Source organism: Mesoplodon bidens (genome assembly GCF_964165515.1).
Source record: "Mesoplodon bidens genome assembly, chromosome: 17".
Classification (NCBI taxonomy): Eukaryota; Metazoa; Chordata; class Mammalia; order Artiodactyla; family Ziphiidae; genus Mesoplodon; species Mesoplodon bidens.
This window is the reverse complement of record NC_138174.1, coordinates 25,929,832-26,074,010: the sequence shown is the minus strand read 5'-3', so window position 1 is coordinate 26,074,010 and position 144,179 is coordinate 25,929,832. Positions and strand designations below refer to the sequence as shown.

Below are 144,179 nucleotides of genomic sequence, written 5' to 3'. Positions count from 1 at the left end.
GAATTGCTTCTTACTGGGGCTATATTCAAGCATTCACTATAATCTCTGAAACAAGATGCTATATTTAAAAATGCATTTGCCTCCAGCCACAGCCTGGCAAATTTTGCCAAGTGCCTTGCCTATATTTCCTTCCCCGTCACTGCTGATTACCTAGACACATATGTGTATAGATAGGAGCATTCTCATTTGTAATTAATTCTTAACTGCTTAATTCAGTTGGATGCATCAGTTCAAATTTTGTGACATCACAATTTTACCAGAATGAAAGGAAATGTCATATCTCAAGCTGTGGGCTGTAACATCAGTGAATGAATCAGACAGCAGGGAAAGCTTAATTATAAAAAGGAATTTTTATTTACACTGAAAAATCCTGTGTAATCAAATGGAAAAGAAGAGACACAAGCCATTCTGAAAGGATTTTGGATGGGTGCAAAGTCCAACCATTGCTGTTGACTTAAACAATACAGAAATTCATACAGTTTTTCCAGGAGCCATCTTATATTTCTATTTCAAGAATTACAAACTACTGAAATCATAGAACCAGAACAGATACTAGCGGTCATCCAATCTAACCCTCTGCTCATATGCACAAGGAAGTGGAGACCTATAGAAGTGACTGCCCCAAAGGCCCATGGTGAACAAAGCCAGACCAAAGCCCAGGGCTCCCACTCACCCATTCCAGGAGCAGTTGCAACCTTCCGCTTCACCTAGATGTGCAAGCGCCTTGAGCGGCAATTCAGAAGCCCTTTGTATCAGAGATTCTGGACCAGCTTGGTAGCTTCACAGCAGCGCTAATAAAATCCACACTAAAAAAAGACAAATTCTTGTTGCTGTATTTTTTAAGGTAAAGATGTTTTCATACAGGGGTTCTCTGCATATTCTATAATACATCTTGATAGTTATAAATTTACATTTCTGTATGATAGCCATTCACATAAAACCTTAACATGTCTGGAAGTGATTTGGATTATTTTCTCAAAAAAAATAGTTTGTCTAACTCAACCCACATTTCCCAGAATGACTGCTTCGCTATTGAGCTGGACTTTGCTGAGCATATTCTAATGTCCAAGGCATCACTTCCAATGATTATAATGGCATTCTCTGCAAAATACGGAGGTCTTCAAGTGCAAAGGGGGAGCATTCGTGGTAGTTCCTTAATTATTAATGTTTTTCTGAGGAAAGGGGGTAGGACTACAAAATTGGAGTACTCCATACTCTGATAGATTCCTTTTTCCTCTATCCAGATGAATCTCTTGGCATCCTTATCATTATGCTCCTGATGTGTGCAAGTGTCAGCAACTCTGACCTGAAGACAGAAACCACAGATTAATCTTCAGCTCCTGTCTTTCCTTCACTTTCACAATGAATTAGTAGCCGAATTCCGCTTTATCTCACAGTAAAGCATCCTTCTCATGTAGCTCTTTCTATAGCCTCCTTCACTGGTCAACAGAATAGACAGTCTTCTAGGTGGAATATTTAGAATCCAGGGAGGCCACTATGATCCCACACGTCTCTACTCGTCTGCTCCCCCATGCAGACGCCACAGTCTAAAGTCAACCCACATAGATACAGATGCTCCAAGGGACCAACAGCCTCTAAAGGTTAAGTGACTTCTCCAAACATTTCGCTATCACAGGACTTCCAATTCAAGGTCTGTGCCATGCATCACTCTAACTTCGGTTGTCTTCTCTGAGCATGGCTTTGAAAAGTCCCAAGGCCAAGGCTTTTAACTTAGGCTCCAAACCTTTTGCCCAGGGTACTGCTCACCCCTCCTTTCCTTCTACCTTGGCCCATTCAGTCAAGCCTTCTCCAAACCAGTGTGTGAGACAGTAGTTCGTTTTGACCCCTCAACCCGACGATCTTCTTTCCACGTGCCTAACTAGTAAAACCTTGCTTCCATTCTTATACTTCACTGGTCCATTTAATACTTCAGCTCCTTGAGTGCAAGTCCTATCTATGTGGTTCATGTTATAATTTGGCATTATAACCTCTCAGAGAAGAAGTTCTCAGTGACTAGATCACAAAAGTTACCAGGAAGGGATAAAAAATAAGGGCAGTATTGAGAGTTTTTCATATAGTTAGATATATCTGAAGAACTAACCTTTGGGCTGAGAGTATATGCCTCCTACATTTTATGAATTCTCTCAATTTTACAAGTCCAGAATTTTCTTTTATAAAATGATGGTGATAGCAGATAGTTCATAAAATAAAAGACAGCAACCTTATGTCAAGAAACCCCTCCTCAATTAAAAGAACTGACTGTCTGTGAAGTCTAAAAGTTTGGGAATATTATATTGGAAAATGTAGAATAAATCTATAATTCTCTCTTGGCTGTGACCAGAACAGAGTTATTGTAAATATTCAGAAATAAAATCAGATAATTTAAGGACGGTTTTGTAGTCATTGCTGCTGAACAAATGTTGCCTATTCTCCTCCTGGGCAAATGTTGCCTATTCTCCTCCTGGGCAAATGTTGCCTATTCTCCTCCTGGGCATGTAGTAGGATTGCATCTTCTTACCTTTTAAAATTATACTGGCCCATGTGGTTTTCTATGGCTAATAACATGTTAGTGGAAGGAATGCACATCACTTCTGAATGGAAGTTCTCAGAGCTAGGTGTAATTTTACCACTTCCTCTTTCTTTTTTCCACAGAGACTGGCCGTATTCTAGAGGGTAGCCCAGAGTGAGGATGACAGATATCAGGCATCCCAGCCAATCCATGCAGTGTCAGCAAGAAATAAACCTTTTTGGTTTATGCTACTTAGATCCTGACAAGTACAAATGCACTTTGAATGTGTTAGAAAAAGCATATCAATGCAAGGTATTATTATTATTTTCTTTGAAATTGAAGGCTAGAAAAAAAAAGACCCAAAAGAAAATTAGAAGGAAGTAAAGAGTTCATCTTAAGTCAGGGCCTTTATTTCACATATTTCCCCGAGTAGGAGATCTGACTGACTATCGGCAGATCAATTAACACTACAACAGGGGTGGACACTGTAGAGGGACAGGACACATTTATACCATCCATATCAGAGCTGTTTGATCTATTCAAAATGAGATGTTATCTGGAGCTTCCACTTTCAGTGAGTCTAAGAAAACTAAATCAGAAAAAGAGCTTTATTTGCTCCAGTGGCTAAGGCTGAAGTGGCATACAACACAGAACTGCTGGCACAGAGATCTGCATTGCCCTCAATTTCCATCTAAACAGAAAAATCCTGAATTTATACCCTTATCTATTGACCTTGGTGCCAAAACATATTCTCCTAACTTAACTGCAGCATGAAAACGTTTTCGTGGAATTTCAGGTGCCTTTGTTCTCCAAGCTCAAGGTAGACCAGAGACAGTAATTGTGGGGCAGGAGAGGGCAAAGAAGACCAAAGAGAAATCTCTCCAACCCTTGTATGTTTCAGGTGCCACATTTCCCACAGTTGTGTGGTCAAAAATATCAGCTCCATCTGACATTTCACCATAGCAGTTTGCTGACTGAAGGGATGCTTATCTTTTAGAGCCAGCAACTTCAAAGGCTGTACTCACCAGACTGCTTGCTGCCAAAGACATCCTCCCAAAAGGTGAGTGTGTAAATGCAGGAGGCCACTGGCTAGGGCTATCACATTTATTTCCTCACTGACATCTCAGATTCTGGTGTTTTCAAGTATTCATGAATACCTAACACTAATTTTGTTGAAACTTTAACCATGATTTCCTCATTATGAACTACGCAGAAATCTTCATGCACTTTTCACCAGAATGAGCTGAGCACTATTATGAGATGAGTGGCTTGCCAGAGCCCAAGAACGCAGTTAATGAAATTGTCATTGGCGTGAGGGTGAGTGGCAGCTCCATCTTCTGCTTCGTGGTTAGCATGTGAAGAGTGAGAGCAAAGGGAGCCTGCTGTATTTTAAGTGCTGAGCAATGGTTCACCCAGCCTGAGCAGGCATGTCAGTCCAGGCTCCCAGGAAGATCAAGGGAAATTCAGGCAAGAGTAAATCATCACGAGAAAGCACGACCTGGTAACGTGAGTGGCATGGGAAGCCTGGTTCCAGATGCAGCTGTTACTGAGCAGCTGTGACCTTGAGAAGGTCATGTGATTTCTCTAAATCTTATCAGGAGAATAACGAGACTGGACTGGATCATTCCTAAGGCCCCTTCCCTTTCTAACATTCTGTGATTCTCCGTGAAATACTTGTTGAGTCAGGTTGTGTGGAGAAGCATTCAAATGGCTACCACTCTGGATTAATTGAGAGCCCCATCCTGATGGAGTGAGCACACGCAGATAAAGTCCTCACCCTCCACAGCCTGTGAAGGTTGAGGTTTGGAGGGAGTACAGAGTTAGAATCAAAGGCTAGTGTGATAACCCAAAAGTAATTTGGCTTGGCTGGGTCTCTTGGCTTCAGGCATTACTCTTGATCTAAAAGAATTACCCACAGTCCTCTCAACCCTTCTCAGGTTCAGGATCCCCCATCCTACATCTCTGGGTCAATGGCATTACCAGTGCATCACCTAAGCATGGTCCCAAGATGATCTAGAGTCATTTGCATGATCCTCAACAGTTTTGCAAGCTCCAACTTCCCTCTACCACGGCCTTGTCACACAGCCATTTCGACTTGCACCTCCTCCTGGTTTGAGCTCTTTTGACCCCAAGTCATAAACTCTCCCCTGGATTATGACAGTTTCCTTGAAGGTCCCAAAGACCACTGTTCAATGGTTCTTTCTGGTGGCCAGCAAAGAATTCTCTCTAGTACCAACAAGGTTATGGACTAGATCTAGATCTAGAGCCATCTTTCAAGATCTGGCCTGAAGTGAGCCAAGGAAATAGTCTTCTAAGCTGTGTTACTGTCTCTCTTCAAAATGCCCGAGGCCCTAACTATGCCTTGAAGCAGAGTTTCTGTCCTTAGTTCTCCCCTATATTCTCTTTCACTCAAGGTTCATTCTTGCCCATTCCAGAGAACCTTCTCCGAGATTTGAGGGTAGCTTTTCTCTTCCATCCTTGGTATAAAACTCTGCAACCCCAAATCCAGATCCTGTCCTTCAATCTCATGCAATTAGAATTTCTCGTGGCCTGAAGTGTCACATCAGAGTCCCTGGGCTTGGTGAGCCAATGACACCTCACCAGAGTCTTCAGTTAGAAACACAAATAGACAGACAGATAACTAACAATGCAATTTAGGTGATACAAAGAGCCAAGTGTGTGGCATAGATTATAAATATCATTATCATTTTTGCAGATAAGAAATAATCTGAAAGCTAAAGTAGCCTGTGTTATCTTCCCAACCAGATCATTGAGGAGGAAGATTAGAAAATGTGTTTATTGTCTTTCTAGAATGTTCCAGGAACTGTTCTAATATTTGTCTCACTTAATTCTTACAGTATTACTATGAGCTAGACACCACTGTTGTAATTTTATAGATGAAGAAATAAAGGTCGGCAAATGTAAATATCTTGTGCTAAGTCACTTGACTAATATGTAGCAGGGTGGGTCTATAAACAGCAGGTTTTTCTGACTAATGAAGATGTTAAGTTCATCCTATTAGTGTTTTTCAAAGCCCAAGCCGTGGACTTCCTGAATCAGAAGTACCTGGTTTACCTCTTAAAATGTAGATTCAAGGGCCTCTTCCTGGATCTATAGAATCAGAATCTCCGGGCATGGTTTGACAATCTCTGCAGGAGACTCAGATCCACTAAAGTTTATTTACCAGCATCTATAGCATGCTGGCACCCTCTAAAGTCAAAGACTGTGTCTCATAAATCTTCCATATCCTGGCAGCATCAAGCACAGAATTGAGCACCTGGAAGGTACCTAATTAAATCCATGTAGAAACAAATATGTTCAGATGCAGCCCTTTTTTTTTTAACTGAGCAACAGTGTCTGTGCAGAGGTTAAGGTGACAAGAGCCTTCCTTACACAAACACAGGGCTACAAAACCAAATACAAAATGAGCTGCCTGGGAGAAAAATAGTCAAGGAAAATTCCAGGGCTTGTCGCACTTTGATTCCTTCCACTGCTCCCATGCTGGTCCCTGGGGAGACGGGAGCAGAAAGGGGGGTGGCTTCCTGAGCCCCAGTTTGAGTCAAAGCTGCTCTCCTTTGTGCCTCTGCACCCCTGAATCTCATTCAAAATTCAAGAAATAACTTGGCCAAATGCTACACAGGAGTACAAAGAAAATATTTACAGAAAATACAAGTAAAACGAAAACAGACTCGTATCTCAGAAACAAATGTGATGACCTCTTTGGCCTTGAGATTTCACAAAGCAGAATGACAGTGACAGCTTATGGAGCCCAAATCCCCTTCTGAAAAGGAACCACATTTCCACCCCAAAAGACAAGCACAACATCAAAGGAGCTCTTCTTCCTCTCTCAGATCTTTGTTTCTACATGAATTTTAGGTTAACTAATTTTTTTTTCCAAAGTAAATACTTATTCCCTTATGCAGAAAAGAGAAAGGCAGGAAAGTGGTTTGACGCGGGCCTCCTGCACACACAAGGAAACACAGAATGTGGGACCTGCCAAGGAAGGGTTACAGAAGCCAGCCTTTAACGTATCTCCCGAAACCCAATATCTACAAGAGGGAAAGCACTGATTTCCTCTAGTGAGTAGTTTTTAAATTTACATGTCAGCAGGGCCTCAGTAATATATTCAATTAAAATTCAGCCTGATTATTTATTGATTTTACATTTTCCTGCCCTGCTCCTGTCCAGGCAATTTTCTAGCCACTCTCAAATACCTCTCATGCTTCCCGGAAAAAGGCTGATACAAACAAACCAAGAATTCCCAAACAAGAGCTGAAATACAAAGCTAATTATTTTGGGCATGCCTCTGCTATTCCAGCAGGTCTTTATGGGTTCAAGAGAAGTCTTAGGTCTGTTCCAAAGGCCAGATTTCAATTTGGGTAATTAGACTTCGCCCTACCCTTGAGAGTTCCTCTGACATAGTTTCCTTCCTTTGCTTCCTGAGTCTCTACACATCTGTTTTGTTAATAAGCTTGGTTCCTCCACACTCTACTAGTCTTTTCCAAGTAGATGGCTCTGACAGCATTTTCCTGGGTATTTCTCATCAGCAAGATCAGAAGCAACTGTTTCAAATCCTTCAGGACCTGTGTTAATGTCACCTGTCCCAAAAAGCCTTCCCAGCCCCCTTTCCAGCAGAATCAATCTTAGCTTTTTCTCCTATATCCTTCTATGTCTCCTATGAACACACTTACTTCATTTAGCCCCATATGATTGTCAATTGTGTGGCTTTCCTCCCCATTGAAACATAAACCCTTTAAGACCACAAACACATCATCTGATTTCTCTCAACAACCTACACAGCCCCTAAGTAGGAGAAGGGGGAAAAAGCTAATGTTTATTAAAGCTTTTCAGGTACCAGGCACCTGAAATACTCCTAAGTACTCACTAATCCTCCAAACAATTGATCTTAATTTTACAGGTTAAAAAAACAAAACAAACAAACAAAAAGGATGTTAAACAAGATGTGTTATCCTACTAAGGTGGAAGTGCTAGAAAGTGCTAGAACAAGGCTGGGTTTCCAGGACTGATGGACCCCATGGCTCATTTCATGGTCCAAAGTCACTTCACTAACCTTAGCCAGGGCCTGACTACCATGGGCACTCAAGGTTGTTGATGAGCTTTTATGGAATATCTTTCTGAATCTACTACCTTCCTGTACCGATTTCTGTGCTGACGACAAAGTCCACCAGCAATTTATAGGGCTTGAGAGTCACTCCTTGTAGGCTCCCTGCCCCCCCACCCCATGGGTCTTAAGGCTTTGATAGAAGCCTATCTCCACCCACAGTCATTTGAAGGTTCTCTAAACAATATCACCTTCCTCTCTTCACTGCCTCCTTACTGCTACATGGTTGATCCTGATGTAAGGTATCAGACCACTTTCCCCCACTGGTAGATCACATAGATTGATCTTTTCCCTATTTTTAGGGTTTCCAAAGCAAAAATCACTATCTCAGGATAAACATTAGGGAAATAACTATGTGTAAAATAATGGATGTTCTTACAGCAGGAATGACATACATCCTGCCCAGCCATGAATATGAATGAGCCTCCCAAACACACCTTCTCTCACTCCTGTTGCACCTCAGGCCTCCAAAGTCCAGCCAAAGGTGTGAGTCAGAGGCCATGGTTCTACTGACGAGGAGCTTCACCCTCAGCTGGCAACTCTGAAGACAGCCTCTGCTCCAGCAAAGCTTTCCATCCCCCCCAGACTAGTGAATGTCAACTAAAATGCCTCTCTCACTCCTCTCCAACCATCTAGCACACGAGGAGTTGATGGACGGACTACAAGCCACAGTAAAATGCATAAAACGCAAGTGACTTTTGCCATTTGCCTTGTCTACAAGAAACATATAAGAAATGGTATAAGGAATACCAAAGAAGGACTTCCCTGGTGGCACAGTGGTTAAGAATCCGCTTGCCAATGCAGGGGACACGGGTTAGATCCCTGGTCTGGGAAGATCCCACATGCCGCGGAGCAACTAAGTCCATGTGCCACAACTACTGAGCCTGCGCTCTAGAGCCTGCAAGCCACAACTACTGAGCCCGCACTCTGCAACTACTGAAGCCCGCACACCTATAGCCCGTGCTCCGCAACAAGAGAAGCCACCACAATGAGAAGCCTGTGCACCACAACGAAGAGTAGCCCTGGCTCGCTGCAACTAGAGAAAGCCTGCGCACAGCAACGAAGACCCAACAGAGGCAAAAAAAAAAAAAAAAAAAGAAAAGAAATACCAAAGAGGCAGGAGCAAGCCCTCTTTTGGCTGGGCTCTTCTCCAAAGCCACTAAGTCATTTAGTTGATGGGAAGGTAATTTGGAGTTGTTATTTCAAAGACCAGAGACATTAATAAAATTACTTATCTCTTTTGGATTCAGGCCCTCTATTGCCTGAATATTATCTATATTGATAATATTCTCAAGTATTATTCCTGAAGTCTCTTCCCTACTAACCTACTAACCATGGAAGCTACACCCTTACTGGGTGAGAAACCAAGGGGTCTCTCTCTTGAGGACAAGCAACTAAAGGAGAGATTCTCTCATCCTATCCCAGGTACTGGTGTTTATTTAGATTCCCCTCCAGCATTACATGAGAAAGCTCCCTCGTGGTGGCCAAAAGATGAGACTGACAATTTCAACCCACTTTTCAGAGAGAAAAATTGTGATTTTAAAAAATTCAGTAGAGTTATTCATGATGAAATACACACGTGAGAGATTACAGCAGGAATCCTGAATGTGGATTGTCACATGGCTGGTTCTCTTCAGATGTTATTTTGGTTGAAAATTTTGTTTGACTCCCAGGCTTCAGTATTTCTGTCTCTGAAATATGGCCAGTAGAAGGTGTTGGGTCTGTATCAATTTTGGAGGTACTTAAGCCAATAAACTAAATCCAGTGGTTCTGAAATTTCTTTCCACCATTCTCTTTTTATTATTCTGGGAGGTATGAGATTTTGAAGTATTTTTTTGGACACCATCAAGAGTGGAAAAGAAATATATTAGAGGAATGAAGTAGAGTTATAGGACAACCCCCTGTTGGCTGAGACAGGTGGACAAAAGATGGAGGAAGCAGCAAGAAGCAAGATTACAGGTCAGAGAGCAGAGAGCCAATCCCCTTCTCACCTGGAAGAGCCTACTCGCTTCTGTCTTTGGTGTTGGTGACTGGATAGAATTCTCTGGTTAAAGGGCCTCGGTATCTTCCTGGGAGAAAGAGTGTTTTGTATTCCATGGTAAACATTCAGAACAGGGGAAAGGGCTTCATTTTATCAATTACAGCTGCATCTATAGAAGCAAATTAACAGACATAGACTCTGCCCTTATTAGAAAAGATTGGCATTGATGATCAGCATATTAATAATGGCACAAATGCACAGTTATAAATATATGGCAGATACCATAACAGTGGTCTGGATTAAGTTTCAAATTAATTGTTCTATAAATTGCATATGTCTGTGTGGTTATTTCATAATAAATCTCAAATCAGTTGACTGATCTTGACAAAATTTGGTTCATTTATCAAGGGAATAAATTTACATCACATGAAACCCATGAGTCAATGCATCAGATGACAGCCAATAAAAGCTTTCAAAGGGCTCTCTTTTCTATAATTTGTAATTACTTTCAGAGCCTTCATTCTCTTCCCTCTTTAACCACGCTGCAAAACACAAGATAAATCTCCCTGTTTCGGTTTATTTCACCGTTTTCTACTTCATTCTCCTGCTTAAAAACTTAGTCCGTAAAGCCTCAATTCCTCTACCTGACTTCTGATTGACTAATTGATAAATAATTATGCAGGGTAAGAGCCACAATTCACAGAATCACAAATATCCAGGCATTTTCACAGGGCAGAGGGCAGGAAATGTTATGAAACTTACATCTGGGGGGTTAGAGAAAGGATTACCTCTCTCAAGTTAGATGAGGAAACTTCATAGAAACTTCCAGGATTCTGAAATGTGTTTGAAAGATGAGAGCTACAGGTGTCCCTGGCACATGTTTCTGTTTGGGACAAAAGTTCTGATGTGGTCAGGAGAGATATTTAGAGGGCCATCTTAAAAAGGAGGAAGTTGACCAGCTCTGTGTGCTCTAGCTAGTAATCTTGAAGCTTTAGTGTGCCTATGAACCACTGAAGGTCTTACTGAAATGCAGATTCTGAATCAGTAGACCTGAGGTGGTGCCAAGTTCCCACACTTCAAACAAGCTACTGGTGAGGGCCATAATGCTGGTCCATTGACCACGCTTTAAGGAGTCATCTCTGAGCTATAAGAAATACCAATAGTTTTGTTTTGTTTTAACAGAGCTGTCAAAAGATATGGGGGCTGGGGCAGGGGCAGGGGAATCTGTCAATGGCAACAATAAGTTTCTTAGGAAATGTTGTATATGGCATGTGGACAAAGTAAGACCTTTGGTTTTAACCCAACTCTACCATTTAGGGACTCCATTTCTTCATTTAATTAACCTCTTCAGATTCAATTCACTCATCTGAAGGAATGGGGATAATGAAAATCAACTTGTAGGTTTGGTGATAAGAATTAAATGAGTTGAGGGGTATAAAGAACCTATCACAGCCTCTGCACAAAGCAGATTGTTCAAGATTGTAGGTCTCCTTCCCTTCACCTCAATTACCCCCTTCATCACCTGAGATGTTCAAGCCGAGTTTCAATCGACACCCTTGAAGGAAGTTACAACGAGCATGCTCACTTCAGGGTGAGGACGTTGATGACCCTGAGACTCTACAATGCCTGGCACTGATCCATGGAACTGGAGGGCAGTGATTTCTGGGAGGTGAGCCCCGGATGCATTGGTATCATTGAGGCCTGCCCTTGTCGTGAACACATCTGTTATGCTCATAGGATAGATCAACAGTCTGGAATCAGAAGCTAATGACAGCTAATAAGTGAATAAACAGTTCAATACTGACATGCACGGCTGCATAAAGATGTTTCCATCAATACTGTTTAGAAAGAGCCTTTTATACAAATACCTTCCACTTGCACTGCCTTTTGAGAGCTTGCAGTTCTGTTATCACATTTGAGACTTAAAAGAACCCTAGGAGTGAAGCTGATCATCCCCATTTTATAAACAGGAAAGCCGAGATTCCCCCACCCATGAGGCCCAGGACCAACCCCAGAACCTGGGGCTCCCCTTTAAACAAATCGTTAACTTTGCGGATTCCAACAATAGGTAAGTACCCTTCGTGAGCAAAGTCCTGCACAAGGAAAAAACAAAGCACAATTAAAGACTAGAACATTCAGAAGCATTTGCTTGCAGCTACTCCAACTGCCTCCTTTTATAGATCAGGTCACTAAAGTTCAAAGAAATGCAGCAACTTGCCTAAATTCTCCCCTGAAAATGGAAAGCACATCTGTAAACATTCCATTAATCCTGCGTAGCTGCTTTTAATATTCCACACTCCAGGACACCTCGGGTTCTCATTTTTATTCCAGATTCTTTCTGACCTGCTATAATTACCAATTAATCTGGGGCCATCACGTACTTATTTTAACAAACATATAAAATCTTGAGATTTCCATCAGAGGAGAGAGCAATCCTCCAGTTATCTTTGTCCTCTTTAAGTCAGATATTCTTAGGTGATTCTCTGTTAATGTTTAAGGGTAAGAGATACGGCTAATGTCCCAAAGCCAACCGAGACTGGTGTTGAAAAGGTTCAATTCTGAACGGGTGGCGAGAGTCACATCTACCATCTTCTCAATAATGAATTAGCCAAGGACTGGACATTCTTTGTCCCATTTCTTCTACTTCCTTAATCAAAGCCGTACAAAATGAATTGCAAGTAAAAAGGGGAAAAAGGAAACATTAAATATGAAAGGCCAACTCACTCACCTATATTTTTAGTTCAAGTGACAGTTTTAAAATTACAAAGGTAAAACCCCTTTGTTAAGTCGGGTTTTAAATGTGCCATTTGTCAAACTGGTACACTTTTACGATTTTTAAAACTACTGTTTTATCATGAAAGGTAAAAATACAAAGTGGTGGTATTATTCTTCATTTCTACCACGGCCACCCCATTTGCATTTGGGGGGCCGTTGTTTTTCTAGGCAGGAAACTGGGCTGTTCTCAGCAAAACGCTTAGACACATTTTCATTCAGGGAGCAAAGCTGTTAGATCATTTTCCAACCCCAGAGCTGTTATTGTTTCACAGAAATAGGGAAAATGATCCTTGCAGCAATCACAGAATTTCATAGCTGAAGGAGACCTGAGAGGTCATCTTGAGCAGCGCCCTCTCTTCACAGATGAGAAAGATGAGGCCAGAAAGGCGAATAGAATTGCCTGTGTTGCCCCAGCCTGTCCGTGGCCGAGACTGGCCTGGATTCCAATTCTCTCCACACCTGATGAGTGATTTGGCAACACGTCGCAATGCCCCTTCCTGACATTACCTTCCCCAGAACCACCAGTACTTTCTGGTTTTGCCCCTCAGGTCTCTTCCCCTCTTCCAGCCAGAGTTAGTAGCTTGACTTACGGAATGACCCTCACCTGGAGACTTGTAGGGTCTTTGTAGAGATGGCCGAGAGCAAAACACCTTTTCTGCAAGGTCAAGATAAGGACCAATTCTTTGTTTGGTTATAAAAGGGATGTGGGTATCTGGGAATAAGAGGTGAGAAAGTAACAGTATCTCAGAGAGAAGAGAAAGCTATGAAGGGAACAAAAGAACCCTCCTCCACCCCCTGCCGAGTCTGCTTTTTTCTCTGTGATTATCTTCAACAACAACTTTGTAAATCTTCCCTGAGAGAAAGGGAGAAGAAACTGATTTCAGAGTCACTGGGAGGCACTCTGTACAGCTGTGGAATCTGTGCCTCTGAATATAAATAGCTATGGTTGATAGGAAGCAGGCTGAAACTGTCATCAAGCCCAGCAAACAGCACCCAAGTGCATGGATTCTCTGACCAGGCTCTGCCTCGGGTCTTGTAAGGGTCTCTGACCAAAGCCCCAAGCTCTCTGCAACCCTCCGTGCTTACATCTTAAGTGGAAGCCCCAGTAACACATTTGTAGATGGTCTTATTTAATCCCATCCCCAAGACCCACTAAGATTGTCCATTTCCATCCTGTCCTGTGATCACAGCCATCGTAAGAGTCAGACCAGCCCTGGTCTGGGTACGAGGAGACACCAGCAGATGAACAAGCACTGACTAAATATAAAGTGCCACCTAATGGAATTGCAGCTCTCAGTCTGAAATTGAAATTTTAATTTTGCTAAAAATGGGTTCTCACCATACAATTCATTATTAATGAAAGAAAAAGCATGTATTCACATTTGCTAATGATTTTTCACTCACTTATGGCAAAAAAAAAGTGCTTTAAACCCTATAATTTGGTCACCAATTAGTCTTTGATTTACCCTGATGTACTTGGTGGGGGGGGTGTTTTTTAATATTAAAAAAGGCTTGCAGCTGAAAATTTACATTTAAAAAGTAATTAATGCCAATTCAATGAAGAAATCCTCAGTTTCTTGCAGAATTACATTGAACTTCAAGCCCTTTTTAAGGATGGAAAGAATTGATCATCATTTAAGAGATGCTTCCTTGGTGCTCTGCCAAACAAAGTTCCCATGGTGCCTTTCTCCAGGTAAACTGACATCAGAGCCGTTCCCATTTCTGTTAACTTTGTCTCCGTCACTCTTCGTACGTACGTGTTACTCAGAAGAGAGCATTTGACTAACGGTTACCATCAAGTTCCATTCCTCCCTGTTCCAGCTGAGCGCTTCTCAGACACACACTGTTCTGCTGCTTAGGGACCAGGACAGTGATTCAGGCAGAGCCACTCGCATCTCCTGTCAGCTCAATTTCCTCCCTCCCGTCTCCTTTCTCCCCTCCTGTGTTTCCTGAGCCCTCATACACATAGTCCTCTCCCCAGTGTGAACTCACCATCTCATTCTCTCCATTTCCCTCTGTCACCCCCCAAAACAAGAACCCCTCTTTGGAGCAGGAGTGTGTGGGGACCAGAAGCAGCTGCTATCCACGGAGCAGTGGTCTAGCTTGCGATAATCGCTCTGTTAGCAGAACCACCATTGTTAGAAAATTAACCTCTGCAAGGTTTTCTAAGCTAGATAAAGGAGGGTATCGGGCAGTCTTTTTACTACTGGACCGAGGAGATGTTCCACCTTCTCTTTTGAACTGACTCTTCCTGGCTTTTGTGTTGTCATAAACTTGAGCAAAATGCAATTTACTGAATTCTTCCCTTAAAAGGAATCTAAATGGGGATACAGTACCTCTGGGAGTTTCCGGCATGAGCAATGTGTATCACTTCATTCTAACACCGTACCGTTCAGATGTAAACACTCAGCTGTCACTTACAGGTCTCCTTATACCCACAATCCCAAGTGGAGTGAGGGGGCAGGATGAAGGTCAGGAATCACTAGTGCATACGGTCGGTAATACGTTCAGAACGAAATGCCAGATCTACAGTGGAGAGTTTCCATGTGGTTTTCGATCAACAGCAAAAGGCCAAGAATAAAATCATTTTATCATTGTTTCTGACATCCTCAATTCATGGCAAGTGTGGTCCTGTGCTCCCTGACCTGGCTTCCTGAGTACACATGGATGCATGTACAGGCCACTTCCAGCTACTAAGCAGCGACTCTGGGACAGGCATTCCGCATGCTTTATCTCCACAAATCCCCAAAGGCAATGTTCTGATTCCCATTTTATTGATGAGGAATCTGAGGTTCCTCAAAGAAATCACTTGCCCAACGTCTCTTGGCTCGTGAGCGGCAAAGCTAAAATTCAAACCATTTCTGTCAAGCTCCGGACACTATACTCTAGAGAAACCTGAAAAATAAGATTTATTCAGAGTTACAGTTTACACCAGGATTTGGAACATATGGCCAGTAACCTCTGTATGGATTCTTTACGCAGTTGACCCTTGAACAACATGGGTTTGAACTGCGCGGTCCAGTTACACACAGGATTTTTTCACTAAATGCGTACGTACAGCACTACATAATCAGCAATTGGTTGAATCCCCGGATGCAGAACCATGGATATGGAAGGCCGACTGTAAAGTTACATGCGGATTTTTGACTACCTGGAGAGTTGGCACCCCTAACCCCCATGTCGTTCAAGCGTCAACTGTATTTTAAACATCTGAATGCTTTCTAGGTTGCGATTATCTAAAGACGCTGGCAACATAAAGGATTCAGATGTTGCTTTCGACATCTTCATTCATCAGCTCTTTTCTGGGTACCTCGATGGAGGTCAAGGCCCTGGCCAGTGGAAAGGGTGGGCTTTATGGGACATGGAGGAACTATTCTTAGTAACTGGGCATCAGTCCTCTCTCTGCACATCTTTGTCTTCCCCAATTCACTGCAGCTTGCATTTCTGGAAAGGTCCACCTTCTGTTCCAAACCCCTCTGCAGAGTAGCAGCCTCCATTCTGTCTGCTCTCCGTGGCCTCAAATCAAAGCATGGGTTCCAGACCTCAAATGTGAGGAGTCTGTACAATTGCTGGGTTCCTACGTTGCCCTCCCAACAAATTTGTTTCATATCCAGCAGTCGCAGGATGCGGAGCACCCACAGGGAGCCCTGGGTGCCCAGGTCATGCCATTCCACAGTTCTCTCGGCCCCTCCCATTCTGGTCCCGTCCGTTAAGACAGACCTTCAGCATTCATTCCCTGTGTCAGAGATAGTTCACATCAACTTCTGAGCCTAGGTGTGCAGACCTGCTCTGAACCCTGGCATGAGCGGGGCCCCAGGGGCCCCCATGATCCACAAGCCCTCTTCCCCAGAAGCTGGTGTTATTTCCTTGTACTTGGGGGAAGCGGGGGTGGAGCCTGGCCACATGTTTTAAGGCCTTCTGGCCCCTGTTACCTCCCACTTGGCTCTCACAATTCCAACCAGCACATCTCGGGACCCCGCCTCTATGAATGGACTAACTCAGACCCACTGATTGTTGTCGGCATCAGACGCTGATCTTGGATAGTCCAGCAGCTCTCATTAGATGGCTCCTGGCTAATCCCTCATTCCCAGATCTAATGAAAGGTCCTCTCCCAGGGCCAACTCACTCCCACCCCTCATGGCTTCAGTTGCTGCCTAAGCTGCCCCAAACACTTGGCTTCAGGACTTACCCTATTTTCAACTGTTCCCACCTGAACAGGCTTCAATGTCCCTACCACCACTTGAGTTGTCCTTACTCTCAGTGCCACTACGAGAGTGAAGGGAAATGATTGTGTGCCCTCTCTTCGGGCAGCCTGCCATCAGTCAAATAGCCCATTATTAATTAGAGCCATTCACAGTGACCCTATAGTAACCAGGTCAGTTTCACCTGGTCACTCTGATTAAATATCGGATGGGGCTCTAGTTCAGGTATTCGGAGGTGTATTTGGAAATATCTAAGCAATGACCAATTTCTTCATGGTTTAATTTCAGTGATTGCCTCCACAGAAACACAGCAAGAGGCCCAGCCAAGACCACTCAGGTGTGGAAGTCCAGCAATGGTCTCCTCAAGCCACAGGACCCTGTACCTCAGGTACTGGAAGGCATCCAGCCAACCCCCACTGATATGCACAGAGAGGAGCTGCCCCATCAGCAGCTCAGCTTTTGAAGCTAAAGAAAACATGAACTGTAGAAATGACATGATTTCTCTAGCAATTTCATCCTCTGCTAGGATAAAAACCAGCACCACCAAAAAGGAGATTTTTCAGCCTCTGTAAGCCTCAAAGACAGGAACCTGATTGCTTACACGACTCACTGGGGCTGACTTGCAGATGCGTGGTGGCACTTGATCCTAACAGCGTCCTTCCCAAGTCACAGGCTGCCTCCTAATGAGTGATACCAAGTGTACTGTTAACTATATCACTTTGTTAATTGCTCAGTCTAAATTAATCATATGTTCAGAAATTTCTCTTGTTTTTCCAAAGGCTCTTGTTACAGCCGACGTAAAAGAATCAGGGTCTCTCTTAATGAGGCCATAACAGTATTCCGTTTTTATGTACTGCCCCACCGCCTACTAGCTCAGAAGCTTACTGTGTCCGCACAGGCAGAGGGAAGTACAGGGTGAAGCAATTGCCTGTAAATATAATTGCTGTAGCGATTTAACCTGGTTCAACTGGCTGAAGGAATATTTTCCACAAATAGCAATTTAAAATCTGAATTATATTCATAATGACCTTGGCTCTCAGTGCTTTCCTGGTTTCATTAGATCTCAGCACCTCAGAATAATAATGCCAACGGACCATATGCTTCTTTCTAAAAGTCCTTTTGCTGCCTCTGTGCCAGCCAAAATCAAAGCTCCAGGAAAACTTCTTCTCCCAAAGGGTGCCAAAAGGAACCATCTGAAGCCAGGGACGGTCTTCCAGATTTAGGCAATGCCTGGGACTGGATTTCAGGATAAGCCAAACAGGTGACCCTTCGCTGCATGTGATGTGAAGGAGGCCAGATGAGAAACCCCAACGAAAATATCACTTCCCTTAATTTAATGTGATGCTGAAATTATAGAATTACTTGAAGGTGTTTTAGTCTCCAGGACAAAGAACACAAGGGGGAAAACCTGGGGTGAAGAATCAAGAAACCTTGATTGAAGTCCCATCTCTGTCCCTTACTAGCTGTGTGACATTGGCAAGTTGCTTCACCAAGCTGAGCCTTGATTCCTTATATGTCAATAGCAATAGTACCAACTCCATGTTAACCCTGTTGCAAGCATTAAATGGAGTTGCCCTTGTATTCATGGAACATCAGAAGCAACTCAGAAATGTTAACTCTCTTGTTTTTTGATGACAATGGCATCAATATTGTTATTACAAATTAGTCAAGGCAGGGTAAGCAGTTAATCTTGACTGCCAACTCATAGGTGAGGAGATTAGCAATAAGGAACTAGACCAATGAGATTTTATAAGCCTAGTACCCTGGACAGCTGCCTTGGTGGCAGACAGGTCAGGTCCAGAGGATGAAGAGTACTATCTCCAAATGTCTCCCAACCCTAAGATTTTGCCTAAGGTCTGAACTCTCAGTACCGTTTCAGGGACAGAGTTGAACTATTTCTACCCCAGGTCACTTGTACTAACCACTCCCCTCTTCCTGTGGCCTACTCCAAGACAGCAACAATAAAAACAACACAATCAACGGAGGGGAGGCTCTGGTGGATGGAGGATCAGAGATCTGGGGGCAGTGGGGGAGCAGTAATCCAGAGGGACGGTGGGCCTTGCACAGCTTCTGAGGAGTTTGCAGTGGCCCCACTGCAGAGCTGCAGGTGAAAAGTCAAAGGTATAACCCCATCAGGCTGTGGATCATTGGTGCGTATCTCGGTTGCTGACCTTCTCCCGTCAGTGCTCCCTCATTTTGGCCAACTTAGAGAACAGAAGCCCAAAGGGGGGAAAAGGCAGAACAGAAGTGAAAGGAATCCAGATTCCAGATTCATTAAGTACTCGGTTCTATCACTCATGTTATTTTTAAAATATGGCATTTATTATTAGTTGTACACTGGAACCAAATGTTAAAGATACAAGAAATTGTCACGTAGAGAGACATATCAGAAAAGGCAATTACAATACAGTGTTTAAATACTGATAAGATAACACAATGTGCTTGGGAGCATAAAGGAGGGACAGACAAAACAATCAAGAAAAATGTTCCTGTAAAAGCAATGTCTCAGCCAGCACCTAAATGATGGTAGGAGATAGCCGGAGAAGCTGGAGGATCAGAGGGCGCCAGGGAGATAGAACATGTATTTGAAGGACCAATAAGGTGCTCACTGTCAGAAGCACCAAAAGAATTTCACTATTCAAAAGCAGAGAAAAAAACTCTAAAAAAATAATAAAGGCCACATGATGTAGAACCTTGTAAAATGGAAGTATATCATTGATTTCTCAGCCTATGGAAAACAAATCAGAATGCAATTCCCAGGCATCAATCAGAAGAGTCCAGGTTTTGCAGTGGCAACAAATAATCTCCAAAGCTCAGTAGCTTGGTACACAAACATTTACTTCTTACTTCTACCAAATGCCCACCTTGGAATTAACAGACACATGATTGGGGAGGGGGCTTTCTCGTTGTGATCACTTTAGGGACTCAAGCTGATGAAAGTTCCACCGCCAAAAATTCTTCAGAGTGACTTAGGTAAGGGGAACAGAACATAGCCATTCAGATCAGGTTCTTAAAGCTTCAGCCTAAAAGTGACATTCATGTTTCTTTGGCCAACACAAATCATATGGCCACATCCAACTTGAAGAGGGCAGAAAAGAGCACCCTACCATAGGCTGAAAGGGAAAAGGACCGGATATGCACGGTGAACTGCACTAATGACATCTATGCCCCCTTGATCCTTCCTCATGGGTAATTATAAGCTAATACTTCCTTACATTGGGTAGAGTAAATAGTTCTTGCCAAAATGCTCTCATAAAACTACTTGAACCACACCGATAGTGAATGCCATAGGCTAGCTCAGCCAGCTGCCTGGAGGACAGAAATAGTTTCCAAACAATTCAAGGAAACTCACAGAACATCAATTCCAATGGATCGGTTTGGCTATGATGGACCAATACAGATAATGGACTTCACACTTCACAAGTTAGAGGCCACCAAAGCACTTCCCGAGTCCTTGCTCTCTTCTTTGATCACAGAGCCTCTTTGTGGAGAAGCAGTTCCAAATACCATAAAGGAAGAATATGCATAACTCAACCCAGAATACCATGTACGGTAGAATGGCCCACTTTCTCTTGAGCACCAAAGTTCATTCTCATCACTCTATTATTATAACTCCAAACTATTAAAAAACCTGCTGTAGTGATGACTAACTTCACAAAAGAAATAAGTAACCCAAAAGATTGTGTTTGGTAGGTACATAAACTCATGCACACATGACTGGGCATTTGAAATGTTAGAAAAAGAAATGAGTGCTCTAACATGATTTTCCCAGGAAGAAATTAGGCTGTGACAAACACCAAAACCTCCCCCTGCTTTCCCTCTTGCCAAGATTTCAGACGGTAAATCCAAGTTCAAGTCCAGCAATTCTTCCTGAATAAAACTGGAATCCAGAATCTTAGCCTAGACCCAAACACTTCACTGAGGTTTCCATTTACCAACTGGCCCTGATCTCAAGCTGTGAGTCAGAAAAAAAAGAAGAAAAAGTGCTCTCAGCCAGCGGCCTGCCCTCTGAAACCTCATGGGTGGCTTGGAGCAGTCTTCATTTCCTGCTTTCTTCCCAGGGTGATTTAGCCTTTGGTATTTCTAAAGGTTTGGGAACAGAGATTAAAATTATCTCTCTTCCTGCCCATTTCTCCATCAGTTCGGAGCTATATATCTGGGGTCCAAGACGTGTGTGTCCTCATTCTAGATATTGAATTCTGTGTTCACCTGATATATCACTCGCTTGCTGCATTTCCTCACCATTTTTTTCCTTTCTCTCTTCCTCCTTTTTTTTTTTTTTTTTTTTTCTCCTCCATTTGAGAGAGGCTGCCAGGCCTTTTTAGAGCACAAAGACAGAAATGAATCTAACTTGAGTACGGCGGCTAATCTCTCTGGAATATTTAAATGAGATAAATGACACCGGTTGGAACAGCAGTTCCCTGACATGTTGGAGTGCCAAGAGCCACGCAGAGCTGTCACTCAGAAGGATGACTTCTCAGCTGCCATCCCGCTGTCCTGCTGTCCTGCCACCCCCCAGTACCGTCTCATGAATGTGTATTTGCTGCAGGAGGTGAAAAGACAAGCCCATCCATACTGCTTGTGACCAAAATCGACTAAGACACAGGTGTTCCCTTCAAATGAGCTAGCACACTCTAACCCAAGGTTTCAGGTGAGGCGTCAAAACTGTGGCAGTGTTGTCTTCCACAAAATGGACGTGGCTCTGTATTCACCGTGAATGCCCGCAGTAGCCGGCAAAGCTGCCTCGGGTACACGATCCTTCTAAATTGGACTATTGTATTCAAGCTGTCATTTTTCATTTTTAAAACCAGGATCCCTTCAGGTAATCAGTAACCTTGAAAAGAACTGAACTCTAAAGCACAGGTCTGCCGGATGTCCTCTGGGAGCCTGGAAAAGTTGGTGAAAAATACAAACATCAGTGCCCACACTGGCACTCTTCTGCCAACTCCCTTGCTATCTCCTTCCATCTTCGCCTTGAATGCTTCACAAAGTTTAGACAGGTTTAGGTTATCACTCAAACACTGCGACTCACACTCGGCGAAATAGTTCCTGTAATGGAGTTCTCAATTTACTGGTCAATTTCACCTTGATTGGGTGTCACTGTTTGCTTTGCTAGCCCTTCAGCTTGTATTACATACTCTAAAAATGTGAAACATTTTCAAATGTTTTAAATATCACAGATAATTTTATTCCGCTCATAATCTCCTCCTGGAACAATAAACAAAAATAATTTTTCTAAAAGGCAACATTGTTCTCTGTGCTTGTCTTTTCATAAATAGCTAAAATCTGCCACCTTCTGGATTTTCCAGGACGGCTAAAACGTAAACTAGCCTTATTTTCTGGATCCCCTGCTTAGATATTCTTCAGCTATGTAGTGACACTGCCATCTAGTGGGCATTTCCCAGACTATTCATTCAGCAGAAACATAAAAGAACATGGGTTTTTTAGAGGGAGGCAAATATTCATTTAGTGCAATTTAATCAAATTACAATTACTAAAAGAAAATGAACCTCACACAGCATATTGATATTTGAAACTAAAAGTCAGCATTTATTAAACAAATTTGCAAAAGGAAGATAAAAGGAGGATGTGTATGCTCAAATGAATGCAGCCTTATATGAAAAATGCAATTTTACTTCAAATTGAACAATATACATATTAGAACCATAGACACTTCATTCATCCTCCACAGTAACCTGAAAGAAGATGGAGAAATTGAGCTATTTCTCAGTCTTTTTATCTCCTTTGTGTGAAGAATAGATTAAAACATACTGGCTGTCTAATAGCCCTAAGATTGTTAAATATGCAGATACTTCTGCATATTTAACAATGTCTAGGCTCTGCACTTGACCTCTTCCTGGAATTTCCTCCATGCCGGAGGAGAATCCATTTTGCAGAGCGCTGGAGACCATGACTGACAACGTGTTCATTACCCCACCTCATCCCCAGGAATCCGGCCGCAGTGAGAGCAGAACGTAGGATCAGATGGGTCCCTGCTTGTGATGTTTCAAGGATGTAATTTCATTGCTCTCTCCTCTCATACGTTTTGAAATCTCCCCAGAGTCCTCCTTTGGTGAGATGAAAAGGTTTGGGGGGGGTTCCCCCCAGTGTCAGAAACCACCTCTGCAGCTGCAGCTGTGAGCTCCATTTGGGGGGTTGTCAGGAATTTGACAAACTATCTCAGTGGCTGTAAATCTACTTTGTGCTGAAATGCAGTGAAGTGCCAACTGTAGATTCGCCATGTGGTACCAAATTTAGTTTCAGAAAATCAAAACCGGTTTAAAGTTTTTTACTGACTGAAGGGAATGGGAACCACACTATCCCCATCCTTCTTCATTCCTTCTTTTCCTGCCTTCAAGGCATCTACCCCACCTCCTCTTCCCATGGGCTCCAGTCCTAAACAAGGACCCCGAATCTCTGCTCTTCACTGTGACTATTTGATGCTGGAGGTGAGCAACTGATTTTGATGCTGGAGGTGAGCAACTGATGGGCTTGCCCTTTACAGATGTACAGATAACCTCAGGTCATTGGTCAAGCCCATAAAGGTGGCCCCAGAGAAGGCTTTCCCCTTGGTGTCAAGGGTCTCATTAATCCTTATTTATTTTGTTTGTTGTCTATTGGGGGGGGGATGAGGGGAGGTGGAAAAGGATTGAGGTTGAACATGAAAAATAAGTTGATCTGATCACCCCAGAGAAAGAAATACCACATCTGAAGCCAGCCTCCAAGCTCACAGCACTTTAAAATTTGGCACTCCAAGCAGCAGAGGCCTGGTCTGGCCCAACTCCCAAGCTGTTTGGGAACCAGAGCAAAGGATTTCAGTAATGCTTCTGGCTAGGATATTATTAGCAAGACCATCTCCAGGCTGATATTGATCACAGAGGAACTACTACAGGGTATTCATTCCTCTCTCTCCTTCCTCTCTCCCCATGGCCATCCCCAGATCAGATTTAAAGGGGGATAAAAGTGCCAGCAGACTGGGCTAGGGGATGAGCAAGGGGGCCCCAGGGCTTGGGTGACATTCTGACTGCACATAAATGAGGTTTTGAGTTTTAGCTTCTGCCTGCTAGCATCTTCCCTGAGATGGCTTGAGCTTTCTGATCTCTGGGGCCAATGTCTTCACAAAGCTGCTTAGCTTATCAACCCCTCTAAATAGAAAAACGAAACAGAGGTCCGAATATTATTTCAGTTCACTAAATCTTAGACGCCACTCCAGCTCTTAGCTATCAGATCAACCAGCTGTTACAATAGACATTAGAGACACAAGCTCGAGGCAAGAATGTGTTCTGTGGACAAGAAACCACAAGAGCCCGCCCTACAGTGGGCTGAGCTAATGGCAAGGAGATGATTTAGAAAGTGCTTTTGCTGGAGACGCCATGAAGCTATAGAAAAATGCATGGCTAATGTATAACATACATACACCCTGATCATTCTTCTACGCCAAACTCTGTGCTAAACACCAAAGATTCAAAAGAGCCAGGAAGGTTCAAAGGGCTCTCAGGCTAGAAGGAGCCACAGCACTTATATAACTAGCTGTGGAGCAACAGGGTAAATAGAAAAAGCCAAGTCTATGGGAGTAAAAAGGACAAAGGAATTCACTGTTCTGGGAAGGGTCAGGGAAAACCTTACAGAAAAGGTGACATCTATAGGGGCTTGAGGAGCAAGGGACGGGAAGGGAGGTGATGGCAATGCAGGAAAAGGCTCCGAGCAAAGGTGGGGAGGCCTGGGCGACCGTGCAGGTCCAGGGAACTGAGCGGAGTCCGTGATATGGGTGTTAGGCCTGCAGCAGTGGAGTGGTCCTTATTGGTTGGAAGGTGTCTTGCCAAGAAGTAGGCAATGGGAAGCTGGCAGAACTCTTTAAGCAAGGAAGCACTGTAGAGATGAACTTTGGCAGTGGTGATAAGAAAGATGAAAGAGGAAAAAAGAGACAGACAGACCAGGTAAGAGGTTATCGCAGTGGTCCAAGTGAGAGATGGTAAGATCCTTAACTGTGGACAAAGAATTAGAAATGAAAAGCAAGACAGAGATTTGGGAGAGAAATCTGAAGCCGAATTTAAAGAATCTATTGGAAATGAGGGAAAAGGGCAAGGTGACTAACTTGGGTAGAACGGGCGGCAGGGGCGGTGATGTCATACCTTAAGAGTCATAATGAATTTGGGTTCAGATGTGATGAGCTTGTAGGGCGTGTGGGACATTCGTTGGGAAACTAGAATTAGAATTCTAGAGGCCAGGTGAAGGGTTGATAGTACAGACTTGATCCTAGAAAAACATCATCTAATAAGGGCATGAATCTTTGAGTGTTTTGTTCACCAGTACATTCCACGCCCAGAGCAGTGCTTGACACGTAGTAGGTGCTCAGTAAATATTTGTTGAACAAATGAATGAACTTGATGATCATCAATCTGTTGGGGTAGCTGAGTGCACTGGAAGTGGGTGAGATTTCTGACAGGGTGGAGAGCAAGGATGCAGTGCAATCAAGAAGGGCCTAGTAAGTACATAGAGGATAGTTTCATGAAGCTTGATGTGAAGAGAAGGAGAGAGAGAAAGGACTGTCCCTTGAGGTTTCTTTGAGATAGGCGCCATGTAGGGTTCATTCATCAGTGACCTAGCAACCACAGAATTCCATCAGATAGTTCAAATAAGAGACTTAAGGATAAGGCTGTTTGTAGAGGTCCAGGCACAATAAATGGGACCTTGAGGAGGGGCATGGCACCAAGAGCTGAAGCAGCTGGAAGCCACTGACATCCCCGGATCCGAAGAGGCAATAGGAAGAATAGCGTCGCCAAAAATGGAGCCCTGACGCAGGAACCATGAGGCTGGAGCTGTAGTGGTGGAAGGATAGAGCCATCACCAGACCGTGGTGCCAAAGCGGAGACTCAGTGGGGGAGAAAAATCCTCATCTACCTTTTCTCCCACCCTCTAATCTCTTGCCAACACTTCCCATTGGCAGAACCCAACTGGTAACCAAAGGGCAAGGGTGGGGTCAGCCTTCTGGGGGGCAGAGCAGGACTGGGAAGAGAAGAAATGGGACCTGGCAGGAGAGGGGGGCATGCCAGGCCTGATGGAGAGTTACCAGCACAGAGACTGAAGAAAAATAGCCAGGAAAGATGGAGAGCTTGTAGGTACCGGAATGCGTGGAGATCCTTGCTGGAGTTCGGGGACCTTCCTGTGAGGTGGCAGAATAAGGAGGGCAGGGGGTCAAGATAAGGGAGATTTGATGACCCCAAGCACATGACCCTCCTAAGTGTTCTTCTCCAGACTCCAGAAGTAACTGCTGCACTGAGATCTGCCTCCTGGTGTCCCAGATGACACTGATACTGTGAGTTAAAGGCATTTGGTTCACCCGGCTCGTTCCAGGCTCCCCTCTGGGTGTATTCTAAAAGGCTCTCCCTTCCTCTGATACCACTACTGCCTGCTATCTCTCTAGAGCCCACACAGGCTGTATCTTCAGAGTGAGACAAGGACGAAGCAGAAAGCTCCAAAAGCACTTCTGCCACTGCAGATCTCAAAGCTGAGGTTCTACTAGCTTTAAGCTAGTCGATCCACAGCAAACATCTGTCTGAAGCCCAGAGTGCCAGATGTGGAAGCAGGTGCCCTGCTTCAGTTGCTTTAGATGTCCTGACAAGAAGGCTAGAAAATCACTGTATCGCCATTCCTCATTTAGGGATGCAGGAACTGAAGCTGACTATTATTAAGAAAGTTTTCCAAGGTCACCCTTGCACAATCTGGCTGCAGAGCCCTTGTTTGGAGCCCTTTCTTTCATGTAACTCATATTCACTGAGCACCTAGAATGTGCCAGGTACAGCTGTGGACACTGGGATATGAAAAACGAACAAGGCAGACAGATTTCCCTCCTTCCCAGAGTTCACAGTCTAGGTGGGGCGGACAGACTGCAGCACGAAAGCAAGCATAAATCAATGTGAGCTTCTCCGCCAGCGATCAGGCTCTTTTCCCAGAGCCTTGCCGGAGCCCTTGGACACACTCCGACACCAAACTCCAAATATCCATGATCACAACACAGAACCCTGATTGTTAAGAAGGCAACACACCCACACAGCAGGCCCGTCTGCTGTGTTTGTGCTGCACCTCCCCACCAAGCCCTTGAAATGTGTTAAATCATCACTGCCATTCCACTGCAAGCGCATTTCTCTTTTATTTTAATCCTATTATAGAAGTTTTGATAGCAACCTGCTGTTAGAGTACATCTAACTATGTTAAAGCTCCCCGGGCCCTGAACATGAAAGAACCTCTTCAGAACACACGCTAGGACAGTCTACCTTGTTAGCATGGAAATGAAAATTAAAAGCTGCTCTGGGGCAAAGAGGTGGAGGCAGGTGTCCTGACACCAGCACTGAGGACCATCTCTCCTTGTTCTCGCCTTCACGCTTCGGGTGGTGGAGGCCGGATGGTGAGGATCCTTTTCTGTATTCTGCTCGGTGCCTGGTGCTTGGTTTCGAGCCCTGATGACTAGTAATAAAACTTGCAACCCTTGTAGCTAAAGGTCATCTCTGTTGCTTTTATGCCCCGGTTGCTTTTTGGTGCAAAGGAATCAGTAGCCAGGATAACCTACAGGTTCCCTCCTGAACTTCGGTGGTGTTTCATTAATGAAATGGAAGTATATATAATTTAAATATGCAGGCGAACATCTACCTTTATCTGCAATTATGCAAATGGGAGCAGCCCCAGCGTGGCCCAAGTAACAGCTTCCCAGAGAATATTGCGTTCACAGTCCTTAAATGAAGTTCCACTTGTGGGTTGCCACAGGAATGTGTATTTGGATTAATTATTTCACTCCAGAGAATAACAATACTCAGGTCACCCTTTCTTGGCAGTACAAATTAGAACATATCCAAGGCACCAGAGCCTTCTGGGCCTCAGTGTGCATGCCCAGGAGAATACAGAATGGATGCTGTAAATAAAATTAATAATTGAAGTCCATCTGAATATAAGATGGATAGACTTATTGGTGGTGGTGGTAGAGGTGACGATCATTGGCCAGCCTTCACGTGTTCTGAAAGGCCAACCCCTGGGAAGATGTCATGTAACAATCAGGTTCTCCTGGAAGGATGATGCCTTTTTTTAGGATGTTTTGGGCCCGTGGTCCAATGTCAGGTCTCAATGTATGTTCAGGAGTCAATACAAAGAGTTAGAATCATTAACATCTTCTAAATATTGCTTATGGATTCTTTTTATACTAAGAACAAAAGTTGCACCGAGGAGATAAGAACAGATTGTTTTCAACAGAGTTTGGCCAAATCATCTCCATACAAGTGTGTGTGGGTGTGTGTGTGTGCATGCAACCATAAGATTCCTCACTGGTATGGGAGGATACAACTCATCCCCTTAAAGAAAAACATACTGAGTCAATCCCTCAAACCGGGTGTTATATATTTAACAGCCACCCAAGCATGTGGCCTTCAGAAAGGACCCTGGCCTTACCAATATATTTGTCATGAACACAAGACCTGCATTTGCTCATTCGAGGCTCTCCTGCAGATGGGAGCATCTGTTTACTTAATAACAAGCTCTCACTACTAATTGCACTTCAGGGACCCTGGGCTAAGCGTTAGTAATTCCTAGAAGAGAAAGGTATGGCCCCTGCCCTCAAGGAGCTCAGAATGTAGTAGAGGAAACAAAACACATGCAAAACCATAATACACAATAGAAAGCATAATTGCCCTAATAAGCTTATGCACAAAGAGTTACAGCAGTTGAGAAGATGGAGAATTATTTATAGCAGGAGGAAACAGAGAACTCTTCATGGAAGAGGTTGGATTTTAAATGAGGCTTGAAGAATAGATGGGATTTAGACATTGTTATGGACTGAATGTCTGTGTCCCCTGCAAATTCATATGTTGAAGCCTTAACCTGAACCCCCCCATGATAGTATTTGCAGATGGGGCCTTTGGTGGGTAATTAGACGTTGATGAGGTCATGAGCGTGGGGCTGCTGTGACGGGATTCATGTCCTTAGAACAGGAAGAGCCCAGAGCTCTCTCTCTCTCCACCTTAAGAGGACACACAGCAAGAAGGCAGCTGTCTGCAAGGCAGGAACCAAATCTGCCGGACCTTGATCTTGGATTTCTCAGTCTCCAGAATCGCAAGAAGTAAATATCTATTGTTTAAGGCACCCAGTCGATGGTATTTTGTTCCAGCAGCCCTAGCAGACTAAGACAGACGTGGACCGTCAGGAAAATGAGCATCCCAGGAGAAGGACCAATGGAAGCAACAACACAGAAATGGGAAATTATGGGGCAGATTCAGAGAGCGGTTCAGCTTGTCTGCATCACAGGACACGTGAAGCCTGGTAATCAAAGATGCAACTGGGAAGATAGATTGGGGTCAGATTGTGATAAGCCATGAATGCCAGGGGAAGGCATTTGACCCGACCCTGGAGAACGTGGAGCACAGTCAAAACTTATTTCAGCGAGAGAGTAACATGATCAGAGCTTCAACATCCATCAACTCAACCATATTTTCACCTTAACACGTAACGGTGGCAGCTGGCCCCAGAGTGCCAAGCTCAGCTGCGTAAGGTCAGGCAGGGGGTTGCTTGTGTCCCCGCGCCTGAGACGGGAGAACTAACCGCTTATTCAGGCTGTCAGTCACTGAGTCACTCAAAGCACCCTCTGCGTGGGAACGACAGTGAACACTTCTCCTACGTAGTACTTAGCAGCAGGACTTGCCCTGCCCCACAGCTGTCATCCGGGACCAGGACAAAGAAGCAGCTTAAGAGGATCTGAGAGAGGAGTCTGTAGATGTTCCCATTTTTACTGGCTGTTTCCGTGAGCTTGGCTGACCGTGCTGGTCAATGCTGATTTTTTTCTGCATGAAATAGAAAAGCAGAACTCTGTTGATTTTGTGTTTTATGGCTGATCGATGGGGTTCAGAGTGAGAGCTTTGAGACATGCCGAGGGGGAGGAACCGTGCTGCTTTTGATGGCCTCATTTGTGTCGCGTCTTCTTCTGGGAAAGAGGAAGGTCAAGGTGAATCCCTCTTTCAGACTCAGATGACTCCGGCGACGTCACCCCTGGGCAGAAGAGGCAATGGTGCGGGCGTTTCCAGCCGGGCCGAGCGAGGCGAGGTGACATTTAAGGGCTTTGAAGAAAAGCTGCACTTTTAGCAGAGGGACCCCAAACTGCACCTGCGTTTCTGCAGGCTCTTCACTTGCTTTTTATATCCTTGCAGGCTGTCTCTGGAATTGCTGAAAGGTGGAAAATTTGCACATTCCTTAGGCATTTGGAAAGACAGCCAGGGCGGGGAAGAAAGTGGTGAGAACGAGGCTCTCCAGGAAGCAGGCCGTCAGCCAATCCTCATCATCTTGATTTCTGTAATACCATCACTAATAATAATAGCTGTTAAACAGCCTCTGTGCTAAATGCTTTACTTATGCCCAATCGCATTTGATCCTCGCAAGAACCTCTGAGGAAGTAATGATTGCTTCTATTTTATGGAAGAAATCAAAGCTCTGACAGGTTAAGAAGCTGGCCCAAGGTCACACAGAAATAAGCCACAGAACGAACGTGAGCCCAAACCCTACGCTCTTAGTAACTGACCATGCTGTCTCCTCTGCCTTACTCTTCTCACCTGTGTTATGGGGCTAACCATGATAAGGATCAAAACCAAACTCAGAAAAAAAAAAATACTCAGCCACAATGTGCGTCGACAGGCCTTGCCAACCATGAAGACTGGCCAATATACACCACCACTGCCCTTGAGTCCACTCTGCGCTCTTCTGTCAGGGACATGGAGGATTTAGATGTGAATGTGCTTCCAAAAGCCAAAGGGTGTTACCAACTGAAGTGTTAATATCATGAACATTTCAAGAGTTGGGGAGCTTGTCCGCTCTATGATATGCAGGAGTCAGGGAAGCAGAGGAGAGGAGGGCCTACCCTGGGATCCCCAGAAAACATCTGACTAGGGAAGGAGGCTAAACGGCCTCATAAGCAAAAGCAAGAGGGAAGAGACACATGCAGAGATCCATCTGCTGCATTTAACAGACGGAGCAGAGACAGATGCGTCCCTAACCCAGCATCGCCCTTCCCTTCCGCCAATGGAAGCTTTCTCCATTGTTCTGCCCCCTGCACGGTTTGCACGGAAAAGCAGCACAGCGTGGACATCATTAAAAGTATCATGACTGGAGGCTGAAATGAGGCACTGATCGTCCAATTAGGCAACAGATTTCATAAACAAATGCAATTCATTCTGCCTGCAGCCTGACATCGCTGCCTGAGGACCCCTGCTGAAAATAATGTGTCTGCCTGTGTTCTGCTTACGCTTTCGGATGCCGGAGAGCCCCACGAAGTCACGGGGAAAGAGGTCTGCAGATGGCTTGCTGTAGCCAAGCAGCAGTGAATGAGCCCCCGCCCCAAGCATCAGCCCCCTCCCTGCCCCCAGAAAGCCTCTGAATGTCCCAGTTGCTGTTAAACCGCCATGGCTACAAAGCCACCGGTGCAGCCAACCGGAGCAATGGCCTCCCGAAAAATGACAGATTTCAAGGGAGAAATACCGCGCACTCGCTGGAGGCGAGTTATTTTAATATAATGCCGAGATGACAGCTCTCCACATTTAATCATCAGACTCCAGACTGTTTTGCCACGACATTAGAATCTTTCACAATTTGGGAGAAGGCTTCTTTTCCACCCATGCCTGACCGTTGCGTGTTGGCAAGAAATGTCTGTAAACTTCTCCAATTATTTTTAATAAAATGTAAATGATTGTCTGCATAAGCCCTCTCTTTCCCAGCTGCTCCCGCCCACAGCCAAGGGTAGCAGTTGGCCATGCCTTCCGGGCAAGGCCTCTGTGGCTTTGTAGTTTTCCTCGCGGTACTAACTTGCCACTCAGAAGGCTTGCCTCTCTCTTTGTCACCTGCTATTATGACCATTTCTTTTTTAATGGTGTCTGTGATCAGTATCTGTCAGAGAGACTGTGCATTTGATTATCTGCTCCTAAGTGGACTGAAGCAGCCGGATGCCTCCCAATCACAAGCTCAGCTTCATCTCAAGGTCTGGCAGCCATCGAAAGGGATATTTGCATAAGTCTCGAATTTGCTAATTCTTACAAGGTCCCCTAAGGTAGGTCTGTACCGTTCTCACACCCGTTTCTTCCTAACAGATGAGAAGCAGGAAGGGCGACACATTATATCTTAATTAAAGATACACAGCATGCTAGGAGAACAGCCAGGACTCATACCCAGTGCAGAAGCGACTGTGCATTTCTTCTTTCCCAAAACTTTCAGTGGGCGTCTACCATCTGGAGGCCCTGAGGATGCAAAAATAAATAAGACCCAGGTCCTTCTCTAGAGGAATTAATAAGGTAATAGAGCAGACAGACAGCTGAATAGATAACGTGAGCACATGTGAAAGGCAACGCAATCCAGGTAAGCTCAAAGCACCACGGAAACGCTTCCACGACTTAGTGTGCCTGTGGGGTTTGGTGCGGACTCATGGAGACGACAGCTGAGCCGCGCCCTGCAGGATGCTCAGGTAGGGAGGGGAGGAAGGCTTCTGCCTGCTGACAGATAGAACCACACAAGCTAAAGCAGGAGACATGAAATAGCCTGGAGTGTTTCAAAAGCAGGGCATCACAGGAATAAAGACACAGACGTAGAGAATGGACTTGAGGGCACGGGGAGCGGGGAGGGTAAGCTGGGACGAAGTGAAAGAGTGGCGTGGACATATATACACTAGCAAATGGAAAATAGATAGCTAGTGGGAAGCAGCCGCATGGCACAGGGAGATCAGCTCGGTGCTTCGTGACCACCTAGAGGGGTGGGATAGGGAGGGTGGGAGGGAGACGCAGGAGGAAGGGGATATGGGGATATATGTATATGTACAGCTGATTCACTTTGTTATAAAGCAGAAACTAACACACCATTGTAAAGCAATTATACTCCAATAAAGGTGTTAAAAAAACAAAAGCAGGGCATCTTTGGGGAGGAAAGAGTCCAGGCCCCTGAATGGAGGGAATATGGCAATCAGAAGGTGGATGACTTTGGTGGTTTTCTAGTTACTGCTGACCTAACGCCTGTCCCAAAGGAGGCTGGAATAAGTTCTGGTATGTCAGCAACCCTTCTCCCTGCCCCAAGAAAGGGCAACCCAACCCACGGGGTGAAGTTGCTACTAACCTGTGTGATAAACCAACCAGGGTGCCTTCAAAGGGCAAAACAGCCACTGAGACTAAGGAACCCACTTCTGGCACCTGAGTAAGCAGGAGAGAACTCTGCTTTCCTAAGAGGAACCTACAGACACTCAGCCTCTTCCAGGGCTCTGTTCAACAATTCCTCCCTGCCCATTAGTGCTTGGTTCACCTTCATTCACAGCCTTCTCTTTAACTGGAGTGTGGGCCTTTCAGAGAGAACGGGGCTGTCATTAGTTCCCTGTCCTTATCTATCACCTGAAAGAGAAGCGCTGATATGCCTTCCCCAGAAGAGGGATGAATGGCTTCCAAGGAAGCAGTGCCCGGAGCCCCCAGAGCTGCCACCTCCCTCCCATCTCATTTTCACCTCTTTCTGAGGTGCAAAAGCTGGGATTTGAGAAGCAGTGCTCTTGATAATAACAGAAGGCATTTTGCAGATCTGGGTTAGCTTCTGGATTGTATTCTGGGTAAGTAATTAGTGCTTCTTTCCAGCAGCCTGGCCTCCAAAGCTCCACTCACGAGAGACAAGTGAGGGGTGTTTGAGTCCTACTAAGGGTGTCCCCAGAGATTAGCGACATTCCCCGCTCTGTCACCAGCCGTGTTTGACACTGGGCACCTCGCCCAGCACCCCCGGCAGTGCTAATGGGCAATTCACGTACGGGGCCCTCTCAGGATGCCTGGGCAGATCCTTGCTTTGCAAATGCAAAATAACATTCCCAACAAAGCACACGCCTGCTTCTGGGCAATGTACATGATCCAGCTCTACAGCCTCTCGCACCTGTGCTGTCTTTGCAAGTTCCCTTCCTTCCCTTTCACTGTGCTAAATTGAGATATAATCGAAGCTGAAAGAACCCAACTCTTTTACATGAGCTCCACTTCAAAGGAAACATACAATCTCGTGAGGTGACTGTATTTATTCTGCCACAGCTCAGGATGAGCACCACCATACCACCTCACCGCAGGTTCCAAATGACAAATTTTGAGGGCTATTGAACACGCTGAATGTTTTCAGAGCAGATCCGTGGAAAGTTACTCAGTGCAGCTGTCTCGGTAATTGTGATACATTAGAGGAGTGTGTGGTGCTTGGCGGCCTGGGCGGTGGGACAGCCTGGGCTTGGGATTCAACACCACAATCTGTGAAACCAGCAGGGAGACGGCTGCCTGACGAGCATCCCGAGCCAGGGTTTGCAGCTTAATCTTACTTGGTTCAGTGGATTTGTTTCCCCTATCAGGAGGTCACGAATAGAGAGTGGATAGAACCAGAGTTATGGTGATGCCTTTGAACCAGCCTGGCATGCCTATCAAGTGGGCTGCCCCCCACTTACATCCACGTGTCTGGAGAGTTGAAGGCAGGGTATGCGCACCCTCCAGGGTCCTTCTTAGTCTGGAAGCAACTAGAGTGTTTCCCCTCAACCACCTTCACGGCCCCTACCACCATGCCTGCACCCTGCCCCTTGGCTTCACGATCCGACATATCAGCCAGGCTCCTAGGCTTAAAAGGGATTTAACATTCCAACATACACAAGTTTTTTCCTTTAGTTCTTCATTCGGCTATGCATGTGTGAATGCCCTTGTGCTCCCTAATTGACTCAGGGAAGGGCCTGGCATGGAATAACAATAAAACTCAAAAGTGACCATATAGCCCATGCTTACTAACTATGTGCCAGGCAGACATCAAGTGCATAACTTGTAATTGCCTTTTTACTCATAACTACCCTGTGATAAAGCTATGATTATTATCCCCATTTTGCAGATAAGCAAACTGAGGTCAGGAGAAATGATTAAGTAGACATTAATGACGGCAAAACTGTGTGTTTTTATAACAATACAATGACAATGGTGGTAGTGGCCAGAGTTATTAAAGGAAATTATCTTCTGGAGCAGAGGAAAGAACTCAGATTTCAGAATCAGATTGTCCTGGAAATCCCAACTCCACTATTTACTAGCTGTGAATTTTATACCATTTTCTAATGTATCTGGGCTTCAAAATAATTACATCTATGATTGATTTTTGTAAGCATTGCATATTAAAAAATATATGATGGCTTAGCACAGAGTAGGACCTCAAGAATACACACCTGTCCCTTTCTCTGTCCCTATCTCAGTCCCACATCTTATGAGCCACAGTCCTCCCTGCATCTACCAGGCATACGTTCCAAGACCCCCAGTGGATGCCTGAAACCACCGGTAGCAATGAACTCTACATATATAATGTTTTTCCCTATACATACATATCTATGCTAAAATTTAATTTATAAATTAGTCACAGTAAAAGAATATCTGAATTGCCAGCATCAGTACTCTTGTGCGTTGGGGCCATTACTAAATAGAACACAAGCCCCGGGATAACACAGACCATCAGTCTGATAACCCAGATGGCTACTAAATGACTAAGAGGCAGGGCAAAGCGATGGTTCACGTCCCAGGTGGGATGAAGTGGATGGCAGGAGATTTCATCATGCTACTCAGAACAGCAACTTAAAACTTATAAATTGTTTATTTCTGGAATTTTCCACTTAATGTTTTCAGTCTGCAGTTGCCTGTAAGTGAAACCACAGAAAGTGATACCCTGGATAAGGAGAAACTACTGTATTGCCTGCTGAATTGCTTGTGGTAACCCAGAGTCACTTTATGGTTATATCTCATTATTAAGATGTAAAAGTGAAAGTGGGGCAGGGTTGGGTATGGGCAAAATGCCTACACTCATCTCTACTCAGAAAGGGCGTAAAATAAGGGCATGAATCAACAAAACGCCTAGAATGATTATCCGTGCATAAAAAATATTTACAGGGGAAAGCCTTAATTAACCAGGACCCAACTGTGGAATCAGTTAGCTAGTATTTCTTCTCTCTTGGCCTAAAGAATTATGAACCAAGAACAACAAAACAAACTCTCCAAAAATAGAACAGAACTGAAATAGAACGGTCTTAAAATAGCTACTTCCTGAAGTAATGAGCTCCCTGTCACTGGACATATTCAAGCAAAGGCTGGACAACCAACTGTAAGAGATGTTGTAAAGGAGATTAACGCATAAGCCAAGTGTTTGATGAAGTCAGTGACTTTTAAACTTTTTAGCAGCAGAACATAAAAAAGATAAAAGTCGAGCCGCTTGGGGTGAAGAGAGATGGGAAGCTCTGATCCCACCATAAAAGGGCCAAGGAGTCCCTGTGAAGTCTTAGGACTCAGGAATTAAGCCAATAAGAAAAGCCAGCATTTGCACAATATCTCGCAGTTTACAAAGACTTCCTGTGCGTGCAGGTTATCTTTCAAGAGTATGTTACAGGTGAAGTTCAGACTAATACACATTGTGCTTTATGGGAGTATACACTTGATAGCCCAAGTAAGGTAGGTGTGACGTGATTAATTTGTAAGCAGAGGGATATCTTGCGGGGTGGGGAGGGGTGCGGTGCGTTTTCATTGCAAACCCAAAACAGGGGGAAGTAGTCTCCTAAAAAGAAGGAAGAATCTGGAGCCAAGTGACAGCTTGGCACTCAGCTTCCATATAGGTGAATGTTCCAGGCCCTGGGCACTACCAGAGAAGCGTGGAAGGTGCAAAGCCCTAAGGTGAGAAAAAGCACAGACAGGGGCTTCCCTGGTGGCACAGTGGTTAAGAATCTGCCTGCCAGTGCAGGGAACACGGGTTCGATCCCTGGTCTGGGAAGATCCCACATGCTGCGAAGCAACTAAGCCCATGCGCCACAACTACTGAGTTTGCGCTCTAGAGCCCACGAGCCACAACTACTGAGCCCACATGCCACAACTACTGAAGCCCGCATGCTCTAGGGCCCGTGCTCCACAACAAGAGAAGCCACTGCAATGAGAAGCCCGTGCACAGCAACGAAGAGTAACCCCCACTCACCGGAACTAGAGAAAGCCTGCGTGCAGCAATGAAAACCCAAACGCAGCCAAAAAACAATTTAAAATAATAATAATAATAATAATAAGCACAGACAGAGGCTCTAAAGATTCCAGGATCCAAGTGGGTAGGGAGATTGAAATCATTAAAACTAAGGATAACATCTAGATTTTTGGCTTCAGTAACTAAGGAGTTGGTGGTCACATTATTGACATGGGAACAACTAACAGTATCAGTGGAGGGGGCATTAAGAATTCTATTTTTTTCTTTTGACACTGAAGTGTTTTATTTAGATTGTTAAAACTAGAAATATAAGATGAAGAATTCTATTTTGGAAATATGATAGATCAGATATCTATTAGGTACTCAAAAGTATAAATGATATAAGATTCTTTCTTTCTCTTTCAACCTACTTAGAGGCCACCTTCCATAGGATGGCCTCCAAGAGTCTTCATTTTTGGATGCGGGATAAAACTAAGGATCCACACGCAAAGTGACTCTGAAATATACGCTGGCCCCATAGCCAAGCTCTTCCTATAGACACAGGTACTAACAGGGGATGGACTGGAGGCTTAGTTGAGGACTTGAGGTTGCTGAGTCCTCTTACAGCTGTTCGATTCATCAGAGGTTCAGTTTCAGGGGGATCATGCCAATCCCAGGGCTGCTAAACATCAGGCAGCCCCCGACTGCAGCCGTGAGGCTAAGTTGGTAGCATGCTCAAAAGCAGCCGCGGCTTTGTTCTTACAGAAAAGCATCATAAGCTCAGCTCATAAGACTCATCAGCCATATCCTTTCCCATTGCTATTCATGCGTAATTGAGCAGGGTGCCAGGGACCGTCTGCCTAACCGTGAGATTATGATGCAGAGATGCAAACACATCCCATTAATACATAAACCCAAACTCGTCACTTGGAACGTGGAAAACTTCCTGCGAAAGGGTCGAGGGATATGTCTTTCTGACTAAGAAAAAATGTTATTTGAGGTATTTGGAGCAAGATATATGTGTGGAGTGTTGCAATATTCCCAGTACTGCCCCCGACCCCTGTTTTCTTTATGCTCGTTTTCAGGACGTGAGTCCATATGAATGAAGAGCCATAATAGAAGCCACTAATGAAGGAAGATTGGTGCTTCTAAAGGGCATCACCCCCAAGAAGCTCTGAATTAAATACAAGGGAGGAAATGAACATTGGGGTGCATGTATCTTTTTGAATTATACTTTTCTCTGGACATATTGCCCGAGGGTGGAATCGCAGGATCACATGGTAACTCTATTTTTAGTTTTGTAAGGAATCTCCATACTGTTCTCCACAGTGGCTCTACCAATCCGGAGAAAACTGTAATTCAAAAAGATACATGCACCCCTATGTTCATAGCAGCACTATTCACAATAGCCAAGACATGGAAACAACCTAAGTGTTCAACAGATGAGCGGATAAAGAAGATACGGTACTTATATACAATGGAAATAATGCCATTTGCAGCAACATGGATGGACTTAGAGATTATCATACTAAGTGAAGTACGCCAGACAGAGAAAGGCAAATATCATACGGTATTGCTTATATGTGAAATCTAAAGAAAGAAAAAAGATACAAATGAACTTATCTACAAAACATAAAAAACAAATGTATGGTTACTAAAGGGGAAAGGGAGGGGAGGGATAAATTAGGAGTTTGGGATTAACATATACACACTACTATATATAAAACAGATAACCAACAAGAACCTACTATATAGCACAGGGAGCTATATTCAATATTTTGTAATAAAGCTATAAGGGAAAAAATCTGAAAAAGAATCTATATATATACATAAATATATATTATTGAATCATCGTGCTATACACCTGAAACTAACACAACATTGTAAAGCAACTATACTTCAATTTAAAAAAAATAACAAGGGAGGAAAATACTGTACTTACTCCATTCTAGGAGAATAAATTGACCAGCCTGTTGAAAGACATAAACCCCGTTCATGTGAAAGTTGCAGACACGTATCTTCATGGTTATCTGTGGTTGATTTGAAGTTATTTATCAAACCAAATCAATCCAACTGATAACCAGACTACTTCTTTCACCAGAAATATTTCAGATTTCTTTTCTACTCTCTTTCAAGATGTAAGCTCCTTAAACTCCTAAGTGATCAAGTTCCTCATGACAGAGGATTATTAATCCTGATCCTTTTACAATTTGGAACTTCAATGAAATCTTCCCATTTGTCACCTGTTTAACCCAGCACAGATTTGACGCCTCTCAGATTAATTTTGGTGATGAATCCGATTTCAAAGAACATTCATCCAAAGTTGAACCCATGCACCTGCTAATGTATTTCAGTACTTTTACTAATAGCTTTAGAGAGCTTTTTAATTTATATTTCACTGTATATAAGATATCCTCCTTCAGTTTGCCTGCATCTCCGTGAGAACATTTTTCATATTTCAGATTGACACCAAACGCTAGAACTAAATGGATGAGATAATTTTAAATATTATGCAAATACCCACGCAGGTCAGGTATTTTAATATTTTCTCATCTCGAATTTATTTCTGTACTTGTTGAATGTGGCTTCTCATATGTCCTTTTAAGTATCTTCTTAATTTTAATGACATTTTAGAAAATTATTTGAGTCTGTTCTGTGTGTAGAAGTTTTTATGAAATGCGAAAAGGCCATGGGGGTAATGAAGTAGAAACTATTCTGGTTTGGAGTTTTTCGCACAATAAGGACACATAATGCTGCTATCAGTATGTTCACTGATCTTGGGCAAATCACTTAACCTCTATGTAAAATGGATCGAATGGTGCTCAGCTCATCACCATCCACCCAACTCTCCCAAGACAAACTTCAGAGTCATCATCTCTTCGGTCCTCTCCCATGTGGATCAGTGGAGCCAAGGGAGAAAGATGCTGGGGGATCTGCAGCAGGGGCGGGGGCGGGGGGCGTTGAGGATGGGACACAAGGATTATTAGCATCCTATAACTTCTGTCCAAGAGGAGGGGTATGTTTCCAAGAACTACTCTTTGAGTCACAGTAAATACAGCCTTTAAGTTCTCTACCAGTTCTCCTGTCCCCACTATTTTTCAGCTCTACCCACATTACTTCATCCCTATGGTCCCTTCCCTGGCTCAAGCCTGTATCACCCTGATGGCTGCCTCAGCTTCCTACTTGGTCTTCCTGCCGCAACTCTCTTCTCCTAAAACCATCAGGTTCCTTCAGACCATTCACCTGCCAACAAACAAACGTACCCTTAGTGGCTTCCTTCCTTACAGGAGAGTCAGTTTAATTCAATAGTAGTTTCTTGAATATCTCCCAAATGCTAGGAACTTCTCAGCTACACCATGAAAGACCTTCAAAAGCTGCTTGCTGGACCAAAGTTGAGAACCAGACACACAGGCACAAGGCAGACACCCGCTCACCAAGTATCTGTTTTCATTAATTTATACTTATTCAAAGATTTTTTTAATTGACCAAAGAAAGGGGAAGAAAACAGTGCATTAATAATGGTGCCTGTGTGATAGTTGAAGAGATAAATTCAGAGGAGGGAATGAGATGGCAAATCTCTTCCCTTTATGAGCCCTAATGAGGGAAGAGTTTAGGATATAAGCCGAAGTGTGTTCAGGGGAGTCTATAAGATTCTGGTCTTGAGAAACATAGCCCCATAGACAGCTCTCTCTCTCTCTCTCTTTCTCACACACACACACACACTCACGTGAAATGGAGTAGAAAAGACCCTGCTCTATCCCCACTCCCCATTCCCAGTCACAGATCATGGGACATGTTTGTGTCCCTGAGAGTTGCGTGTGGTCACCAGCAGAGGTGCCCCAGCTAGGCAGAATGTTTTGATGGAGGCACGGTAAGCAGTGGAAAGCTCAAGAAACCTTAATGAGAACACCGGAGCAGAAAATGGAAGCAGCTGATCCTGAGTCCAGATGAGAGAGATGCCTTGCTAGGGGGGAGGAGGTGCTCAGAAATACCTGGGGGAGACTTTGGGCATATCCTAAAGGATAAGATAGCAGTGAAAAGCCCCCAGAATCAAGACAGTAAATGCTAACGTGACCCCATTATACTCACCAGCAGGTAAGGTCTGGGACATCCCCATGGGAGGATCATCTTCCTCCACACTGCATCTCCAGCATCTCATGAATAACCTGTGTCCCAGGGACCTGGACCCCTGTGCTCACATGCTTCTGGGTCTTCTTCCTAGAGCACCTTTCCCTTCCCCTGTGGCTGGTGACATCCCACTCAGCCTACAAGGTACCTCATTTGCCAGCCCCTCCATGAAGTCCTCCCTCCACCCCATATCATCACTCTTCCCCCAAAACTGCTAGGCAGAATCACTCACTCTCTCCACTGTGCCCCCTACCACTTGGTACATACACTGCACTTTTTAATTATATTCTTAGTCACTGTTTTTATGGCTACTCTCCCACTAGGTTCAAAGGCGGAGGCCAGATTTATTTCAATGTTTTATGCAATCAAAGGGCAACCTGAGGCCTGGCCCTATTCATATCCAGTTTTCCCTACTTCCTGCCCCAAAGGCCAGGGTTCTGCACCTCTCTGTCCTGTTGGTTCCCACATTCTCTTAGGTTAATCCCCACTGGGACTCTTAGCAAAGTCACCCCCCTCCTCCATGAAACTGTGATGTCCCCAATGCCCATTCAGTGGTTGTACATGACAGGCACTCAGTGACCATTTATTAAATGAAGGAATTCCTTGAATGACTAAATGACAGGACAAATAAGAAGCGGAAAAAAGAATATGTGCCATGTTTCTTCTTGGCATGAGTTTCTGTGAACATTCATAAATAACTAATAAAGTTTCAGTGAGAAAAAAATGTATTTGTTAAAAAGGAATCCCTCTCATGCTTTTTTAAAAGCAAATCAAATGCCAGCTTTGTGGTTTTGTCTGTGTGACCTCAGGCCAGTCACTTTCCCTTCACTTACCTGTAAAGAGGAGATTCGTCCCTTGGCTAGAATTTATTGAGCATTCCCTCTGTACAAGGAATTGTGTTAACCACTTTAATTGCATTGTCTCACTTAATCCTCAGTAATTCCATGAAGAGCTTAATTCCATTCAAGAGTTTAAATAGTCTGCTCAAGGTCACACAGCTAATAAAGCCCTAGAAACCCAAGCCTAGGTGTTCATGATGTCCATGCCCAAATGCTCAAATTCCCCTATCTCCTTTAAGATGCCTTCTGTCTCTAACTGTCATAAATTCTATCATGTTAAGAAACATCTGTGGCCTCAAACATCATGTGCCAGACCAGTTGTGAGCCCCTTTCCTCCTCCTACAACTAAATAAGTTTGTGAAGAAAACGTATCCTATTGCATGATGTTTGTAAATTAATATGCGGTTTACTCCTTTGTCACACGAGGGTCACATATGGAACACCAATATTTCAATCTTTCCTTGAACATGCACTTTGGAACTGCCTGTGCACATCCAAAATGGGTCATTAAAGAGGGAACAGGTGGAAAAAAAAACATGAGTTCATCAAATAGATAAATGGATAAATAAAATGTGGTGTATACACACGATGGAATATTACTCAACTCTAAAAAGGAAGGACATTCTCGCACATGCTACACTGTGGATGAACCTTGAGGACATGACGCTAAGTGAAATAAGCCAGTCACAGAAAAGACAGACTGTATTCCACTTGTATGAGGGGGCTTGAATAGTCAAACCCATCAAGACAGAAAGTGGAATGGTGGTTGCCAGGGGCTGGAGGAAAGGGGAATGGAGAGTTGTTTAATGGGGACTGGGTTTCAGATTTGCAAGGTGCAAAGTGTTCTGAAGATGGATGGTGGTGATGGCATACACTTAAAAATGGTTAAGATAGTAAATGTGTATTTTACCACATTTAATGTTTAAAAACATTAAAAGAAAAACAAACAAGTATACCAATTACTCAAAACAGGGGGGGATAAAAGCCACCTCCAAAACTCCGATGATCATCCTCTATTTAGCAGGAAACAGCTATCATTTGACAGAGCTGTGAGAGCTTGGATAAGGGGCAGGGGGGGTTAGACAGGGATAGATCCTCACAGAAGGAATCTGGGCAGATGCAGGAGTAGCAGGAAGGCCTCGGGGAGGAGGGATTTTCCCAGGTTTGGCTTTTTATGTTTTTTTTTTTTTTTTTTTAGAATTAATCAGTTACTGAGGTACCTGCAATATTATATATATATATATATATATATATATATATATATATATATATATAAAGGTAATTGGTTCAGGAACTAAGTTTTCTTTCTAATTTTCTCTTTTTCTCAGTAAATAACTAGCTGTGTGACTCTGAGCAAGCCACTTAACCTCTCTGGATCTCCATTTCTTTATGTAAAATGGGAGAGAAGGGGACATGATGGCATTTAATTTTCCTCCCAGCCATAAAATCCTGATTCTACAACAAATTACCCTGTTTCTACTCCCCTCCCACCACCAAACCAGCCCCACCACCACACAAAATACAATTTAAACTTATCTTTCTTCCTTCCAATACTTCAAATTTTCCTCAGGCAAATTGTCTCCTTAAATGGAAAATATATTTCTACATTGTGAGAAGTATGGTTTGGGGGGCTTTTTTTTTTTTGGCCTAAGATGCATTCTTTTCATTAATACAACCACATACTTTGTTTCAGTTTCAATGATAAAGAGAATCACCAAATTATCTCTCTGCTCACATTCCTCTTCCTCCAAAGTCACCAACTACTTCATTACCCTGGAGACTTGCTTCAAGAAAGAAGGAGTGTGATAAGATGAAATGTTTTTTTTTCTAAACTCTTTTGTAACTTGAAAGGAAATAAATTGTACTAAGAAATCCTTTCACTTTTGGCAGTTTTTGCAATAGAACTAAACTTTCCATGATGAGAAGCCAAGCATAAAGCAGTATTAAATCAGGGTCAAATGTCAATAAGGCTTAGCAAGTGCAAATGCTCAGGGCAACCCCTGAGTACAGCTCTTCTCAATCTGAAGACCTGTGAACTAAAGACACAAATGATCTGCCCCACACGCTCAACATACAATAATAATACCAGAGTATTATAACTGTGATAGACACTGTCATTCAAAAGTGGGGGTCAGAGGGGCAGGGTGGGGGACATAAGGGAAAAAGAGTCACATAGCAGTCACTGGTCCAAAGCAATTCTGAAATTCATTTGGGCATATATTGCCAGTTCCTTGATTAGGGCTCAGTTCTGGGAGTGGTTTTCTAAGGCTCTTGGTTCTACCCTCTGGAATTTTGTCTCCTCTCTCTTGGTTATTATTGCAAGCTTTCTTTTGCACAAGAAATGATCCATGTTTGCAAGTAAGCAGCAGTCTCAGCATGCTTCCCACCTACAAAAGATTAGGGACCCAGAGCCTTTCTTCGTTTTGAACTACATCCATCCATTATACTCCAAGCTTATGATGCTTCTGTCAATACAATTCTCTTAAAGATCTTTGAGCTTCCTATGAACAGTAGTGGGATTCACTCCACTAGACAAAACTCCACTCAGAAATCTTTTTGATGTAGGCCCCAGTCTGTCTTGTGCTGAAAGTCAGGAAGCTGAGAAATAACACCCTTAAGATTCTAAGAAAATTTTTGTCTAATGCTAATGGTCTATAAAGTGCACCCTTAAATCTTTCTGAGGGGCTTCTCTGGTGGCGCAGTGGTTGAGAGTCCGCCTGCCGATGCAGGGGACATGGGTTCGTGCCCCGGTCTGGGAAGATCCCACATGCCGCGGAGCGGCTGGGCCCGTGACCCATGGCCGCTGAGCCTGCGCGTCCGGAGCCTGTGCTCCGCAATGGGAGAAGCCACAACAGTGAGAGGCCCGCGTACGGCAAAAAAAAAAAAAAAAAAAAAGAAAAAAAAATCTTTCTGAAATCTTAACAATGTGCCCTATAGCTGTGCCCTTAAGATAATCTTTATCCTGAGATCAGGTCTGATAGATATTGAGAGCTTTGCATTATGGAGAGGCTGAAAATAAGATACAGTTTTATTTTTACCCTTAGTAAGCTCTGGATCCTTTATATTTTCTCTGATTTCTGCTTGAAACTGAAAAAGTTCCTTCTTAGTATCTTTCTCTTTCTCACTCTTGTATAATATTTTATCATAACTGGCTAAAAATAACCAATTAGCACTTTTGACATTCTTTCTGAAAATCTCCTTATGCAGGTTCGCTATTTAATTAGGTACATTTCTTATTGTCCATGTTACACCAGGCAACACTTACCCTACATTTTCTGCCACTATGTAACACGGGTTGCCTTTCCTCCAGGCTCTAGTAATAGCCCCTTCCCTGTCCTTCCAGTTGCATCAACAATTCCTTTGAGGATCTTCCAGGCTCCTCCTACCTTTGAGTCGCAAAGCTGATGCCACGTGTTTTAAGGTTTTGTTTCAATCATATCCTACTTCTAGGTATTATTTTCTGTTCCATTTGTCTATTACTGTATAACTGACCAGCCCATAACTTAATGTCTTAAAGTAATTTATTCCTAGATCTCACAGCTCTGCAGATTGACCAACTTCAGCTACACAGTTCTTGCTTGGGGTCTCTTGCACAGTAGCAGTTAAACAGTGGCAGGGCTGAAGCCATTTGAAAGCTTGGCTGGGCAAGATCTCCTAATGACCCATTCACTCTTACATCAGGCATCTCAGATTCTCTTTCTTTCTCTCCCTCTCCCTCTGTATCTCCCCCACCCCTTGTCTCTCTCCTAGAATATATCTTCCAATGCCTCCGCATGTGGCATGATTCTCTTATAGCATGGTGGTCTCAGAGTAATTTCACATCTTAACAGTGAGGTTCTCAAAGGGCACATCCCAAGCGTGAGTGTTCCAAGAGGCCAGGTAAGCAGCAAGACTTACGCCCGAGCCTCAGAAATCACACAGTGTCAAAGCAGATGTGCCCTATTGGTCAAAAGTTAGTCACAGGGCTCACTTTTTTTTTCAAAGGCGCAGGACAAAAATACTAGGGGGCACGATTCATTAAAGGCACACCTTTGGAGACTAATATGGTAAAACCATTGAAAAACAAAGAGAAAACTCTAAAAAACAGTCAAATAAAATATGACATATTACCTTCAAAGGACCAACAAGAGGACTAATGCTGGCTTTTCAAAACTAAAATGATAGCATCCAGAAGATAATGGAATAACATTTTTAATTTTTTAAATTTATTTTCCTTTTTTTGTGGCTGTGTCAGATCTTAGTTGTGGAAGACGGGATCTTCGTTGTGGCATGCGGGGTCTTTCATTATGGGGGTCTTTCATTACGGCGCGTGGTCTCTTCGTTGTGGTGCTCAGGCTTCTCTCTAGTTGTGGCATGCATGTTTTTTCTTTCTAGTTGTGGCACTCGGGCTCCAGAGTGTGCGAGCTCTGTAGTTTGTGGCACGCAGGCTCTCTGGTTGAGGCGCGTGAGCTCAATAGTTGTGGCGTGCGGGCTTAGTTGCCCCACGGCATGTGGGATCTTAGTTCCCTGACCAGGGATCGAACCCCCATCCCCTGCATTGGAAGACAGACTCTTTACAACTGGACCACCAGGGAAGTCCCAACATTTTAAATTTAAATTCAGTTATTTGCTGATAGAAAATAACTGCCAACTTGGAATTATATATCTAACAGAAATAAGCTACAAAAATGAAAAAAGTAAAAAGATATAATTTACAATAGTATCAAAGGACATCAAATTCCTAGAACTAAATCTAAACTATGTGCAAGACTTTGACACTGAATAAGAGATATTTTTTAAAGACTTACAGATTTAGTACAATCAAAATTAAAATTCAAGCCACTGCTTTTACATAATTCACTGGTTCTTCTCATGGAAATGAAAAGAGTTAAAAATAAATGAAGTAATCTAAAAGAACAAAGCTGGGATCTTATTCTACTATATATCAACACCTATTATAGAGTCAGGGTGGTAATGATGCAGGAATAGACAGACTGACCTATGGAACATAATAGAGATGTCAGAAACAGACCCACACATACATGGTCCCCTGATTAATAACAATAGCAAAGAGGCAATTCAGTACAAAAAGATTTATCTTTTCAATAAACAGTCCTGGGCCACTGGATATCCATGTTAGGGGAAAAAATACATGACCTGGTTTCTCCTTACTGCTTATAGTGAAATGTGAGAGAAGAGAGATAAATTACAGGAATTGTCAGGCAAAACGGAACCAGAAACTAAAGATGTGGAAAATCCTCAGTCTATTCATATTGCCAAAAATGAGAAAGCATGCTCTGAATAGATCACCACAGGTGTGGCTGGACAATCACTCCATAAAGAGATTGTCCAGCAGCCAGCTCAGTAGAAGCCAGGAATAGAGATGGGATTATACCAGGAGAAACACTGCCAGCATGGGCTAAAGGAAACAGATAATGGACAAAAGGAAGGAAGGAAGGCTTTTGAACTTCTGGGATTCCACAGGATGGAACAATAGAGCTATTTAGCTGTGAACATGCCTTATCCCTCAAGAAAAGGGATGAAGGATCCGGAAGGTGATTCAGAGATGGGCAGGACTGCCACTGCCACTGAAGGTCCAGAGAGCACAGGCCCAGGGTACAGGGCTGTCTTCTCCTTGGCTTCAGAGGGCCATGCTGTTGCCACTGGTGCCTCAGAGACAGGCTGCCACCCAGAACCTTGGAGGTGGGGTCACCAGCCAGAGCTTCAGGGGCAGAGCTGCTACCTAGGACTGTGGAAGGGACAATGCTGCCCCAGTGGGCTCAGAGGGAGGAGAATCAAACCCAAAAAGATTATTCTTTTTCTTTTTCTTTTTTTTTTAATTTTCATTATTCTTTTGTTTTCTTTTTTTAACATTTTTATTGGAATATAATTACTTTACAATGATGTGTTAGTTTCTGCTTTATAACAAAGTGAATCAGTTATACATACACATGTATCCCCATATCTCTTCCCTCTTGCATCTCCCTCCCTCCCACTCTCCCTATCCCACCCTTCTAGCTGGTCACAAAGCACTGACCTGATCTCCCTGTGCTATGCGACTGCTTCCCACTAGCTATCTATTATACATTAGGTAGTGTAGATATGTCCATATATACACTACCACTCTCTCACTTTGTCCCAGCTTACCTTTCCCCCTCCCCGTGTCCTCAAGTCCATTCTCCAGTAGGTCTGCTTCTTTACTCCCAGCTTGCCCCTAGGTTCTTCATGACAATTTTTTTTTTTTAGATTCCATATATATGTGTTAGCATGCAGTATTTGTTTTTCCCTTTCTGACTTACTTCACTCTGTGTGACAGACTCTAGGTCCATCCACCTCACTACAAATAACTCAATTTCATTTCTTTTTATGGCTGAGTAATATTCCATTGTATATATGTGCCACATCTTCTTTATCCATCCATCTGTCGATGGACACTTAGGTTGCTTCCATGTCCTGGCCATTGTAAATAGAGCTGCAATGAACATTGTGGTACATGACTCTTTTTGAATTATGGTTTTCTCAGGGTATATACCCAGTAGTGGGATTGCTGGGTTGTATGAGGCAAGAATATACAATGGAGAAAAGACAGCCTCTTCAACAAGTGGTGCTGGGAAAACTGGACAGCTACATGTAAAAGAATGAAATTAGAACAATCCCTAACACCATACACAAAAATAAACTCAAAATGGATTAAAGACCTAAATGTAAGGCCAAACACTATCAAACTCTTAGAGAAAAACATAGGCAGAACACTCTATGACATAAATCACAGCAAGATCCTTTTTGACCCATTCCTAGAGAAATGGAAATAAAAACAGAAATAAACAAATGGGACCTAATGAAACTTAAAAGCTTTTGCACAGCAAAGGAACCCATGATCAAGATGAAAAGACAACCCTCAGAAAGGGAGAAAATATTTGCAAATGAAGCAACTGACAAAGGATTAATCTCCAAAATTTACAAGCAGCACGTGCATCTCAATATCAAAAAAACAAACAACTCAATCCAGAAATGGGCAGAAGACCTAAATAGACATTTCTCCAAAGAAGATATACAGATTGCCAACTAACACATGAAAGAATGCTCAACATCATTAATCATTAGAGAAATGCAAATCAAAACTACAATGCTATATCATCTCACATCGGTCAGAATAGCCATCATCAAAAATTCTACAAACAATAAATGCTGGAGAGTGTGTGGAGAAAAAGGAACACTCATACACTGTTGGTGGGAATGTAAATTGATACAGCCACTATGGAGAACAGTATGGAGGTTCCTTAAAAAACTAAAAAAGGATTATTCTTTAGTCTTAAGATCTAATGGAATTTTGCCTTGCTAGGTTTCAGACTTGCTTGGGATCCATCATCTCTTTCTTCTTTCCAATTTCTCCCTTTTGGAATCTCAAGCCTCACTCATATCTGACTTAGATGCTAAATCTAAAGAGACTTTGGACTTGGAGTTGATGCTGGAATTGGTCAAGACTTCTGGAACTGCTGGGATAGAGTGAATGTATTTTGCATGTGAGAAGGACATGAATTTTGTGCTAAAATATTCATTCATAGCTGCACTCTATGTAATCAACCAAAATTGGCAACTACCCAAAGGCCTATAAATAGTAAAATGGAGGGACTTCCCTGGTGGTGCAGTGGTTAAGAATCCGCCTGCCTATGCAGGGGACACAGGATTGAGCCCTGGTCCAGGAAGATCCCACATGCCACGGAGCAACTAAGACCGTGCACCACAACTACTGAGCTTGCACTCTAGAGTCCGTGAGCCACAACTACTGAGCCCACATGCCACAACTACTGAAGCCCATGTGCCTAGAGTCCGTGCTAGGCAACAAGAGAAGCCACAGCAATGAGAAGCCCGCACATTGCAACGAAGAGTAACCCCTGTTCGGTTCAACTAGAGAAAGCCCACGTGCAGCAATAAAGACCCAATGCAGCAAAAAAAAAAATTTTTTAATAAATAAATAATATTTTTGTTAAAAGAAATATATAAAAAATAGTAAAATGGATAAATGAATATTGGTAGATCCACACAACAGAATGCTATAAAGGTTATCATCCACTCTTTATAACTGAATGCAACAATGTAAGTGAATCTCACAAATATAAATGAGTAAAGGAAGTCATCACAAAAGAGCATCTAACATATGATTCCATATACACAAAATGCAAAAACAGTCCAATGTAATCTATGATGTTAGAGTCAGGAGAGTGGGCATGCTTTGATGGGAATAGACTGGAGAGGAGCATGAGGGCTCCCGGAATGCTGCTCACAGTCACGTTCAGTTTCTTGATCTGAGTGCTGGTTACACAGGTGTAATCAGGTTGTAAAAATCCATTGAGCTGGATGCTTATTATGTGTGCACTTTTCTGTACGTATATTATACTCTGATAAAGTTTTTCTTTAAGTGAAGAAATAAAAATGCTTTCAGATAAATAAAATTCAGAGAATTCAGAGCCAGCAGGTCCAGAGTAAAATAATTGTGAGTTTTTCAGGAAGAAGAAAATGATTCTAGGTGGAAAAATGGAAATGAAAGAAAGCATGAAGAATAGCAGACTATAAATAGGTATGTAAAACCAAAGAAATATTGACTGTATAAAACAATAAGAATAGTATCTTATGAAGTATAAAGTACATGTAGAATTAAAATACATGATAATAGCACAAAGGATAAGAATGGGATCGATGCAAAGTATTCTACATGCTTACATTTTCCAGGAAATGGCAAAAAAAAAGTACTAATTCATAGTAGATTCTTATTAAGTCTAGTATGTATGTTATAATCCCTAAACACTAAAAGAAAAATAAAACAAATTATAGCCAAAGGCAAGTAAATAAAGGGGGAAAATGGAATAGTAATGTTCAAAATTGTTGATTAGTTAAAAAAAAGGCATGAAAGAAGAAAAACAAAGAAAACAAATAGTAGACTTAAGTACATTAAATAGTATTTATATCAACATAAATGAACTAAATATTTTAAGACTAAAATTTCATTTAGTTTCATTATTTAACAAGCATTTCCTGGAAGTCTACTGAAGTCAAACAAGATGCTCACTGAAGCCCTATACAGAGAGAGAAGGGAAAAGTTGCTCTACTTTCTCTTTAGATGGGTTGCATAAGGACCAGACTTTTGATACTCCCTAACTTTACCCGATCTGAAGTACAAAAAGAAACAGGAGAGGAAGTATGAGTAAAATCAGGTCACAGTGTATATTTTCCATTTCCCAAACCACCCCAGCCCAGGTCCACACAAAACTACACGTGAGAAGTTATCTTACCCATCAGAGTCAACCATCTCTACTCTCCACGACAGTGGGAAATCCATCATCTTCCCAGGCTGCTATGGACTCGGGTATCTGAGAAGGGAACTCACCAAGCAAAGAGTAGATGGCTACAGAAGAGACGGCTCTGACAGACACCTGCCCCCTCAACTGTCCCCAAGCTCAGCTGTCTCTTTCCCCTCAGGGCAGAGCAGATGCTTAGCAAGAAGGAAAGCTCTGGAAAGGGCTTTCCAAGTCCAGTCAAATGTGGACAAGCTTTAGGGCTGAGAGAACATGTATGTCCTGACCTTTTTCTCATAAAGTAATTTTAGTAATGAAAACTATGAAACATTTTTTTTCACTAAATTGTTCTTTGGTTCGCTTTAGAAAGCATGGGTTCCAGCTCAGATAGCTGTTTAAAAAACAGCAGCAACAACAACAAAAACTCATGGCATAAAACTGGATTCTTTCAGTTTTCTGTATATTTATGGTTAAGTGGAGTCTATAAATGTGACTCTTGTAGTCAGTAATCTCGAAGCTTTTTTAAAAACACAAAGTTTAATATCTAGCTCAGTCATTTTCCAAGGTTATCTTAGTCTTTCTGAGGGAATGTGGGCAGTTGATTGCATGGTATTGTAAGTATGACAGTTAGGATCCCAGAAGAAAAAATAGTAGCCTTAAGGGAGCAAATTCATATTAAGAGAAGGAAGACTCATATCTACTCCCTACCCCAGTTTATTCCCCATCTCCAGGAAAAAATAATTAATAGAAGCTGCAGCTCCAAATTTTGTACAGTTGCTTGATTTATTTGACCACTTTTCTTTTTTTTTTTTTGACCACTTTTCTAAAACACTGGTTTGATCAAATCACAAAAGAAGTCATATTTATGTGTTTGACTTTCCCCACTCTCTTATCCTAGTTTCAACACCAGAAAAGTGCTAATAAGTTGGGGAAAAAATGAACACTATTCAAGGGGCAAGAGAGACAGAAAAGATTCAGATAATCCACAAATCTGTAATAAGTCTCAGAATTAATGAATGTAAATTATATATACATTGAGCTAGGTAAAGACTGGGGGGCACCAAGATATATATATATGTGTATATACAAGGGCACACTATCAGTGGAGGTGTTATAAAGCTGCTCAGATATACAATGAGCTATCTTAACTTTTAGTTGTCATGCACTGAGCATTGTCAAAATACATGTTTATAATTTCTTAGCTTACAAAGGTTTTGTTACCTTTAGAGAACATCATAAAAATAAGTCAAATGGCATTACCATAACCAGAAAGAGGAGGGCAAAAGAAAGTTAAATACCTTAGGCCCTTTATACTTGTAAAAGTAATTTTCTTTTACGTTAGAAAGCTAGCATTTTGTGGATTTCAGAAAAGGGGAATGGGTTGCAAAAGGGTTAAAGTCACCTCAAAGAATCACTGAATTACAAGCATAACCCCTGACCAGGCCACTAACTGTTTTCTAGTGTTTTACATAAAACTCAAAATTGAATTTGCCAACAGACATGGAAAATTAAATTCCCTTGAGGAAGTTGCAAAGGCCTACATTTTGCTACAGGAGAAATAGAACATTAATGGAAGTTGCATAATATCTGTCAAAAAATAATCAAAATCTCAACAGGGCCCTGAACAGTAGCATGCCTCAAAGGAAGCAGCACAGAGAGAGGAAGCAAAGCACCCCTTTGTGCAAACCTGCCAAGTCTATTAGGAGCATGCATGATGGATGAGGGATGCGCAGGCAGAGGACAGATAACATCTTTGAGTGGTTGAACATGCATTTAGATTGTTCATCCGCTCCTGGTGATTTGAGCAGAGAAACTACTAAAATGGGTTTTTAAGTACTTTACTTTCTAGACCTATAGACCTATAAAATGAAGAACTAACAAGCTAAAAGAAAGGCAGTAAGGCAAGGGGGAACATGCCCTGAACCCAGAAGACGTGTTCTGGCATTGAAGCTCCGCCACTCACCAGTACTGGGACTTGCCTAAGTAATTTAACCTCGATTTTCTTATGTGTAGAAGACAGTAACACTGCCTGCTTCACAGGATTGAAATATCACTGTACACGTGAAAAGTCTGACAGATATTAGTTACCATACATCATCAGCTGATGCAGACATTTAATTAGGAAATGAATTGGCATGGCCAATGCAGGGCTGGGGGGTGGCATACTGCCTGGGGAATGACCAGCAGGCTGTCCCCTAGGAGACCTCAGGGAATTGCATTCATTATCTTTGTCAATTTATCATAATACAGTGTCCAACCCTCAGAGAGGCAGATTCAAATCCCTGATTTTTCAGCACTATGAAAACAGATCTTTTTCTGAATAGCAAAAATCACTTCAAGCAACCTCATGGTTCTGATGTATAAAACCAAAATTGCAATCTAATTAATGAAAATTCTACTTTGCATAGGAACAGAATACATGCTTCCATAGGTCCAGCCCATTCTCTCCCTGAAAACAAGCTTACATGGAAAACCAAACCATAGGCAGGAGGAAGGTTGCTTGGGGATAAGAACTCAGGTGAGTAGGTAATCAGCACATTTCAGGTGTCCATCTCTTTATAGGCCCTCAGGTGTAATATGTCCTCAGGGCTATCTGAGAGGTGGGTTGGCTCCGGTGATCAGGGCTTGGGGTATTGTATATATGGCTGTCCAATCTCCATTTTAGGGGAGGCAGACCATTGAGGCTGGGGCAGGGCACATAAGCAGGAAGGTGGCAGGAGATAGAAGTGAACACTAAGCATGGACTAGAGCATATGCCATCTATAAAATATGTCTACCAAAATATCTATGAATGTCTGTGACTGCTCTCTGGGCCTTACGTGGGAGAAGTTCTACAGGTTTTCTTGGCTCCAGTTTGGAAAGAAAGTACCTTTCAGTCTGCGTGCTATCTGGAAGACTCTCTCCCATTACTTAGAAATGCCTATCAATCATCTCCCCAGCTACAGTGGCCTGAGCTAGAAGCTGATCATCCACCACTTTATTACTTCCTGCCTCTTGCAGGGTATCATGACAGCATGATGGGCTGACAGGGGTGCACGAGGTGCAGAGCAGGTGGCCTACAGGCTCAATTAAATGGCACATTAACATTCACCTAAGCAGAAAAAAGTGGGCTACCAAGTTTTTGTGAGTTTTCCAAAGGATTCTTGAGCTAAAGAAACAGTGCATTTATTACTGGGCTCTAACCTTTCCATTTAAATGCCCTCATGTGCCTGTCAAGTTCACTGCTGGCTTGAAATATAGCCAGAAGACAAAATGATCGACTGGTCTAACTTTCCAAGAACTACTGTAAAAAATGTTTCTACTAAAGGGTCTTTTTTTTAAATCAGAGGCTCATACCACTGTCAAAAAAATTGTAATCCACAGGGGACTTTATTATTGTTCGCCTACTTGAAAAGTTAGTTTAAAAAAATAATAGCCAACCAAAAGAGATAAAAAAAAAACTAATTGCACCAAACAGAAAGGAAAAAAGAAAAAATAAGGAATATTTGGAATAACAAACTACATCCATTTAAACAAGACAAGAGGGAAGTGAGAAATGTTTCTGATGGTAATAATAAATATTTATTAAGTGATAACTATGGGCAAAGCATTGCTCTAAGCATTTTATATGTACTATCTCATTTAGCTATTACAAAATCCCTATAAAGTAGGTACTGCTATCCCCATTTCAGGTGGGGAAACCAAAACCAAAGAGATTATAGTATTCCTTTTGAGAAAGAAGACGTTATTTTCACTGTTCCTTTAGGTCACTTTTTATATGAATAGTAGCATTTGAGGACAGGGCAAGATTACACATTCTGTATTACGCTAGGTCACAAGGCATCACAACTTGTCAAATCCTATACAAATCCCATCTGACCAAGGCAGCATGGATTGATCTTTAAGAAAACCAGGCACATTGTGGAAACCTGTTCTGTAATATACGGGTCAAGTCATTACCCTAAGACGTAATGCTGCATTGTCAAGAGTTCAAGAAAGCGAAACTGGTGGACTGAGTTCTGAGGAGAGCTGCTGTTTCACTTCCACTCTGAAGGCTAGTAAGATATTCTCTCATGTTGCTGGGCAGCGGCAATGAGGTGCAGCTCCCAGTTAGCCATGTACGTGATCATGAGGGTTTATCAGGATGTAACTCCATTGTAAGTTGAGGAAGGAGACAGATCCAAAAAAAACTATCTCTACAACTTACATCAAAGAGTGTTCTGCCTATGTTTTCCTCAAGGAGTTTTATGGTGTCCAGTCATATATTTAGGACTTCTAAAACTATGTTGAATAAAAAGTGGCAAGAGTGGGCAATCTGGGACTTCCCTGGTGGCGCAGTGGTTAAAAATCCACCTGCCAATGCAGGGGACACGGGTTCGAACCCTAGTCTGGGAAGATCCCACATGCCATGGAGCAACTAAGCCCGTGCGCCACAACTACTGAGCCCATGTGTACCAACTACTGAAGCCCATGCACCTAGAGCCCGTGCTCTGCAGCAAGAGAAGCCACCGCAGTGAAAAGCCCATGCACGGCAACAAAGAGTAGCCCCTGCTCGCTGCAACTAGAGAGAGCCCGTGCACAGCAATGAAGACCCAACACAGCCAAAAATAAATAAGTAAGATAAATAAATTTATTTAACAAACAAAAAAAAGAGTTCAAGAAAGCTTGGGAGAATTCAGTTAGCCTGTTAAGTCAGTCTTGGTCCAAGCTTCTGACACCACATTACAAAAAGGCTCCTCTGTACAACATCCAACAATAGGAACCAATGGACCTTAAATTGAGATGAGTAAGAGTCTGAAAGAGGGTGATAGGACAGGCAGCTGGCTGAAGTTTCTCCTCCCACTACAGCTAAATACTTCATCTGCCTCAAGCAAGTGAAATGACCAGCCCACACCTAATTAAACTGCATAGTGATGGTGCTGTGCCACCTTTACAGCATGACAGACACATAGCCTCACCGGTAGTCAGCTACAGAAATCAATAGCTGGCATTTGCTCAATGAAATACAAATTGAGATTAGCTAGCTTCACTTTTTATTCAGCAAATTTAAGTCTGCAATCAATTCCTGTGCCTGTGTAGACTATGGAAATTGGTTTTAAATGGATTTGTTTCTTCCTTAGCTAATTACAGTACACAAGTAAATTCATAATCAATTGCTACCTCTACTTTTACTGTATACATTTCCATGAGCAAAATAAGCCTGTCAAAGATGGATATTATGATGGTCTTTACAGAGAGAAGCTACTAAGTGCTCCACATACATTGTAATATATCAGCTAGTTAATGTTAATTTAAAAGACTGTCTTATTTGTCGAACAAATGTGAAACCTCCCCTGTGGTTATTAGTTAAGCGTATAAAAAGTTCTCAGTTTTATCAAGAGCCTACTTGGAAAAATAGAGCTTCGCAGAGTGTCTGGCACATTATAGACAGCGCTCAGACAATATTAGCTGTTATTGATGTAGTGGGTGGTGTACAATGGGTAACACTGGAGTCAGGAAACTTGAGGTTCATATACTAGATCCATCACCCTTTTGTTTGGGTTTTCAAAAATTCATTTTTAATTGAAGTATAGTTAATTTACAATGTTGTGTTAGTTTCAAGTGTACAGCTAAGTGATTCAGTTATCATATATATGTGTATATACACATACACATATGTATATATATTCTTTTTCAGATTCCTTTCCATTTTAGGTTATTATAAGATATTGAGGATGGTTCCATGTGCTATCCAGTATAGGTCCTTGTGGTTTATTTATTTTATATATAGTAGTGTGTATATGCTAATCCCAAACTCCTAATTTACCTCCTCCACCCCCACTATCCCCTTTGGTAACCATAAGTTTGTTTTCTATGTCTGTGAGTCTGTTTATGCTTTGTAAATAGGTTCGTTTTTATCTTTTTTAAGATTCTACCTATAAGTGATATCATATGATATTTGCCTTTGTCTGACTTACTTCACTTAGTATGATAATCTCTAGGTCCATCCATGTTGCTGCAAATAGCATTATTTCATTCTTTTTTATGGCTGAGTAATATTGCATTGTATAAATATACCACATCTTCTTTAACCATTCCTCTGTCAATGGACATTTAGGTGGCTACCATGTCTTGGCTATTGTGAATAGTGCTGCTATGAACACTGGGGTGTGGGGTGCATGTATCTTTTCGAATTAGAGTTTTCTCTGAATATATGCCCAGGTGTGGGATTGCAGGATCATATGATAGAGTTACAAAATCATCACTCTTGACTCACCAGTTCTACTCCTGGGTATATGGCCAACAGAAGCAAGCAATCCACCAAAAAATGTGTAAATGAATTCACAAAAACCAAAAACTTGAAATCACCCTAATGACCATCAACTGCAGAGTGGATAAATAAATTGTGGCAAATTCACAAATCAAATACTACACAGCAGTGAGAAAGAATGAAAAGCATGGATGAAGCTCACAGACATAACTGTGAGCCAGGCTGTACTGTTCCGTTTATGTAAAGTTCAAGTACAGGAAAAAGTCAGATGGTGAAAGAGGTTTGAATAGTGGTTTCTCTGGGAAGAGTTATTGCCTGGGAAAGGTGCATGAAAAGGAGCCATCAAGGGAGCTGGAAATGTTCTATTCCTTGATCTGGGTGGTGGTAACATGAGTGTATACATATAAAATTCCATCCAGCTGTAAACCTAAAATTCATGTACTTTAATGTTATATCGTAATTCCTTCACCGACTATATGACCTCAAACAAATCATCCTCTCTAAACCTCCATTTCCTCATCTGTAGAATGGGGATGATAATATAACTACCTCCTCGGATAATTATGAGGTATAAATACAATAATTCATGTAAAGCATTTAGCATGGAGCCTTGTATACAATGAGCATTTGATAAATATTTCCCATTGTGGTCTCTCACTGAGAATGCAGTCGTCCACAGGCAGGATTCAGGAGTTATAAATTGCTTGAGGAATCATACTTAAGGTAGAAGCTAACATCACAAATGCATGTGAACCTGGTTTTAAGAGAAACAAAGACATCTAATCCTATGTTTATAAACTTGAGGGAAAATTTTAGATTCTCAGCTTCTAAATATTGTTTCCCATAGAATTCATTTACATAACAAATTACTCTAATGAAGTTGAAATACTATTCAACGTAAACCAAAAGATGGGTGTACATTTCACTTTGAAGGTATGTCTCATGTAATTTTAGGTACACTCGTTTATATTTGCTCCACTCTCGCTGGGGCCTAGACCACCGATTCTGGAAAGCTGATGCTTGGGGCCACATCCTAACTCTGAAGACACCACAGGACCTGGAAACCGATTTCTACAGCAGTGATTTTCTATGGAAGCCCAGCAGCCAAAGGAGTTCAAAGGACTTTCTAGCGTCTCACCTGAGTGTAGGTAAAGAATGAATTACTGATCATGAAAATGGCTGAATTACTTCTTGGGCAAGTTTAGGAATAACAGCAGGTTGACCTTATCATGACCATTGCTGCAAAATCTCTAAGGTTATAGGACTGAATATGAGGACTACAAATTTAAGGTGCTAGCTAGAATAGCAGAGGAGCCTTTAGAAATTAGAGTTTCTGCCTGCAGAAAACCGTGTAGTATTGGGAATTCTTTTTGTTTGTTTTTTTTAAACATCGCACTGCCACAGCTTGTGGGATCTTAGTTCCCCGACCAGGAATCGAATCTAGCCCCGGCAGGGCTAGAAGCGAGGAGGCCTAATCACAGGACCTCCAGGGAATTCCCGGAATTCTTGTCATTAAACATTTTTCAAATATTTTATAATAAATAATAGAATGTGTCCACCCATTTTTAGATACTTCTGTGAACCAATAAAAGACTGATGTCATGAGCCAGGGAAGCGTGGAGAACAATGAAAACACAGTCACCCTGTAAATGTGCCGAGCAACGATGGTGGGTCAGTGGCTCCCTCAACAGGTCCAGCCCGTGGACGTGGTCCTCCAGCCTGGCCCTCCTTCTAAATCCACTAGAACTGTGATAATGGAAAGGTTGTACAGCTTCTCTGCCCAATACCATAGCCACTAGCCACACATGGCTAATGTGACCAAGGAACTGAATTCTTCATTGTATTGAATTGTATTGAATTTTAATTCATTTAAATTTAAGCAGCCACATGTGGCGAGTGATTATTGAATTGAGTGGACAGTTCTTGTCAGTCAGATCTTGATGAGCCCAGACCCTTCCTGTTGGGGAGATACTAGCGTCCTGCCCTTGCAGACCCAATTCTTCCCACGGTCTGAGCCAATCTTGAAGCCAACAAGACATAATCCAGATCCTTCCATCCCATCACCCAACCTTGCTGCCCCTGGATCTGCTCAGCTGTTCACCTAGCCTGCCAGTCACTGCATTGAGCGTTTGATCTCTCCTTTTGTCCCTGGTCTTCTGCCTCAGTGTCTGCCTAGCTTCTTGTTCACAGCTAGGGGGAAGAGTCCTGTTGGGAGCTCTAACCCAGATGACTGAGGCCTTAAAACTCTCTCTAGGTCCTGCCATTCCTGCTCCCTGCAGTCCTGCCTCAGATGGAGCTGTGGCTGTGAATGGGCTGAGTGCCCAAAAGCACAACATCACCAGTCACCTGTATTTGGTTTTCACCCATTACCAGAATCTGCCACTGCTCTACCCACTAAGCACCAGGCAACCCTCTCAGATGTTAGGCTAGAGAAATGGTTTGGGTTCCCCCAGCCCAGTGGTGCCCATCCACAGCTTCTTCTTTCTCCCCACTGGGCCTATGGTTATAGCTGGGGTCCAGATTCTTCATCCAGCCTAAAGTTATTCAAAGTTAAATCATGTTCCCAGTAAAACTGTAAACACTTAACTGTATATGAACAGCTAGATGAATATTTTATTTACATTCATAAATGATCCTAGAAAATAAAATATATGTTCACTTATTATATTTGTGGCAATAAAAGGCTCTCATCTAGAACTCTGGTAAAATAGCATGGATTATATAAAATCATCATGTACTCTGACATTGACTATTATCGTAATTTAGGGAAACGTCTGTCAAAACCAGGAGGCTCGTGGGTGCAGCTTGGCTTATAAATACTTGACAGGAACATAAATGTGTATATTCCCCAGATGTAACTGTCTATATGAGTTGCAGCATTTCAGAATGAAGGGGTTATTTCTGAGGCATGTGAAGGTGATTCACCCACTGAAGGATGATTTAATTCATCATTCTGTCCAAGAAGGGTGGAAGGTGGCCCTGTTGGCCTGCAGTTTTGAACTCTGTCATATACACTTGGCCACCAGCACTTGGGGAGTCATAGGCTTGAAAATAATGTCCTTTGAGTTCTTAGTGTTCTGGCTGGAAACCCATATTTCTCAGCTGGGAAATGGGAGGGCAACGGGTACTTGAAGAGAGTACAATCCTGTAGCTGTTTTCATGATGTGATGAAATGCCTGGATTAACCTTTCAGGATCCTTAAATGTTTTTTGTTCTGAATGATCTGAAACAACTTGGAAATAAAGTGAAATAGTTTTAAATAACCAGAATGCTACATAGCGATATACTTAAAAATGCAAACAGCATTCAGTTGTCCAGAGACTGGTTTTCTAGCTGTTTATTTTTTCTTCCTCTGGATTTTCTACCAATGACTTGTACCTCCACCTGCTGGTGCACTGAGGAAATGAAATGGGAATAAAATCCAAGCAAGTAAATTAAATGATTTGCGAGAATCTCTGATACAGGTTTGGTGGGAGAAATGGTCAGAATTACGGTCTAAAATGAAGTTTCTGAAGATTATCGGGTTATGGGGGCGGGGGGTGGTGGTGCTGTGATGAATTGGGAGATTGGGATTGACATATGTACCCTAATATGTATAAAAGGGATAACTAATAAGAACCTGCTGTATAAAAAAATAAATAAAATAAAATTCAAAAATTTTTTAAAAAGAGAAAAAAAAAGATTACCGGGTTAATCCACTCATCCTCTGTGTTAACTATTAAAAGTGAGATGCAAAAAACAATTAAAAATACCTGCGATAAACATCTTATCTCCAGCTGTCATCATCTAATTCAAGTATCTTGCCATCACCCACGTGGCATCCTTTCAACACTAAAAGTTTTACAAGAAAATGCAGCAGAGTATTGAAGTATAAACCAAATCATAAATCAGAACAGCTCATGAAGTCAAAGACAGAAACATCCTCAGAAATGTAAATCGGTCCTAAATCTTCAGCAGGCTCATAAAATAAGTGTGTAAAATGCTACTGAAACTACGCTACAGCAGAACATTTTAAAAGCATGGACTCCAAAGCCAGACTTCCAGAGTTGGAAATCCAGCTCTACCCCTTACAGCTGGGTGGCCGTGATCAAATTACTCCAACAAGTCTATGCCTCAGTTTCCCCATGTGCGAAATGGTGTTAAATGACAGTACCTACTTAATAGCATTATCATGAGGATTAAGTGAGTTAATACTTGTAAAGCACCTAGAACAGTTCCTGGCACATGGTAAAACTTGTATAAGTGCTCAATAAATAAATAAAATGTAGCTGTTGCGTACTGGTAGGAGGAAATGTGATTGTTATTACCGAGACACAAGAAATGGTATTTTCTCATGCTGAACACATTGCCTTGATCAAATTATTGTTTGCTAAAACTACACCTTGAGCTCTCATGGATTTAGAGAGCTTGCCTATTATTACAAAGAGGAAACTGAGATAAGGCAAGAATAAGCTGGTAATTCCCTAAATAGTGAATAAACAGTAGGAGTTCCAGGAATTTGATTTTTTGTTTTTTGGTTTTTTTGGAAAAGGCTTATTTACCATTAAATGATCTGGAAAGATACATTTACTGTAAAATCTTCAAGTTTTAAGCTGACACTAAAATTTTCCACAAAACAAAGCAGCACAATGGAACTTGTAAAAACAACATTATTTTACCCTAATATAAAATGTGATATTATCATCTGAAATAGTCATACAGTTGCAATGTATATTCTGGTTAGACCACACCTTCATTCATCCATTCAGTAAAAAAAATGTTAGTACACATTTGATGCCAGTGATCAGCATGGAACAGGGAACAAATAATAAACAAACAAATATATAAAATAATATGAGGCAGTGATAAATGCTATGACGGAAAATAAAGCAGGGTGGAGAGTGGCAGTGACAGTGGGGAGAAGCAATCTGCAGTTAGGAAGACCTCTTTGAGGATGGATATTTGAGCAAAGAACTAAATGAAGGCAGAAAGCAAACAATATGGACATCTTGAGAAAGAGCTTACCAGGCAGAGGGAACAGCAAGACCCTGAGGTCTGAAATAAAGACACGCTTGGTCAATTCAAAAAAAACAAGAAAGCCAATAAAATGACCTAAATTATCAAGGGGAAGAGTGGTAAGAAATCAGATGGGAGAAGCAGCCAGGAGCCAGATAATACAGGACTTTATGGGCCATGCGTGGCTTGTTTACAAACATGGCCTCAAAATTCTTTAATAATTTTCCAATGTAGACATGGGGTCTTTGTCCCCTTCCTTTGAATCTGGTAGACTTAAGATTGCTTGGACCAGTAGAATATGATGGAAATGACTATGTCTTTCTGAGCTTGGGTCATAAAAGAAGATGGGTCTTTGTCTTGTTTGTTGGAGCATTCATGTTTGCAACCGTAAGCTGGCATGTGACTTTCTTGAGGCCGCCATGCTGTGAGAGAATCAAGTCACGTGTACAGGACACATGTGGTCCCCCTTCCCACCCCCAAGTCTGCAATCCTAGAATTTCAGTCATCCTAGATACCATGCCAGACACATGACTGAATAAGCCTTCGGATGATTCCAGCTCCCAGCCATCACATCTTCTCAGCTAAAGCCTCAGAAACTGAAACAGACACAAGCTATGTCCCGTCCAAAATGGCCCAGAGAATCCATGAGCATAATATAATGATTGTTGTAAACCGCTGCATTTGGGGCTAGTTTGTTACCCAGCATTCATAACTGGGACACCATGATAGGGATTTTGGATAAGTGAGAAATCTTTGGAGAGTTGATTAACATAATCTAATTTATGAAGTAAAAGGATCACTCTAGTTCCTGCAGGGAGAACAGACTGCAAGAGGGCAACCATGCAAGCAGAGAGGCCAGTTTGGAGCCTATTGCAGTTGTCCAAGCAAGAGATGATAGTGCCCCGGCTAGGGCAGCAGCAATGAAGATAGTTGCTTGCTCTGTCCAAAATCCTTTGTGTCATTCTTGATTTGTATCTTCCCACACACAACTTCCAATCCATCAGCAAATCCTATTGGAATTACTTTGAAACTATATTGTCAATCAAAGGTCTTCTCACTAAGTGAATAGAGGTGTCATTTCCAGAGCTACAAACGTTAGAGGAAGAGTGGGTTTGGGGAACAGAAATCAAGAGTTCAGTTTTGAACATGTGATATGCTCATTAAACACCCAAATGGAGATGTGGAAGAAGCAAGTAGGTACACAAATTTGGAGGTCAGGAGAGAGGCTGTTTCTGTAGTACTATGTTCAACTCTAAGTGCCTCATTTTAGGAAAGATATATACAAACTAGAGAATATTCAGAAGAAGGGGACCAGGATGCAGATACTTTTAAAAGCCATACCATGTAAAATAAAAAATGTTGAAGGAACTAAACATAGGGTGGGCAAAAGTATCTATGATGGTGAAGAGGCACTTGAATCAGTAGGACACACCATCAGGACTCATCTTTGAGAGACTAAACATCTGATGCCCACTTTTGTGGAGACTAACATAAAACACCTCAAAATTAACTATGCCTTTCCCCACAGGAGCTACCGTTCCAGAACCAGACACCATTACAGAGATTTTGACCTCAACACTACAGGAGATGGACTGAATAGCATAAGGCTGTATTGGTGCAGGATTCACTGAACAGAGCAAAGCCAAACAAAACCACATACCCCTCAAAAATAAATAAATAAAATTTAAAAAGAAATATCAAAAAAAGAAAAAAAAATCTATCCCCATATGTTCCCAGCAAATGACATACTGGCCTATATGAAATTTACCTATTCATATGCTGTTCCCTTCTGGAATACCCACAGGGATGAAGTATCCTTAGTGCTCGTGACACTAAGTTATTTTAGTATTAATAACCACAATATTCTGATTTTTCAGTATTTTCAACTTTTGCATTAATAGAGGCAGTTTAGTAGGGTGAGTAAGAGCAGGAAATCTGGGGCTTCCCTGGTGGCACAGTGGTTGAGAGTCCGCCTGCCGATGCAGGGGACACGGGTTCGTGTCCCGGTCCGGGAAGATCCCACATGCCGTGGAGCGGCTAGGCCCGTAAGCCATGGCCCCTGAGCCTGCGCGTCTGGAGCCTGTGCTCCACAATGGGAGAGGCCACAGCGGTGAGAGGCCCACGTATCGCAAAAAAAAAAAAAAGAGCAGGAAATCTAAAGCCAGAATTCCTGGGCTAAGATCTTAACTCCAACATTTGGGCAAACTACTTAAAGTCTCTGTGCCTCAGTTTCCTACCTCATTAGATTTATCATGGGGAATACATAAGTCAATAAATGTATTTCAAATACATAGAAACAGCTATATAGTCAGTGATCAAAAATATCAGCTCTATTCAGCAGCACTCAGCGTACTCCCATCTATGAATGTACAGTTAAGACCCCTTGTTTAGTTTTTTTAATTATGCATTTGGGCATATAATATTATGGCTTTGAAAGCAAGAACTTCAAAGTCACATGTGTGAACTTACCCTCTTGCTTTGCAATCATTCCAAAAGGTGCTTTCTTGAAATCAGAACTGTCGTCATTCAATTCACTGTCTCCTTTTCCACTATCTCTCACACTAAACTCATCTGGATTTGAATGTGTCCTGGAAGTGAAAAGGAAAGAACTACTCTGTTATCCATAAAAATGTACAAAATTTCAAACCCATGTCTTAGAGATAATGATAAATACTCTGCAATTACCTTAAACTTGCAGCAGATTTATCCTCTCCCCATAGGAATGGGGAATGAAAAGGACCTGAGACGGAACCCTGCTTAAAAAGAGGTGTGAGGGGGGCTTCCCTGGTGGCGCAGTGGTTGGGAATCCGCCTGCCGATGCAGGGGACACGGGTTCGCGCCCCGGTCCGGGAGGATCCCACATGCCGCGGAGTGGCTAGGCCCATGAGCCATGGCCGCTGAGCTTGCACATCCGGAGCTTGTGCTCCGCAACGGGAGAAGCCACAACAGTGAGAGCCCCGCGTACCGCAAAAAAAAAAAAAAAAAAAAAAAAAAAAGAGGTGTGAGAGCAGCAGTTAATAATATTTCACCCTTAGATATCAGAACTGACAGAGCAGGCACAGCATCCCTCATCTGCAGTGCTGCAGGAAGACACCATTTAAACCCTGACGGAAAGGGATCCGAGCTGGACCCATAAGGAAGTTACCAGGGGCCGAAACAGCAGGAATAGACATGGACCTCCAGGAACACATGAGCGTCAGGCCTCCTCCTGCCCTCATCTGTGGAGAATTTTTCCTCTCAAATAAAAAATAAACAAGTCCTGAAAAATTAGCTACTTGAAGTCCCAAACCTGATCAGGCACTGAATTTTCATAAAGCTCCCAGCGTGAAAATTTACTGAATGCTAACGAGGACACTAAGAGAGCTGGGGGTGGGCTACCTGGGCCCAGGGGATCCCGCTTCTCTTCGGAGGCGAGGGGCGTAAGGACACCGCACTGTTCCCGCACTGGGAAGTCTCGGCAGACTCGTTCTCCTGCGCCTCTGAGGAAATGGAAAGCCGCGGTGTCTCCACGAAGAAGCTTGGGTCGAACCTCCCAGGATCAGCCCCTGATGTCCTGCAACATGGGCAAGTCTGGCCACTGCTCTCATGGCACCTGTTGTCTGTGCTCACAAAGCCTCTTCCTCCGCGTCCTAGCCTTGCCTGAGCAGGAACAAGTCACGGTGACGATGGCCACCGGCGGAAGGCCGCAGCCGCTGGTCAAAACCCCTACCACAACCACGGAGAGGTCAGGGTGACGCCCTGCTCCATGAGCTGTGCGCCGTCCCGCGGGTCCCTCCCATTCCTGGTTTGCCGGCGGAGGCGGCCGTGACACCAGCACCACCTCTCCGCCAGGTGGCGCCGAGTGCGCGGGCACGAGGAGCAAGGTGGCCGTGCACTACCGGGCCGGCCGGCCTCCGTCCCTCACCACTACGGCCGCCGTCAGCGGGTCGGCGGGCTGCGGGGACAGGCGGCACTGCAGGGACAGCTCACCCGTGGCCGGGTGTAGCGCTAGCGCCCCGGGGCCGCAGTTGCTGCGGAGCAGGATGTAAGTCAGCTCCGCGTTGAGGTCTTGCTCCGCGTCCCTAGCCTGAAGTCGGGTCAGCAGGTAGCCCAGGGGCGCGTCCCGGGGCAGAGGGGCCTGGGCTGAGTCACTGACGAGTGGCGGGGCGCGTGGTCGTTCTGGTCCTCCTCATGCAGCCGCACCACGGCCCGGCCCCGGAGCGGCGGAGAGCCGCCGTCGAGCGCCTCCAGCCCCAGCCGCAGCTCAGCCAGTTCCTCGCGGTCAAAGCACCGTCGTGCGTGCAGCTCCCCAGTGACGGGGTCCAGTGAGACGTAGGTGGACACGGAGCCTCCAGCAGCCGGTAGGTGACCTGGCCGTTGCGGCCCAGGTCCGGGTCCCTGGCGGACACCGTGGCCAAGTAGGCCCCGGGCGGGTTGTTCTCACTCACCGACACCTCGTAGACCGGCCGCGTGAAGAGCGGCTCGTTGTCGTTCTCGTCGCTCACCCGCACCAGGTAGGGCCGCACGGTGCGCAGCGGGGGCGCGCCGCGGTCCTCGGCCACCAGCGTCAGGTTGTACTCGGCGATGCGCTCGCGGTCCAGCGACCCCGCGGTCACCACCAAGTAGCTGCCCGCGTAGGCCGGCTGCAGCCGGAAGTGCTCGTGCCCATAGAGGGCGCAGCGCACCTGCCCGTTGGCTCCCGAGTCCCTGTCCGAGGTGCTGACCAGCGCCACCAGGCTCTCGCGTGCCGCCCCCTCTGGCACCAGCGAGATGGCTCCGGCCTCTGGCGTCCCGGGCCCGGTCGACGAGGTCGCGTCCGCACCCCCGAGAGAAGCGGCGGCGGCGGCGAAGGGCGAGGCGACAGGCGCGCCCGGGGCGGCCAGCGGGGTGATGGCGATGTCCGGCGCGTTGTCATTGACGTCGCGGATGCGCACGATGACCTTGCAGGTGGCGGCGCGGGGCCCGGGGCCCCAGTCCTGTGCCCGCCCGTCCGAAAGTGTCCTGGCGCTCGTAGTCCACGGGCCCGGCCAGGGTGAGGCGGCCCAAGCGCAGGTTGAGGCGGAAGAGGCGGCGCGCCTCGGGCGGGGTACGGGAGCCGAAGGCGAACATCACGTCGCCGTTGGGGCCGTCGTTGGGGTCCGCCGCGTCCAGGTCGAGCAGTAGCGAGCCCACGGGAGCGTCCTCCGCCAGCTCCACCTCGGCCACGGCGCCCTGCGGGAAGGCCGGGCTGTGGTCGTTCGCGTCCAGCACGCGCACACTGAGGGCGGCCGTGGCGGAGCGCGGCGGGCAGCCTCCGTCCTGGGCCACCAGCTCCAGGTTGTAGGCGGCCTGGCTCTCGCGGCCCAGCTCCTGCAGCAGCACCAGGTCGGCGCACTGGGCACCGTCCGCGCGCGTCTGCAGCTCCACGCTGAAGGGGCTGTGCGGCCAGGCACACGCTCTGCAGTCCATTGGCCTCCACGTCCTCGTCTATGGGCACCTCCAGGGGGATGCGCGTGCCCACGGCCGCGCCCTCAGGCACCTCCTCTGGGATCTGGGCCCGGGGAAAGCGTGGCTCGTGGTGGTTGACGTCCCTCACCTCCACTTCCACGTGCACCAGCTGGAACTGCTCCTGCCAAAAGCTGACCACTTTGAAGGCCTGGCCGCACAGCCGCTCGAGGTCCAGGCCCAAGTCTCCGAGCACGGTCGCCCTCTTGCACCTGGATCAGCGAGCTGTTGAACTTAATCAGGTGGAACTGGCCTGGCACCTCGCGCTGGGAATTAAACAGGATGTGGTCCGACAGAACACCGATGAAGGTGCGGAGGGCTTCTTCCTCAAAGGTGAGGAAATTGACAGTTTCGATGCAAGACCCTGACACCAGAAGCAGCAGCAGCAGAAGCAACAGGAACCCCAGTCCAGCCCTGTGTAAAGTGTCAGCGGGGAATCTGAGCCTCCAGTGAGACATTCCTGTTAATCAAAGGGAAAGAAAAACACCAACAATCCGAGTCTCTGAGCTCAGACTTCCAGCCTTCTCAAGGCCTCCTGAATGCACAGTCAGGAGACACTTGCCGTCTTAAATACTTCTGATCACTAAACCCTCTCTGCTATGTAATCGCTTTTTTCTGCCTGGGGCCCAAGCAAGCTTCTTCTGAACCCTACCAGGGAGGTTACATAGGGAAGAGTATGCAAATAAGCATCCATCTGGACCAATCCACAGTCTCCCGGCCTCTGGGTCATGTTCTTCCCTTGAAAGAACTCACAGAAGGGCCTGGAGAGCTGAACAGTGGCCAGGGCAGTGCAGGGGGTCATTAAGATCCCTACAGAAGTTTACACTATAAAAACGCACCCTGCTTGCTTTGCTAGTGTGCCCGAATCTCACTTTGAGAGTATGCGCAGGGGACCCGCAGTGTCTTTATTTCTTCCTGAGCACACACAGTCCTCGGACAGAGGCACAATTGCTCTTCTCCTTTACCATTTTGAAACAAATACATATATGCATCCTTTGCCACCCACGGTTATCCATCTATATTGGGTTATCATTTCCTGTATTGAAAGATTCTGGCGGAACAACTTCTCCAGAGTCAGGCAGTCTCTAATCAGAGAAGGACTGTTTCCCAAAGTAATCATTTCTGAATAGCTTTTCCCAAGCAAAGAAGCCATTAATGATGAAATTACAGCCCCTTCATCTCCTTTTATGTCAGTAATTACTTATACATGAAGACTTGGTGTCAGTCAGGGAGGTTAGTCAACCACAATTCACTGCAAGGGAGAGTTAAGGGTAAGAAAAAGATTTAGGGAAATATATTGCAGTCAGTCTTGTTAAAAATTGCTATACACCAATTATTTTTTAAAAGCCCTTGGCTGAAGAAAACCGCAGGTGGCCTGATAGGCTGAAGGCTAAAGAAACATTAAACCATCTGTCTGAAGCACAATAGTCCTATATTAAGTTCTCTTTATGTGTGAAGTGTTCTAAATGCTAAACAGTCCCACATGTTAATGATGACATTGTTCCTCGCGCCATGGAGCCGTCATCAAGGCAGAGTGTTCTTTAACCAGTCATCTTGAACAAAATCAGTGAGCAGGCTGAGCTATTAATATGCCCAGGCTATTCTTGGCTCCTACATGATCTGTAATGTTATTGATTCCTGCAGAGACATGTCAGTAAGTGACTATTTTTTTTCCTTTCACTCTTAAGAGGGAGGTGCACTTATTTTAGCACCAGGATCTGTGAACCCAGTTCTGAAACTGAGCCACCGTTGATGAGATAATTAATTTCCAGGGGTTTTAATTTAGTGGAGCATTTGGCAAGGACTCTAATTATAAGTACCAGTAACCGATAGAGAAGTACAGTGGGGAGCATGACTTGATTTTCATCAGGTACTCTGAGATCCTAAAAAGAGAAAAAGCTTCATTTTGTTTACTTTAGATATTTTTAATTTAATTTTTTATTGTAGTATACTTGATTTACAATGTTGTGTTAATTTCTGCTGTACAACAAAGTGACTCAGTTATACACACATAGACATTATTTTTTTATATTCTTTCCCACTATGATTTATTGCAGGATATTGAATATAGAAGGACTGGGAGTTTGTGATTAGCAGAGGTAAACTATTATATATATGATGGATGAGCAGCAAGGTCCTACTGTACTTTAGATTTTTTAAATTTTGCCTGATGAGGCATTCATCTGAGGAAGGAAACAACTCTACTTCAGTTTAGTGAGACTAGATTTCTTTTTTTTCTTTTTTTAAAATTTAATTTAATTTATTTTATTTATTTATTTTTGGCTGTGTTGGGTCTTCATTTCTGTGCGAGGGCTTTCTCTAGTTGCGGCGAGCGGGGGCCACTCTTCATCACGGTGCACGGGCCTCTCACTGTCGCGGCCTCTCTTGTTGCGGAGCACAAGTTCCAGACGCGCAGGCTCAGTAGTTGTGACTCACGGGCCTAGCTGCTCCGCGGCATGTGGGATCTTCCCAGACCAGGGTTTGAACCCGTGTCCCCTGCATTGGCAGGCAGATTCTCAACCACTGCGCCACCAGGGAAGCCGGAGACTAGATTTCTTGTTGGCCAGTATCCTCAATGGTATTAAGACAGTTTGCTTTCTTTCTTAGAACTGAGTACTCCAAGGAAGCATCTGGTTTTTCAGTCTTTGGGTCTCAGGGAAAACAAGAGGATCTGATCCCTTTACCCAATTTCTTCATTCCTAGATGCCCCTTATCGGAAGACTGAAAACTGATTCAGCCCATGCATTTTAAAAGGCACATGCTTCCATGCACTTTAGCCAGGAGAGGGACCCATTTCATCACAGTCCAAGTCTTGTCCCTTTTCTCTCTCGTGGCACACAGTCCCTGCCAAGCCTGGCTCTTGCCAGTCTTTAGCGTCATTCTTGCTGTTCACAATCAGAAAATCTGCTCAGTATCCTGAAAATGAAGAACAGTCTATGACTGTATCTACCGAACATCAAAAGACCCAGATAAAACATTTTAAAAGTCAGGCAATCATACACATTACTTCCACAATGCTAAACATCTGGCCACTTAATGTTTGAAAACATCCACCTATGATGCTTAAATGCTTGATTGCATTTTCCCCACTTCACCTCCAGCTGTTTGGCAGCAAGGAGACCATCTATGATAAGGAATGTGCTATATTGTCAGAGATTCATTATTAGCGTTAGCTTTGTTTCCTAGTAAACAACCGCATTATTAAAACACTGCTTTATGAACGAAAGACAGCTGGAGTTTCAAGAAAGAGACATTTTCTGAAGCAAAAATCAGTTCTGTGCCAGTAGCTTGACAAGCTGAATAATATAGAAACTGTATGATCTGTCCCCTTAGGATGTGTCATCGGGAAGCCATGTTTACAGCCTTGAGCCCATGGTACTCTCATGTTCCATTCTGTTGGCTCTGTTAGATAAAAATCTGTCTCAATATTAAAAGCATTGTGGCAGAAATTTGCTTTATGTTGCTTGTTTTCCCATTTGCCAGCATATTGCCAAACTATACTACCACCACTACAGGAGGACCAAAACGTGGATAAAGCAGCAGTTTGGTCCTCTTGCTCAGTTTGTTTTCAAAAGAGATGAAAGGGGGTGGGGGGATTTGGTTGAACTCCCTACAGTGTTTACTTTTGTTCCTAAAACAAAAGCACCAGACATGCTAGCGTTCCCCCAAAATGCCAGAAAACCAGATCTGTAAAACAGGATTTGCATTCTAATCATTTTAATAAAAGACTTTCTCTTTTGCTGATCAAGTAACTCCAGTGTGTCCCCTACACACTAAGGCACGCTGGACAGAAACTAAGATAACTTTCACCATAAACATGAGGGGAAATGGTCCCTAATTCAAAATAGTGCCTGTGCCTTTGCATATTCACCTTTTCCTATTACATAAAAGTAATAACATGTTTAGGGGAAAAAATGAAGCCACGGGAAAATCCCTAATGTAAATATTTGCCTAGATTATGGTGTCCACACTTCAGAGTAAGCATCAACTTCTACAGAACCTTGAACTAACAGTTCCAGAAACCGTTTTTGTGCCATTTAGAATAAATCACTCTATGTACTATGTGAGACCCATTTTCATGTCTCAACTGAACAAACATTCTGGAGAAAAGATTATAATGAGCAAAACATTATCAAGTGCAATGTTGCTGTCTTAAAGCAGCAAGTTCTAGAAATTGAAGCAATGAAGACTGTTTGAAAGAAAAAAATATCAACCTAACAACTGGGTTTTTTTTTCCTATTTTTAAAATCATACCTTGAGAAAGCTAAAGTCATTCTTCAGCAGAATGAGCCCCCCAAATTGAGAGTAACTGTTTTAAGTGCTCGCATAAGAAGGGTCATTATCTCACATTCCTGTTACCCCACTGACCCCATTAGGTCTTGACTCTGCATTCATTTCCAAGAAAAGTCATCAGCAAATTGCTGGTCCTTCTGGAAAATGATTTCAGGGAAAATAATTCAGCCCTGAAGTCAGCCAAAATACTGTCTACAAGCATAGCCTAGAAACAAATGATATTTATCAACTATTTAAGTGCTTGAACCTAGAGAAAATCACAGGGAACCACTATAGAGTATCAACACTAATCATAAATTCCCCTTAACATTAAACAAGGATTTAAATGACATAATCTTCACTTAGAAAAAAATTTTCCCATAGGATCATTATGTTAATAATGATATTATCAAAACTATGTAATCTTAAAATACAACATAAAACTAGTTTTTAAACTGCTGATTTTATTAGCCTAGCTCTATGAAGGAAATTAAGTCAATGAATAATGAAAAATATTTTACCTTTTTGGTTCAGGGATACCTCAAACCCAAACTGAGCCAGAGAAATTGACTTTGGTACTTGACTTCGGTCATTGGCTCAAGGACCATACTTTGGAGTCTTACCACTCTATAGGAAAAAAAAAAAAATATGTGCCCCCCTCTCAAGAATGTTGCAAAGCAAGAGAAGAGTAAAAGAATATGGACTAAGGAGTAACTTTTCATCTGTGCCTTATTTTATCTTCATCTCTCTTCCTCTCACCTGAACCTCTCTATTCCTAATCTAAAATAAAGCTTGTGACCACCAGTAATCAGAGCACTTTGGGGTCCTTTTTTTTTTGGCTGCATTGGGTCTTCATTGCTGCATGCAAGCTTTTTCTACTTGTGGCAAGCAGGGTCTACTCTTCATTGTGGTATGCGAACTTATTGCAGTCACTTCTATTGTGGCGTGTGGGCTTCAGTAGTTGTGGCACGTGGGCTCAGTAGTTGTGGCTCACGGGCTCTAAAGCGCAGCCCCAGTAGTTGTGGCACACAGGCTTAGTTGCTCCGCAGCATGTGGGATCTTCCTGGACCAGGGCACAAACCCGTGTCCCCTGCATTGGCAGGCAGATTCTTAACCACTGCACTACCAGGGAAGTCCCCACTTTGGGGTCCTTTATCAACAGATATTTTATCAAGTATTGGTGATGCAATGTAGCTCACAGCCTTGTAGAAGAAAATACTTAAATGTTAAAAAAATAAAGCCATCAGAGTTCAGAGAAGACACAGTGCCAAATGACATGGAGAAAGTTATATCAAGTGCAAATAGGAAGAGATCTCAGGTTTTACAGAGATCTCAGAGTCAGCCAGAACTGCCAGGGATGTAGAGAACCCAGGAGTGATGTTTACAAGCTACGGAAAAAGGCAGGCAGAGAGCCTTTTATGGGGACTAAATATACCAGTTGGTTGGAATGGATGGCTTTAGGACGACAAGCTTGAATGGGTGGCAGATTTGAGGAGGACCTTGATTTAAGCTAAAGAGTTTAGACACTTTTAAAGCGGTAGTGAGAAAGTATTGAAGTTTGTGGAGAAAGAGGTTTTGATATGTATTCTATTACAGTAGTTGTCCCTTACCTAAGGGGGATTTGCTTCAAGACCCCCACTGGATGCCTGAAACAACAGATAGTACTGAACCCTACTACATATACTGTGTTTTTTCCTATACATATATCCCTATGATGAAGTTTAATTTATAAATTTGGCACAGTAAGAGATTAACAACAATAGCTAATAATAAAATAGAACAATTTTCACAATATACTGTAATAAAAGTTATGTGAATATGATCTCTCTCTGTATCAAAATATCTTATTGTACAAATTTAATGCCTTTTCTATGCTCACTAAGCACTTCTCGTGCACTGTAGCCATAGCTTTTGCAGTTTGAGATGCAACAGCAAAACTAGCACAAATTTCTTTTTCCTTCTTCACAATTTCATGGATAGAAAATTTATTCATACCATAGATCTTAGCAACCTCAGCATACAGTTTTTTTTCTTTCCTTATTAAGTGGGGCAACTTTCACCTTTTCACTTAAAGCAAGCACTTTATGGCTTCTCTTTTGCATATTCAAATTGCCAGCTTCACTATTCTGGCCCTTTAGGGCTATTATGAAGTAAAATAAGGGGTACCTGAACACAAGCACTGTGATACTGACAGTCTATCTGATAACCAAGGTGGCTACTAGGTGACTAAGGGTCAGGATACACTGGACAAAGGGATGATTCTTGTCCCGGGTGGGATGGAGCAGAACGGCATGAGATTTCATCACCCTACACAGAATACCATGCAATTTAAAAACCTATGAATTGTTTATTTCTGGCACCTTCTATTTAATATTTTCAAACTTCAGTTGACCATAGGTGACTGAAACCAGGGAAAGTGAAACCACAGATAAGAGGGTGGAGATAAGGGGGAACTACTGTATGATAAATAACGTAGACGATTGCCTTTCCTGAACATTGGTGAAATCCTCAAAAAAGACTGGGTTTTTTTGGAAGCTTTAAACCATGATCCAGCACAATGACTGGCTTATCATAAATATTTGCCAAATAAATGATCAAGGCAGTATGATATGGTGTACAACTTCTGCCTACCTCAAAACCCACTAGGTAGCAGAATGAATTAAAGAGAAGATAGGAAGCAAGGAGAAGACCAATTTAGGTGCCTCTGCAATTATATACCAGATGTTAAAGGCCTGAACAATGACTTTGAAGTATTGGGTGAGAACCTAAGAAACACTGAAAAGGAAAAATTGGCAGGATTTCATGGCATATAGCTGTAGGGGATGCAGAAGATGGAACAAATAAGTGATTCTAAAGCTATTGGATGGCTTAAGGAATAGTCATATTTCTTAGTGCTCTCAAATATTGAGCAATACGGTATTCCCAAATAGAATTCCCAAAGGCCCCTGCTACTTACCAGCTGAATGACCACACACAAAAGACTTTATCTCTACAAACTTCAATGTCTTTTTTTTTTTTTTTTTTTTGCGGTACGCGGGCCTCTCACTGCTGTGGCCTCTCCCGCTGCGGAGCACAGGCTCCGGACATGCAGGCTCAGCGGCCATGGCTCACGGGCCCAGCCGCTCCGCGGCATGTGGGATCCTCCCAGACCGGGGCACGAACCCGTGTCCCCTGCATCGGCAGGCGGACTCTCAACCACTGCGCCACCAGGGGAGCCCCCCCAACTTCAATGTCTTTAGGAAAGAATGCTTACTTTGAGGGATTGCCTTGAGGTTTAAGTAAGAAAATGTGGGAAGAGCAAAAAGCCCAGTGCCTACCATTTTCTGAGGTCTCAAAAGACAACTGAATCCTTTGTTAGGGGCACTTGCATATCACATACCTTTATTTAAAGGTATATTTCTTACCCCCATTAGGAATTCTTCCAGGCATTAATCATGTTTTCATCAAATTTGTATCCCGGAGCCCAGGACATTGCCAACCACAAGAAAGGGGCTCGTGAATATTTTGAAATAGTGTGAGGGTCCCACCACCCAATGTCACTTCTGTGTAATTCTTACCACATTACATCATCTGAATTCTAAACTGGAAAACCTGCTAAAGGATCATAAGATCCTTGGAACTTGTAGATTATGTGAGACTTCTGCAATAAGTGAGACTTATGGAATAATATGCAAGACTTGGTGCAGCCCCAAGTAAAAAAACTGGTTTCTTGAGTCATTTTCAACACTGTCCTATCAGGGCACATTGGACATTCATTGTTTTTGCCTGTTCAGCATCCAGTTTTCTTTTGAGAAACCACCTCTTCGATAAGTCAATCCATGTGAGTAAGGTATGATAGACACCCCCACTCCTGGTACTCAGCTCACCACATGACCCAGGCTTAGCCAGATTAAAATAGCCCATCCTCCTAGCTACAGTGATTGACTCAGGTACGTGCATGTTTCCCAGTTCGGACCATTCAGGGCCATTGAGCATCAGCTCCAGGATTGTTGCTACTATTACTAAGAAAGGGATATTTTTTTTTCCTCTGGAGTTGCTGAGCTAAGAAGATGTAAGCTGGATATGAGCCACTAGGTTGAGAGTGCTTGCCTGAGTGTAAACTCAACATTTAAAAAAAAACAAAACAAAACTGAAATGACTCTGAGCACTTAGATCCAACCATGCCTGATCTCCCACTGGACTTTTCATTTAAGTATAACAGCAAGTTCCCCTTTTATATCCAAGAAAATTAGCAGCTGGATTTCTGTTATTTGTCTCCTAAACAATCCAAACAAATTCCAACAATGAGAAAGGAATTCTAAGTAACAGACTCTAAAATGAGTAATTGTCTGAGGGGATCCAGGGAGGAGGTCAATGGAGACCTATCTATACACTAAGTCAAGAGGTTGCCCTGCTCTCTTGCTATGTGTTTGCACAGCCGCTGGCAAACCATTACTCGTATTTTGGGATTCGGATCATGTGTCTACTAAAGCCAGAGAATAGGATTGGAGGGAAGGGCTTGGCTACATTTATTTTAAAAAAGGATAGTCTCCAGTTAAAGATAGTCCCTCTGAGAGCAGAAGGGGGAGAAAGTATAATATCACTAAAAGAGTCCCTTTTCTGACTGAGGCCAGTAATCCAAGAAGGTTGAAAGTTGGCAATCTTGGCAAGTCTTAAGGGTAAAAAAACAAAAAATTCTGTACCAAACTAAAGTTAGTGCAAAAAAATCAATGGCAGAAATAATCAGGAAGATAACATTGAGGTCTCACAGAGCCTTGAGGTCCCCTGTCTCTCTCAAACTCCCCTTAAGTTTGGAAGATCCAAGTTAAGAAAAATTAAAATCACCTCACGGCAAAAAAGTCATCCCTTGAGATGCAGCTTGGAAGCAGAGGGACATGTATCAACTGTGATTCCCACCCCCAAGAAATTGTTCTGAACGATCCTGGGGAGGCCCAGGTGGAAGTCATTTATGCTGAGGGTTAAAGGCATGAACAGAACATTCAGGGCTGTTGCTAGGAGATGGAAATCCCTGGGCTGGGAAGTAAATTTGAGCACTGTCTTCAGCTTTGATAGTGGAGTTGATCAAATGCAAGTAAATATTAAACTATTACCTGGCAAACAAGGGGCTGAGATTCCTGAACCCTCAATAATAAATGGTAAAGCCCCTGGAATATCATCTCAATTCCCAGCTCAGATGTGGTCACAGAGGAAAAAGGCTAAGAAAGAGCATCTTTGTGACTAGGAGCCGGGGAGGCCATCCTGGCCAGTCTAGGAACACACATCACAGTCAGCTTAGGGAGTCCTTGCATCTTCTGGCAAACAGCCTACGTGCTGTGGACAGTGACCACTGAGCATGGTTTTCCCTTTTCCAGATGAGTGTTTTAAATTGCAGTTATTTGTCATTGATCTGTTGGGGAATGTTAAGTGTGTCAGATAAGTATTCAGATCATGAGCAGTTGTTATACCCAACCCTGACTGAGAGCAGTGCAAATCTTCCCAAGATTTGACTTGTTACAGGACCCAGTAATTATACCTTATATTAAGCTTCCTTAGGGAACTGATGAGGTCACCAAGTAGTGATTTATTTTAAAATAATTTTTCTGTATGGTATGGAGTGGGGGCTGAGGTTTATTTTTTCTCATATGTTGTTCCAGTACATTTAGTGAAAAGAGTATCCCTTCCCCATTGAATTATCTTGTTGCTTTTGTCAAAATGAACACATATGGGGCTATTTCTGACTGCTCTATTTTGTTCCAATGATTATACGTCTACCCTTCTGACAATTCCATATTATCTTAACTACTGTAGCATTTATGGAATGTCATGAAACCAGATAGTATAAGTCTTCCAACGTCAGTTTTCTTTTTCAGAATTGTTTTGACTATTCTAAGTCCTTTGCATTTCTGTGTACATGTTAGAATCAGCTTCTCAATTCCTACAAAAATGACCTCTGCAATTTTGGTTGGAATTTCATTGAATTTATGTTTCAATTTGAGGAAAATGAACATCTTTATAATATTGAGTCTGCCAATCCATAAATATGGTAGATTTCTTTATTTACAATTTTAAACATTTCTCTTAGAAATATTTATTGTTTTCAATACACAAGTCTTTCCTGTCTTTTTTCACATATACTAAAAAGTATTTTATGTTTTTTGATACTATCCTAAATATTTTTTGATATTTATTTTTATCTCTTTGTTACTGATATACAGAGACACAGTTGATTTTTTTTTACTTGGATGTATCCTGAGGACATTAATAAGTTCATTTATTAAATTTAGTTGACTCTGCTCATTTGTTTTTTTTTAACATCTTTATTGGAGTATAATTGCTTTACAATGGTGTGTTAGTTTCTGTATAACAAAGTGAATCAGTTATACATATACATATATCCCCATATCTCCTCCCCCTTGCATCTCCCTCCCACCCTCCCTATCCCACCCCTCCAGGTGGACACAAAGCACCAAGATGATATCCCTGCGCTATGTGGCTGTTTCCCACTAGCTATCTATTTTACATTTGGTAGTGTATATATGTCCATGCCACTTTCTCACTTCATCCCAGCTTACCCTTACCCTTCCCCGTGTCCTCAAGTCCATTCTCTACATCTGAGTCTTTATTCCTGTCCTGCCCCTAAGTTCTTCAGAACCATTTTTTTTCTTAGATTCCATATATATGTGTTATCATACAGTATTTGTTTTTCTCTTTCTGACTTACTTCACTCTATATGACAGACTCTAGGTCCATCCACCTCACTACAAATAACTCAATTTCATTTCTTTTTATGGCTGAGTAATATTCCATTGTATATATGTGCCACATCTTCTTTATCCATTCATCTGTCGATGGACACTAGGTTGCTTCCATGTCCTGGCTATTGTAAATAGAGCCGCAATGAATGTTGTGGTACATGACTCTTTTTGAATTATGATTTTCTCAGTGTATATGCCCAGTAGTGGGATTGCTGTGTCATATGGTAGTTCTATTTTTAGCTTTATAAGGAACCTCCATACTGTTCTCCACAGTGGCTATATCAATTTACATTCCCACCAACAGTACAAGGGGGTTCCCTTTTCTCCACACTCTCTCCAGCATTTATTGTTTGTAGATTTTTTGAGGATAGGCATTTTGACTGGTGTCAGGTGATACCTCATTGTAGTTTTGATTTACATTTCTCTATTGATTAGTGATGTGGAGCATCCTTTCATGTGTTTGTTGGCAATCTGTATATCTTCTCTGGAAAAATGTCTATTTAGGTCTTCTGCCCATTTTTGGATTGGGTTGGTTTTTTTTTTTAGATATTAAGCTGCGTGAGCTGCCTGTATATTTGGGGGATTAATTCTTTGTCAGTTGGTTCGTTTGCAAATATTTTCTCCCATCTAAGGGTTGTCTTTTCATCTTGTTTATGGTTTCCTTTGCAGTGCAATAGCTTTTAAGTTTCATTAGGTCCCATTTGTATATTCTTGGTTTTATTTCCATTTCTCTAGGAGGTGGGTCAAAAAGAATCTTGCTCTGATGTATGTAATAGAGTGTTCTGCCTATGTTTTCCTCAAAGAGTTTTATAGTGTCTGGGCTTACATTTAAGTCTTTAATCCATTTTGAGTTTATTTTTGTGTATGGTGTTAGGGAGTGTTCTAATTTCATTCTTTTACATGTAGCTGTCCAGTTTTCCCAGCACCACTTATTGAAGAGGCTGTCTTTTCTCCATTGTACATTCTTGCCTCCTTTATCAAAGATAAGGTGACCATATATGTGTAGGTTTATCTGTAGGTTTTCTATCCAGTTCCATTGATCTATATTGCTGTTTTTGTGCCAGTACCATACTGTCTTGATTACTGTAGCTTTGTAGCCTAGTCTGAAGTTGGGGAGCCTGATTCCTCCAGTTCTGTTTTTCTTTCTCAAGATCACTTTGGATATTCAGGGTCTTTTGTGTTTCCATATAAATTGTGAATGTTTTTTGTTCTAGTTCTGTGAAAAATGCCATTGGTAGTTTGATAGGGATTGCATTGAATCTGTAGGTTGCTTTGGGTAGTATAGTCATTTTCATAATGTTGATGCTTCCAATCCAAGAACATGGTATATCTCTCCATCTGTTTGTATCATCTTTAATTTCTTTCATCATTGTCTTATAGCTTTCTGCATACAGGTCTTTTGTCTCCTTAGGTAGGGTTATTCCTAGATATTTTATTCTTTTTGTTACAATAGTAAATGAGAGTGTTTCCTTAATTTCTCTTTCAGATTTTTCATCATTAGTGTATAGGAATGCAAGAGATTTCTGTGCATTAATTTTATATCCTGCTACTTAACCAAATCCATTGATTAGCTCTAGTAGTTTTCTGGTAGCATCTTTGGGATTCTCTATGTATAGTATCATGTCATCTGAAAACAGTGACAGTTTTACTTCTTCTTTTCTGATTTGGATTCCTTTTATTTCTTTTTCTTCTCTGATTGCTGTGGCTAAAACTTCCAAAACTATATTGAATAATAATGGTGAGAGCAGGCAACCATGTCTTGTTTTCATCTTAGTGGAAATGCTTTCAGTTTTTCAACACTGAGAACAATGTTGGCTGTGGGTTTGTCATATATGGCCTTTATCATTTTCAGGTAAGTTCCCTCTATGCCTACTTTCTGGAGAGTTTTTATCACAAATGGGTGTTGAATTTTGTCAAAAGCTTTTTCTGCATCTAATAGGGTGATCATATGGTTTTTCTTCTTCAATTTGTTAATATGGTGTATCACATTGATTGATTTGCATATATTGAAGAACCCTTGCATTCCTGGGATAAACCCCACGTGATCATGGTGTATGATCCTTCTAATGTGCTGTTGGAGTCTGTTTGCTAGTATTTTGTTGAGGATTTTTGCATCTATGTTCATCACTGATATTGGTTGTAATTTTCTTTTTTTTTTTTTTCACAGTACGCGGGCCTCTCACTGTTGTGGCCTCTCCCGTTGCGGAGCACAGGCTCTGGACGCGCAGGCTCAGCAGCCATGGCTCACGGGCCCAGCCACTCTGCGGCATGTGGGATCTTCCCGGACTGGGGCATGAACCCGTGTCTCCTGCATCGGCAGGCAGACTCTCAACCACTGTGCCACCAGGGAAGCCCCAGTAATTTTCTTTTTTAGTGACATCTTTGTCTGGTTTTGGTATCAGGGTGATGCTGGCCTCGTGGAATGATTTTGGGAGTGTTCCTCCCTCTGCTATATTTTGGAAGAGTTTGAGAAGAATAGGTGTTAGCTCTTCTCTAAATGTTTGATAGAAAACACCTGAAGCCATCTGGTCCTGTGCTTTTGTTTGTTGGAAGAGTTTTATTCACAGTTTCAATTTCAGTGCTTATGATTAGTCTGTTTATATTTTCTATTTCTTCCTGGTTCAGTCTCAGGAGGTTGTGCTTTTCTAAGAATTTGTCCATTTATTCCAGGTTGTTTATTTTATTGGCACAGAGTTGCTTGTAGTAACCTCTCATGATCCTTTGTATTTCTGCAGTGTCATTTGTTACTTCTCCTTTTTCATTTCTAATTCTATTGATTTGAGTCTTCTCCCTTTTTTTCTTGATGAGTCTGGCTAGTGGTTTCTCAATTTTGTTTATCTTCTCAAAGAACCGGCTTTTGGTTTTATTGATCTTAGCTATTGTTTCCTTCATTTCTTTTTTATTTATTTCTGATCTGATCTTTATGATTTCTTTCCTTCTGCTAACTTTGGGGTTATTTTGTTCTTCTTTCCCTAATTGCTTTAGGTGTAAGGTTAGGTTTTTTATTTGAGATGTTTCTTGTTTCTTGAGGTAGGATTGTATTGCTATAAACTTCCCTCTTAGAACTGGTTTTGCTGCATCCCATAGGTTTTGGGTTGTCGTGTTTTCATTGTCATTTATTTCTAGGTATTTTTTATTTCCTCCTTGATTTCTTCAGTGATCTTTTGGTTATTTAGTAGTGTATTGTTAAACCTCCATTTGTTAGTATTTTTCACAGATTTTTTCCTGTATTTGATATCTAGTCTCATAGCACTGTGGTCAGAAAAGATACTTGAAATGATTTCAATTTTCTTAAATTTACGAAGGCTTGATTTGTGACCCAAGCTATGATCTATCCTGGATAATGTTCCATGAGCACATGAGAAAAAAGTGTATTCTGTTGTTTTTGGATGGAATGTGATATAAATATCAGCTAAGTCCATCTTGTTTAATGTATCATTTAAAGCTTGTGTTTCCTTATTTATTTTCATTTTCGATGATCTGTCCATTGGTGAAAGTGAGATGTTAAAGTCCCCTGCTATGATTGGGTTACTGTTGATTTCCCTTTTTATGGCTGTTAGCATTTGCCTTATGTATTCAGGTGTTCCTATGTTGGGTGCATATATATTTAAAATTGTTCTTCTTCTTGGATTGATCCCTTGATCATTATGTAGTGTCCTTGTTTGTCTCTTGTAATACTCTTTATTGTAAAATCTATTTTGTCTGATATGAGAATTGCTACTCCAGCTTTCTTTTGATTTCCATTTGCATGGAATATCTTTTTTCCATCCCCTCACTTTCAGTCGGTATGTGTCCATAGGTCTGAAGTGGGTCTCTTGTAGACAGCATATATACGGGTCTTGTTTTCATATCCATTCAGCCAGTCTATGTCTTTTGGTTGGAGCATTTAATCCATTTATATTTAAGGTAGTTATTGATATGTGTGTTCCTATTACCATTTTGTTAATTGTTTTGGGTTTGTTATTGTAGGTCTTTTCCTTCTCTTTTGTTTCCTGCCTAGAGAAGTTCCTTTAGCATTTGTTGTAAAGCTGGTTTGGTGGTGCTGAATTCTCTTAGCTTTTGCTTGTCTGTTAAGGTTTTAATTTCTCCATCAAATCTGAATGAGATCCTTGCTGGGTAGAGTAATCTTGGTTGTAGTTTTTTCTCTTTCATCACTTTAAATATGCCCTGCCACTCCCTTCTGGCTTGCAGAGTTTCTGCTGAAAGATCAGCTGTTAACCTTATAGGGATTCCCTTGTATGTTATTTGTTGCTTTTCCCTTTCCGCTTTTAATATTTTTTCTTTGTATTTAATTTTTGATAGTTTGATGAATATGTGTCTTGTCGTGTTTCTCCTTTGAGTTATCCTGTATTGGACTCTCTGTGCTTCCTGGATTTGATTGACTATTTCCTTTCCCATATTAGGGAAGTTTTCAACTATAATCTCTTCAAATATTTTCTCAGTCCCTTTTTTCTTCTCTTCTTCTTCAGGGACCCCTATAATTCGAATGTTGGTACATTTAATGTTGTCCCAGAGGTCTCTGAGACTGTCCTCAATCCTTTTCATTCTTTTTTCTTTATTCTGCTCTGTGGTAGTTATTTCCACTATTTTATCTTCCAGGTCACTTATCTGTTCTTCTTCCTCAGTTATTCTGCTATTGACTCCTAGAGAATTTTTAATTTCATTTATTGTGTTGCTCATCATTGTTTGTTTGCTCTTTAGTTCTTCTATGTCCTTGTTAAACCTTTCTTGTATTTTCTCCATACTATTTCCAAGATCTTGGATCATCTTTACTATCATTACTCTCAATTCTTTTTTGGGTAGACTGCCTATTTCCTCATTTGTTTGGTCTGGTGGGTTTTTACCTGCTCCTTCATCTCTTGTGTGTTTCTCTGTTCTTCTCATTTTGCTTAAGTTACTGTGTTTGGGGTCTCCTTTTCACAGGCTACAGGTTCGTAGTTCCTATTGTTTTTCGTGTCTGCTCCCAGTGGGTAAGTTTGTTTCAGTGGGTTGTGGAGGCTTCCTGATGGAGGGGACTGATGCCTGTGTTCTGGTGGATGAGGCTGAATCTTGTCTTTCTGGTGAGCAATACCATGTCTGGTGGTGTGTTTTTCAGTGTCTGTGAACTTATTATGAGTTTAGGCAGCCTCTCTGCTAATGGGTGGGGTTGTGTTCCTGCCTTGCTAGTTGTTTGGCATAGGGTGTCCAGCACTGTATCTTGCTCGTCGTTGAGTGGGGCTAGGTCTTTGCATTGAAATAGAGATCTCTGAGAGACCTTTCGCCATTTGATATTATGTGGGGCCAGATGGTCTCTGGTGGACCAATGTCCTGAACTTGGCTCTTCCACCTCAGAGGCTCAGGCCTAACACGCATTCAGAGCACCATGACCCTGTCAAGTACACAGCTCAGAAGAAAAGTAAGAAAAAAAAAAGTAAAGAAAGACAAATAAAATAAAGTTATTAAAATAAAAATATATTATTAGAAATTAGAAATAAAAAATTAACTAAAAAAAAGAAAGAGGGTTTCCCTGGTGGCTCAGTGGTTGAGAGTCTGCCTGCCAATGCAGGGGACACGGGTTCGTGCCCCGGTCCAGGGGTATCCCACATGCCGCGGAATGGCTGGGCCCATGAGCCATGGCCACTGGGCCTGCACGTCCGGAGCCTGTGCTCTGCAACCGGAGAGGCCGCAGTGGTGAGAGGCCCGTGTACCACCAAAACAAAAAAAAAAAGAAAGAAAGAAGAGAGCAACCAAACCAAAAAGCAAATCCACAATGATAATAAGTGCTAAAAACTATACTTAAAAAAAAAAAAAAACGGACAGAGAGAACCCTAGGACAAATGGTAAAAGAAAAGGTTTGGGGAAGTCTGTAGGAGCTCTTCCTCATGTAGCTGTCTTTTTGATGTATCTGTGGGGAGGAAGGTGATTTCCACGTCTTACTCCTCTGCCACCTTGAAGCTATCTCCTGCTTATTTGGTTTTTATAGACTCAGTTTTTTCTATCATGTCTTTTCTGAAGAGAAGCAGTCTTACTTCTTTCTTCTCAATCTTTTTCCTTTTTATTCCTTTTTCTAGCTTTATTTCACTGCTGAGAACCTCCAGTAAGATGTTGAAGTAAAGTAAAGAGAGCAAACATCCTTGCCATATTCTCAGTCTGAGAGAACAGCATTCAGTGTTTTACCATTAGCTATGATATTTTTAGTAGATATATTTTAAATGTTCTTTATCAGATTTGGAAAGTTCTATTCTAGTACTAATTTGCTGAGAGATTTTATCATATGTGGGTGTAGAAATTTGTCAAATGTTATTTTCTGTATCTATTGAGATTATCATATGATTTTTCTTCTTCATTTTGTTAGCAAGGTGAATTACATATATTAGTTTTAAATGTTAAACTAGCCTTGTTTTCCTAGGATCAACCCCCCATGGTCATAACATATTACTTTTTTTCTAGCTATTACATGATTTGATTTGCTAACATTTTTATTTTTGCATCTATGTTTATGAGGGGTATTAATTTATAATTTTTTCTTCTTGCAATGTCTTTGGCAGGCAAATTAATTACTGTTAGTAAATTCGAACTTGTTAGCCTAGGTTTTAGTCTGTGGAAAGCTCTAGTTATTTCTCATTCCCCATAACTTAGTGAACTCAACATCCAATCTCTGTCTCCCCTGTGGATCTTGTCAAAGCTTAGATGTTTAGGCTTTAATAAAGTAGGCCTAGAGTAGACCTGACTACAAGACACTGTCCTGTCTTCTGACGTATGGCCTTTCTGGTGTCTCAGATGCCTAGGGTGTTAACAAGAACCCTCCTCAGGCTGAATCAGAACTCTAACATCTAACAATGCTCAACCTCTAGTATCTCTGTCTTGCTCTCAATCCTGTTAGTAGTAAGCTTTTGTGATCTTGTTCTGCACATATGCATTTGGGTCCTCAGTCAAGGATTCACAGGAACTCCTGTGTACACTTCTCTCTCACTCTCTCACCATCCAATATAGCTCCCTCCTCTCCAATGCTCAGATATGCAGCTTCCATCCACTTCAGTTGTCCCAAGCTCTTATCTCTGCCTCTTCAAGTCAACTGAACCACCACCCTCAGCATGGACTCAGTTTTCTGGGCTACAGCTGGAAACCTGGGCAGAGACCTGGATGAACATGTGGAGAAAGGTCCCTTCTCTTGGGGACTGTACCCTTGTTATTCAATACCTGATATTAGTTGTCTCATATATTTGTCCAGTTTTAGAGTCATTTATGACAAAAAGCAGCAGTCTTCAAGGTTTTGTTTTAAATTAACTCTTTGTCTCACAGCCACCAGAGGTAAGATATCAGAAACTTTAGGATGATGATAAAATGGATTTTTTTATTGCCTTTTATGTGTCACCAGAAGGCCAAGAGACATCTTTACATAGTGGCTGTGTTCCAAAAGCAGCAAGAGATGGGGCAAACCCTAATGAGAAAGTATTTGGTAAGACTCTGCTTGAATCATATTTGTTAGTGTCCTGTTGCCAAAGCAAGTCACATAGCCATGGCCAGTGTCAACATGGAAGAGGATTAATAAAGGGTGAGGATACAGGAAGGTATGATTCGTCAGTGACCTTGCTTTAACAATCTACCACATGTATTGACATATGCAGTCATGTACCTAAGCCCTTATGCATTGGTGTCATCTTTCTGCAACAATTTTTAAATATCACGATGTGCTTTTTCTAACAGAGGATGAAATAGCCAGTAAAATCAGGAAGATGGACCAGTGATTCCTAAGGTCTGTTCTTCTTTGGCAATTTGACACCAGTAGCTGGGGCTCCATTCCCATAAGTGTAGTTGATAATTATCTAGCATGCACTGGTGAAGGTTGTTTATATCAAACCTTCATTTTGATTGGTGAGTACTTATGCTACAGGGCTGCTAAATATTTACAATATCAACCCTGACCATATATGTTGGTTATTTGCAACATGCTAATCCAAGCCTGCTTAGTACCCTAGACATAATTCGCAGACTCACAAGCTCCTTAACATTTGTCCAAACCCTTTAGCTTATACTTGAAGAAACTGAGGCCCAGAAAGATCAAGTGACTTGCTTTAATTAGGTCATATGACAAGTAAGTGGAAGAACTAAGCTTGGAATCCAGGTCTTTCAATGGCTACACCAGTGCACTCTTTATTAAGCAGTATCGCAACTGAGTTTCATGTGATTCAGTCCTGCCTTTATGGACTTTGGTCTCTTAAACTGCTGGCTTAGTTTATATATTTAAGATCTGCATTCTAGCCACAGATTTTAAATGTAAACCTTCCTAATTGATAATGAGAAGATATTTGGAATTTCCTAGTTTTTACTCTTTAGAGAGTTTAATAGGAACATGTCATCACTGCAATTCCACCTCATGGTTTAGGGGTGGGTGGGAATGAGGAAAGAGTGTTATTATAACTATAGATGCAAAAACCTGCTTCTGAATTCTCTCCCACCCATTATTCCAGCAAAAGTATCCCTAAGCCCTGACTCCACCAATCAGCCCTGACACCAAGGAATTTCGGTACCTCTCTTATTGTTTTAATATGACATTCATCCTCAGAAATGTTTGTATCCTTATTTAGTTACCTATTGATGTGTGGCCCAGAACCACTTCAGTCTCAGCACATTAGGATCTGAGATGTTTTTCTCCCAAAAGCAATCATTCAATGTGGGTTTGAACCATCCTCTGAAAGAAGAATCAAGTTGTGCTCTGTAATAGGCTAAAGGGCAAGACACTGAAAATAGAACTATCTTTTGCATCTTATAAAATCCAAGTGAGTCTTTCAGAACAAGCAAAGGAGCCCAGAATAGGAAAAGGTCAAAAACCTGAAGCTGTTTGGAGCCACTTAGACTTCCAAGACCTTAAGATTTCATGTGGTCTAGCCTGTTTGTGAATTTTACAGCTACAAAGGCATGAAAATTCTGTGCAACTACAAATCACTAATAAGTCAGTACAAGAAGACATTGAAAATCCAAATTCATCTTTACCAAGTGAAGGGTATGCTAACAGGAGGAAATATAAACAGTGCATGGAGAGGGACACATAAAAAATGTACTAACACACCAATTCAAACTCTTGTCAAACGTCTCTTTAGAGCTCCTGACAGCAGGAAGCCAATTACTTGGAAAAGAATGAAGTCTGTTTTATGAGCATATTACAAACACAGACCCTTCATCCTAACATCAAGGAAGAATTTTGCTTTTCCAGTAGAAGCCAGCAGCGTTTTGCAGCTGATGGGCTGGTAGTTTGCCTTGGAGTTTAAAGCTATGGGATGAATCAACAGCTTCTTAACTCCCTAACTTAGCTCTGGGTGATTAATCTATGACACTTAATTTGTGGTAACCTGCAACAGAAAACCGGGGCCCTCAGAGCCCAGTAACTCATGCCACAGAGTAACTTTTGGCCTCATGAGCTTCTGAAGGTCTCTAATATGACAAGTCTTCAATGCTTTTGGCATTGGAAGCCTGTGATCATCAGAGGGTTAGGAAGAGAAACACTTCCTAAACACAGGCATCATCTTCCATTTCATAACTTCTGGACATAATTATTATTATTTCATCATGTAATATTCCCTAAGAAGAAACAACTTTTTGAGAGTTTGCACATAAGAAAATGTTTTCATTAAAAGGCCATCTTTGCCCTTATTCTGAACACAAAAACATCTAATTTGTCTCACTTTGTTTATATAGCCCTTTCCTTCATATTTGAGCAAACAGATAGCAGGATTCTTAATTACTCAGCACAGTATGCTTGGTTAAATAATGGTGTGAAGTGCTTCTCTGTGCTCCTAAACATCTGCCAGATTTTTTCCAGGGAAGAGTAACATTTTACATGAATGAGAAAAGGAGAGGACTCAGGCTATTCCACAGATCTTTTGGATGATAGAAATATCACTTCTATGCTTGGCACAGGGTTCAATGTTCCCAATCTTGTTATCATTATTGTCCCAGAAAGCCACCCTACATTGACCATTTGACCTATAAGATTCATGTAAACTACAAAGCAGACACTTACAAAGCCCTGCCATGTCATTTTTGTGCCACAGATACAAAATTCCTTGAAATTTTAATGGGAAGAGACTGAAAAAGAAAGAATCTATTCCATTTCCTTGAGCTAGCACCTTGACTGCTGCAGTTATGAGTTTAGCACAATGATATTAGTTCTTCTTCTAAAGCCTAAACAATTTTTAATTTCCTTCGTGACTTCTTCTTTTTTTGTGTGTGTGTGTGTTTATTTTTTTTATTAGTTTCTTCTTTATAACAAAGTGAATCAGTCATACATATACATCTGTTCCCATATCCCTTCCCTCTTGCGTCTCCCTCCCTCCCACCCTCCCTATTCCACCCCTCCAGGCGGTCACAAAGCACCGAGCTGATCTCCCCGTGCTATGCATCTGCTTCCCACTATCTACCTACCTTATGTTTGGTAGTGTATATATGTCCATCGTGACTTCTTCTTTGATCCATGGTTTATTTAGAAGTATACTGTTGGCCCTCCATATCCGCGGGTTCCACATCTGCAGATTCAACCAACTGCAGATCCAAAATATTCAACAATTAAAAAAAAATCCAGAAAAATTCCAAAAAGCAAAAGCTGAAGTTGCTGCACATTATTTACATTTCATTTACAATTATTTACATAGAATTTACATTGTATTAGGTATTATAAGTAACCTAGAGATGATTTAGGTATATAGGAGGTTGTGCATAGGTTATGTGCAAGTAAACTCTTTTATATAAGGGACGTGAACATCTGAGGATTTTGGTATCTTCGAGGATCCTGGAACCAATCTCTCCCTGATACCAAGAGATGACTATATCACTTAATTTCCAAATATTTGGGTGTTTTCTAGTTATCGTCTCATGACTGATTTTTAGCTTAATTTCACTGTGTTTGGAGGACATACTCTGTGTGAATTTAACATTTGGAAATTGGTTGAAACTTGTTTTAGGTTCCACTGCAATTGTTGGGTGCAGTGTTCAATGTATGTCAATTGGGTCAAGTATGTACTGTATCCTTACAAATTATTTTCCTCGCTTATGCTATCAGTCACTGAAAGAGATATATTAAAATTATCTAAGACTAGTGTGGATTTGCCTTTTTCTTGTTTTGGTTCTATGAATTTTTACTTCATAAATTTTGAGGCTTTATTATTATATCCATGCAAATTTGACAGTGCTACTTCCTGGAAGATTAACCATTTTATTGTGAACTATCCTTCTAGTAATTCTTCTTACCTCAATGCCTGCTTGGCCTGTTATTAGTTTACAAAACAGCTTTCTTTTAGTTAATGTTAATAAGAAATGTCTATCATCCTTTTACTGTCAAACTTTCTGCATCCTAATTTTTAAGTTGTTTACTATAAGCAGCGTAAAGGTTTTTTAAAAATCTAGTTTGACCATATTTGTCTTTTAATTGCAGTATTTAGACTTTCATTTACAGGTTTAAATCTACCACATTACTATATGTTTTCTCTTCTCACATGTGCCATGTTCCCTTTGCTCTCATTTCTTGCCTTATTTTGTTTTAATTAACTATTTTTATTATTCCATTTCCCCTTTCATTATGTTGTTTATTATACTTTTACTATTCTCTTAAGGGTCACCCTAGGATAAGACAGGCATCCTTGACTCTTACTGCAGCATAACACAAGGACTTTAGAGCAATATAACTCCATTTATCCATTCTCCAACCTTTTGTTCTATTTTTGCCCTGTGTCTATCCCATAGATATTTAAACCCTATAAAACAATATTATCATTTTATACCTTAAATATTCATCTAGATCTACCCATATATTTACCCTTTACACTGCTTTCCATTTTTTCTTGTATCTCCATGCTTCTCTCTGGAAATACAGTAAATACTAGAGCAGAATTTGTTCTATTATTTACTACAGTGAAGGTGAGCGAATGATAAAATTATCTCAGTTCTTTTTTGGTGTAGAATTATTTCATTTATTTTATTTTATTTTATTTTATTATTTTGTGTGTGTGTGTGTGCTACATGGGCCTCTCACTGTTGTGGCCTCTCCCGTTGCGGAGCACAGGCTCCGGACGCACAGGCTCAGTGGCCATGGCTCACGGGCCCAGCCGCTCCGCGGCATGTGGGATCTTCCCGGACCGGGGCACGAACCCGCGTTCTCTGCATCGGCAGGCGGACTCTTAATCACTGCGCCACCAGGGAAGCCCCGTCATTTATTTTTAAAGAAGATTTTTATAGGGATGGAATTCTAGGTTAGTTTTGAGTAAATTATTTAAAACAGATTTTTCAAAACGTTGAATAAATAATTTCATTGCCAGCTAGCTTCCATTGTTGCTTTGGAGAGTTCATATAACAGTTTTATTTGGGCTTCTGTATGCTTTTAAGACTCTTTTTCTTCAGTTTACAGCAGTTTTACTATGATATGCCTAAGTATGGTATTTTTTTAATGTTGATCCTACTGTGGATTTGTACTGCTCCTTGACTCTTGGTATCTTTCATTATTTTTGGAGAACTCTTGGCCATCATCCCTTCAAATATGGCTTCTGTTCTAATCTCATTCTTCTTTCATTTAGGGGTTCTAAATGTACCCCTCAGTAAAAGTTGTGTTCAAAACATGTTTGATCTATTTACTAAGTCCCATATTTCTCTAGTATTGAGATTTTCTTATGGTTTATCTTCCAGTTCACTAATTCTCTTTTAAGCAGTTTAAAAAATCTGCTACTAAACATATCAATTGAGTTAATAATTTCAGTTGTCATTCTTTTACACTCCAAATTTTGCATTTGATTATTTTTTAAAGTTATTGTTTGCTTAAATTGTCTAACTTTTTATTTTCAACACATTCATTAAGTTTATGTCAGATAACTTCAGAATCTGGATCTCCTCCAAGTCTGTTTCTATTGTTCTTTTTCTCCTAGTTTTCAGGAACATGTTTATCTCCAGGCATTGCCTGGTAATTTTGTATTGAATTCTAGATAACATATACGAAAATTTGAAGAAATATTTTGAGATTCTGGAGACTGTCAACCCCCTCAAGACAGCATTTAGTTTTGCTTCTGACAGAACAGAGAAAGATCATCTTCATGTGATCAGGGAATAAGCTGATTTAAATCTGGGCTCTGCTTTGTGGGGTTGGTTTATTTCTGGTCCACTCTCACTCCTAGGGTATAGGCCATCCAGGGGTATAATTAAAACCCTGGAGAGTTTGCCAAGGTTTCCCCCCTTGAGCTGGCCCTGAATTCCAGTTTTTGTCCTCTGGCCCATGAGACCACCAGAAACTCCATTTGGCTTCTCAACTTTTCAGCCATCAATTTCTGCTCAATTTCTTAGCCTCTCCGCTGCTTCTTTGGAATTAGCAAATACATTGAAGGGGAAAGCATCCCTGAAAAACAAATTTATCTCTTTTCACTTTTCTTTCCAAAGTCTTGGCCCCTCAAGATGTAGTTGCTTTAGTAGCTCTCCAATGCTTCAAATGGACTTTTTATAAAATACATTTTGTTAGATTTTTAAAATTTCACTGTCACAAGAATAGATATCCTTCCAAAATACTTCTAATATTTTTAACATGCAATCCCAGCAGCAGCAGAAATTTGACCATTTCTATAAAATACTGGATGTCTTAGGTTTAGCTAAGGGAAGATTCACAGATTTCGGGGCAAGGTGGGTCCTGTTTGGCCAAGGGCAAGTCTCAGCGGCACAGAGCAGCTGTGAGCTATTAGCAGCCACCATTCACAGCAGCTGGCTGACTGATGCATTAGGTGAAAAGGATATCTAGGAGGGTGTCAATAGCATTGAGTACAACAGATATACTGATCTTTTCAGTAGTGCAGATTTTTTTTTTTTTTACTTTTTCAGTTTTTATCCAGGTATTCCTTATTCCCTTGCCTTCTCCATTGCAAACACTTTTTTCTGGTCCCTCAACAACTTGGGTGGGGGTGGGAGCTGAGAATGGGATTAGGAAAAAGAACCCACCCCAAAACATACACACACAGTATCTCCAACACCAGTCCTAGACCACTCACCTCACTGCTGCCCCAGTAGTGTACCCCATTCAGACTCTTTATTGGGGACACCTTGCCCTGACAAGCAGACCTCTGAGGCAGAGTCTTTTCAAGATTCCTCTGAACTTGCTACTTACCAAAGAATGTCCAGTTAGCCCATGAGAAAGTTATACCTCTGTTTTTCCAAAATCTAGATGAAATGACACTCCTCCTATGGCTTTTTCCATTGGTCTAATCTTCAGAGGCATCTCCACCTAACCTCTTGCCTTTATGAATTTCTATGCAAGAATCAGGGCCCAGTCTCTGGGTACAGACTGCAAAGGACACAAGCTGATGTCTCCCTAGAACTGTCTCTGCACTCAGCTCTTTTCCCATGGTGACACGGGGATGGATACATTTCTACAGCTCAGCCAACAGTCAAAACCAAGATGATATGTTAGGCTCTCCTTCTGACAAACACCACAGTTTCTCTTAAGTCCCTCTTACATGGTGTAGAGTGGAGGGAACCATTCCCTTACCCTTAACTCATGAGGAGAGAAAAGGAAATAATTCTGATTCATTTGAAAATTACAGAAAACCTAACTACAATGGTTTTAAAAGATGTCTGATAGGTGAATGACCAAGGGACATTTTCAAACTCCTTTTCCATTAGTGCTTATTTTAAGAGTGTTTCTGTCTTAAACACAATGGCCAAAGTATTGTTGTACTTGCTGTGTATGCTTCCACCAGAACTCATGAAGCCTCAGAAATTTTGCACTTGTGTCTAACACAATTTGCCACAAGATGCTATGAATTATTAATTACTTCGTTCTAAAACTTTACTTTTAAAACCTAAATGTTTAACTTAATAGAATTTTATTCCCTCTGGAGACTAAGATTTCCAAGTTTAGAAAGAACGCAGAGAATATAGGCTATTACTACCCAGTTGCCATCTCCTTCCTGCTGAATGACATAGAATCAGCATTAAGATTTGACTTTAAAAATAGTTTCATGTTAGCAGACCAAAATGGACAGAGCTTTCTTCCCTCTATACCTCATGAGCCATGAAATCAGAATATTTCAAGCCACTCTCACTGTATCTGAATTTTCGGAAGCCAAGTGTAATATAAGTTCTTTGAAGACCCCTAATTTCTCCTCTTAATTGATTCCTAAGCATTTACTGAGTGTATGATTCTGAGCTCAGTGCTGAATTCCAAAACTAAGTAAGAAACAGTCGCTTCCCTCGAGGAGCTTACCGACTAATAAGGGAACCAGAAAAATAACAGATCATTAATATATGGCTGAGCAATGATGGTGATATGCACAGGATGCTGTGGGAGCCCAGAAGAGAGCAAGCAGTAGTCAAGAGGGGCTTCTGGAAGCAAGTGCTATTTGAGTTGCCTTAAAGGGCAAATAAAAATTAACTCAATAATTCTCAGTTTTCTCTCCTGGATGACCAAGTGAATGTTGGTAACATCAAAGAAAATGGAAACTATGTAAGCGTGATTTAGGACGAATGATCATGAATTTAATCTTGGAATTGGTGGGCTGGGTGTGTTGGCCCAAAGAAGCAAAGATAGGTGGTAAACATTAGAATATATAAGAATAAAACTCAGGGCTTCCCCGGTGGCGCAGTGGTTGACGGTCCACCTGCCGATGCAGGGGACACGGGTTCGTGCCCCGGTCTGGGAAGATCCCACATGCTGCGGAGCTGCTGGGCCCGTGAGCCATGGCCGCTGAGCCTGCGCGTCCGGAGCCTGTGCTCCGCAACGGGAGAGGCCACAACAGTGAGAGGCCCACGTACCGCAAAAAAAAAAAAAAAAGAATAAAACTCAGAGGAAATTTAGGCTAGAAATACAGGTTTTAGAGTCATCAACATTTAGCTGGTATTGAAATATTGAGACTGGAGAAAATCATGAAGTGAAAACATAGTAGTTTTACATTGTCTGGTTCATGGATCTTTTTGAGAATCTGATGAAAAGAATGGACTCTCTTCCAAGAAAAATGTACACAGAGAGATTTTTGCATATGCTTACAGTGAGGGCATAGATTCCCTGACGCTATTCATGAGTAAGAAAACACAATGTGTAATAATAACAAGGGAAGTGAATTGATGACCGAAACTTCCTGAGCCATTGTGCAAAGGTACTGATGTTCAAGACCGCATGCAAGATAAAGCTATCCAGAAAAAGAAGTTTTGGAAAGGTTGAGTTTCTAAATCTAAATACTTTCATTTTTATAACTACTTAACTACGGACTACCCGCCTTTGGAACCAGTTCAGTCTATAAAACGCATCGCCACAAAAATCCAAAACCAGAGGCAATTTTGAAATATACGTGTGAAATGGAGTTGGGCCTATTCATATCACAGCTCCAGAGAATATATCAAGCTAGAAGTAATGAGTTCCAGTTTATAAGGACTTTTACAGCTCAAGAAAAATCGGCTTTTCTAAAGCTTTCCCTTCTCCCGGTTGCCAGAGCACTGTGCTTATGCTTCTACCATAAAACTCATTTCATTCCTTCTTGTTCACAGATCAACCTCCTGCCTTCAAAACTTAAGGTCTTTGTAGAAAAGGACTAATTTTTGTTTATCTTTGCCCACAATACTGTTCTCCCAACCCTTCCAACTGCACTCCCCCGACATACATCCCCAATACAAAGACTTGCACATGCTTATGATGAATATTTGTGGAACCAACCAAAACTATCAACCCAATCACAGAATTTTCCGACACTAGGAAAGCAGAAATCAAAATTGTGGAAGATAAGGGAAACCAGAGGCTCCAATTGCCTCTTCCCAGGTCAGGTCTGATGGCTCTCATTTCTGCTGTGGTTGACCAGAAGCATCACAGTAAATAATATAAATCAGCCCAGGGTCTCCACATCACATTTGTCATGGCTGTATGACACCGAATGGTGTGGAATTAGAGAAAACTGAGGGGGGAAAAGATGTAAGATCCCAGAGGTAAAAGCATAGAGAGAATTCTCTTCTCATACCATATAAAAATCACCCGCTAGACAAAAGGAGACTATCATTTATGCAAAGCAAAGGACCAAACAGGTGTTAGTACAAAAAATAGATAATTTCAGGAGTCATAAACCAAATGCTTTGCTCTACATAAATCAAGAGAGAAATCAAGAACACACTTCCATGAATTAAATCACAATTTAGCCTTGTTTGCTTTGAAACATTGTAACAAGATTAGTGCAAACTGACATCTTCGAACATTTCACATGAGCCCAAAGGGAAACCATTTTCTGACCTTGGTAGATTTACAGTCCCACCTAGTATGAAATGGAGCAGAATGTCTTTGATGTTTTCAGAAGAATATTTGCCCTAGCCCCTAGTTGACGCCTTCATTACCTTACTCCAATAAATCTTCACTGTCTGTTTACAAACAGAGCACTTTTGGCATCCATTCCTGTACACAAAAGGTCTGAGTTTGTTGCAATATCTGACAAGGTGCTTTTTTGCTTTGGTTTGTGTTTTTTGTTTGTTGGTTTGGTTTCGTTTTTATCAGTCTGTCCATCTTCAACTATCTAAAGGACATTTAAGCCCCAATGCCTCGCAATTCAAAAACATGAAATAAAATTAAAAAGCAGATGGAGAACAATTTCACACTAGCCTTGACTTCATGTGAGTCTCTTGAAGTAATACACAGCCTCACATAAGATCTGGCTAGAACTATGGTTTGCTCAAACGATTTGTCTATTCTATGGGAATGTAGGGTTTGTTCCTTTTCCAGGGTGATTGTATAGAGGCTGTAGTAGCTCAGGAGAATAAAGTGTTATTTTTCCCTCTAACAACAACAATTCCGAACCAAGAAATCAGTTTGTCCTAGACAAGAAAGGCAGCCTAATAAACAGCACAGAATAGAGTTCCTCTTTGTTAGACTGGGTATCATGTTTTTTATACTGAGTGAAGTGCTTGATTCAGAAGACTCTGAAAGAAAATCAGGTACAGGACAAGAGGGGAAATGGCAAGACTGGACTACTGAGTGAGAAAGGAGAAAAATGATAAATAGGTCTCGAGGTGTGGCTGCTTACTCTGAGGATAGGAATTCAACAATTGGGTTTATTTTTATAAACTCAGACCTTTGCCTCGAATGATTCCCCACTCCCCCCAACTATACTCTGTCACATGACAAAGTCATACCCATTATTCAAGCTTCAGCTCATACATCATCTCTTCTGTAAAGCCTCCCCAACATCACAAAAGGAACTCCTTTCTCTCTCCTTTGTCCTCCTGTCTCACTTAATCAGTCCCCTTTTTAGAGGAAGTCTTCCCTCTACTCTGAGGGCACCTTGAGGGCCCTGGGTTATTATTCATCATTTTCTCCCCAGGGCTTGTCTTTACAGATGATGCAAAAATGTGCTTAATAAATGTATGCTGAATAAATCTAAGTGACTAATATTTTTTAAAAAAAATCAAACTCCCAGATACTTAGACAGACAACTAATAAAGCTCCACTCACTGTATGTCACGAAGACCCAGTCTGAAATTAGGGAAACCTGCCAGAACATAGCAGTTATGAAATCAGCCTTGGAGGAGTTAGAGGAGTTAGCATAAAATACAGAGAAGAATTTTTACAGGAAAAGGAAATGAAAAATAATTATCTTTTATGTGGGGTTCATTTTCCAAAGGAATTTTAGCAATGGGCACATATTTTTCATCAGGAAAACAAATGAAAATATATACCCTGGAATATCCCCATGTGCTATATAATTATATCCTGGGCAGAAATGTTATACACCAACATCACGTTTATAGAGCACATGGGCGAGGATCCAAGGAATCTCCTCCCACTCAGAAATTTCTCAGTCCCATTTATGAGAAGACACTTAAATCTACACTTAAAAGTACCCTTACATTTAAAATGAATGCTGAATGGACCACTGCACCGATTACCATGGACATTGTCCAAATGTTGCCTCATAGTTATGGTAGGAACCTAAAGCTTACTGAAAAGGGCTGTTTCTTTTCCACAGCCCCTTTGCAAAAATATATTTAGGGATGCACTGACTTGCCAGAATTACTCAACTGCTGTATGATTTGAATAACTTTCTCCAGAAGAGTCTCTTAATTCTCTTCAGGGCATGAAGAGACATATATAATGAATACACACATGCAAACATACATACTCACATGCACTCACACACATGGACATTCACACCCAGGTGTGCAAACACTTTCACATACATGTTCACCCACATATATATTCTCTCTCTCTCTCACATGCACACACACACACCCACACCCACATCCAATTATCCAGTGAAAGTGGCTCAGTAAACAGGTTATTTCTAGAAAAACTATTATCTGACTCTCATGTGTTGAAAAGGGGGTACCTAGTAGGTTTCAGCCCAGTTGCCATTTGTATTTTACCGTAGCCATCGGTAGCAACCAAGTCTCAGAAATTGGAGTCTTGTTTATTATTAGCATATATTCCCACACACATTCTGCTAAGGATTAAGGATAGCAGCAGGTCTTGACACTATCAGAAATAAACTTGGTATTTTTAAATCTCAGGGAAGTGAGCTGTAATCACAAAATTAGGGCTAAGAAAAGCTGCATTCTTAGGCCTTAAAGTATCTTGGTGTTGCTTCTCTAACTCCAGCTAGTGAGTAAACCCCTTCTGTTCTTCCTACAAGGTTCCCCTTAGCTAGACTGGAAACCCCACAGGAACAGGTCCTTGTGTGTCCTTCTCACCACTGGGACCCACAAGCCATCACTGTAGTGAAGGAATGAGTGACCCGATGGATGCTGCAAAACTCTCTACTTAACACTGACGTCAGCTAATTTGTGGACATTCACCATGACATATTAGGGTCCTCTCCTCTAGAGAAGCAAAGGAGAAAATGGAAGCATGCCCAAGAAAACCCACCTTTCCCAGGTGTTTCCACAGCTCAGAAATGCATTTGTCAGCATCCTCTCTCTCCAGGTACTTGGCTTCCTTGTGGCAACTTCCTCCATTTAGAGAAGAGACTGAAGCCATGCATATGCTTTTCATATAAATTATCTTCATTCCTTCCCATAGTGACACTGGAGAGCAATGACTTAGCCTGTACCTATCAACAAAGGGGTAAGAGCTGAGTAATTGTCCAAAGACACTAATCAGAGCAGCAGTGAATATGTATTATTTATAGCACACCTTTCCCTTAAGTGAAATGTTTTGACCAGAAAATCAGATCATTATTGCAGATTTACACCTCATTTGTCTTATGTAAGCATCATTTCACAATACTAAAGGCTAAAGAGAATTAGCCTAACGGTTTTTATCCAACCATTTGTACTAAATAAATAAAGTCCTAGAGTAGATTCCCAGCAAAAGTTTGAATAAATATATGCATAATTGTGTTACTTGGAGGTCCCACATAGAACATTTATATTATACCTTTTAACCGTATTGCAATTGAGAGAGAGTGGAAAAATACTTATAGGGTTCAAACTAGGAATAAGATCTGATTGGTTTGTAAAACGGACTATATGCATTCTGCATATATTGTGCATTATTTATATATATATTTTTACATAGATGAAAAGATACATACAAATCTATCTACACAGAGTTATCCACCCAATCGTGCTTCCTGCATTTTTAGGAATTATAGCATCTGCAAAGCTACAATAAAATTAAAAGAAAGAGAAAAGACCACAAATGTGTCTTTGAAAACTGTGCCAAGGAAGAGCCCCTTTAGCCTGAACTAAGCCCCAGTGTTCAATTTGTCTCTGCCCCAGATGAAACAGTACCCATTTGGAATGCTACATGAAGATGTTTTGCTTTTGTGGAGATAATTGGCTCTCAACAGACATAGTAATTAGCAGCATCAGGTAGCTCAGGCAGCATTTGGTCACCCATTGCCTATTTATTTGTGAGCAAATGGGAGGGTGTAGGGATGACAGGAACAGATGGGGAAGAGATACAGGCGCTTCACTGGTGCCTTGCATGGATGCCTCATGCTGTCTTTCTCCCTCTGGCCCCATCGTTAGTGCCCTGGCTTCTGAGCCAGGTCTGAAGAGGCCTGGGCAAGTGCAAATGCCACCAGCTGTTCTGCCTGCCCTTCCCCATTGCCTGATCCTTGTTCTCCACTCACCTGGCACCAAGAGGGAATTCCTGTGCTGATATCTTCAATCTCTGCACTCTTTGGTTTCACAGTTGAAGACTTTTTTTTTTCAACAAAAACAAGCCAATAAGGCTGTAGTTAGGGGTTAATTGGGCATAAAGGCAAAATGTGAAAAGACCCAGCTGTTCCTCTCAGGGAGGATTGCAGAGAGTTATTATAGCTGATTGCTACCTTTCAACACGATTCTCTAGTCTGATGGCAGTACCAGGGACCAAGAAGTGATCAAAGTCATGGGGAAGGAATGCCATGTAGAAATGCCTGTAAAAGGGGGGCCAGGGGCATGAGGAGCCATGAAAATGGACAAGTACAGAAAAGGAAATAACTATAAAAGAACCATAATGGAAATTTTTGGATAAAAATAGAATGGCTAGTGTTCATTGAGCCATTACTACTGCTAGGCACCATAACAAGCAATTTACATAGACAACACTATGAGCTTGGTAACAGTATTACCCCCATTTTACAAAAGACAAAACATGGGCCTAAAATACAGGTTTTTAAAAGTGGTTGACTGCCACTCAGCTTATTAAGTACTGGACTGCAATTCAGACCAAGAAGTCCCTTTCTCAGGCTCCCCTGGGAGTCCAGGAGACTGGAGTTCTGCTTCCAGGCCAGTTTCTGTATAGTAGGGTAAGTGTCAGCAAGTCACTGAACTTCAATATCTATCCCTACAGACAAGAGTGGCAATTCCGAGTATGATAGACAGCCTCCTGCCTCAGAATCATCTGAAAAGCGTATTTAAAATGTAGATTTCAAAGTCTCTTCTTAAATCTAATAAATCAGACTCTCTCTAGCAAAGTGCCCCAAATTGCATTATTAATAATCCCCAAGGATTTTTAGGTTCAATAAAATTTAAGGACTTCTGGACCAGTTGATCTCTAAATCAAAAATGATATGGCTATGGTGGTTGATATGACACCCAAGTAATTTTTTACATTATTTATACTTAAATTTTGCTTATTTGAAAGAAAACTCAAATTAGTTTTATTCAGTATAAATTATTTTACTCAAAGAGGTGATTTTGAATGACTTTTTTTTTTTAATTTCCAAAATTCAAGCTCATCTTCAAAAGGTAAAGATGGTTTTCCAAGCACTGAGGAAATGAAAACCCTGAGGTTTAGGACTATTCTAGAATTGCCCTAAGCCATGCAGCATTTTCGGAAACAGAACTCTATGGCGATGATTTTTTTTTTTTCCGAGTTGAAATCATTTTCATTTAAGCACTGATTTTACAAAATGTGATCGTTCAAAAGGTGAACTAAATTTACAACTTAATTTGTTCATGTATTGATAAATTGCCTTCAAAATACATTGGAGCTAGATGTGTATATAAGATTTTACATGCGTTTTGGAAACAATCATCCAGAAGCAACTGCTTTTTCAATAAACTTGGCCAGTTTCACACCTCTTTTGGTCAGTTCTCTGCAGTCATGCAATGTGAGAGTTATCTGGACCTTGTTGTACACATTGAACTACTCCGGGTGATGATTCATCTTCTCTGCTTGTAGGGCAACTCAGGACATAAAGCCAAATGCCTGATTAAAATTTTTGAAAGAAAACACTTTGTAGATGGCATCTCTCTCACTTAATTTCGACCATCCTGCTGCTTTAAGGTCAAGTATAACTTGGTTCCTCTCCTCTGCTGTCAACCAGTGAACATCTGCTGACGTGGCCGTGAGGCTCTGGCTCCTGCCCCGAAGCCTCGCGAACCAGCGCCACATCGCCTCCCGTGCCCCCAGCACCCCAAGAGCCCTATGGGGATGATTTTAAAGGAGTCAATACTCTTTTCAATGTATGAACTCTTTTTTTTTTAATAAAGCTTGATTACCTGTAATCATAGCTCCCAAAAAGAAAACTGTGTTAGGTTGAACTATATGAAATTGCTTTTTTTACTTGCAAAAACAGTGATTTCATATGGCTCAACCTAATGTGTGTGCGTGTGTGTGTGTGTGTGTGTGTGTGCACGTGCACGCATGCCCATATGGGCCGGGCATAATTCCTGAGACTAGAATATTTACGTATCAACTTGCTGGGTCCTCGTAATGCACTGCTGCCCTCTCAGTGCATTCTCAAGAGATATGAGATACTGATGGTGAAATTTTCCGTTTGACTTCCCAGACTTTATCTTATATCCTAAGATCTTAATAAAAAGGCGAATATTCACAACTATGGCAGACCAATCAGTGGTCAAACTAAAAATCTAATAACTTCTTTTTCCCATCCATTCTCAAGCATACAAGCATGTGCATTCAACCCATAAGAGCCACACAATTTCCCACATGTCACTCTTGCATATGTGAATTTACTGTGTCTTTTGAAAGACGGCTTTAGAATCTAACAGATTTTGTCAGCTGCTTGTTTTCCCAATATTCAGGCCATTTTCCTCAAACTAAATATTCATTCGTTGTCCCTAAGAACATATTAATAGGAGAAAGACATCTAAAAGTTAAAAATCAGGTGAAATGACATGGATCTGCCTGGACTGAATGCTTGGGGAAGAAATAAAAGCAATTGAGCTCACTCCGCTAAAAGAAGTATCTGTACCTCTTTCCTCTCTGCGTCTCCTTCCTCTGTGCCCACCTCTGAGTACCAGTGGGATTATTTGGTATCACTGGGCTCTAACTAAAGCTTCTAGAAGCTCTCATTCAGCGGTGAAATTGTTGTCTTCCTCTGATCCTCAGATTATGGAGATGAGGGGATGAATGTACAGCACTAAGATTCCCTACCGAGATAGCTTTTCACTCTTTTCAGTGGGAAAAAGATCAAAAGGAAACTGGCTAATTAGCATACCAAAGGAGACAAAAAACCCTAGAGCTTTATCGTTGTTGCAATCCAATAATAAACACCCGAGTACAAAAAAGATTATTTGATAATGACACACAGAATTGAAAGCCTTTGAAACAGCAGCTTCTAGAAAAAGTATATATTTTTGGAAGGGAAAATATCCATAATTATACAGAATAATGCTTATCCATTGGGGAACAGCTCTTGGTTCCTGGAAGAGGTACTTACAGAACTACTTTGCCTAAGAACGGTGGTGTGGATTGCCTTTATTTGAAAAACTCAAAAAGCCTACAAAATGTTTCAAATCCCTTCCCAAGTAAACATTCAGTGCTTCCATATTCCCAAAAATTAAACACAGAATTCTTGTCTTAAAAATAAGTGTCCCCTTTTCCCATACCAGGGCCCAGTCAAAGACTTGAACTCAAAACCAGAGGAATTTACAAAACTTTAGGATTCATTATTCTTCTCAACAGCATTTTCTGGTTTAGAAAGTCTGGAAGTCTCTATAAATATGCACTTAAAAAAAAAGTAAGAGAGAGAGAACAAAGCAATTGTTTAATTATAAACAAGTTACTCTGAGACACACATATAGGAATCCACCAGGACCACGGAAAGAGACAGCCTTGAAAGAAAACCAGACCCTTATTCTTTGGGTTAATATTAATATTGTAGTGATTTTCTTCAGACATTGAGAGGATGATAACCAGCAGAACAGATTTTTCAGTAGTCACGGTGGGTTTGACTAACTTGTACGCATATCTTCCTCTTCCTCCAAGGCATCTGTAGACCATGTTGGTCAACATTGGGCATGTGGTCAAGCCTGGCTTCCCCATGAGAAGCTGATTCACATCCAAGTCAACTCCAGGACCTTTCTAGGACAGGGGACTGTGGGACTCTGAATTTGGGGAGCAGGAACTAATAGAGAACTTCTGCATAAATGAACACAGTTGCCAAGCCCTAGCTCCCATTTAAAATGCCTACTGATCACAGAGAAAGCATCGATATTATTTTGCTTGGAGATTACCCAAGTAATTATAATGGACTTGCCTGCAACCCTGGCTCTAAGCCATTTGAATAAAAAAACCCAGAGTCCTGAGTTATTAATACTTTATCCTGTTTCTAAGCAAAGAATCATTGTTAATGAGTCAAATGATAATGACCCTTTATACAAATCTGAGTTTAAATGAATAATGCCTCTCCTGTTTTATACATTTTTAAAAAACAATAAATAGATGAGAAATATACCTTTGACTGGCCATCAAGTATCCTACCTTTCTTTATCTCTGGGACCTCTAGTTCCTCTCAGATTTGACAAGATCACTTAAGGACCTTATTTTGTTAGTTTCATACAGAATTATTTCTTTGTTCCTTTTTATAAATTGCCCGTTGGCAGTGAAGCAAGCCCCAAATCAGAATTTTACTTAGAAAATGTGTCTGAAGGAATAAAATAAATGCCATTTACCCACCACTCCAAAGTATTAATTAGACTTAGCTGTTTGCCAGCTAAGTACCAGAGGAGCCCATGGTGATTAGCTGCACTAATTGGAATTTCAAGTGGTGCTGATAACCACACAAAGATAATAGGATTATACCTTCCCTCCCTAAAAAAAAGTAGCTTTGTCATAACTGTTTAGATGATGGCTTTAAGTTGTTTCACACCTAACTATCCCCAGAGAAAGGGAACATTTTTAGATTCTATTTTTATTCCTACAGAGAGAGAGAAATAAAATTCTTTCAGACAGTAACAAAAGTACAAAGGAATGTCCCTCTCTGTCTCTCCTTTTCAACTTGCTCTCCAAGAAGCACAGAAAAGCAAATTTATATGACCACCAACAGCAATTCAAGCTGAGTCAGAAAGTCAGTTAGACCTGTCTGTCTCGGCAGGAATATATTTTTGTTTTGGTTTGCAGAAACTCTGTCAGAAATTGATGAACACCTCCATTCCCAGGAAGACCAGAGCTATAAATACAACTCATATTTGGGAAAGCTGGGCAGATGTTCTTATTCACATTTTATACATTAAGAAACTATCATTTGAAGAGGTTGAGTCTTTCCCAGTATTCTCTTCACTTCAGAACATTCCACGTTTATAAAAATGTAGAGATTTCCAAACCTAACAGGTCCCACAGGTGTCAAGGGGCAGAGCAGGACTCCACAGCTTCTATCCTCCATCTCCTCACAGAGAGCCAGGCGCTGGACTATCTCCCTGGGCTGAACTGCCTCTTTGGGGTTCAGATACCTTTATTTAATCCCCACAGGTAAAACCCCAATGTGGTGGGGAGCTACAAACCCTAAGAGTGCGTCACGTTCACTCTTACCTTCCCCTTCGATGTCCAGACCAGCTGATGCAGACGATGGCATAAACAATCATAAAAGAAAATTGCATGAGGAAAAAAAGAGGGTGGGGCTGGAAATCTTCTTTCTCAGGTGTTAAATATTCAAAAGATAAATTAACATAGATTTGTTTCAAGTAAATATGAAAAGCAAATGCTGGTCACCAAGTTACTTGCACTTATAATCAGAGTTCTGGTGGCCATGAGGCAGAAATTTTACCCCTGGGCTGGTCAGGTCCCATCAGCAACTTGAGGGACCATAAGGTGTTTTCCAATGTAGAAGCAAGACCTACATTGCAAACCTCTCTAGTCTGAAAAGAAAATGGATAAATTTAATTGCACAGCCATTGGTTTTACCCACAGTTGAAAGTGTGCCTTCTCCAGCACATGGCCTAGCTCACATGGGGAATCTTAGGAGGTACAGAAGCCATGTGGAATTGCCATAGCAACCTAAGGAAGCCTGAAAGGCCAACTTACCCCTACATATCTCCATCACAGGCCCAGGCCTAATTTTAGATACTCTTTAGGTTGAGGCATTACATTTTTAGGATACTCTTTTCTGTTATTATTTTATCCAAGAAAGCAATGATTACTCAATATCAGATTACTGAAAATGAGTTTGGGGAACCTGAGTCAAAAACGAGGCCTTGGCGGAATCAAAGAAGGTAGAGATAAATGTATTAGTGTAAAGAAAGACAGGAAAAATATGGGTAGATCCTAAAGCCTTTTCTGGGAGAAACCTAGCAGGCAACAAAGTCTTCCTAGGAAAAATGTAAGAATGGTGGGCTCCAGGAAGAGGAATTCCAAAGGTGGGAAAGAGTTCACCAACAGGTGAAGAGAAGTGAATCAAAGATGAACTTTTCTCACTTTGAAATTTTCACTTGGGTTATCAAATAACCAAAATAGGTTCTCTGGTTCACATGATTTTTAGGGTGACTAAGAATTAGTTCCTCCCTAGAATATAAGCTTCAGGCAAGCAAACAAATTGTTTCATTTATTTCTGTACCTTAATGACAAATACTAAGTGCCTGGCTCATAAGAAGTACTCAGTAAATATTTTATGAATTAATGCATGAGTGAGGAAAGAAGGAGGGAAGGAAAAGAGAAAGAAAGAGAGAAGAAAGAGAAAAAGTAGGAAAGAAAAGAGAACTATTGAATGTAATTTTTTTCTAAGAAAACTAAATCTTTGGCAGTGAGAAATTTTAATAATGGCAATTATGGCTATTCATGCTATAACTTTTGATTCAGAAAATATAGGAGATCAAATTAAATGTGTACTTATTGTCCTAAGGAAATAACCTGGAAGAGATTTTTGTTTGTACTTCTGTGTTAACAGAGAATGGAAGGGCAGTAAAGCAATAGCTATTGGAAGCTGGAGAAAAAGGGTCCTGAGTTATGTACTGGCAGAACAATTAGTAAAACAGCTCCTTAAGATAACTTGAAAATTTGAAATTAGTACCCAGAGTTGAAGTAATGCTTCGACAAAAACCTAAACTAGTGAAGTGAGCAGAGACCTGACAAACCTCAAGAAGACTCTTAGTAATCGTTAGAAAAGCAGTAGGAATTGCTTTTTGTAGCTGAAGAAAAGAAAACCCAAGTTATGTATGTGCAAATTAATTAGCAAAACTGTCATCTACAGTATCATGGAAAACAGAAAGGATACCTAATTTGTAGATCCAGCTAAGAATGATACAGAATGCTAAAAGTAGCACTTGATGTCTTTTAGTTGCTTAAGATGAGTTATGGAAGGAGTGAGATGAGCTAAAATAGTAACTTCGTTTTCAAGCAGAATTTAAAGCAAATGTAAAGGAATTGGGGGGTTAAATATAAAACAAATTCTTATCCCCAGTGTAAGATGGTGAAATATTTTCAAAGTAAGAAATTGCCTCAAAAAAATATCAAATCCACGGCACTACCAGTAAAATGAGACCACAAAGATTGAATCAAAGATGTTGTTTATGAGAACTCAGAAAGATTTAGGGCACTGCCTCATATACTCCTGGCTAGACAAATGGGCTTCTAATAATCCTCAGGACTCATAGAATCTCTCATCTAGGAGGAAAAAAAAAAAGTTCTTCTAAGTATATTAAGGGCACAGTCTTACAGCACCCTGACTTGCAGGCAAAATTAGAAAGGGCTCAGTCTTTATGGATATGACAAAACTAATGCCTAATGAAGTGAACCCATAATAAGATTTATAAGAAATCCACAAAGTTTTTAAGAGAATTATACAATATCAACATTGCCAGATTGGACTAAAAGAGACAGAAGTATTTCAAAATGAAACTTGAATTTCAAAATTACAAGAAGACCTTATCCTCTCAACCTTCTTTGTGGAGGAAGAAAACTGGAAAAGTGACTCAGTTGCAGCCATGGAGAACCACCACCAGATATCAGAACTAGGCCCTAACCATGAAACTGGCATTATGTACCCAACTAGATTTCAGACTTGCTAAGGACTAGTGACTCATATTTCTCCCATTTCCCCTCTTTGAATAGGTGCTTTTGTTTTCTGTCCTTGCTCCATGATTTTAGGTTGTGGGCAGAAGGGGTAAAGATAACTTATCTAGTTACCTTAGAGGTATTCAGCTTGAAAGCCACCACACCTAAGAAGCCTTATCCTCCCTGAACCTGATTTAGACAATGAGATTCTAGACTTCAAGCCTGAGTCTGATGCTCTAAGGGAATGAGACTATGGGAGACTCAGAAAGGGTAGAATGTAAAGTTGCCTCCTTGATTGACTCTGCACTTGACCATGGAACAAGCTTTGGTTTTAATTGAACATTAGCAAGTGCAATGCCAGAAAAGGCTTAATAAGCAACTATGTATTGGGCTTATCCTTTTGGAATGCTCCATCTTGAAACCCAGCTGCCATACTGTGAGGAAGCCCAAGCTAGAAAGAGAGAGAGGAAAGGCCACAGAGAGATACAGAGATACCTAGATAGCCTCTGCAATTACAGTCATCCACCTAAGTCATTAATGAAGAAGGAAGACATCTTGGACATTCCAGCCCAGCAGACATGGAGCACAGATGAGCTTTCCCCACCAAGTCTGGGCCAAATTGCAGAATCATGAGTGAGTACATGATTGCTGCTGTTTTAAACTACTAAGTTTTGAGGCGGTTTGTTATATAGCAATAGATAACTAAAACAACTTGTGTGTGTTTCTTTTTTAAAATGATTTTTTTCTTTTTATAAATATTCTGTGTGACTTAATTTTCTCATTACTTGACTTTAATACCTAAAAATGTGTTGGAGGGCTTCAAATTCCAGCAACTTAAAGGTTCTCTTCAATTGGGTTTCAGTTAGTACAATACAGTATAAGAATGATTATATTACATTTTGAATTATATGAGAAAGCAAAAATAAGCACTAACTTTTCAATAGAAGATGAAGAGCCTTAGGACATACTGGTGCTGAGATCACAGGGAAGTTATTTTCCACCATATTATCCTGTTCTATTTTCTTTATAGCATTTATTACAGTATACAGATATCTCATTTATTTGGTCACCCCTTTGTCATCCTTGCACCACACTGGAATGTAGCCTCTAGTCTGTCTTTTGTATGTTGGACCACCAGCATTTAGAACATTGCCTGGCACATAGTAAGGGCTCAATAAATGCCATATGAAACACAGTGCTAATATAAAATATACCTTTTAGGGGGAAAAAGTGCCTACAGTAGAAATTACTAGTGTTCAGCAGCATTTCTAGTCCTCCTCCCCTTCCTGACATGTGGAAGATAACATTTCTTAGCCCCCTTGCATTTGGGTCATGATGGTCATGACACTAGTTCTGGCCAACAGACTGGGAGCAGAGTGACATGTGTCACTTTTCAGCTGAAACATTTAAGATCCAGTGCTGGTTTCTCCATGATCTCTTCTCCTGCCACAGGAAACACTGAAGTTTCATGCTGAGTTTCCTGGGGTGCCTTGCTCCCACAATTGAACATGACCACCTTGGAGAATTCTCTAGACATGCAGAAGATTTTGCCTGAGCAAGAAATAAACTTTGTTATATTGAGTCACTGAGAGTTAGGAGTTGGTTGATCCTGCAGCACAACCTAACCTATCTTGACTGATATAGTGCTTGGCAATGAGTTTGTATACTCTTGGAACTCTGTAACTATAAAGCTTGCATGGATTTATAGATTCAGTGACAATTTATTGAGTATCTGTTATGTACAAGGCACTCTGCTAGGTCAAGGAATAAAAATAAATATGAATTAGATACTACTTTCAAGGAGTTTATAGTTTTATAGGAGAGATAACTTGGGTACGTAAGGAACTGTAATACAAGGTAGAAAATTGTGAGGGTCATAAGTTAGGTACAGGTAAAGTGTTATGGAAATCTACCTGAGATGGACATGATAAAGATTTCTTAGCCTAGATCCTTATAAGCATGGCAATCTATGAAAGTGAGAGGAATGACTTCCTGTTCATACCTGCCATAGTACAAAAGATCAAGCTGAGATGCCTGCTGTTTCCCCACATTCTCATTTCTCTGTACACTCCCGCTCTGGGCTTGTTATGTGTTGAATTACATCCCCCCTCAAATTTATATGTTGAAGTCCTAACCCTCTGGTACCTCGAAATGTGATCTTATTTAAGGATAGGCTCTTTACAGAGGTAATTAAGTTAAAATGAGGTCATTAGAGTGTACCCCAATCCATCTTGACTGGTATACTTATAAAAGGGGAAATGTGAAGACAGGCATGAACACAAGAAAAATTCCTGGTGAACATCATGGTAGAGGTCGGGGTAATGTGTCAACAAGACAAGGAACACCAAAAATTGCCAGCAAACCCACAGAAGCTAGGAGAAAGGCATGGAACAGATCCTCTACACAACACTCACCACGAATCAGCCCTCCTGACACTTTGATCTGGACTTCTAGCCTCCAGAACTGTGAGACAATAAATTTCTGTTGTTTAGACCACCCAGTTGGAGGTACTTTATTACAGAAGCCTTAGCAAACCAATACAGCCTTAAACAGACGTGGCAGATAGGGGAAGGAATAAAAGCCTGCAATGATTCAGCCAACTCCATGTTCCAGCTGCTCATTATCTATTTCTCTTTCCTCTTCTTTCCTGGCAACAAATCAGGTTGATGAGAAAAAGGCGGAAAGTAACCAAAAATTTCTGGCTATCATTGCCTGTGATGGAAAAAAGGAAGAAACCTGGTGGGAACTGAGTTGGTTTTTCAGAATATCTAATCAAGCTACTGGAAAAAGAGTGGGTAGGGTGTGTGTGTGTGTGTGCGTGTGCGTGTGTGTGTGTGTGTGCGTGCGTGTGTGTGTGTGTGTGTGTGGTGTTGTTATTATGTTTGCTTTTTTTCTTCTTTAGTGAATGTCTTTTAAGCACAGTTTTGATTTTTATCCCAAGCAACCAAGTTTAACAGAACATCTAAATTTTAAAATGCTCTAAAGCCTTTCAATGTTTGTGTTTGAAATTTTCTCAAGCTTATACGGGTGGGTAAAGCATTAGGATGGTTTGCTTCATATTATTACAATGGATTTCTAACTCATTAACTCTCTGAACCTTACACACACCAATACAGAGAGGTCCCTTTGGGTACATTTCCTGCTTTTGATCTCTCATGCTCTTCATACATAAGATGTGACATGAAGTAATGACACTAGCTCTTAATATGGTTTGTAAAAGTGCTTCTGAAAGCTATTGCAAATGAGGAGAACCAAAATATTTGGAGTAATGTCAGCACCTCTGGTAGAATAAACCCTACAATCTCCCCTGGTGACCACTTTAAAATGCAAATCTCTTTAGTTACTTAAGTTCTGATTCTTTTTTTTTAATCTCGGTAGTTTGCAGTCACAGCTAGGATTCTAAACATGCATTTTGCTTCTCTTAAAGGTAAGCCAGCCATTGCCAACACACTTCTAGAGTGACAAAATGAGTATTGCCTTGCTAGGCACCTTACAAAATAGATAAATGACACAATCTCTGCCTTCTAAGGAGGATAAAAAAAATAATGGAAGAAACGGTACTTCCATAAATGCATATATTAACATTTGACTTCATTTAAAAAACGCTCATCTAAAAAAAATAATTTCCCTTGAAGTTAAGAAGTTTTATGATAGATCTAACATTAAAGGGAAAAAGAAAAAGGTTGTGGGGCTAATAATAATAATTAGCAGTTATGTTGGCACTTTCTATCTTCAAAGCATTTTGTGAAATATTAACTCGCTAATCTTCCCAACGTTCTTGTCAATTTTATAAAGCTTTAGCCTGTTCTGATGTTCCCTCCAGTATAGTTCCATATAATATGTGAACATTCATTTGATTTTAGCAAACAAACACTACTGGAGATCTGATCAGCCCGCACAGTGTCTGATAAACCCAGTCAGCTCACAAACTTTAGTGTGAAGAAAAGATGGTACTTCCTGACTCATTAGTCCAAAGACTCACTGAAAATGGAAGGTTCTGAACTTATTTACAAAACAGAAACAGACTCAGCCTTCGAAAACAAACTTATGGTTACCAAAGGGGAAAGGTGAGGGAAGGGAGGATAAATTAGGAGGATGGGATTAACATATACACACTACGTACTATATATAAAATAGATAATCAACAAGGACCTACTATATAGCAAAGGGAACTCTACTCAGTAGTCTGTAATAACCTATATGGGAACAGAATCTAAAAAAGAATGGATATACGTATAACTGAACCACTTTGCCGTACACCTGAAATGAACACAACATTGTAAATCAACTATATCCCAATATAAAATAAAAATCAAATTAAAAAAATTGAAGGGTCTGCCTAGAAAAAGGATTATCACTTTAAGCACCTAACCATATTTTATGAAAATGGGCTTTTTCTGTGTTTTTCTCTCTTTAAATTATGGACTCTTCAAGGAAAACAACTGTGTGTTTTTCATATCATTTCCAAGGATCATTTTACCTGTGTAGGGTCAGAGTGATGCTTAATAAACATTAGTTGAGCAATACAAATGAAGTCCTTCTTGAGAACCTATTATTAAACTGTGAAGAATAAATAACACGTGGAATCTTTCCTGCTCTCTTGAAACTTAGCACAGAAGAGGAAGCAAGAGTTATGTACAGAAAATAATTAGACACAAAATACAGAATACAACTAAGTGCCATGATGTTTGGCACAAGAAATAAATGTTAGGGGAGGATTATAATTTTTTTTGTCTTTTCGGCCCATTAACCCCACCTCCTTCCTTTGAGTTTATACATGTTTGTCTAACCAACTTTTGACCTGCAATAAATCATTACCATAGTAAAATATTACATTTCTTAGAATGCTTAATACAGAAACTTCACTCATTTGGGACTTATATACATATTTAAAAAGTTTCTTCCTGTACAAAACAGCAAAAACATACAGAAATAAACACACACACACACTCACACACACACTGGACTCTGATGCTGACCCACAGTCTAAATTAAAGCCTTAGGGCATTTTGAAGAAAAAATAACATAGCTCCAAGCTTTAACTGAAATTTGTATGACTTTTATGAATTTGAAGAAAGTTATTTTTTTTCATAAAAGAGAATTTACTTAAATTCTTCTTAAGGTGGAACCTTATTTTTCATTCCTTTTTTTTTCCACATGGGAATTTTGTCGCAATTGTGGAAATCCATAGCTCCACTACACATGTGAATCCATAGTGTTTCTTCCAGGAAATTCTGAATCTTGTCAGGATATTCTACAGGTACCATAAATTGACATGTCCAAACAGAATTCATTATCTTCCCATCAAACCCAAATTTATTCTTTCTCCCACCTAGGAAGTCCCCTAAACCTGGGGCCATCCTTCATGCTTCCCTCTCCCGCATCTCCATCTTATCCGCAATGAAGTCCTATCTATTCTACCTCATCAATACCACTCTAATCCCTCCCTCCCTGTATCCCCGCTCTCTCAGCCGCGTTTCAGGACCAAGGTCAGCACATCCTTCTAAGCAACCTCATCATACCTTACCCGCCACCGCATCCACTCCAGCCCCCAGACTCTCCCTTCTTCAAGCCAACTTTTTCTTCACCACCTGTACCAGTTACTTTATTGTCTCTGAGCACCAAATACAACCTTCTCTGCCTTTCTTGGAGATACTGGAGCTGAACCTAGTAAACATTTCTTTTGCGAGGGGGCCCAGTGTCAGTTCTTGTCAGTAGAGGGCGCTGGAGGGAGACTGCAAGAGGAAGGGGCTTCTCTTCCGGGTTCCAGCGCTTCTGTTCCTACTGAGCGTTGAGCGTAATTTCTCACCATTCCACAGTTCCCTTGCCGGTGGTGTCCAGGAGACCCAGCGACACAAACCCTCCCACGAGTTCCTTCCACACTCCACCAGGTGGCTTCCTGCTCACCAGCCCAGGCTGCAGCGCCTCAGCGAACTTCTCTGCCCTCTACTGGACCACACTAATGAGTCATACCCTTGGCGGCAGAGAGGGGAACCTCTTCCAGTTTTGTTCTTTCCTTGCGTGCTCTCTCTCAATACCATAAATAATGACTGCTTTCTACATCTTATGCCTGTATTCTTGAGGGTTCCCTTTATATTTCTTAGTGGTAATAACCTTTAACTAGTTAAAAATTTGTATGCAGTATTTAGTTTTCCCTGTTTAAATTACTATTGTGTGTTCATTCTCCTGACTGGTTCACCACTTTTGTTCTAAATATACATCAAAACCTGCTAAAACCCTGCAGCAACTTCCCACCTTATATAACATTAATTCTGAATTATTTTGGGGTCCAAAACAAAAGCCTACTTGGGAACTATAATCATACAGTGTGGCTGTCTCCACAGATCAGATGGATGACCCAAGAGGATTAAACTACTACTTGCCTTGGTTGTTGGTGGACATGGCGTTTGACCACAGATACCAGGGTTTACTCAGACATACCCTACTTGCCCTTGTTCACTGCAGCCCACCTCCAGCTAGAGCTGTTGGACCACAGCACTCACTGTCCACAAAGCTTCATGGTACCCAGGGGTAAAACAAACCCAGCTAGATAGAACAGTACTCAGTTTTTCCCATCATCCCAGCTCAGCCCAAAGGCCTTCAATACACTCCCTGAAGGGAGAAAGTCCACTGAAAGAATTCAAAACATGTTTGAGACAAACTTGCTGAAGTCACATGACAGTGACTGCAGTCCTAGGCTGCCAGTATCTTTCACCCTTCCCACAACCATCACCAGGAGCCCAATTCATCCCATCCTTAACAGCACTCTTCAGGTTTCTCTGTCAGGGCAAAGGATCCAGACTAAAAATGAAACAACCATTTCTCTTGCTTGACAAGGGCAGACCGACTTTGCCAAATTTCCATCCCTATCATTGGGGAACAGGACTTTAGGAAATAAATAATAAATACTTTTTGACCTAGGGCCACCTAGCTTGAAAGACTTAGGGACTCCTTATCTTAGTGCAACAATTATTCCAGTTAATAGGTTAAGGGATATATATATATGATTACCGGTAATCCTTTCACACTGTTGTTTGGTACTTATTTGAGATGCGGGGCACACATATTGAAGGATTAGCTCCCCTCTCTCCTTACTCATATCCTTAGAATGATACCACTTCCTGCTATCTTCTCCTGCAGAATAGAAATGAAGAATAGTTACACTAGGGGAGTTATTACAATCAGGCTCTTTCATATCTTTAAGGCAATTACAGGCAAAGACAAGAGTGCCTAATGCACAGCATTTCCAGAATTTGTAATTTCGACATCTCATCTTGCCAAGCCATGATAACATCCAGATGTTGCCCTATTGAAAGGTGTTAAATAGAATAAGCCTCGAGCCAAGAGCACTTCCATGTTTTATTTTGGGGGTTTCCAAAACCTAAAGTGTACTTTTTTTCTTTACAATATCAGAAATTCAGTGGTTTAGGAAATAATGTTCTGGTCTGCATGATGCCTTAGTGTCTGATAATAATAACAGCAGCAGTAATATTTTAACAAACACTTATATAGTGCTGTGTGCTTTTCAAATATTAATTCAGTTAATTCCCTCTGGGTTCTCGCCTGAGACAACCACATTCACCACAAATTTCTCCAGATTGTTATCTAATTTTGGACAGGTTAAAATGCCACTTCTTCCAGGGTTGTTTGCAAGTAATAAGAAGGAAACTGACCCTCGTTGAAGACTTTGCCAGGGGCTGAGATAGACAGTCCTCATAAAGCCACAAGGAGAAGGTACTGTGCTCATTCACAGAGTTTGCCTAAGACTTTGGGAGAAGGAAATTAAATCCTAAAGTCCACACTCACGGTCACATTCTGGGTGGGAGTTACATAGGAGCCATTGAAGGCGATGGGGTTTATTTTACAGAGTGGACTACACATGCTAGAAAAGGACTGCCTGCTCTACTTACCCTGCAAGTCCTTTCCAAGTTCCTGGAATGTCTCTGTGAGCCCTGCACTCAGTACCCCTACATCTCACAGACATGGGCCTTGCCGTGGGATGGCACACTGTGCTAAGGGAGCACTTAGGGGGGCACATAATCTAGCCATCAGATATCAAGGATGGCTTCCCAAAGTCCAAGGTATGACCTGAACAAATGAAAAGGCATTGCATAACCAGGCCCAGAGAGCCTTCATTTTCACTATACTTGCCATTTCCCTTGAGTTGAAGGTCTGGGGGTGGAGGGATAACTTTAAAAGTCCAGTGGCAGATGCATCTCTTTTGATTTGTCCTGTTCTGAATTTTCTTTAATGAGGCTAGAAATCTCACTAGTTTCTTATCCCAAGAAGGTTCTTTATGGCATTCCCCAGCTCCTTTTCGGAGTCAGCATGAACTTTCTGGCTGTCCTTAGCAGAGGGATGCAAATAGAACCCACAAATCTCTTACCCCTGTGCAAATAGATGAAGTTAGGGTCAGCTGAGTGCCCTCTGGGTGAGAAAGAGAGATGCTTATTTCAGATTCACTCATAAAGTTGGAACCTGTCTGAACAACAAACTGTCCTAGGGAAATAGCATCTTTCTCTATGGATACGGCACAAGGTCAAGGGGGCTAGGCTAGGGCATCCCATGGACCAAAGTTGAGAGTAGGGTAACATGTCTCTAGGTCACTGTCAAGGAACAAAATACAGGGGTTGTTCAAAGATGTAGTATCCTAAGAATTTTTAAATCAGTCTAAAAGCAGATATTCTGAAATCTAAGAATATCTAATCCTCTTACAGAGGCTTCAGAGCAGAACACCCAGGCCAGAAACATGCTGCCACATTTGTTCATGGATATGTTAACAGCTGCCACCATCCTCTAAACCACTTTCTTTCTAAGCTACTCGGATCCACTGGGATCCACACTTTATAAGGCCTCACAGCAACCCTACACCCTGTGTGTCTGGAATGAAGGCAAAGAGAAATAACTTCCCTTCCTATCAAAGAGTTTTTGAGAGCACATATTATTTGGGAACACAAAGATAAGAGAGACATGGCCTTTCCTCCCTAGAATAGCTCCTAGAGCCCAAAGTAAAAGACAGATTGATAACAATAATTGATAAACAATCCAGGCCCTCATTCATTCATTCAACAAACATCCCTTGCTCAGTTTGGAGGTAAAAGCTTATGCAAAGTCATACATGAGTGCAGAGATGCCATGCTGTACCAAGGAGACCCAAAAAGAAGTAGGAAAAAACTGAACAATCTAAGCTAAGGAAGGATTCTAATGTGTGCTTGCCCACCCTGCTTAGAAAGTCCTTATATCAAGGGGAAAGTGAGAGTTCGGATGTTTGTAGTTAGCAGGGAAGAGAAGTGGTATTTATTCAGCACTTTCCTTATAAATCCTGGAGCGGTCCATGAAGACTGTGAGGATTTTGAGAGCAAGAACCGTGTCCTACTCAACCCAGGATTCCAGTACTTGATATAGAATAGTTAATTAATATGTATATATTTTTTAAAATCTTTGCCAATATGATTTTAATAGATCTTTATTGAAGTATAATTGCTTCACAATACCGTGTTAGTTTCTGTTGCACAACAAAGCAATCAGCCATATACATACACATGTCCCCATATCCCCTCCCTCTTGAGCCCCCTTCCCACCCTCCCTATCCCACCCCTCTAGGTCCTCGCAAAGCACTGAGCCGATCTCCCTGTACTATGCTGCTGCTTCCCACCAGCCAACTATTTTACATTCCGTAGTGTGTATATGTCGATGCTACTCTCACTGCGCGCCAGCTTCGCCCATCCCCCCCAAGTCATCAAGTCCATTCTCTATGTCTACCTCTTTATTCCTGCCCTGCAACTAGGTTCATCAGTACCATTTTTTTTTTAGATTCCATATAAATGCATTAGCATACGGTATTTGTTTTTCTCCTTCTGACTTACTTCACTCTGTATGACAGACTCTAGGTCCATCCACCTCACTACAGATAACTCAATTTCATTTCTCTTTATGGCTGAGTAATATTCCATTGTATATATGTGCCATATCTTCTTTATCCATTCATCTGTCGATGGGCACTTAGGTTGCTTCCATGACCTGGCTATTGTAAACAGTGCTGCAATGAACATTGGGGTGCCTGTGTCTTTTTGAATTATGGTTTTCTCAGGGTATATGCACAGTAATAGGATTGCTGGGTCATATGGTAGTTCTATTTTTAGTTTTTTAAGGAATCTCCATACTGTTTTCCATAGTGGTTGTATCAATTTACATTCCCAACAACAGTGTAGGGGGGTTCCCTTTGCACCACTCCCTTTCCAACACATTGTTTCTAGCTCTTTTGATAATGGCCATTCTGACCCGCATGAGGTGATACCTCATTATAGTTTTGATTTGCATTTCTCTAATAATTAGTGATGTTGAGCATCTTTTCATGTGCCTCTTGGCCATCTGTATGTCTTCCTTGGTGAAATGCCTACTTAGGTCTTCTGCCCATTTTTTAATTGGATTATTTGGTTTTTTGATATTGAGATCCATGAGCTGTTTGTATATTTTGGAGATTAATCCTTTGTCTGTTGTTTCACTTGTAAATATTTTCTCCCATTCTGAGGGTTGTCTTTTTGTCTTGTTTATGGTTTCCTTTGCTGTGCAAAAGCTTTTAAGTTTAATTAAGTCCCATTTGTTTATTTTTGTTTTTATTTCTTTTACTCTAGGAAGTGGGTCAAAAAAGATCTTGCTGTGATTTATGTCAAAGAGTGTTTGTCCTATGTTTTCCTCTAAAAGTTTTATAGTGTCTGGTCTTACATTTAAGTCTTTAATCCGTTTAGAGTTTATTTTTGTGTATGGTGTTAGGTAGTGCTCTAATTTCATTCTTTTGCATGTAGCTGTCCAGTTTTCCAAGCACCACTTATTGAAGAGGCTGTCTTTTCGCCAATGTATGTTCTTGCCTCCTTTGTCATAAATTAGGTGTCCATATGAGCATGGGTTTATCGCTGGGTATTTATCCTGTACCATAGATCTATATTTCTGTTTTTGTGCCAGTACCATAGTGTCTTGATTACTGTAGCTTTGTAGTATAGTTTGAAATCGGGGAGCCTGATTTCTCCAACTCCGTTTCTCTTTCTCAAGATTGCTTTGGCTATTTGGAGTCTTTTGTGTTTCCATATGAATTGTAAGATTTTTTGTTCTAATTCTGTGAAGAATGCCAATGGTAGTTTGATAGGGATTGCATTGAATCTGTAGATTGCTTTGGGTAGTATAGTCATTTTCACAATATTGATCCTTCCAATATAAGAACATGGTATATTTCTCCATCTGTTTATGTCATCTTTGATTTCTTTCATCAGTGTTTTATAGTTTTCTGAGTATGAGTCTTTCACCTCCTTAGGCAGGTTTATTCCTAGGTATTTTATTCTTTTTGTTTCAATGGTAAATCGGAGTGTTTCCTTAATTTCTCTTTCTGATTTTTCATTGCACAAATGCCAGAGATTTCTGTGTGTTCATTTTGTATCCTGCAACCTTACCAAATTCATTGATTAGTTCTAGTAGTTTTCTGGTGGCATCTTTAGGATTTTCTTTTTTTTTTTCAAGCCAGAGAATGTAATCCTTTAAGAACAACTATTTATTTATTCATCCACTGTGCTCCAGACACCATTTTAGATATTGGAGATGGCTGTGAATAAAACAGGTAAACTCTTTTTAGTCTTGAGTCACACAAATAAAGAAACATATTCTCAAAGCAAGGTTAAGCAATTTATGTCCTTCAGTCAGCTTTTTGTAGACCCCCAATGTCATCTTCACTCTGTAGTTTTTCTCACTCTGTGGTTCTCTTTTATCTCTTTCCTTTCTTTCTCCATCACACTGTCATGTGATGGATCAGAGGCTTTGTGGATAGATAGATAGACCTTGATGGAACTTTGACGTAGCCACAGCTCAGCTGTTTAACTAAAATCAAGATATGTTAAACTTCAGAACCCCAGTTTCCTCATTAAAAAAATAGAAACAATAAAACCTATATCACAGGATTGTTACTGAAGAGTAAATAAATAATGCAGGTAACATAAATAGCAACATAATCATTTTGCTTTTATCTCTACCAGATTTTTGGTGCATTTTGAGGCAGAGCCTCTTTATTCTTGAGGAATACTCTTCTGTGCACAGGTGTTTATGAATTATAATATTACTGTTCACAGCCTGAGCCAAGTAGGAGATTCATAAAACAACAACAACTCATTGACTTTACAGTAACGTGGGTCTTTCCCATACAGACAAAACCCTGGTTTTGGGAACATATAGGAAGACAACTCAACACTGATATTGATGCTGCAAAAATATTTCAGTGTTAAATTTTTCACTTAAACACAAAGTTAGTAACATCAATTGGGACTATATCCCAAGGGAATTTTAAGATGGGAATTTCTTACTTTCCACTTAGAAGTAGTAATACACATAAGCACATTTAAAAGCTGTGGCAGAGAAAAACAATAGTCATTCTATTATCATGGCTTAGAGACATTTATTCGTATTGAGATACACACATATGGTAACATAATTATTGATACCATTTAAGTGTTTCTTATGTTTCTGATTTTTTAAAAATAGAATTTGTATGCCTCATTATTACAAAGTAAGATATATTATATTCATTTACAGGTAGAATAAAGACTCAGCAAGTTGAGGCTGCCCATTAGAGAAGCCCGAGTCAATGTCTCAGTAGATGTTTCAATGTAGGTAGGATGCTAATGGCAACTAGATCTTGATCCCATATCTTTTTTTTTAATTTAATTTTATATATTTTTTATACAGCAGGTTATTACTAGTTATCTATTTTATACATATCAGTGTATACCTGTCAATCCCAATCTCCCAATTCATCCCACCACCACCACCACCACCCCCGCCACTTTCCCCCCTTGGTGTCCATACGTTTGTTCTCTATATCTGTGTCTCTATTTCTGCCCTGCAAACCAGTTCATCTGTACCATTTTTCTAGGTCCCACATATATGAATTAATACACAGTATTTGTTTTTCTCTTTCTGACTTACTTCACTCTGTATGACAGCCTCTAGGTCCATCCATGTCTCTACAAATGACCCAATTTTGTTCCTTTTTAATGGCTGAGTAATATTCCATTGTATATATGTACCACATCTTCTTTACCCATTCATCAATCAATGGGCATTTGGGTTGCTTCCATGACCTGACTATTATAAATAGTGCTGCAATGAACATTGGGGTACATGTGTCTTTTTGAATTATGGTTTTCTCTGGGTGTATGCCCAGTAGTGGAATTGCTGGGTCATATGATAGTTCTATTTTTAGTTTTTAGTTTTCTAAGGAACCTCCATACTGTTCTCCATAGTAGTTGTATCAATTTACATTCCCACCAACAGTGCAAGAGGGTTCCCTTTTCTCCACACCCTCTCCAGCATTTGTTATTTGTAGATTTCTGATGATGCCCATGTTAACTGGTGTGAGGTGATACCTCACTGTAGTTTTGGTTTGCATTTCTCTAATAATTAGTGATGTTGAGAAGCTTTTCATGTGTTTCTTGGCCATCTGTATGTCTTCTTTGGAGAAATGTCTATTTAGGTCTTCTGCCCATTTTTGGATTGGGTTGTTTGTTTTTTTAATATTGAGTTGCATGAGCTGTTTATATATTTTGGAGATTTAATCCTTTGTTGATTCATTTGCAAATATTTTCTCTTATTCTGAGTGTTGTCTTTTCATCTTGTTTGTAGTGTCCTTTGCTTTGCAAAAGCTTTTAAGTTTCATTAGGTCCCATATTTTTGTTTTTATTTCCATTACTCTAGGAGATGGATCAAAAAAGATCTTGCTTGATTTATGTCAAAGAGTGTTCTTCCTATGTTTTCCTCTAAGAGTTTTATAGTGTCTGGTTTTACATTTAGTTCTTTAATCCATTTTGAGTTTATTTTTGTGTATGGTGTTAAGGAGTGTTCTAATTCCATTCTTTCACATGTAGCTGTCCAGTTTTCCCAGCACCAATTATTGAAGAGACTGTCTTTTCTCCATTGCATATCCTTGCCTCCTTTGTCATAGATTAGTTGACCATAGATGTGTGGGTTTATCTCTGGGCTTTCTATCCTCTTCCATTGATCTATATTTCTGTTTTTGTGCCAGTACCATATTGTCTTGATTACTGTAGCTTTGTAGTGTAGTCTGAAGTCAGGGAGTCTGATTCCTCCATCTCCCTTTTTTTCCCTCAAGACTCTTTTGGCTGTTTGGGGTCTTTTGTGTCTCCATACACATTTTAAGATCTTTTGTTCTAGTTCTATAAAAAATGCCATTATTAATTTGATAGGGACAGTGACAGTTTGACTTCTTTTATTCCAATTTGTATTCCTTTTATTTCTTTTTCTTCTGTGTTGTGGTTAGGACTTCCAAAATTATGTTGAATACGAGTGGTGAGAGTGGATATCTTTGTCTTGTTCCTGATCTTAGTGGAAATGCTTTCTGTTTTTCACCATTGAGTATGATGCTTGCTGTGGGTTTGTCATATATGGTCTTTATTATGTTGAGGTATGTTCCCTCTATGTCCATTTTCTGGAGAGTTTTTATCATAAATGGGTATTGAATTTTGTCAAAAGCTTTTTTCTGCTTCTATTGAGATGATCATATCGTTTTTATTCCTTAATTTGTTAATGTGGTGCATCACATTGATTGATTTACGTATATTGAAGAATCCTTGCATCCCTGGGATAAATTCCACTTGATCATGGTGTATGATTGTTTTAACCTGCTGTTGGATTCCGTTTGCTAGTATTTTCTTCAGGATTTTTGCATCTATGTTCATCAGTGATATTGGTCTATAATTTTCTTTTTTTGTGATATCTTTTTCTGGTTTTGGTATCAGGGTGATGGTGGCTTCGTAGAATGAATTTGGGAGTGTTTCTCCCTCTCCAATTTTTTGGAAGACTTTGAGAAGGATCAGTGAAGGATCATCTGTGAAGCCATCTGGTCTTGGACTTTTGTTTATTGAAAGATTTTTAATTATGGTTTCAATTTCATTACTTGTGATAGGTCTGTTTATATTTTCTATTTCTTCCTGGTTCAGTCTTGGAAAATTGTACCTTTCCAAGAATTTGCCCATTTCTTCGTGGTTGTCCATTTTATTGACATATTGTTGTTTGTAGTAGTCTCTTATAATCCTTTGTATTTCTGCAGTGTCAGTTGTGATTTCTCCTTTTTCATTTCTAATTTTATTGATTTGCATCCTCTCCCTTTTTTTCTTGATGAGTCTGGTTAAGGATTTATCAGTTTTGTTTATCTTCTCAAAGAACCAGCTTTTAGTTTTATTGATCTTTGCTATTGTTTTCTATTTCAATTATTTCTGCTCTGATCTTTATGATTTCTTTCCTTCTACTGACTTTGGGTTTTCTTTGTTCTTCTTTCTCTAGTTGTTTTAAGTGTAGGGTTAGATTGTTTATTTGAGATTTTTCTTGTTTCTTGAGGTGAGATTGAATTACTATAAACTTCCCTCTTAGAACTGCTTTGGCTGCATCCCATAGGTTTTGGATCATCGTGTTTTCATTGTCATTTGTTTCTATGTATATTTTTGTTTCTTCTTTGATTTCTTCAGTGATCTCTTGATTATTTAGTAGTGCACTATTTAGCCTTCATATATTTGTGTTTTTTACAGTTTTTTTCCTGTAATTGATTTCCAGTCTCATAGCATTGTTGTCAGAAAAGATGCTTGATACAATTTCAATTTTCTCAAATTTTCTGAGGCTTCATTTGTGACCCAAGATGTGACCTATCCTGGAGAAGGTTCCATGTGCGCTTGAGAAGAAAGTGTATTCTGCCACTTTGGGGTGGGGGGAATGTTTTATAAATATCAATTAGGTCTATCTGGTCTATTGTGTTATTTAAAGCTTGTTTTTCCTTATTTATTTTCTGTTTGGATCATCTGTCCATTTGTATAAGTGGGGTGTTAAAGTCCCCTACTATTATTGTGTTACTGTCAATTTCTCCTTTCATGGTTGTTAGCATTTGCCTTATGTATTGAGGTGCTCATATGTTGGGTGCATAAACATTTATAATTGTTATATCTTCTTCTTGGATTGATCCTTTGATCATTATGTAGTGTCCCTCCTTTTCTCTTGTAACAGTCTTTATTTTAAAGTCTATTTTGTTGGATATGAGAATTGCTACTCCAGCTTACTTTTGATTTCCATTTGCATGAAATATCTTTTTCCATCCCTTCACTTTCAGTCCGTATGTGTCCCTAGGTCTTAAGTCAGTCTCTTGTAGACAGCATATATATGGGTCTTGTTTTGTATCCATTCAGCCAGTCTGTGTCTTTTGGTTGGGTCATTTACTCCATTTACATTCAAGGTTATTATTGATATGTATGTTCCTATTACCATTTTGTTAATTGTTTGGGGTTTGTTATTGTAGGTCTTTTTCTTCTCTTGTGTTTCCTGCTTAGAGAAATTTCTTTGTCATTTGTTGTAAAGCTGGTTTTGTGTTGCTGGATTCTCTTAGTGTTTGGCTTGTCTGAAAAGCTTTTTGACTTCTCCATTGAATCTGAATGAGATCTTTGCTGGGTAGAGTAATCTTCGTTGTAGGTTTTTCTCTTTCATCACTTTAAGTATATCCTGCCACTCCTTTCTGGCCTGCAGAGTTTCCACTGAAAAATCAGCTGATAACCATATGGGGGTTCCTTTGTATGTTATTTTTTGTTTTTCCCTTGCTTCTTTTAATATTTTTCCTTTGAATTCGATTTTTGTTAGTTTGATTAATATGTGTCTTGGTGTGTTTTTCCTAGGGTTTATCCTGTATGGGATACTCTTTGCTTCGTGGACTTTGGTGACTATTTCCTTTCCCATGTTAGGGAAGTTTTCCACTATAATCTCTTCAAATATTTTCTCAGATCCTTTCTTTTTCTGTTCTTCTTCTAGGACCCCTATAATTAGAATGTTGGTGAGTTTAGTGTTGTCCCAGTGGTCTCTGAGATTGTCTTCAATTCTTTTCATTCTTTTTTCTTTATTCTGCTCCTTGGCAGTTATTTCCACCATTTTGTCTTCCAGCTCACTTATTCGTTCTTCTGCCTCAGTTATTCTGTTATTGATTCCTTCTAGTGTATTTTTCATTTCAGTTATTATGTTGTTCATCTTTGCTTGTTTGTTTTTTAGTTCTTCTAGGTCTTTGTTAAACATTTCTTGTATTTTCTCAATCTGTGCTTCCATTCTATTTCCGAGATTCTGGATCATCTTTACTATCACTACTCTGAATTCTTTTTCAGGTAGATTGCCTATTTCCTCTTCGTCTATTTGGTCTTATAGGTTTTTACATTTCTCCTTCATCTGTGACATATTTTTTTGCTGTCTCGCTTTTTTTTTTTTAATGAGTGGGATTGTGTTCCCGTTTTACTGCTTGTTTGGCCTTAGCCTTCCAACACTGGAGTTTGTAGGCTATTGGGTAGAGCTGGGTCTTGGTGCTGAGATGAGGACCTCTGTGAGACCTCACTCTGATGAATATTCCCTGGCGTCTGAGGTCCTCTGTTAGTCCAGTGGTTCCGACTTGAAGCTCCCACCACAGGAGCTTCTGCTCAACCCCGGGCTCATGAACCAGGATCCTGCAAGCTGCATGGGGTGGCAAAAAGAAAAAAAAAAAAGAAAACAATAACAAAGTAAAAAATAAAATTAGACTAGGAAATTAACAGATACGTTAGAAGGAATGTAAAAATAAAAATATAAATGAATCAACAACCGGAAGGTACATCAGTACCTCAATAGTAAAAAAGAGGAGGAGGAAAAAGAAAAAAAAAGTGGTGGGGTAGGCCTTGGCTGTGGAAAGCAGAGCCTAAGCAAGGGTGAGCTTTGGGTGGTGGGCGGGGCCAATGCTCAGGACCCACAGGGCTGAAAAAGACCCTCGGGTCTGTGGGGGGTGGGGCTTAGGCTCAAGGCACAGAAAGGACCCAGGCGTGCCCCCATCCCTGGTCTCAGAGGGCAGGGGACTGGCCTGGGAGCTCAACAGGCTCCCCGTGCTGAGTGGACAGGGCGGTTGTCTTCCACTCCTCCTCCATTCCTTCCAGAGGGCCCATCCCGACTGCCTCTCCTTATGTCTCCAGCCTCCCTCTTATGCACCCAAAGACCCACACAGCCTGGAGGGGTCTCTGGAGCACAGGGGATTGGTCTGGGAGCTCAGCAGTCTCCCCAGCCCCAGTGGACCAGGCGATTGCCCTCCACTCCTCTCCCACTCTTCCAGGAGAGTCCCTCCCACCTGCCTCTCCTGATCTCCCCAGCCTCAGGGGTGCTGATCTTGTCTGGCCTACACTCCTCCTCCCCCCTTAGTCCCCTTATGTCCTACTAATTCACTCTGAGGTTAATCCCATCTCCTTGGGTGTCAGATCCCCCACCAGCAGCTGGTAGGCTCCCTAGTTGTGTGGAGATGCTAACTCTGTGTCTTCCCACACCGCCATCTTGACTCCTCCAATTAATATATTTTTAACTGAACTAATCTGAGATATTCCACTTCTTGGGTTTTTTTTTTTTCTAATTTTACATGTGGCACTATGGGCCGAAAAACAATAAAAAGTAAATGCATAAATTCTTAGGAACTAATAAATCTACTAATACCTTGACTTTAAAAGTATTCTTAACTCCTTTTCTCTAGTCTTTGTAGAGGGAGAAGGCTGAAACATGGGTTTAGGTTTCATTTTTATTTTTTTTAAAGTAAGTTATTTCAACTGTCTTGAAAACAAGGTCTGTGAGGTTGCAGAGGGAGAAAGAATCAGAAATCCGGAGGCAGTAGCTGGTCCGTGGGTGTTTGTTATACGTTTGTTCTGAACGTTATCATGAGTGCAGAAAGGGAACGTCAAGGTTTCCAAATCAATAAGGTTTCCATCAAGTCTCATCTCTTTGGATTTACAGGATGATTTAGTAATTCTCCTTCTCAAGCTGACACATCTTGAGCAAATGAGGATGATGACTGGTGTCTTAGCCCATTAAGCTCTTTATAAAAGCTGCTGGTCTCCTGTGAGGTCAGCTTTCTTCCCAAATGTAAGAGGGGTGAAAGGGCAAACATTCCTTCAGTGCCTCCTGAAGACAAGGGAAAGTTCAAGTTGTGTCCTCATCCACCTTAGACTCCTCCTCTTCTTCAGCCAGGTCAGCTGGTGGGGGTCATGGTGGGCTCCACCAGGACAACATGGACAAAGGAATGTGCCCAGAGGTAACTCTGTGAGCATCACACGGATCCTGCTGTAACCTGGGAAGCACCTTTCCAGCAGGTAAGAAATCAGTGCATTTCTCAACAATGAAAAGTCTTTGAATGTGCTGCTCAAGCAGCCCAGGCTGACCCTGGGAAGCCGCTGTTACTCATTCCTCACAGTTCCTGAGTCTTGCCAGTTAATAGAAGACACTCTCCAGAGACATGTGCCATCACTCCTTATTTGGTTTCAAGGATCTTGATTGCAACCCAGAGACTCAGAATTTAAGAGGAGGAAAGGGTGGAGGGGAGAGAGAGCCAGCAGAAGACACACGGAGAGATGCAGATGCAAAGAAAGAGATGACAAGACAGAAGGACAAGCCAAAGACAAAATATAGATGTTGCCTAGTGGTAACAATATTTTTCAAAGCCGAGCTGATTACTATTTTCTTTGCAGATGTGTTAGTTACCGGCTTCTAATGTCACTGATGTGGCTTGCCTCATATTCTAAGGGCCGACAATGGGTATTTCCTGAAGGACCCACTGAGTGGAGGCGAGCCTGGGTTAGGTCAGCAGATGTACTGAAAGGAGAGGGAAGATGCTTTTCAGTTTGGAGAATTAGTTCCAGGAAGGAGGGTGGTTATCCAGGGAGAAAGACATAAAGCCCTTCCTCATAAAGGCAGCACACATTTAGAGCTGACTCCAAAGAAGAATTGTCAGATAAAATGTTCGTGGGAAATAATTTGAAATTAATGGAGAGAAAATAAAGTCTTGTCTTGCTCATTAAGTCTTCTTTTCTCCTATTTCCTTCATTCTTGTTTGTGCCTCTGTTCTTTGCATGGGAAAAAATAAAAAATAAAGACTCACCATGTATCCAGCAAAAAGAAAAAAAAAGAGTAATTTCCATAATATATTATTGCATCAGGAAAATTTAAATTTGGTGTTACAAATCTTTTTCATTCACCAACTATGCTGTCAACTTGAAGAACAACTGTTTGATTCTTTCTACTTATCATGTGTGAGTTTAATTAATCACAATGGAATCCTATTAAAACTATTTTCCAACCCAAGAGGCAACTGTTTCCTATAGCACGATGTTTCCTTCTAACAAGGATGACACTAAAAAGGAGAAAACATTAAAACCCTGATGCGCATCCTAATGAATTCCACGCAGAGTAGTTATCTTAAAATAATGGAGTTGGGCTTCCCTGGTGGCGCAGTGGTTGAGAGTCCGCCTGCCGATGCAGGGGACACGGGTTCATGCCCCGGTCTGGGAAGATCCCACATGCTGTGGAGCGGCTGGGCCCGTGAGCCATGGCCGCTGAGCCTGCGCGTCCAGAGCCTGTGCTCCGCAACAGGAGAGGCCACAGCAGTGAGAGGCCCGCATACTGAAAAAAAATAAAAATAAAAATAATGGAGTTGAGATATTAATTGCACTCATGTTTATATTTGCATCCTTTTTTTTTTTTTTTTTTTGCGGTACACAGGCCTCTCACTGTTGTGGCCTCTCCCATTGCGGAGCACAGGCTCCGGACGCACAGGCTCAGCGGCCATGGCTTACAGGCCCAGCCACTCTGCAGCATGTGAGATCTTCCTGGACTGGGGCACGAACCCGCGTCCCCTGCATCAGCAGGCGGACTCTCAACCACTGTGCCACCAGGGAAGCCCTGCACCCTACTTTTTTAAAGCCCTTTTATTTTGCTAAATGATTTGAATAATGAAGTAGGAGAGGTTACATGCCCTGCTAAATAAAGATGGGTTCCACCATGCGAAAGGAGGAAAAGTGAATCTGGGAGGGAAGACTGGCTAATTTAATTTCCTAAAGTAGGTTTTATACTTTAGGAAAAAACCTACCTCAGTTGATAATGGCTAAAATTGCTCTGTGAAAGCCATCTTTCCAGAGTCAGAAAATGTTACCCAGACACTTAAAAAAAAGCATGTCCAAGAGCCTTCTTTTCCTCCCTGTGACACCCATTGGCTGTCACAGAGAAACCTCCAGCTCAAGCACCAAATCCTGTATAGAGCAATTTAGACAGATGTAGCCTCCGGCCTCTTATTTAAAAACCTTGTATACAATAATATACCATCCAGCCACACTTAGGATGGGAGAGACTGCACAGTAGGAGGTGGAGGGGAAATCTCCCATAAGGCCTTAGATAAAATAGACATTCAATTAAGAATTATTGCCTGATGAATGAATGAGTAGGTGAAACTGTCAGGGCTCTTAGTCACAGGATGGGGACATTGCCCTCTCCATTCTTTTTCCTGTCCCTGTTCATCAGACACAGACCAAGAGGAAATAGACTCACATTTTCCCAATGAAAATTCACTAATGTAGACATTGGGAAAATATTGCATTCCTCTCACAGAGTCCAGCCAAGAATGATCCTGTCACATCCTGGCAATTTATCAGAGGAGAGAGGATGGTGGTGTTCTCTAGTTACATAGTGCCCTTGTGAGAAATTTATCTTGGGTCTCAAGACTTAGAGTTATTGTTCTTCCACAGAGCAAGATTTTATTATATGGATACTAATAATTGTATAAACTGATCAGGTAGTCTTTGCTTGAGCTGCTGGCAAGCTCAGAACAAGTCCTAGAGCCATCCTCTAGTACCTGTACTACCCCAGGCAGGTGGATGATGTACTAACCCATCTTTGACTTTATCCCCAGGCAACTTTTTTTTTAACTGCAGCTTATTTGTTTCTTTATATATATATATATATATATATATATATATATATATATATATATATATATATATTAAAGCTTATACAATGTAGACTTTGATAATCCATCAGCTCTTTCTCTATGGAGAAAGAGAAAGGAAAAAAGAATGGAAAGAGATCAAAGGACATAGAGTTGAGTCAGATGTTATGAAGCTTTCCATCATCCAGAAACACTTGTGGCTTTCCCATAGAATGCCAAACATCGTCCTAACTGCTAGAGAGTTCACAGTCTGATGGAGAAGGCAAATGAGAACACACAGATTATTATAAAGCTTAGAGTGGTGCTATACAGCCATGAACAAGGTACCACAGAGGAGAGTACCACTAACTCTACCCAGGGAATTACTATCGGCTTCACTAAGGTGAGAAGGTAAAGAAGGGAAGAAAGGGTATTCCAAACAGGAGGAAACCAGCACATGCAGAAGTACCAAGGCATGAAAGGCTATGTTTTCTCCAAGACATAATGAGAAACCCCATTATGCAGAAGTTTGGTATGCTTGGGGTGAGGAGACAGTTGAGAGACCGAGCTTGAAGGATGAAAAGTAGGTCATAGTCAGATTTGTGAAGGCCTGGAGTATCAACATATGGAATTTAGAGATTTATCCTAGGCAATGAGAAGCCAGCAGTAATTTCAAAGCAAGACAGCCCCGTGGTCAACTTTACTTTTTTGAAAGGAGCCTATTTGGATTGGAATGAAGAGAAACTGAAGAGACACTGGCCAAGGGGCTCCAGTTCAGTGAAAAATGTTGAGGACAAGGATCCAAAGAAGACAGATTTACTGATTAGTACAGAACCAGGATGAAAATGCATAGCTTGGGAGTTGGAGGGTCCATAACACCAGTTGATGTCAAAATACAGACCACAAGAGGAAGGGGACACTTAGCCAGGATGGGGGACACTTCAGGGTGAGGTGCCAGCAAGGACATCCAGGTAGATAACAGATAGTTAAAAATAGGGATCTGGAGCTTGGGGGAGGCACCAAGATGAATTAGATTTGACATTTTCCAGCATATAAATAGGACCTAAAAAGTTATAAATAAAATTAGATCTCTCAGGATGCTTAATATAGACAGAAGAGCATGAGCTCTGAAACTGGGGATAATTTTTAATTTTATCAAGGGTGTAACTCAGTCTCTTCTTCTGGAGGTTTTTTTTAAAAGGCTAGATAATCTCTTCTTTGCATAGTTTGAGTAGCTGTCCTAATAGGCAGACATATCAGCCCAGTACTCTTTCATATGAGTTCAAGTAGTTCTCCAGGGGAGGGCAATAAACTCATTAGAAGAGCAGGCAAACATCTACACTCCTTAAGTTTTGTTAAAGAAGCACCATACAATAACATTAGAAGGAGGAACCTCTCCGTGCTGGGGAAAGAACACACAATGTCCCTCAGGGGACCAATGTCATGTTTGGAAGAAGCAGCAGAGGTAGGGAACTGGGTTGTGTTCCAGTATGAAGTGATGTCTAAGTCCATTTAAAATACATCAGAAGCTATGAGTGTTGCTTTGAAAGAAATAGAGAAATGTCAAGAAGAAGTGGTAAGGAACTCTGTTGATGTCCAAAATGTATAAATATAAAGGATAGAGACTGCGAGCTAAATTTAGGTGTGGATGGATGACACCAGGTGTCAGGATGCTGTAGGGCTTAAAGAATTAAGAGAACAAAGAAAGTAAGACAGAAAGAAGAAGGACAGGGAAGAGAAAAATCCTTGAAAGGAAATAGAACAGGACAAGGGAGAAAGTAGCCAGAAGGAGCAAATATTGCCGGTCTGACCGTGGTCGCTGAGGCCAAAGTCACTGAAATAGCCAGACAAAGACAGAGAATGACCAAAGAATGTTGACGGAGAGAAGAGATTAAGGGCAGCAGGATTTCTTAGAGTCAATGGTAGAGATAAACAGTTGAATAGAAAATAAAAGCTGTCCCTGAGTCACTACAGTTTTGACTTGATGAAATAAACTCGAAGTCAGAAGCCCTCAGTCAAACACTGAGCTCTGACACTTACTGTGAGAAGATAGGCAAGCATCTTAATTCATTTGGGTTTTCATTTTCTTTTTTGTAAAAAGAAAATAAAGATATCGACCTTTCTAGGATGTTTGAAAATTCAACAAATGGTAGAAATAAAAGTTCCAAGAGGGGGACAAACTAGGAGTTTGGGGTTAACAGATACACACTCCTATATATATATAATAGATAAACAAGGACCTACTGTATAGCACAGGGAACTATATTCAATATCTTGTAATATTCTGTAATGGAAAAAATTCTGAAAAAGAATATATACATATACATATGTGTGTGTGTGTATATGTATATATGTGTGTGTATATATATATATAGCTATATAACTGAATCACTTTGCTGTACACCTGAAACTAACACAACATTGTAAATCAACTGTACTTCAATTAAAAAAAAAGTTCCAGTCCAGGCATATGGTAAGTGTTGTATAAATATTTTTATGAGTGAACAAATGAAGAAAGGCAAGATTATGAAGGGCTTTGTTGTTTTGGTTGAAACAGAGGTAAAATCCCAAAGGGTTGACTAGAGCCCCAAGAAGGAAAAAGTGAGAGGTAATTTACATATGTCATGGATTGAGTTATGTATCCCCTGCAAAACAAAGATATGTCAAAGTCCTAACCCCAGTGCCTCAGAATGTGACCTTATTTGGAAATGCGGTCTTTATATATTTAACCAATATAAGATGAGGTCATTAGGGTGGGTCCTAATCCAATATGACTGATATCCTTATAAAGAGGGGAAATCAGGACACATACATGCTCAGAAAGAAGATGATGTAAACACACAAGGAGAATGTCATGTGAAGACAGAAGTAGAGATTGGAATTCCACTGTCAGAAGCCAGAGAACCCCAAGAATGGATGGCCACCACCACAAGCTAGGGGTGCATTCTCTTCTACAGACCTGAGTGGGAGCTGGGCCCTGCCAACAACTTGATTTTGGATGTCTAGCTTCCAGAAATGTGAAACAATAGATTTGTGATATCATAAGCCACCCAGTTTGGGGTACTCTGTTAAGCAGCCCTAGGAAACATATCTAAGTTCAGAAAGCGATCAGGAGGGAGGTGGAGACCCACAGAGTGTGCGGAAACCTGTCGTCGAGAGTTTCAGTGACAGAACAGCCAGGCTTTGAAATCCTGCGTGCTGGCTCTGCTCAGGAGTCTCCTGACTGCACTCAGTAAAGTGCCAACAACCTGAGTGTCTGTGGGATGATGGCGGGCAAAGTGGGAGGAGCAAGAAGGGGAAACGGTAAAGCAAGTCCCAGGCAGGCAGAGGTTGGACTGCAGAAGGTGATTTTCTATGAGGGAAAAATCCATTCTATTTGTCCAGCTCACAGAGAAACAGCAACACTGGGCCATGAGGAACAAGACAAAGATGGAATAGGGTGCCATTCGTATCCTTTAAAAAAAGTCATCGCAGGGCTTCCCTGGTGGCGCAGTGGTTGAGAGTCCGCCTGCCGATGCAGGGGACGCGGGTTCGTGCCCCGGTCCGGGAAGATCCCACATGCCGCGGAGCAGCTGGGCCCGTGAGCCATGGACGCTGAGCCTGTGAGTCCGGAGCCTGTGCTCCGCAACGGCAGAGGCCACAACAGTGAGAGGCCCGCGTACCACAAAACAAACAAAAAAAAATCATCGCATTCACGTTATTCTGGCAGAAAACTCTAAATAGAAACATTGGTCATGTTTACTTACCAGGTTACTAATAAGGCACACAGAGACCTAGGAGATCTGGCAACACAGAGAAACATTTCTAACAGAGAGATATTTGGAAATTCAATAAGGAAGTTTACTATTTTCATTATCCGAGAGTGGGTTTACCCATCTGAAGGAAAGGGGAGGGGAGCTTCATCTATTGTGTGCTGCTTGGTGCCAGCCCCTTGCTAAGCACAGAGCAGCCACCTCATTTAGCCTTCTCAATGATTCTGTTTATAAGGGAGGGAACGGAGGCTCAGAAATACGCCTAAGCCGGTGAGACACAGGGCTGAGATTCACACCTTGATATGCCTGACTCCAAAATCAGGCTCACTTGCCCTGTAAGGATACAAATTAGAATTAAGTCTCTCAGGAATCTGAAATGTCAGCAACAGACACGGACCCAGGTAGGGTAAAAGGAGACCATGCAGGAGTCACACAGCAGCCTATTCCATCCAGAGCCTGGAGCCCTGCGTGGGCACTGGCTCAGCTCCTGGCTGTTCCTGAAGGTTGTTTGATGTGTGTGTGCCTTCCTCGCCTTGAGGAGGTGCCCGCTCTCCACTGGGCCAGCGCACAGCTGCGTGACTTTCAGGGGCCAGCTGGGCTCCACTGGAATTGTCCCATAGCAGAGAGATAAAAGCCCGAGGACCCAGCTCAGCTCCCTGGAGCCCTCCAGCCCCTCCCCTGAGCCAGGTGTGTGCTCCCACATCCTGAAGTAGCTCATTACAATCAGGGGCAGAATAGTCAAACAGAAATTAAATTGACACTTTGAAACATTAATCTCAGCACAAATTAATATTCATCAACATCTGCTATTTGTTCAGGTGAATGTTCAGCTTCAACAACAACAACAACAAAATAGCATCCTTCCTGCCCAGAGACAGCATGTGCCAAAGACAATGGTGGCCGGGGCTCAGGTCCTTTGTGTGAAGCCGGCAGGAGAGGCTGGCTCCCTGCACAGACAGCATCAGTGACAGACCTCCCAAAGGGACCCTGAATATTTTTCAATAACTCATATTTATTTGGCCACTTTTTTCTTCCTGGCTTTCCAGACCTTGCTATTCCTTCTCAGAAAGGAAGGAATAGGAAGCTGGGTGATGTTTATTTCATCTCAGGATGTGGCTACAGGTACTGTCTCTGTTGTCTGCCTTTGATCAGCATCCTCGGTGCAGGAGGAATTTCTTTGCTGGAAAATTACAGGCTAAATCTCAAAATGTGTGTGGAGAGACATTTGCAGTGGGGGCGAGATGGGGTAGTGGAACCAAAAGGGTAGGTATAGCTCCTCATGGACAGAGAATGAAGCAGTTAGACAGTAGTAAAAGCCTGTACTGTGACAGCCAGGGGGAGTGCTCGATGGTGTAACACGGGAAGTACCACTGAGTCAATAACATCTTTGGAGCAAGGGAGTATTTATTTTGGTCATAACCAAGCTAACAGTTGTTCTCTTCCTGCCAAAAAGCCAGAAAAACTTCTGAAAGCCCTCCCATGACTATAAGCCAGGGCAGATCTGAGAGATATTTAGAGACATAATCTGTTCCTTGGGTAAAACAATGGCTTCAAAGAGCACTTTGGAGAATTTCTCTCCTTACATTTCAACATTTCTCCTCTCTCTGTCCAAGATACCCACTAAAATGGTAGACATACAGTTAATGAAGGCAATAAACAAATCAAGAGACTGCAAGTTCTGCATACCTTTGAAAATATACCTCTGCATGAACCTAGTAACCAGACTATTCCTGTGTTGAATAGTGATGGAGGGGTTTTGCAAAAATTTATACACTATGAGTGGAGGAGTATGTACTAGTTAAGACCAAGGACTTTAAAGTTAGACTATGAGGTCAAATTCCAGCTTTGCCACTTACTACCTGTGTGACCTTGGGTGATTTAGCCTCTCTGTGCCTCGCTTTGCTCGTCTGTAGAATGGGAGTGCTGTGGTGATTAAATGAGTTTAAACATGTAAAGTGTTTGAAACAGTCTCTGCCACCTTATAAGTATCATGTAACAGTTATTGTCATAAACTTAATCATGGAAATTGTGTATTAGAAAATCTCTGGTAATTCTACTAACAGAGATGAGATTGCTGAAGCTGTAGCATGAATGAGGTAAGGCTGGAAAAGGTCAATATATTAATTCTAATCTATTAATTTGTTGAACTGCTAAATCAAGTTCCATGTTGTGTCTGGACTTGAGACATGGAAATTATTCAAAAGTGAATCCCACAAAAGTCAATACAGCTAAATACTACTCCAGAATGCCTGCATCCTCAGCTGGGCTGTTGGCTAGAGTACCACACATCACCTCTCTAGGGACCTGTGCTTTCTCCCAGTGTGACCTCCTCAGTTCCGAAAGTTCAGGATTCCAAAAACCAGTGTCCCAGGAGAACCAAGTGGAAGCTTCACGCCTTTTCTGACCTAGCCTCTGGTCTTAGAAATCATCTCTCCTGCTGCGTTAAAGATGAGTCACTAGTTCAACGCAGATTCAAAGGAAGGAGACATAGACCCCCATCTCTGGAAGGGAGGAGAGTCAAGGAAACTGCAGACATTTCAAAACCACCACGAAGAGTTAACTTAGTTAGAGAAGAGAAGGGAATACTAAGGAGAGCCCTGGGATGCTCCAACATTTAGAAGTTGAGCGGAGGAGGAAGAACTAGCAAAAGAGAGTGAGATGAAGGTCAGTGCAGTAGGAAGAAAACCACTGGGCGAGTATGAGGTCCTGGAAGCTGAGAGAAAGAGCTGCTTCCAGAAAGTAGGAGTTACCACCGTGTGTGCCAAATGCTCCTACAAAGTTTAGGGGCAGAGAAGATTCAATCTGATGACTGAGAGGTACTGATGACTTGACAGAGGCCATCTGCAGGGGGTGGTTGGGACACAAGCCAGCTTAGACTGGGTTGAAAAGAGACTCTGAGAAAAGGAAAGAGGCATCAATCATAACCTGACAGCTGTGCATGTACTAGTATAAACAGGTCACCTGCAAGACACTAGGAAATCATAGTACCACAGAATCTTTGTTTAGAAGATTATCAATGGCGTGTACTTGAACATCTCTGATCTTAAGGAGTGCATTACCTCTCACAGCAGCCCATTTCATCATTGTTAGAAAAGTTATCCCTTCCACAGAGCTCACTTCTGGTACCCATTTGTTTTTATCTGCCTAGAACACCACACGACCAGTCTAACTCCAGGATTCCTGTGCCACGTCAGGCTCTTTTCTCTGAATGAATGAAGCATGCTCAGTGCCTCAGGATTTCTAGGTACTTTTTGGTCTTCATTGCTCTCCTCTGAATGTGCTCAAGTTTGTTCCTGTCACTTCTGCCATGCGGCATTCAAAACCAAACTGAACATCTCGGGTATTGTCTGAAGATTCCAAGCTCTGGGTCAACCACCACCCTTACCGCTGTTTTAGGTTTTTGTCACACTGCTGTCTCATACTATAGAAACCAAGAGCCACCAGCCGTCATCCATTTTGAGTCTTAATCACCATCAAGATTTATAAATGTTCAACGACATTTGATGCAATAATCTCAACAGGTTGTTCTTTCATAGCAAAGCTAGATGCTGCCAAGCTTCAGTTTCTTTAGCCTTAAAATGGAAATAAAACTGCCTCCTTGTGGATATATTCCTGAGGATTGAAGTGCAATAACTTCACAGAGCTTGGTATATACCAGGTGTCACATACATTTAGTTCCTTTGCATTTCTCTTCTTTCAATCCACCCTGCTTGGGGATAGCATCCAATCCACCAAAAGCCTTGCTTCAATCATGTCACTGCCCTCATTGCAACCTGCCGTCACTTCCCACTGAATAAGGATAAAACCCAAATCTTTGCATTATCGATCTCACCCTAACTTACCTTTCAACTACCATATCTTTCCCAACTACCAAAAAATGAACCCTCAGCTCCCACTGTCTGCATGACTTGCCCTGCCCAGTTTCTCTCCTTTCTTGCTCATCTCTGTGCTCTGGTTTATAGTGCCCTTGCCTTCTCTAAGAATACTGTCTCCATTCATCTTTGCCAATTAAAAGGCTGCAATTGGGACTTCCCTGGTGGAGCAGTGGTTAAGAATCCGCCTGCCAATGCAGGCGACACAGGTTCGATCCCTGGTCCGGGAAGATCCCACATGCCACGGAGCAACTAAGCCCGTGTGTCACAACTACTGAGCCTGTGCTCTAGAGCCCGTGTGCCACAACTACTGAAGCCTGTGCACCTACAGCCCGTACTCCACAACAAGAGAAGCCACCGCAATGAGAAGCCTGTGCACCGCAATGAAGAGTAGCCTCTGCTCGCCACAACTAGACAAAGCCTGCGTGCAGCAACAAAGACCCAACACAGCCCCCCAGCCCAAAAAAAAAAAAAGTCTGCAATTCCATTAAGAAGCAACTCAAGTATTTCTCCTCTATAAATACCTCAAGATGGGATCACTCTTTCCTTCCTAAGTCCTGTTCATGGACTAATTGTATTTCTCATAAATTACTTGACAGATACTATTTCTTGTTGTTGCTGTTATTTACATACATATCAGAGGCACATGGCATATGATGCGAATACTATTTGCCCATGTGTTTATCTTCCCCACTGGACCATGAACTCCTTAGGGACAGAGACTACATGTTTATCTATTTTCTTTCTATCTCTAGCATCTGACATGGTGCCAGATGCCAGGCACTCCACAAATGACTAGTAAAATGAATGGATGAATGAATGAATGACTTCTCTTTACCACTAAATCATAAATCTTAGAAGGTAAGAAAATGTGTCACATTTTTATGTCTTTTACTAGGATTTGCACAGATCCTTGCAATTATGAAATACTCAATAATATTTGATGACGAATGGATGGTTCCTCAAAATGGGAGTCCTGAGGATGAACCAATTAGTATAAACCATGAAACTCAGTACCTCCGAGCAGCTTTGAACCCACATATTTTCATCTTACTCTTAAAATATTTTAAAGATATTTGAAATTTTTCTAGTCAAAAGAATGTATAGAGGGCAGGAGGATAAATTAGGAATTTGGGATTAACAGATATACACTACTAAATATAAAATAGATAAGCAACAAGGACCTACTGTATAGCCAGGGAACTATATTCAATATCTTGTAATAACCTATAATGGAGAAGAATCTGAAAAAGAATATATATACGTATATTTGTATATATATACAAATGAAACACTTTGCTGTACAGCTGAAATGAACACAACATTGTAAATCAACTATACTTCAACAAAAAAAGAAGAAGAAATGTATATTCTGGTCAAAGATGGCACAATAAATGTCATTTACAGCAATGTATATGCAAAACCCATAGGCAACCAAAAATAATAATTAAAATGTTGGTGAAAATAACCTTTCTTGTCTTTAATGAAACCAGGAAATGGGAATAGTAGAGGCCTTAAACCATGCATTCTGAATAGATGCAATGTTATCCCAAGGAGAGGCCTGGGATGATGTTTACCATTGTTAAGGATGGTTATTTCTGTGGATTTGGATTGACATTTTTTTCTCTCTTCTTTGTACCTTTTTCTGTTGCTTGATTTCCTTATAATGAGCTCCATTGTTTTTATAAGTTCAATAGAGTTATTATTCTTTTTGAAAATATATATAATATTTGAGAGACGCTTAATATGTGCCATCTCTCATTTTTAAAATGTAATAAAATATGTGCCACTTCTTATCTCTGCTGCTTACTTAAAGTCCTTCTACCTACTCAATTTCAAGCTCAGTGACCTTAGAGGGTAAATATTAAGCTGTTTAAGCCTACAGGGAACCATTAGAAAAACCATTCTACCTTTCCAAATTCCTTACCTCTCTGGGGCTGATGCACTTAATCAATTCTCAGGAAAATTGCATGAGCCGGAGAACCTTCTTTCCCTTTCGCCCTCTAGAGAAAGGCCTTTCACATAATGTTAAATGGGTTGTTAATATTCTTCCCACACTAAGCAACACCATTCATAATGCAAATAGTTGTGGTAAATGGGAAGTTATACTGCTGTGCATATATGGCTTTTCCATATGTTAGAAAAGTCTTAAGACCCACCCCCACCCCCCAAAAAAAATGATGCCAAGAAGGAAAATGGAAATTCTTTCCTACCTAATTTTTACCTACTCCAAAGTTTTCTAAACCAATCTGAACTTCTACATGTCTCCAAAAAATTACATGGTGAGGCCCACAGTCATTGTTAGTACACTGAACCCATGTGCTCTGGCATCAAATGCCATGGTCCACATATGGCTTGAGGGACAAGGGTAGAGAGAAGTCAGACAGGCTGGAAATGAGCCAGGAACCTCTTGAGCACGAATATGTCCAGGAGCAGCAGGCAAAAGCCAGAATCTGTAGAGTCAAGACAATATGAGCACATACTCAGGAAAAGACTCTGGCAGTGGAGGCTGGAACCATGAAATCAACAAAAAGGGAAGTTGGAATAGATGATCTGTCCAACTCAAGAGATGAGAGCAAGAAACTATATCCAGCAGAGCTGAGGCAGGTCAAACATAAGAACAAGTCTCTGGCATCCAGAAACAGGTTGAAGTCAAAAGGACTGCAGCAGAAAAAAGATGGGCAAAGATGTAGGTGTACCTGGGCCCAGATACTCCCAGATGTGGGAGTTCTCTGGATGACTAGTTACTGCTTCTGTTGTCTTCAGTTGGTTTAGTCCAAGTATCACCCCCTTGATAAGCACTCTATACTTTATCAGACTGATTTGGGAGCCCTATTGTACTACTACAGTACCCTGGGTGTAACCTTACCAAAGCACTTGATACAGTATACTGTGAAGCTGAATTACTTACCCATCTCCACCAAGAGATTGCAAATCCTCTAAGAGTACAGAGCATAACTTATTTGACCTTGCATCTACAGGGTCTAGAATGGTACTTGGCATAAAGTTAAAAAAAAATAGTAGTTAAATGAATGAATAAATAAATGAAATTCTGCATCTGGGAAATATGAATACCAACAAATAAGAGTCAATGTACTAAAATGAAACCATGACAACATAATCCATTTCTCCTGTCACCAAAAGGTTCAACTTTTTAACATGTTATACCATATCAATAAATGCTTTTAGCCACCAGTAACAGAAATCTCAATTCAAAATATCTAGAACAATGAGGAAAAATTCTTACCTCATATAACAAAATGTTCTAAGAGAAAGTGACTCCAAGGCCCCAGGAACTTCCCATGTTTCTGATCTAACATCCTCAGCAAGTCAGCTTCTTTAAGCCAACTATCCTCATGGTCACAATATGACTGCCACACACGTAGACATGCCAGGAGCAGAGAGCTTTTCTTTCTATGTAGATCTCAACAGACACACAGCTCCTCACATCTATGGCCAGATATTTGTCTCAGTTCAAATCTTAAATCACGGACAAGGGAAATTAGATCACTGTGATTGGCTCAAAGAAGGCCCTGGCATGGGGGAGGATGGATCACCTGCACAAAATCAACAAAATGGAAGAAGGATAGTGTTAGGTACCCAGCAGTGATGACTGTAATTGCATGTATGCCATTCATGGTCTGTCTCTTGCTCCTGGTCTCCAGCTTTCTCTCTTACCATTCCTTCTATCTCAAATCCTGCATTCCAACCATATCTGCTATCCCCTAAATATACCATGAAGTTCCTACTCGGCAGATCGTTTCTTGTTTCTGTGCTTTTGCTCTATGTTCTTGCCTCTGCCTGAAGTGTTCTTCATTCCTGTCTAGCTGTCAAATGCCTATTTATCCTCCAGCTCTCCAATGAAGCGTCACTTCCTCTGTGAAGGCTTTCTTGACCTTAAGCAGTTGGCTACTTTAGTAATGTCCCTCCCCTATACCTTGTCTGCTACTTCTATTACAGCATCCATCACACTGAAAGGTGCTTCTTTGTTTACATCTCTTTTAGTCTAAGAGCCCCTAGGAAGCAAGACTGTGTCTTATTCATCGTTGTATCCCCCTCCTCTAGTACAGTGTCACAGATTTATAGAAACTCCATGTAGGCTTGATAAATTGAGTAAAATTGAATGAGCTGAACTGAATCTGGCTGTGTGTAATATTTCTAGCAGTTTCTCTAATCTAACTCTGCTGTGGGAGGATCTTTGAAAGAGCAATCACTGGACAGTTCAGTAGGGACCACGCCCTCAGCTGTCCTCCACTGAAGATGCTGGGGGAGGAATTCAGAACTATTCAGAGCCCAGAGACCATGGAGCTGGGTATCCTCGCTTGGAGAGCTCTCTATGCCCTTACCATGGTGAATGGCCATTCCAGCTTTAGCACTGAAACTCCTGCATCCCAGGAAACTTCCCAGTCCTGAGCAAACCAGGACAGATGTCCTCAAACCCCCAATGGTCCTGCCATGGAGGATCTACTCTCCACTATATTAACAGAATCCCACTCAAGAAGAAGAGGATAGGTCCCTACCAAGTGTTTAATATTTGAAGAAATGAGAAAGGTTATTTGTTATCATTCTCATTGGAGAGAGGGATTAAGATTTCTCACCTAGGGTTAAAGGTTTAAAAACCATGGGTAGAAGTTAGCAAATTATAGAGACCCTAAATAGTTGTCCAGAGAAGAGAGTTACACAACATTAGTTGTTTCTAAGGCAACCACTTCCCAGATTTATGTAAGAGATTTGGAACCATTTCCCCCTAGAGCAGATGATTATATGCTCATTTATCTCCAGAGAAGCCCTTAAAACCTCTTCTTTCTCAGAAAACCCATTTGGCTTAAAAACACAATGTTTAAGATGGAGGCTTACTCTGAACATCCCAAACCTCCAGAGAAATGCTTGTGGAGATTGCTATGCCATCCTAACATTTGGCTATGATTCCACGTGGCTTCAGTTCAGCAGTTTCTTTGCTGCCATAGGATCTGTTGCTTTGGAAGGAAATATCCAAAGGGTTATTTATATGCTGAGCTCTCCTCAGAACACTTCTTAATAGGCAGTAAGTCTGCACCACAAAATGGCATTGTGCCATTAGATTCACTAATGGTAATGAACAAGAACAAAGGGCAAATTCCTCAAGGAAAGACCAGCCTCCATATACAGGATCCTCCCTGTCACTTCTGAAGGACAATGCTCAATAGCACCCTCTTCAGGAGGCTTCATGGTTCATTGGGGAGCACAGCTCAGCCCTCGTTTGCCATTGCCCTGGCGCATGCTGGGAAAGCCACTCTCAACACTGGCCTCAGCTGTGGCCTTGTCCGGCAGCGTACCAGCCCAGAATGTATTCGGCACAGATTATTGGTTGCATCCAGTTCTGTGTAACGCACCTGGGATTCTAACACTGGAAGAGAATCACATTCCCCCTTTTATTAGGACCCTCACACTGTAAACATTTGAAGGCTAAAGAGCTATGTCTTATTTTCCTTTGAGCCACACTGCTTTGGCTCATATCCCTGCACTGTCACTTAGGAAGCTTGTGTAACCTCATGTGTTGCTTTCCCTCATGAGTTGCTTGACCTCACAGTGCCTGTTTCTCTGAAAATAAAATGGAGACAGTACTAGTACCAACCTGAAAGCATTGTTCTGAAGATTAAGTTAATAACAGCTGCAAAGTGCTCAGGACAGGGCCTTATCATCATAAGCATTATATAAATGTTAGCTATTATTATTCTTGTGCCCTCCATATCTAGCATGCTCCTTGGCACAGGGCAAACATGGAAAGAAATTTTTTTTTTAATTCCTGAACTGAACTGAAGTTTCCACTCAATAACAAGGCACAGGTAAGGATAACTCACCAAGTGCTTATCATTACATACGGCCATTTTTGCTTGGTTTTTGTTTCTTTGTTGACTAACCGGAGATGTGTCCAGATGTGTCCACTTTTTCTTGAGCAGATACTGGCCACAATCTTTAGAAGGGATTAGAGGAAAGAGGACAAATGAGAGCTCTGGTCTCTGCACAAATTCTGGTGCCAGTCGTTCCACTGAACATGAGCACCTTGAAAATTCAGGGAAGAACGCACACCTGGTTGGGGAGCTCAGGAAAGGCTTCAGGAAGGAGTTGTCATGTTTTTTATCGAAGTATAATTGATTTACAATGTTATATTAGCTTCAGGTGTACAGCAAAGTGATTCAGTTGTGTATATATAGATATAGATTTATATATATATATATATTCTTTTTCATATTCTTTTCCATTACAGGTTATCATAGGATACTGACCATAGTTCCCTGTGCTACACAGTTGGCTACACAGTTGTTTATCAGGAGTTGTCATCTGAACTGAACCTTAAAGAGGTTTCAGTGGAGGCAGAAAAGAGCAGTATGTGATTCTGGAAAAACATAAAATGTGTTCAAGAAATACTGATTAGTCTGTATGAGCATGGACCATGAAGGAATTCACAGCTCTGCTATTCTGTCACCACCTATTTACAGCCCCAAAGATGGCAGAATGCTGAGATTAACCCAGAGTTCATGTCAAGACAGAATTTGTTTTCCTTTTCCAGTTCCTAGCAGTATCATGTGGTTTCAAAGCCCAAAGAATCAACTAAGTAGCTTTTAAAAACCAAAGAGAATTAGTCTTTTTGAATTTGAGATTAAAAAGTGAGACCTTGCAAATGGCATACTCCACCTCTGTTCTGCCCCAGAGCAGATAGAAGTTACATGGATAACTATTCCCAGTGTGCTGACTGGAATCACTAAGAGACTACACATGGAAAAGGCGGTGTATTTCTAGCAAAAACCAGCCAACCACAGTGGCTGAGGAAGAGTGGTCTGTACAGAGGAAGAGTTGTGAGGTCCGAGCTCACTCTATGGCCCCTGAGTCAGGGTGAGGTGTTTAAAAGAACAGAAATATGATTAATGAGGTCATTGGCAAGGCAGCCATTCTGCGTGACTGTTATTTAAGTTTCTCTGCATAAGGAATTTCTTTTGAGCAGTGTTCTCACCCTTCCACGTCTTGTGGGTGAAGCTCTTCTCTCTTGTCCCATCAATCACTCAATCATCTGGGTCCCACCACGATGGATGACATTAACATGTTCACGGGCGTACGGTTATACTATTCCACATGACCTCTCAGTTACCCAGAAAATCTTAAGACCTGAAGAAAGAGCTTATCCAAATTCTGCCTTGATTCCAAAGGAAAAATGATCCAGTTTCTTCAAAAACTAAATGGCATGAAAATAGGTTACAGGGAAGGAAGAACTGTTATAATTAAAGAGTTTTATGAAAACGAACAATCAAATGCAATGTGTAGGGCTTGATTAGATTCTGATTTGAACAAACCAATGGATTTTTTAGACAATTAGGAAAATTTAAACATAGAATAGATATTAGATGGTATTAAAGAATTAGTACTAATTTTGAGGGGTATGAACGGTACTATGAGTATGTTATTTTTTATGTCCTTGTCTTTTAGAGACAGCTACTGAAGCATTTAGAAAATTTCTTCTCTGACATTTGCTTTAGAATATTGTAGTTACAGGGGAGGCATGGAAGGTAAGTGATAAGTTAAAAAATGAAACACAATTGACTAAATGTTGAAAACTGCTGAAATTGTGTGGTGGTTCATGGGTTCATTATACTATTCTCTCTAATCTTGCATATGTTTGA

At 41.5% G+C, this 144,179-nt stretch overlaps 1 protein-coding gene across 1 annotated transcript; it reads right to left on the bottom strand.

Moving 5' to 3' along the window:
* Positions 1–32,028: 32,028 nt before the first annotated feature.
* On the bottom strand, positions 32,029–125,112 carry LOC308605032 (protocadherin-8-like; the record flags this gene model as incomplete). The annotated part of the gene is given in 15 exon segments (XM_081214699.1): positions 32,029–32,095; positions 33,756–33,947; positions 34,048–34,214; positions 50,669–50,673; positions 64,493–64,611; positions 65,169–65,257; positions 65,402–65,576; positions 65,663–65,728; positions 65,902–66,166; positions 66,169–66,351; positions 66,354–66,994; positions 66,996–67,427; positions 67,429–67,683; positions 67,685–67,946; positions 125,031–125,112. Coding segments are annotated over 15 exon segments (3,000 nt in total).
* Positions 125,113–144,179: the final 19,067 nt, after the last annotated feature.